A 144,179-nucleotide genomic window follows, 5' to 3' on the forward strand; every position below is an offset into this window, starting at 1 on the left:
TGTCTGAATCCTGGCTTAGGAAGGCCACCAAAAATTCTGAGATTTACATACCCAACTACAACATTTTCCGTCAAGATAGAACTGCCAAAGGGGGAGGAGTTGCAAAGTTCTGTCATACTTTCCAGGTCTATGCCTAAACAGTTCGAGCTTCCAATTTTAAAAATGAATCTCTCCAGAAATAAGTTTCTCACTGTTGCCGCCTGTTATAGACCCCCCTCGGCTCCCAGCTGTAACCTGGACACCATATGTGAATTGATTGCCCCCCATATAACTTCAGAGTTCATTCTGTTAGGTAACCTAAACTGGGATATGCTTAACACCCCAGCAGTCCAACAATCTAAGCTGGATGCCCTCAATCTCACACAAATCATAAAGGAAACCACCAGGTACAACCCTAAATCCGTAAACATGGGCACCCTCATAGATATGATCCTGACCAATTGCTCTCCAAATTCACCTCTACTGTTTTCAATCAGGATCTCAGCAATCACTGCCTCATTGCCTGCATCCGCTATGGGTTCGCGGTCAAATTACCACCCCTCATCACTGTCAAACGCTCCCTAAAACACTTCTGCGAGCAAGCCTTTCTAATCAACCTGGCCCAGGTTTCCTGGAAGGATGTTGACCTCATCAAGTCAGTCGAGGATGCCTGATTGTTCTTTAAAAGTAATTTCCTCACCATCTTAAATAAGCATGCCCCTTTCAAAAAATGTAGAACTAAGAACAGATATAGCCCTTGGTTCACTCCAGACCTGACTGCCCTTGACCAGCAAAAAAACATCAGACGGACTGCAATAGCATTGAATAGTCCCCGCGATATGCAACTGTTCAGGGAAGTCATGAACCAATACACACAGTCAGTCAGGAAAGCAAAGGCTAGCTTTTTCAAACAGAAATTTGCATCCTGTAGCTCTAACTCCAAAACGTTTTAGGACACTGTAAAGTCCATGGAGAACAAGAGCACCTCCTCCCAGCTGCCCACTGCACTGAGGCTAGGCGACACGGTCACCACCGATAAATCCATGATAATCAAACATGTCAATAAGCATTTCTCTACGGCTAGCCATGCTTTCCTCCTGGCTACCCCAACCCCGGCCAACAGCTCCGCACCCCTCGCAGCTACTTGCCCGAGCCTCCCCAGCTTCTCCTTCACCCAAATCCAGATCGCAGATGTTCTGAAAGAGCTGCATAATCTGGACCCATACAAATCAGCTGGGATGGACAATCTGGACCCTCTCTTTCTAAAATGATCCGCCGCCATTGTTGCAACCCCTATTACCAGTCTGTTCAACCTCTTTTTCATTTTGAACGAAATCCCTAAAGATTGGAAAGCTGCCGTGGCCATACCCCTCTTCAAATGGGTGACACTCTAGACCCAAACTGTTACAGACCTAGACCTAATATAGTGTATAAGAGGTCATGCAATAAGTTTTGCAGTGATTAATATGTTGATTAGGTAATGAATATTTGCTGGTAATGAGGAGCAACCAGACGCTGCACTTGACACATTTATGAAATTAATTATTCCAATTACTAATAAGCATGCACCCATTAAGAAAATTACTGTAAAAACTGTTAAATCGCTTTGGATTGATGAGGAATTGAAACAATTTATGGTTGGAAGGGATGAGGCAAAAAGTATGGCAAATAAGTCTAGCAGCCCAACTGATTGGCAATATTACTGCAAATTAAGAAATCATGTGACTAAGCTAAATGCAACTAAAAATAAACTATACTATGAAACAAAGATAAGTGATTTAAAGAATGATATTAAATGCTTTGGAGCACTTTAAATGAAATTTATGGGTAAAAAAGCCAACTCGGCACCATCATTCATTGAATCAGATGGCTCATTTATCACAGAACCCACTGATATTGCCAACTACTTTAAAGTTGTTTTAATTGGCAAGATAAGCAAACTTAGGGGTGACATGCCAGTAACAAACGCTGACACTACACATCCAATTATATCAGACCAAATTATGAAAGATAAGAATTGTACTTTTGAATTCCGTAAAGTCAGTGTGGAAGAGGTGAAAAAATTATTGTTGTCTATCAACAATGGCAGGCTGCCGGGGTCTGAAAATCTGTCGTTCTGACGCTGAACAAGGCAGTTAACTCAATGCTCCTAGGCCGTCGTAAATAAGAATTTGTTCTTAACTGACTTGCCTAGTTAAAAAAAGGTTAAATAAAAAAAGACAAAAGTTATCTGGATGGAAGATTATTGAGGATAATAGCGGATGATATTGCCACTCCTATTTGCCAGATCTTCAATTTATGCCTACGGGAAAGTGTGTGCCCTCAAGCCTGGAGGGAAGCTAAAGTCATTCTGGTACCCAAGAATAGTAAAGTCCCCCTTACTGGCTCAAAAAGCCAACCAATCAGTCTGTTACCAACCCTAAGTAAACTTCTGGAAAAAAATGGTGTTTGACCAGATACAATGCTATTTTACAGCAAACAAATTGACAACAGACTTTCAGACGAGGTTGAAGTTGAGGATGTTCCCCGCTGCTGGAGATCCTGTCACTTCACACCATCAGAGACAGAGTTCATTGACAACCTGTCTGGTATACAAAGCAAGAGGAATTGGTGGAGTGTGGTGCAGCAAACAAACAGCTATGCCCATTTTTATATTACAGAAAAACCCAAGGCTCTCTTCCAATGTATCAAAATTCAGAATGCCTTTAGCCTACTAAATATTCATATTTGTTTGCAGGTATTCTCATGAACTGAAAGAGAAGACTGCCCCTGGCATGAAAGGGAAGCTCTCAAAATGGGTGAACTGCCATCAGTGAAATGTATACCTTCCTCATCACGGGTGCTGCTGACGGGGCTAGTGAAGAAGTGAGGGACTACTGGACCACTGACCCCACGCTGCACACCCCTTTTTCCCGACCCTTTTCTACCAGGACCACCTCTTTGTCTTGCTGAGAGCGCTCCACTTTGTGAACAACGCCGCTGCCAACCTCGCCGTTCCCCTTCACAAAATCAGGAATGTCTTGGGCAGCTTCACCAGGGCAGTTGAAAGAGTTTTTGTTCCTGACAAAAACTTGTGCATTGATAAGGCTCTCATGGCTTGGAAAGGATGGCTTGCATTCCGCCAATACATCCCATCAAAGCGCCACAGATTTGAAGTCAAGTTCTTTGTTTTATGTGACTGTCTGACAGAATATGTACAGGACCTGATCATCTACACCGGCGCCACCACAGATATAAGGCATTTTGAGGGTCTTGGTGATCACCATGCTGCAGCCTTACCTCAGAAAGGGCACAAAATGTATTTGTGGACAACTGGTACAGTAGCCTTACCCTTTTCCAGTACCTTTTGAGGGAGAACACAGGGGCCTGTGGCACAGTGAGATCCAACAGGAAGGGGATGCCAGTATTCAAATAGAAAATGAGTAAGGTGGATGTGGAGTTCCAAACAAAACGGGGAGATAATGGCAGTGAAATGGCACGACAACCACAATGTCCATGTTCTGTCCAATGTGGACACCTACAAAATGTCAGACACAGGAAAACTGGACTATGTCACCGGAGAGAGGAAAATTAAGCCAGACTGTGTCTTGGAGTGCCAGAAGAAGTTGGGAGCAGTTCGACAAAGTGGACATGCAGAACAGTTTTGTTGAGTGTCCCAGAAAGTCCCTTAATAAATGGTAAGAGAAGCTATCTTTCCACTTAATAGATATAGCTCTCCTCAACGGCCACGATGTCCTCCGGCAGGTCACAGGACAGGTGATCTCGTACCAGTAGTACAGGATAAACCTGATGCGGTAGCTTGTTGAGGACCACCACCCTCCTCGTCGTCTGTCTGCTGGGGGCCGGCCTGCCTCTGACAATCCTCTATGCCTCACTGGATGCTACATTCCAAGTGATGTCCCTCAGACCACCCTTCAAGGAAAAAGCACAAGGAGGCATTGCAAGGTCTGTCTACAATCTACCCAACAACAGAAACAAAGGAAGTTGATCAAGTACATGGGTGAGCCATGTGACATTGCCTTTTGTGCAGTTCCTTGCTTTGGTGAGTAGTGAGTACCACACCCTGATGCACTACTAAGTGGAAAGTAGGCTTATAGTGGCTGATACAATTGTTGTTTTATGCTGATATTAAAAAATATATATAATTGTAAAATGTATTGAAATATTTGATGGGGGGATTGTGGAAATGTTCCCCAAAAAATAGATATGTTTGTTAACCTTAAATGAAATACTTTGCGTGACTCCTGGGTTGTATTTCTGAAAAAGAATGTAATCAACTTTTGTTATTCCTTGATTTGCAATGCATTCTCGCAATTATGTTTGGCCAAATGGTTGTTGGCTAGGGAAAATGTGAGCCTAATCTGTAGACTACTTTAAGACTAAAGAGCACGATTTGAGTTGTTATATTACATCGACTTTTCCTAGGAAAACACTATATAGTTAGTAATACTTGGTTGTATTTGAATAAACTTCATGTTTTGTAAGGAGAGCGATAACTGGTCCACCCACGTAACATTCAGCCCGTAGATGTCACCAAAGACCTAGATAACCTAGATAATCATGTCTAGCTCCATAGTTTACGATAACCCATTATATCTACAACCTTGCTTCACTCATGCCACGGTCTCTGCATACAATATAGCTGATTATACGCACGCACCATTCAATCTGATCGCCCGCACAAACTACCTCACTTTGTTGCCTCCATGACTTTGTCCACCACCCTGTTCTCATTATCCTCTGCCTTTACTCAATAAAGAATCAATGACAACACTTGGTATATAAAGCATAAAACAACACATTTTGATTAATAAATTGACCTCCAACATGATTGGAACTACTTTTATTGTTCTCACATTATTTCTGTATTTTCCAGAGGTACGTGTAGCCGGGCTGTCTTTCCTTCAATCAATCAATCAATCAATTTTATTTTATATAGCCCTTCGTACATCAGATAATATCTCGAAGTGCTGTACAGAAACCCAGCCTAAAACCCCAAACAGCTAGAATGCAGGTGTAGAAGCACGGTGGCTAGGAAAAACTCCCTAGAAAGGCCAAAACCTAGGAAGAAACCTAGAGAGGAACCAGGCTATGAGGGGTGGCCAGTCCTCTTCTGGCTGTGCCGGGTGGAGATTATAACAGAACTATGCCAAGATGTTCAAAAATGTTCATAAATGACAAGCATGGTCAAATAATAATCAGGAATAAATCTCAGTTGGCTTTTAAGAGTTGAAAACAGCAGGTCTGGGACAGGTAGGGGTTCCATAACCGCAGGCAGAAGAGTTGAAACTGGAATAGCAGCAAGGCCAGGCGGACTGGGGGCAGCAAGGAGTCACCACGGCCGGTAGTCCCGACGTATGGTCCTAGGGCTCAGGTCCTCCGAGAGAAAGAGAGAAGGAGAAAATTAGAGAGAGCCAAGATTTTCAAAATGTTCATAAATGACAAGCATGGTCAAATAATAATCAGGAATAAATCTCAGTTGGCTTTTCATAGCCGATCATTAAGAGTTGAAAACAGCAGGTCTGGGACAGGTAGGGGTTTCGTAACCACAGGCAGAAACAGTTGAAACTGGAATAGCAGCAAGGCCGGGCGGACTGGGGACAGCAAGGTGTCAGCATGCCCGGTAGTCCTGACGTATGGTCCTAGGGCTCAGGTTCTCAGAGAGAAAGAGAGAACGAGAGAATTAGAGAGAGCATACTTAAATTCACACAGGACACTGGATAAGACAGGAGAAGTACTCCAGGTATAACCAACTGACCCTAGCCCCCCGACACATAAACTACTGCAGCATAAATACTGGAGGCTGAGACAGGAGCGGTCAGGAGACACTGTGGCCCCATCCGAAGAAACCCCCGGACAGGGCCAAACAGGAAGGATATAACCCCACCCACTCTGCCAAAGCACAGCCCCCACACCACTAGAGGGATATCCTCAACCACCAACTTACAATCCTGAGACAAGGCCGAGTATAGCCCACAAAGGTCTCCACCACAGCACAACCAAGGGGGGGCGCCAACCCAGACAGGAAGTTCACGTCAGTAACTCAACCCACTCAAGTGACGCACCCCTCCTAGGGACGGCATGAAAGAGCACCAGCAAGCCAGTGACTCAGCCCCAGTAACAGGGTTAGAGGCAGAGAATCCCAGTGGAGAGAGGGGAACCGGCCCTGGAGAGACAGCAAGGGCGGTTCGTTGCTCCAGAGCCTTTCCGTTCACCTTCACACTCCTGGGCCCGACTACACTCAATCATATGATCTACTGAAGAGATAAGTCTTCAGTAAAGACTTAAAGGTTGAGACCGAGTCTGCGTCTCTCACATGGGTAGGCAGACTGTTCCATAAAAATGGAGATCTATAGGAGAAAGCCCTGCCTCCAGCTGTTTGCTTAGAAATTTTAGGGACAATTAGGAGGCCTGCGTCTTGTGACCGTAGCGTACGTGTAGGTATGTACGGCAGGACCAACTCGGAAAGATAGGTAGGAGCAAGCCCATGTAACGCTTTATAGGTTAACAGTAAAACCTTGAAATCAGCCCTTGCCTTAATAACGGGAAGCCAGTGTAGGGAAGCTAGCACTGGAGTAATATGATCAAATTTCTTGGTTCTAGTCAGGATTCTAGCAGCCGTATTTAACACTTCAGGAATCTTTGGAGAAAATTGCTGCCCCAGATCTCAGGCACTAAACCCAGGACAGACCTGTTGTACGTACTGTATATTATTTTATTTATATTGACACTATCTATTTCTGATATTGCTACTATGCAAGTAACCATTTGAATGTACCGTTTACACCTTCTGTAGAGACCCATCCACTTAGCAAGATGTGGCTGGGGGTTATAGCATTTATTTCACATGACCTATCAATTTAGACAAGTGTGTCTGGCTAAGCGTCATCTAATATTCATAAAATATTTTTATCTGGACACTTTCTGTTTATGGGTGTCAACAAAGGAGACATCTCCAGTTGGTACCAAAACATTCAAAGGCCATTTTCTCTAAAGTGAGTTTACAAGTTATCAACTTTCAAAGCAGAATTACTTTCCCATTGTTCCTCAAATGCAGTGTATGATATACCATTTTGAAGCTCTGAGCCTCTACTTTTATCCAATGTAAAAAAAAACACAATTTCAAATTTTGCTACATAAGACCGATTTGAGCCGGTCTGTCACAAATCACAATTTCACCAGGTCTCAACTCAGCTTGCTGAGATTCATACACACAGACAGTACATTAACAAAAAACATGAAGGGAGCGATGGGAAGCACACTTTGGGTCAAGGGTGGAAGACTCTCTCTCGCGTCAAGGGTGGAAGACTCTGGGACTCTCTCTCGCGTTTTCTCTCTCCCTCTAACTCTCCCTTCTTTCAGTGTCTGGAAGTACCTGTCTCAGATGACTTTGCCCTTGCCTCTGTATCCCAATATTGTCAGCTTTGACAGTTGACCCTGTGGTGTGGCGGTTCTGCACGGCTAGCTGTGGCGCCGCAGATGTGTCCCCTTCTTGTCCTTTTCTGTCCCCCACCTTGTGATGCAACCCCTCTCTGTCTACCTGATGTCTCCCCATGGGGCATCACCACCTCCTTTCTCCTCCTCCTCTGTCCTCTGCTGTCCTCTCCTCCCAAGACATTCTTAGAAAGAAAGTGCTATCTAGAACCTAAAAGGGTTCTTCGGCGATCGCCATAGGAGAGTCCCTTGAAGAACCCTTTTTAGTTCCAGTTAGAACATGTTGGGTTCCGTATAAAACCCTTTCCACAAAAGGTTCTACATGGAACCCAAAACGGTTCTCCTAAGGGGCAGGCAAAGAACCCATGTGGAACCCTTTTTTTCTAAGAATGCATGGTTCGTCTCTCCATTTGCTTCTTTAGCATTTTCTATCCAGCTTCTCCACATTTTTGCTGGGATGTCGTACAGTAGTCTGCTTTCCCCTTCCTTTAATATCGAATCTTTTCATTTTCCTCCCACTCAGTGCTCCCTCCGTCACCCCCCCTCCCTCCTTCTAATCTTTTTTAATCTGTCTTTCTCATTACTGCCTCTTTCCTTCCTTCTGTTCTTTCTTTTTCTTCATAACTTCCTATTTTCTCTAGCATTTCTACACTCTCCTCTTTTCACCCTCATATCCTTCCTCTCATCCTCCTCCCCTGTTCATCTCATCTACAACATCTTCCCTCCTTCCTTTCCACCCCATCTGCTTATCTTGTCTAGCCATTGCCTGAGCCTGAGAAGGATTTGCAGAGGGGAAAACGAAGTGAAAGGGTTCTTGTGAACCTACTTAAGCCATCGCTCTAGAGACACTTGTGCTGTGTGCTCAAAACTTTTCGGAAGATTATTGCAAGGCACCTTTAATTGGAAGGAATAAAAAGTTGAATACGAATGGACCTTGAGGATTTAAGTTGAAGACCCAGGAGGCCAGATGATTTTTAATAACCTGTCAGTCTTACCGGACTCCCTGAAAACCCATGGTTATAATCAGAGGGCTTTGTCCCTGTATCAATGACCTTTGAAGCTAAATAAGCTAAACCACGGTGCATTCTCAGAAGGATGATAATAATAAATGCTGCATCTCACAAAGACATATACTGGTATATGGAGCTATATTTGCAGAAAAGCAGGTACAGTGCTTTCGGAAAGTATTCAGACCACTTAACTTTTTCTACATTTTGTTACATTACAGTCGTATTCTAAAATTGATTAAATAGTTTTTCCCCTCATCAATCTACACACAGTACCCCATAATGACGTGCAACAACTGGATTTTAGACATTTTTGTCATTTATGATACAAAATAAACTGAAATATCACATTTACATAAGATTTCAGACCCTTTACTCAGTACCTAGTTGAAGCACTATACAAGCTTGGCACACCTATTTGGGGAGTTTCTCCCATTCTTCTCTGCAGATCCTCTCAAGCTCTGTCAGGTTGGATGGGGAGCGTCGCTGCACAGCTATTTTCAGGTCTCTCCAGAGATGTTCAATCGTGTTCAAGTCTGGGCTCTGGCTAGGCCACACAAGGACATTCAGAGACTTGTCCAGAAGCCACTCCTGTGTTATCTTTGCTGTGTGCTTAGGGTCATTGTCCTGTTGGAAGGTCTGAGCTCAACATGGTGCCGCCCCAGCCTGTTTACAAGATGGCACCGATAGAGATGGCAGCTTCGCTTCTAGTCCTTAGGAAACTGTGCAGTATTTAGTTTTTTTCTGTATTATTTATTTCATTGTTAGTCCAGAGAACCTTAAAACCTGTTGGGGATGGGGGCGCTGTTTAGACTATTTATGCTAATTTGGGCAATTTTTGAAACGGCTTCCCACAAAATCCTTGATCGTACAATATGCATATTATTATTATTATTGGATAGAAAACAGTCTATAGTTTCTATAGGAGTTGAAATTTTGTCTCTAAGTGGAACAGAGCCCATTCTACAGCAATTTCCCTGACATGGATTCAGATTTCAGAAATGTTGGCCACTGTTCTGAAGTCAGTTAAAACGGCACTGATATTGCTATGACTATACGGACACTTCTTACGTCTTCCCCTGGATGCCTTTACGTGATGACGATTCCAATGGGGTCGATTGCGCGTTCACAGGCACTACAAATGAAAAAACCCTGTAGCTAGCAAGTCTTTTCTTGCTGCGTAACGCGCGTGGAGGACACCGACCCTCTCCTGTTCCAAGCGTTAGTTTAGCCTGTTATATTTCTCCGGTCATCTTTTCACTCGTTATAGGAGTTAAAAACATCATAAGGTAGTTAATTTAAAGCGTTTTATAGCAATTTATATCCGTTTAGTGCGATTTTGGGACATTTATTTTTGCAACGATGTGAATAGTTGGGCACGCTTTTCAGTTCATCCCGAACGCAGTTGGCATTTCCACATGGCAAGAGGACAGCTTTCCACCAAAAGACGATTGCTCTCAAGAAAGGATCCTTTGCCCAAGATACTGATGGAAGAACAGCTCAAGGTAGGACATTTTTATTATGATAAATCGTGTTTCTGTCGAAACATTTTAGTGGCTTAGGACGCCATGTTTTTTGACGTAGCTTCGCTTGGCGCAAACTGCATTGAAAAGTAAGGATAAATTAAAAAATGTAATTCCGCAATTGTATTAAGAATTAAATTGTCTATCAATCCCTGTCCACCCTATATTTTTTAGTCACGTTTATGAGTATTTATGTATAAGAGTAGATCACTGTCTAAGTGGCGCAAGGACATATTCTGACCAGCTGAGTTACATTTCACATTGTCTAACCATGATTTTGGTGGCTAAATATAAACGTTTTCGATCAAACTCTATATGCATTGTGTAATATGATGTTACAGGAGTGTCATCGGAAGAATTCTGAGAAGGTTAGTGAAAAAATTAATATCTTTTGGCGATGTTGACTTTTATCGCTCACTTTGGCTAGAATCAATGCTGGGCTGCTATGTGCTATGTGCTATGCTAATATAACGATTTATTGTGTTTTCGCTGTAAGACACTTAGAAAATCTGAAATATTGTCTGTATTCACAGGATCTGTGTCTTTCGATTTGTGTATGCTGTGTATTTTTACGAAATGTTTGATGATTAGTAAGTAGGTAAACACGTTGCTCTAAGTAGTTTTTCTATTCCATTTGTGACGGTGGGTGCAATTGTAACCTATGCCATCTACCTGAAATATGCACTTTTTTCTAACAAAACCTATCCCATACCATAAATATGTTATCAGACTGTCATCTGATGAGTTTTTTTGTTGGTTAGGGGCTATAAATATCTTAGTTTAGCCGAATTGGTGATGGCTACTGGTGTTGGTGGACAAATAAAAGATGGTGGATTATGCTAATGTGTTTTTAGGTAATAGATGTACATCTTTACATATTGTGTCTTCCCTGTAAAACATTTTAAAAATCGGACATGTTGACTGGATTCACAAGATCTGTGTCTTTCATTAGCTGTATTGGACTTTAATGTGTGAAAGTTAAATATTTAAAAAAAAAAAAAAAAATTGAATTTCGCGGCACTGGTTTTTCAGTGGGGGGGGGGGGGGGTGTGCCGCTAGCGCCACGCTGATCCTAGACAGGTTAAGTGTTATTACATACAACCGGGAAGAACTGTTGGATATCAGAGAGATTTCAACTTACCAGCACAACCAGCACTACGACCAGGAATACGACTCCCAAAGGGGATCCTTTGTCTGCACCTCCCAGGGCATTTGAACTGATTCCAGAGGCCGACCCAAAATAACGCCGCCGGAGGAGAGGGTGTCGGAGCGGAATTCTAGTGAGTCTTCGGAATGCGCTCACACCACCCACCGCTCCCGAGTATATTACTCGCTAATCTCCAGTCCCTAGTTAACAAAGTCAACAAAATAATGTGCAAGAGTTGCTTTCCAAAGAGTTTTCCAGGATTGTAACATACTCTGTTTCACAGAAACTTGGCTTGCTGGGTACATGCTGTTCGAGTCCATACAACCAATGGCATTATCAGTGCATCGCAATAACAAGAATAAACATCTCTCTGGTAAGAAGACGGGTGGGGATGTATGTTTCATGATTAATGACTCAAGTCCTTTTGTTCAACTGACCTAGAATTCCCCACAATCAAATGCCGACCATATTATCTCCCAAGAGAATTCTCCTCGGTTATCGTCACAGCCGTGTATATCCCTCTGCAAGCGGATACCAAGACGAACTTCACTGGACTTTATGCAAACTGGAAACCATATATCCTTAATGCGTTTGAGCCAATCAATTGTGTTGTGACAAGGTAGGGGTGGTATACAGAAGATAGCCCTATTTGGGAGAAGACCAAGTCCATATTATGGCAAGAACAGCTCAAATAAGCAAAGAGAAATGACAGTCCATTACTTTAAGACATGAAGGTCAGTCAATCCAGAGCATTTCAAGAACTTTGAAAGTTTCTTCAAGTGCAGTCGGAAAAACCATCAACTGCTATGATGAAACTGTCTCTCATGAGGACCGCCACATGAGACCGCTGCAGAGGATAAGTTCATTCGAGTTACCAGTCTCAGAAATTTCAGCCCAAATTAAAAGTAACAGACACATCTCAACATCAACTGATCAGAAGTGAATACGTGAATCAGGCCTTCGTAGTCAACTTGCTGCAAAGAAACCACTACTGAAGGACACCAATAAGAAAAAGAGACTTGCTTGGGCCAAGAAACACAAGCAATTTTTTATTTAACCTTTTTTTTTTAACAAGACAAGTCTCGAACATGTGAGCTTTCATGTGCCTTAATATCAAACGTGTATGCCATCTGTAAATACTAATAACATTGTTAAATTACGAGCCGAGCTGGTTTAGCCACAAAAAAAGAGAGCAAACTTCCTGCTAGCCATGATTGGCTGAGATAACGAGTGGGATGGACATGCCGAGAGATGAGTTTGGATTGGTCTACCATATAGCACGCGTCTGTTGGAGCTGGTCAGTATGTCTAGGTAATCGTGTCAAATGGGTTTAAAAATGTTTTATCGTGTAGTAAAACTGCATAAACCTAATGTCAAGTTAACCTGTCTAGGATCAGCGTGGCGCTAGCGGCACACCCCCCCCCCCCCCACTGAAAAACCAGTGCCGCGAAATTCAAAAAAAATATTTTTTTAAAATATTTAACTTTCACACATTAAAGTCCAATACAGCTAATGAAAGACACAGATCTTGTGAATCCAGTCAACATGTCCGATTTTTAAAATGTTTTACAGGGAAGACACAATATGTAAAGATGTACATCTATTACCTAAAAACACATTAGCATAATCCACCATCTTTTATTTGTCCACCAACACCAGTAGCCATCACCAATTCGGCTAAACTAAGATATTTATAGCCCCTAACCAACAAAAAAACTCATTAGATGACAGTCTGATAACATATTTATGGTATGGGATAGGTTTTGTTAGAAAAAAGTGCATATTTCAGGTAGATGGCATAGGTTACAATTGCACCCACCGTCACAAATGGAATAGAAAAACTACTTAGAGCAACGTGTTTACCTACTTACTAATCATCAAACATTTCGTAAAAATACACAGCATACACGAATCGAAAGACACAGATCCTGTGAATACAGACAATATTTCAGATTTTCTAAGTGTCTTACAGCGAAAACACAATAAATCGTTATATTAGCATAGCACATAGCACATAGCAGCCCAGCATTGATTCTAGCCAAAGTGAGCGATAAAAGTCAACATCGCCAAAAGATATTAATTTTTTCACTAACCTTCTCAGAATTCTTCCGATGACACTCCTGTAACATCATATTACACAATACATATAGAGTTTGATCGAAAACGTTTATATTTAGCCACCAAAATCATGGTTAGACAATGTGAAATGTAGACAAGCTGGTCAGAAAATGTCCTTGCGCCACTTAGACAGTGATCTACTCTTATACATAAATACTCATAAACGTGACTAAAAAAATATAGGGTGGACAGGGATTGATAGACAATTTAATTCTTAATACAATTGCGGAATTACATTTTTTAATTTATCCTTACTTTTCAATACAGTTTGCGCCAAGCGAAGCTACGTCAAAAAACATGGCGTCCTAAGCCACTAAAATGTTTCGACAGAAACACGATTTATCATAATAAAAATGTCCTACCTTGAGCTGTTCTTCCATCAGTATCTTGGGCAAAGGATCCTTTCTTGGGAGTAAACGTCTTTTGGTGGAAAGCTGTCCTCTTGCCATGTGGAAATGCCAACTGCGTTCGGGATGAACTGAAAAGCGTGCCCAACTATTCACATCGTTTCAAAAATAAATGTCCCAAAATCGCACTAAACGGATATAAATTGCTATAAAACGCTTTAAATTAACTACCTTATGATGTTTTTAACTCCTATAACGAGTGAAAAGATGACCGGAGAAATATAACAGGCTAAACTAACGCTTGGAACAGGAGAGGGTCGGTGTCCTCCACGCGCGTGACGCACCAAGAAAAGACTTGCTAGCTACAGGGTTTTTTGATTTATAGGGCCTGTGAACGCGCAATCGACCCCATTGGAATCGTCATCACGTAAAGGCATCCAGGGGAAGACGTAAGAAGTGTCCGTATAGTCATAACAATATCAGTGCCCTTTTAACCTGTTAGGGGTGCAGCCCGACACCGGTACACTTATGACAACATCCAGCTCAAAGTGCAGGGCGCGAAATTCAAAAGATATTTTTTTTAAATATTTAACTTTCACACATTTTTATTTATTTTTTTATTTTTTATTTAACCTGTTGAGGATGGGGGCGCTGTTGTGACTATTTATGCTAATCGTGTAATTTTTGAAACGGCTTCCCACAAAATCCTTGATCGTACAATATGCATATTATTATTATTATTGGATATAAAACCGTCTATAGTTTCTATAGGAGTTGAAATGTTGTCTCTAAGTGGAACAGAGCCCATTCTACAGCAATTTCCCAGACATGGAGTCAGATTTCAGAAAGTTTGGCCCCTGATCAGTTAAAAGGGCACTGTTATTGCTGAGTATACGGACACTGCTTACGTCTTCCCCTGGATGCCTTTACGTGATGACGATTTGAATGGGGTCGATTGCGCGTTCACAGGCACTACAAATTAAAAAACCCTGAGGCTAGTCACTCTTTTGGAGCTGCGTCATGCGCCTAGAGGACACCGACCCGCACCTGTTCCAAGCATTAGTGGAGGGAGTAATATTACTCGGGTCATGTTTCTACTCGTTATGGGAGTTAAAAACATCATAAGGTAGTTAATTTAAAGCGTTTTATAGCAATTTATATCCGTTTAGTGCGATTTTGGGACATTTATTTCTGAAACGCTGTGAATTGCTGGGCACGCTTCCAGTTCATCCCGAACGCAGTTGGCATTTCCACATGGCAAGTTGACAGCTTTCCACCAAAAGACGATTGGACCCAAGAAAGGATCCTTTGCCCAAGATACTGATGGAAGAACAGCTCAAAGTAGGAAATTTTTATTATGATAAATCGTGTTTCTGTCGAAAAATGTTAGTGGCTTAGGACGCCATGCTTTTTGACGTAGCTTCGCTTGGCGCAAACTGTATTGAAAAGTAAGGATAATTAAAAAAATGTAATTCCGCGATTGTATTAAGAATTAAATTGTCTATCAATCCCTGTCCACCCTATATTTTTTAGTCACGTTTATGAGTATTTATGTATAAGAGTAGATCACTGTCTAAGTGGCGCACGGACATTTTCTCACCAGCTGGGCTACATTTCACATTGTCTAACCATGATTTTGGTGGCTAAATATAAACATTTTCGATCAAACTCTATATGGATTGTGTAATATGATGTTACAGGAGTGTCATCGGAAGAATTCTGAGAAGGTTAGTGAAAAAATTTATATATTTTAGGGGTTTTTGTCGTTATCGCTCACTTTGGCTAGAATCAATGCTGGGCTGCTATGTGCTATGTGCTATGCTAATATAACAATTTATTGTGTTTTCGCTGTAAGACACTTAGAAAATCTGAAATATTGTCTGTATTCACAGGATCTGTGTCTTTCGATTAGTGTATGCTGTGTATTTTTAAGAAATGTTTGATGATTAGTAAGTAGGTAAACACGTTGCTCAATGTAGTTTTTCTAGTCCATTTGTGACGGTGGGTGCAATTGTAACCTATGCCATCTACCTGAAATATGCACTTTTTTCTAACAAAACCTATCCCATACCATAAATATGTTATCAGACTGTCATCTGATGAGTTTTTTTCTTGGTTAGGGGCTATAAATATCTTAGTTTAGCCGAATTGGTGATAGCTACTGGTGTTGGTGGACAAATAAAAGATGGTGGATTATGCTAATGTGTTTTTAGGTAATAGATGTACATCTTTACATATTGTGTCTTCCCTGTAAAACATTTAAAAAATCGGACATGTTGGCTGGATTCACAAGATCTGTGTCTTTCATTAGCTGTATTGGACTTTAATGTGTGAAAGTTAAATATTTAAAAAAAAAAAATTTTTTGAATTTCGCGGCACTGGTTTTTCAGTGGGGGTGGGGGGGGAGTGCCGCTAGCGGCACCCTCATCCTAGACAGGTTAACCTTTATTTAACCAGGTAGGCAAATTGAGAACACGTTCTCATTTACATTTGCAACCTGGCCAAGATAAAGCAAAGCAGTTCGATACATACAACAACACATAGTTACACATGGAGTAAAAACAAACATATAGTCAATAATACAGTGAAAAAAAAATAAGTCTATATACAATGTGAGCAAGTGAGGTGAGATAAGGGAGGTGAAGGCAAACAGATATATGTATAAATAAATAAAAATATAAAAAGGCCATGGAGGCGAAGTGAGTACAACACAGCAAGTAAAATAAAAACAAAAAAAAACACTGGAATGGTTGGTTTGCATTGGAAGAAAGTGCAAAGTAGAGACAGAAATAATGGGGTGCAAAGGAGCAAAATAAATTAATAAATAAATACAGTAGGTAAAGAGGTAGTTGTTTGGGCTAAATTGTAGATGGGTTATGTACAGGTGCAGTAATCTATGAGCTGCTCTGACAGCTGGTGCTTAAAGCTAGTGAGGGAGATAGGTGTTTCCAGTTTCAGAGATTTTTGTAGTTCGTTCCAGTCATTGGCAGCAGAGAACTGGAAGGAGAGGCGTCCAAAGGAAGAATTGGTTTTGGGGGTGACTAGAGAGATATACCTGCTGGAGCGCGTGCTACAGGTAGGTGCTGCTATGGTGACCAGCGAGCTGAGATAAGGGGGGACTTTACCTAGCAGGGTCTTGTAGATGACCTGGAACCAGTGGGTTTGGCGACGAGTATGAAGCGAGGGCCAGCCAATGAGAGTGTACAGGTCGCAGTGGTGGGTAGTATATGGGGCTTTGGTGACAAAACGGATGGCACTGTGATAGACTGCATCCAATTTATTGAGTAGGGTTTTGGAGGCTATTTTGTAAATGACATCACCGAAGTCGAGGATTGGTAGGATGGTCAGTTTTACAAGGGTATGTTTGGCAGCATGAGTAAAGGATGCTTTGTTGCGGAATAGGAAGCCAATTCTAGATTTGACTTTGGATTGGAGATGTTTGATGTGGGTCTGGAAGGAGAGTTTACAGTCTAACCAGACACCTAGGTATTTGTAGTTGTCCACATATTCTAAGTCAGAGCCGTCCAAAGTAGTGATGTTGGACAGGCGGGCAGGAGCAGGCAGCGATCGGTTGAAGAGCATGCATTTGGTTTTACTTGTATTTAAGAGCAGTTGGAGGCCACGGAAGGAGAGTTGTATGGCATTGAAGCTCGCCTGGAGGGTTGTTAACACAGTGTCAAAAGAAGGGCCAGAAGTATACAGAATAGTGTCGTCTGCGTAGAGGTGGATCAGAGAATCACCAGCAGCAAGAGCGACATCATTGATGTAAACAGAGAAGAGAGTCGGTCCAAGAATTTAACCCTGTGGCACCCCCATAGAGACTGCCAGAGGCCCGGACAACAGACCCTCCGATTTGACACACTGAACTCTATCAGAGAAGTAGTTGGTGAACCAGGCGAGGCAATCATTAGAGAAACCAAGGCTGTCGAGTCTGCCAATGAGGATGTGGTGATTGACAGAGTCAAAAGCCTTGGCCAGGTCAATGAATACGGCTGCACAGTATTGTTTCCTATCGATGGCGGTTACGATATCGTTTATGACCTTGAGCGTGGCTGAGGTGCACCCATGACCAGCTCTGAAACCAGATTGCATAGCGGAGAAGGTGTGGTGTGATTCAAAATGGTCGGTAATCTGTTTGTTGACTTGGCTTTCGAAGACCTTAGAAAGGCAGGGTAGGATAGATATAGGTCTGTAGCAGTTAGGGTCAAGGGTGTCCCCCCCTTTGAAGAGGGGGATAACCGCAGCTGCTTTCCAATCTTTGGGGATCTCAGACGACACGAAAGAGAGGTTGAAGAGGCTAGTAATAGGGGTGGCAACAATTTCAGCAGATAGTTTTAGAAAGAAAGGGTCCAGATTATCTAGCCCGGCTGATTTGTAAGGGTCCAGATTTTGCAGCTCATTAAGAACATCAGCTGACTGTATTTGGGAGAAAGAGAAATGGGGAAGGCTTGGGCGAGTAGCAGAGGGGAGGGCAGTGCTGTTGTCCGGGGTAGGGGTAGCCAGGTGGAAAGCATGGCCAGCCGTAGAAAAATGCTTATTGAAATTCTCAATTATAGTGGATTTGTCGGTGGTGACAGTGTTTCCTATCTTCAGAGCGGTTGGAAGCTGGGAGGAGGTGTTCTTATTCTCCATGGACTTTACGGTGTCCCAGAACTTTTTTGAATTTGTGTTGCAGGAAGCAAATTTCTGCTTGAAAAAGCTAGCCTTGGCTGTTCTACCTGCCTGTGTATATTGGTTTCTGGCTTCCCTGAAAAGTTGCATATCACGGGGGCTGTTCGATGCTAATGCAGAACGCCATAGGATGTTTTTCTGTTGGTTAAGGGCAGTCAGGTCAGGAGAGAACCAAGGGCTATATCTGTTCCTGGTTCTAAATTTCTTGAATGGGGCATGCTTATTCAAAATGGTGAGGAAGGCATTTTTAAAAAATGACCAGGCATCCTCTACTGACGGGATGAGATCAATATCCTTCCAGGATACCCCGGCCAGGTCGATTAGGAAGGCCTGCTCGCTGAAGTGTTTCAGGGAGCGTTTGACAGTGATGAGTGGAGGTCGTTTGACCGCTGACCCATTACGGATGCAGGCAATGAGGCAGTGATCGCTGAGATCTTGGTTGAAAACAGCAGAGGTGTATTTGGAGGGCAAGTTTGTTAGGATGATATCTATGAGGGTACCTGTGTTTACGGAATTGGGGTGGTACCTGGTAGGTTCATTGATAATTTGTGTGAGATTGAGGGCATCAAGCTTAGATTGTAGGGTGGCTGGGGTGTTGAGCATGTTCAAATTTAGGTCGCCTAGCAGCACGAGCTCTGAAGATAGATGGGGGGCAATCAGTTCACATATAGTGTCCAGAGCACAGCTGGGGGCAGAGGGTGGTCTATAGCAGGCGGCAACGGTGAGAGACTTGTTTTTAGAGAGGTGGATTTTTAAAAGTAGAAGTTCAAATTGTTTGGGAACAGACCTGGATAGTATAACAGAACTCTGCAGGCAGTCTTTGCAGTAGATTGCAACACCGCCCCCTTTGGCCGTTCTATCTTGTCTGAAAATATTGTAATTGGGGATAAAAATGTCTGAATTTTTGGTGGTCTTTCTAAGCCAGGATTCAGACACGGCTAAAACATCCGGGTTGGTAGAGTTTGCTAAAGCAGTGAACAAAACAAACTTAGGGAGGAGGCTTCTAATGTTAACATGCATGAAGCCAAGGCTATTACGGTTACAGAAGTCATCAAAAGAGAGCGCCTGGGGAATAGGAGTGGAGCCAGGTACTGCAGGGCCTGGAGTCACCTCTACATCACCAGAGGAACAGAGGAGAAGTAGGAAAAGGGTACGGCTAAAAGCTATGAGAATTGGTCGCCTAGAGCTACTAGAGCAGAGAGTAAAAGGAAGTTTCTGGGGGCGATAAAATAGTTTAAAGGAATAATGTACAGACAAAGGTATGGTAGGATGTGAATACAGTGGAGGTAAACCTAGGTATTGAGTGATGATGAGAGAGATATTGTCTCTAGAAATATCATTGAAACCAGGTGATGTCATCGCATATGTGGGTGGTGGAACTGAGAGGTTGGATATGGTATAGAGAGCAGGGCTAGAATCTCTACAGTGAAATAAGCCAATAAACACTAACCAGAACAGCAATGGACAAGGCATATTTACATTAAGGAGAGGCATGCTTAATCGAGTGATCAATAAGGGTCCAGTGAGTAGAGGTTGGTTGGGGTCGTGGCGATCCAGACAGCTGGCCGGGTATATGGCTATCGGTAGCAGCATAGGATGGAGGTCTGTTTGTAGATACCTCGTGCGTTTCCGTCGGTAGGTTCCGTGTAGTGGGGTTTTGTTCAGATAGCAGCCGATAAGACAGCTAACGATTAGCGGGCCTCAGATGAGCGTTCAGGTAACGTTGGGACGGAGGTGCCGGTTGGATAAATCCCTCGGGCAGATAACGTCGGCAGTCAGTCGTGAAGGCCCGGTGGGGTTCCGTATCTGCAGCAGCAACAAAAGAAACGGGTCCGGATGGTGATGGAACTCCTCAGCTGGCTAGCTCCAGCATGATTTGAGTTTGCTCCGGGGTCGACGTAAGCCAATAGTCACACGGTATGCAGCTAGCTAGCTGCGAAATCAAGGTGCAAGTGTCCAGAGCCTGCGGTTGGAATCCGGGGAAACTGAGAGAAAAAAAAGTCCCGGAATGCTCCGGTCCGAGTCGCGTTGCACAAAAGTGCCGGTAGATTATCGAGCTAAAGGAATAGCTGATGACCGCAAAACGTGGGCAGCTGAAACACCAACGCTAGCCAGCAAACCGGCTAATTTCGGGGCAGCTACAGATTAGCTTCTGGCTAGCTATCGGAGTAGCTTCTGGTTAGCTTTCAGGCTAGCTTCTGAATTAGCCCCTGGCTATCTTCCACGATGGATTTTCAGATTGAGGTAAATAATACTTATTGTAATTGGTGAAGCGGGTTGCAGGAAAGCTTTTGCAGGAAAGCTTTTGTAGTTGAGTTCTTGGATAATAAAATAAATAAAAGATATGTGAAGAAAAGGTGTAAATATATATATATACAGGACACGACACGACAATACGGAAAAAGACGTCTGAACTGCTAAGCCACCTTGGATGATAAGGTACATTAACAAGTCCAAGACACCAGATGAAAGGTGCACATCTTGTGAATCAAGCCAACATGTCCGATTTTTAAAATGTTTTACTGTACTGATGAGGATGCTCCCGGATCAGGGATGGTGATGAAGTAGAGGTTAATAGTAGGATTTATAGCGAAAGCATGCCATGCGATTGTTTGAGGAAGGCGCCCTACATCAAAATATTTTTCCACCGGCACGGGTTTCATAAATTCACAAATAGCAATTAAATATTCACTTAGTTTTTGAAAATATTCCTCTGATTTGTCATCCAAAAAGTCCCAGCTATAACATGTATTGTCGTTTTGTTAATTAAAATGCTTCTTTATATCCCAAAAAGTCTGTTTAGTTGACGCCATCGAGTTGAGTAATCCACTCATTCAACATGCAGAGAAAGGAATCCAAAAAGCTACCGCTAAACTTTGTTAAAACAAGTCAAAGACGTTTATATACAGGCCAGTACATCAGGAGACGTGGAGGAGGCCGTAGGAGGGCAACAACCCAGCAGCAGGACCGCTACCTCAGATACCCTACAATGTAATCAAACTATAATATTTCTTACCGTTAGAAGTTGTACGTGCTTACACGGATTTCAAGTCTGTGTCCCTGTTCTAAAAATCATTATTCTTCCTCGTTTTGGAAGAAACAAGCCTAAAACCTTGAACAAAGACTACTGACACCCAGTGGAAGCCATATGAATTGCATACTGGGAGCAGATAAACATTTTTTCCTGTACGTTCCATTGGAAGAGTATGGACACTCAGAAAAATATATATTCCGGTTGCTTTTTCTTTGGATTTTCTCCTACCATATCTATTGTGTTATAGTCTCCTACATTATTTTAACATTTCTACAAACTACAGAGTGTTTTCTCTCCAATGGTACCAATTATATGCATATCCTGGCTTCAGGTCATGAGCAACAGGAAGTTTACTTTGGGCACATCAGTCAGGCGGAAATTGAGAAAAATTATCCCTAGCCTGAAGAAGTTTTAATATAATAATGACTAGGGGTGTGCCGAGTAGTCGGATAAAACGTGTATCGTAATGGATAATGGCAATTTTCTGGATATGATTATGTTCCGAGTATTTTTTGTAATTATCCATGATCGAAAAAAATGTTATTTTGGGGTGCCAGCAAGAATCTTTCTCATGTCAGTCAGAGTTTGTCTAGAACATACGGTGCTGTCTTTGAGTCAATCAAGTGTGAGATTCTATGTGGTCTAAATAACTCAACTAGATAGTTTGGCTGTCTGTAAAAAGAAGGGCAGGCTGTACATTGATCCTGCTACTCTGACTGGATAGACTGAAGCTGTATTTCTCCATCCTCTCGCTTCATACATTTAACCGATCACTTTTCCTTGCATGTTTTCAGTCCAAACTTTTAGATTGCTGCTGCCTGCTACTATGATTATTCACATGGCAAGGCCCTTTGCTATCAAGCTATCTAATGTGTATAATATCTAACAAGTGGGGGGAAAAAAAGATGATACGCTCATGCATATTCTGACTGAGTGACAGCAAACTTGGCTGCTTGTTGCAAGTAGAGGACAAACACACACACCCCCCCCCCCCTGCCGTTGCTCCAAATCTACAGCATTTTTTGCAGTGAGAACATGCAGGGAGGTATTTTGCCAACATCTATTTAGGTATATTCAAACACTTCTGTTTTTTCTGATCATGAGTATCATCCGATCTGACTGTCAACTGTCAATTTACGGATACGATTACGAATATGGCCATGTCAGCACACCCGTAGTAAGGACTATATACCGTGGCAGAGCCAGGATGAAATTCCCCTTTAAAGTTGCACTATGCAGAAATCACTCCGCCATCTCCTGGTTGCTAAAACTCGAATAGTTTGCATAATTTCAGTTTATGTGACAAAATAAGATGGTAAAATGATTCTCTACTCTATACTATCTAAACCACTGTGAGATATATTTTCCCATAAACAAAAATATTGTAGTTTCATCTGTTTGAAGCTGGTGTACAAAACCGAAAGTAAAAGGTGCAAAAACAAAACTTAAGAACGGGAAGCATAGAAATAGCGCCCATAGAACAGATCTACTGCTTCTTAGACATGCTTTCAAGTAGAATGATAGATCTATATCTCACATTTCACATTTCCAAGACATTGGGCCAGGTGAAACGCTTAAGATCATCGAGAGGAGAGAAACAATTATAATGTGTCAACAGCACAGCATGTAGGCTTTAAACAAAATTAGTGGAAATCTAAAAAGGCAAAACTTACATAGGAGATTGACAGAAATTAATAAATAACTTATTCAAAATCAAACATTTATTCTAAGAGAGAGAGAGAGAGAGAGAAAACAAATGCATTAAACTATGGCTGTATAAGAAATTGACACACCTTGGATGTACAGTATAACTAATTAATACTAATTATTCCTCCTATTGAGAAGCATTTACTGATGCCTTGTAAAAAAAGAGACAAGGATTTCTCCTCTGTCAAGAATCTTAACTGAGATGTGTAAGTCATGGCTACCCAAAATAATGCCATAGACTGCCACAGCATCTGAGAGTGTAAAACAGAGGTTTGTGTCACTTGCATATTTTTGGAGGTTAATTAACTTGTTTGGCGTGCAAGCCCGACGTCGGTACACTTACGACAACAGCCACTTCAAGTGCAGGGTGCGAAATTCAAAAGATATTTTTTTAAATATTTAACTTTCACACATTAACTTGCCACTGGGGGGTGCTATTTCGACATGGCACAATTGTGTACCCAATGTAAACGGCCTCGTACTCAATTCTTGCTCGTACAATATGCATATTATTCTTACTATTGGATAGAAAACACTCTCTAGTTTCTAAAACCGTTGGAATTATGTCTGTGGGTGAACCAGAACTCTTTCTGCAGCGAAATCCATGACAGGAACTGCGAAGGTCTGAAAACGAAGTTCTGCTCTGAGATCAGTTTTAAGCCCTGTATGTATCGTATGGATCGACATGAACTGCACCCGCCTTCCCCTGGATGTCAGTAACCAATGAGAAGTGGAATGGGGTCTCTACGTCATTCTCAGAGTTTATAAATGGCCAAGGAGCGAGAGGACCTCTTTTCGACTTTTGCCTTTACGCAAAGCAGGACCTCAGCATGGCATTTTGGAACGCTCAGTTATTGACCTTAAATATATCCGTCTTTAATTTAATTTGATATAGGTGTTAGAAACATCATAACGAAGTTATTTTAAACCGAGTTATATCATTTTATGCGAGTATATTGCTATTTTCGGAATTTCCTTAGAATTACGGGTATTTGGGTATTATTTATTTTGGGTATTTGGGCATACGTGACCACATAGCTACTGTTAGCGGCTAATTCCGAAGTTGAAGGCCGACGTTTTACAACCAAGCAAGGATTCTTTTGGACAAAGGACCACTTGGCCAAGATTCTGATGGAAGCTCGTCCAAAAGTAGGAGCTATTTATGATGTTATTCCGTATTTATGTGTAAAAATGTAAACGGATTTGACCGCAATTATTTCGGCACTAGTCTGGCTGTAGCGCACACTGTATGTCTTGTAACGTTAATTTTAAAAATCTAACTCAGCGATTGCATTAAGAACTAATTTGTCTTTCAATTGCTGTCCAACCTGTATTTTTTTAGTCAAGTTTATGAATAGCTTTCGATAAGAGTAGGTGCCTTTCCAAGATGGCGCCGGCCAGAATGCATGCCCTGTTGCTACTGATCACATTGTATAACCACGGTGTGTGCTGCTAAATATGCACATTTTCGAACAAAACCTATATGGATTGTGTAATATGATGTTACAGGACTGTCATCTGATGAATTCTGAGAAGGTTAGTGAAAAAATTAATAGCGTTTGGTGGTTTATAACGTTATTGCTATTTTTGCCTTGAATCAATGCTGCCGTGTGACTGACTATTGTACTAAGCTAAGATAACGCTATATTGTGTTTTCGCTATAAAACACTTAGAAAATCTGACATATTGGCTATATTCACATGATCTGTGTCTTTCATCTGCTGTACGCTGTGTATTTTTAAGAAATGTTTTATGATGAGTAATTAGCTAATACACGATGGTCTCTGTAGTTATTCTAGTCATTTTAGTGATAGTTGTGATGGGGGCTGCAATTGTAAACTATGATTTCTACCTGAAATATGCACATTTTTCTAACAAAACCTATGCTATACAATAAATATGTTATCAGACTGTCATCTGATGAGGTTTGTTTCTTGGTTAGTGGCTATTTATATCTTTATTTGGTCAAATTTGTGATAACTACTGATGCAGTAAGAAAATGGTGGAGTAAGAAAATTGTTGTCTTTTGCTAACGTGGTTAGCTAATAGATTTAAATATTGTGTCTTCCCTGTAAAACATTTTAAAAATCAGAGATGATGGCTTGAATCACAAGATCTGTATCTTTCATTTGGTGTCTTGGACTGTGGACTTGGACTGTCTTCTTGACACCCAGAGGAAGGTGTATGACGTGCATGTATACTAATAGCTCTTATAGGCAGGAAGAGGAAGAGAGCATCGATTTCAGACTTTGAACATCCGGGTCAGGAAAAGTGCTGCAGAATGAGTTCTGTTTCACTCAGAGAAATAATTCAAACGGTTTTAGAAACTAGAGAGTGTTTTCTATCCAATAGTAATAATAATATGCATATTGTACGAGCAAGAATTGAGTACGAGGCCGTTTGAAATGGACATATTTTATCAGGCTACTCAATACTGCCCCTTGCAGCCATAAGAAGTTAAGAAAGCCCTAGCAAAGGCTATAAGCATGTCAGGTCATTGGATCCAATTGTTGGATTGTCCAATTGTTGGATTTTTGTTTTGAAAAAATGAAGAGCAAAATACCTGTAAATATCACAAGACCTATTCTTTATGTTCATTACATGCATGCTGCCTATCGGCAGAGAGACATATTTAACGTAGTCCTCATTATATCCTGTTTATATTCCGACAGAAAGGAAGAAGTAAAAAGGAACATGCATTCTAACGGCCGCTAATGACGCCTTAAAAAAAATCCTGCAGAGCCCAAAGGCAGGATTTCTGCAAAGTATTTACGACAGTCATAAAACTGACAGGGTCCATCCCTCTCCCCCTCTGCGGGAGATAGAGGGCGTTCTAGAGCTGACCCACTGTAACCTGCTCATTCGGATTCTCACAGGACAGTCATGACAGGTGCTTCAAAAAAGTACTGAGTAAAAGGTCTGAATAGTTATGTAAATATTATACCAGTTTTTTTATATTTAAATCAGCAAACGTTTCTAAAAATCTTTTTTTGATTTGTTAAAATGGGTTATTGTGTGTAGGGGGAAAACAATTTTAGAAAAAGGCTGTAACATAAGAACATTTGTAAAAAGTCAAGATGTCTGAATATTTTCTGAAGAGAATGTATGTGTCCATTATAATCTATGCAAGAACTGGAATGCATGATCTGTCACCAGTACTTTAAAAAGTATGAAAACAACAGTAAATACATTATACTCCATACATACATACATACGGTATGCTACAGTAGAAACGACAACATGATATACAGAAAGAAGGCACTTACTTTGATAGGAAATCACACATATCCAAAGTTATTATTTGTAAGAAAAACAGCAATGAAGGCAATGCAGGCACTAGCCAGATAATGTGCCAGCGGGAAAAAGTTTGTGCAATTCCTGACTAGAGATGCACAATGTCATCATACATGATCTGTGGAAATACTGGGGAAGTGCTTGGGCTCTCGTTCGGAAAATAATTTGAAATGAACAAGTTGAAACATATGCTATAGATAATTAGCAAGCAGCGTGCCTTGGTTTGAGGGCAGCATGGGTTAACTGTCTTGTTGCATAGCAATCACATTTTGATCACGTATCTTTTCGAGTGGGTGATTGTAGGTTGTAATCTCATTGATCAACGTCTCAACCAAATATTACCCAATTGTCCACGTTGAAATTAAACGGTGTGCCCAGTGGTACAGCACTACCTGTAGGCTTCAACACTCAGGGAGTTTTTATGTTACATAAACTAGTAGTGAGTTCAGTCCGAAACCAGATCCCTTTTTTAGGCGGATAAAAAACAATTGGCGAAAGAACAAGATGGTGGTGGCTGTTGATGGCAGGTGTTCAGTATTAGCGAACACATTCTGACAGCAGTCATAACATAACGCCACCTTGTCATGACTTGTACTGCCCTGTCCATTACAGCTCCAGCTCCACCCTCTACAAAACCAGACTTCACCAGACAGTTCCTCAGCTGTTAACAGCAGCTTGAGAATTATTTTTATGTGCGAGGACAGCAAGGGTTCTATTTATTTTTGGCCCTTTTTTTCTCGAGGTGGCGTTCCTGGTAGATAATGAGAGGCTGGTGCTTATTACCGTTAGTGGCAGATAGCGAGAAGATGAGCCGAGCTGTCACATCGGGGGAGACTAATGTGGAGAGGCACCTCACTGGCACCCAAATGAAAACAATTACACTCCCGTGCCCCCTCACCTTGTTCTCATTACTCAGTGGAGTTGAGCTTCCAGTGAGACACAGAGGTGAAGCACGAGATATGAAATTATCAACAAAAATGTTCCAGGCTGTTTTTCCCCCCCAGCTAAACAGTGACGTGGAAAATACTGTCTTTGTCTGGAGCAGCCATTTTGGTTTTTGTGTGCGTGTGTGTGTGTGTGTGTCTCTCTCTCTGCTGGGAAGGATTATCGAACCAGGTATGAGCAAGACGGAAATATTGGAATAGGGAGAGAGAGAGATTTTCAGAGAGAGCGAAGGGGGAGGGGGAAGGCAGGAGGGGAAGATGGGAAAAGTCAACAAAACAATTTCACTATTATGTGAGCAGGTAGAATAGCTGGGTGTGTCTTGGACGCTACTTGTAATTTCAGACCCCCGGGTGCATCTCACTCTTCCCTAGTGAAGGACAATTGATGTCCTGCTAATAACATAGTGTCTATGCAGATATGACAGTAATGTCTTCGAAGTCATTGACAGTATCCTCTAGTTACGACATGATAAAACATGGAAGTTGGTGGGATTAGGAAATTTGGGTTGTCATTCTGTAATAGATGAGGTCCCTGTCCCGACCTACTCAGTGGCCTTGTGGTTTGAGTGTCCGACTTGAGATTGGACGGTTAGGCGTTTGATACCCAGCCGAGTTATACCAAAGACTGTAAAAATGGGACCCGGTGCGTCTCTGCTTGGCCATCAGCATTAAGGAGATAGATTGGGTGTAAGACCCTGTGATAGACTAGACTTGTATCCTGTCCATGGAGCAGCTTGTTCATCAAGCTGCCTCACACTACAGAAAAGGACATACAGTAGGCTCCTGCTTCTATGAGCCATTCTGGCTCGCACAAGGCAAGGCTACTTACCTGTCCTGACCAGGGCAAGAGCCGCTCCTGTACAACTCCACTTTGTACTCATGCAGCATTCTAAACAATCGCTCAGCTTCAAATCAAATCAAAATGTATTTGTCACATACGCCAAATAGAACAGTTGTAGACCTTACCGTAAAATGCTTACTTACAAGCCATTAACCAACAATGCGGTTAAATTAAGGTAAGAACATAAATAATAAATAAACTTAAGTAAAAAAAATGTAATAAGAAGTAAGACAATAAAATAACAATAACGAGGCCATATACAGAGGGTACCGGTACAATGTGCGGTTGTACACATTAGTCCAGGAGGGGGGGGGTCAATGTAAATACTCTGGGTGGCCATTTGATGAATTGTTCAGCTGTCTTATGGCTTGGGGGTAGAAGCTGTAAAGGAGCCTGTTGGACCGAGACTTGGCGCTCCAGTACCGCTTGCCGTGCGGTAGCAGAGAGAACAGTCACTTGGGTGACTGGAGTCTTTGTCATTTTTTTCAGCCTTCCTCTGACACAACCTAGTATATAGGTCATGGATGGCAGGAAACTTGGCCCCAGTGATGTACTTGGCCTTGGCATTACCATCTGTACCACTTTATGGTCGGATGCCGAGCAGTTGCCATAGCAGGTGGTGATGCAACCGTTAAGGATGCTCTCGGTGATGCAGCTGTAGATCTTTTGAGGATCTGCAGACCCATGCCAAATTATTTTCAGTCTCCTGAGGGGGAAAAGGTGTTGTTGTGCCCTCTCCATGACTGTCTTGGAGTGTTTGGACCATGATAGTTTGTTGGAGATGTATGTGTACACCAGGGAACTTGAAACTCTCGACCCGCTCCACTGCAGCCCTGTCGATGTTAATGGGGGCCTGTTCGGCCCTCCTTTTCTTGGTTAAGCAAGGGTGACACTACTTCAAGTCTCAGGCAGAGGTTCACTGTACAATGCTTATCTATTACAGGAGGACAAACCAAGCCCGGGTATTTTCACACGAACTTCCATGTTTTATCGTGTCATAACAAGAGGACACTGTCAATGACTTCGTAGGCATTAACTGTCATATCTGCATGGCCATAGATACTCTGCCATTGGCAGGACATTAATTGTCCTTCGCTAGGGGTCTGAAATCACAAGTAGCAACTAAGACACCCCCAGCTTTTCTACCCGCTCATGTAAGAGTGAAATCGTTTTGCTGCCTTTTTGCCATCTTCCCCTCCTGTCTTCTCCCTCCCCATGTCGCTCTCGCTCTCAATCTTTCTCTCCCATTCAGTCTTTCCCTCTTGCTCATACCTGGTTCCATAAATCCTTTCCAGCTGACACACACCAACCAAAATGGCTACTCTGCTCGGCTAACTAGCTAGCAATACCACGTATGTTACATTCACCCCTCTTTGACCTCCTTCTCCACAGTAACCCAATCAGTCAGACAGCCCAACTGTGAATGTGAGTCAAGTAGCACACTGTAATAGGGTAGGTACTTACCTGGGTGTGAGCCCGGGACCTTCTGCACAACAACGCTTCACAAATCAGCATTCTAACCAATCACTTCTAAACCATGGTCTTCATTGAGGAAGGCCAACACTACTTCCAATCCCAGGCAGGGATTTGTCATCTTGCAATGTTCACACTGGAGCTTGGAGATACTACATCTTCTACACTTGCACCAACTACACTGTAATTTGTTCTAATTAAATCAAAGCGCTAAGGGTTTCTCAATGACGAATCAGTCAAACTGGGAGATAGTTCATAGCATTACGGTTTCAGATCATGCCCTCTGATTAATAAAGCCCTTTGTGACATCGGCTGATGTTAAAAGTGCTATATAGAAACCCAGCCTAAAATCCCAAATGTAGAAGATGTAGAAGCATATTATTTTGCTCCGGTTGAGATTTGACTCCTGGTGTCATATGAACGCATAAGACATGAGGAATGAGTAAAATTGCAGGAAATTAGCTTTAAAACTGACTTCATGTCAACAAGAAGTGTGTCAACAGTTTGAACAGTTTTGATTCACATGGGTTGTGAGCAACATTCCCTCTGTGCACAGCTCCCCGGGACTGCATCACAGAAGATATTTCAGCCCTCTCAGAGAAGCATGAGATTGACTTCACTCAACTTTTTAGAGTTTTCCCCCTGAGTTAATTACCACTATCAACGTTTCCTTTTACTGTGGATATTGGGATCGAATCAACACAATATTGTCACTTTCAATACAACAAACATCTGAAACAAAACAAACTATGCAAGAGATTTTATTGTAGGCAGAACGTATGGGAGTAGGATTCCATTTCATTGACATGTACCACTCAGCCCGTACTCTACACAGACAGGTGCGCCATAACCAATCAGAGCTGCAGCAGGCCTATATGCAAATTGTATATCATACACTATAGTTGAGGAACAATGGGCAAGTAAATCTACTTTGAAAGTTGATACACTTGCAAACTCACTTTTAAGAAAATGGCCTTTGAATGTTTAGGTACTATAGCTTGAGAGCCCTACATTGTCTACACCCATTCAACATCGTTCACACCCTCTTAAGCTTTAGCCCCACTCATCTTGTTAACCTGTCTAGGATCAGCGTGGCGCTAGCGGCACACCCCCCCCCCCCCCACTGAAAAACCAGTGCCGCGAAATTCAAAAAAAATATTTTTTTAAAATATTTAACTTTCACACATTAAAGTCCAATACAGCTAATGAAAGACACAGATCTTATGAATCCAGTCAACATTTCCGATTTTTAAAATGTTTTACAGGGAAGACACAATATGTAAAGATGTACATCTATTACCTAAAAACACATTAGCATATTCCACCATCTTTTATTTGTCCACCAACACCAGTAGCCATCACCAATTCGGCTAAACTAAGATATTTATAGCCCCTAACCAACAAAAAAACTCATTAGATGACAGTCTGATAACATATTTATGGTATGGGATAGGTTTTGTTAGAAAAAAGTGCATATTTCAGGTATATGGCATAGTTTACAATTGCACCCACCATCACAAATGGACTAGAATAATTACAATGAGCAACGTGTTTACCTAACTACTAATCATCAAACATTTCGTAAAAATACACAGCATACACGAATCGAAAGACACAGATCCTGTGAATACAGACAATATTTCAGATTTTCTAAGTGTCTTACAGCGAAAACACAATAAATCGTTATATTAGCGTAGCACATAGCACATAGCAGCCCAGCATTGATTCTAGCCAAAGTGAGCGATAAAAGTCAACATCGCCAAAAGATATTAATTTTTTCACTAACCTTCTCAGAATTCTTCCGATGACACTCCTGTAACATCACATTACAACATGCATATACAGTTTGATCGAAAATGTTTATATTTAGCCACCAAAATCATGGTTAGACAATGTGAAATGTAGACAAGCTGGTAAAGAAAACGTCCTTGCGCCACTTAGACAGTGATCTACTCTTATACATAAATACTCATAAACGTGACTAAAAAATATAGGGTGGACAGGGATTGATAGACAATTTAATTCTTAATACAATTGCGTTATTACATTTTTTAATTTATCCTTACTTTTCAATACAGTTTGCGCCAAGCGAAGCTACGTCAAAAAACATGGCGTCCTAAGCCACTAAAATGTTTCGACAGAAACACGATTTATCATAATAAAAATGTCCTACCTTGAGCTGTTCTTCCATCAGTATCTTGGGCAAAGGATCCTTTCTTGGGAGAAATCGTCTTTTGGTGGAAAGCTGTCCTCTTGCCATGTGGAAATGTCAACTACGTTCGGGATGAACTGAAAAGCGTTCCCAACTTTTCACATCGTTGCAAAAATAAATGTCCCAAAATCGCACTAAACGGATATAAATTGCTATAAAACGCTTTAAATTAACTACTTTGTGATGTTTGTAACTCCTATAACGAGTGAAAAGATGACCGGAGAAATATAACAGGCTAAACTAATGCTTGGAACAGGAGAGGGTCGGTGTCTTCCACGCGCGTTACGCAGCAAGAAAAGACTTGCTAGCTAAAGGTTTTTTTCATTTGTAGTGCCTGTGAACGAGCAATCGAGCCCGTTGGAATCGTCATCACGTAAAGGCATCCAGGGGAAGACGTAAGAAGTGTCCGTATAGTCATAGCAACGACAGTGCCCGTTTAAATGACTTCAGAAAAGTGGCCAACGTTTCTCAAATCTGACTCCATGTCAGGGAAATTGCTGTAGAATGGGCTCTGTTCCACTTAGAGACAAAATTTCAACTCCTATAGAAACTATAGACTGTTTTCTATCCAATAATAATAATAATATGCATATTGTACGATCAAGGATTTTGTGGGAAGCCGTTTAAAAAATTAGCCACATTAGCATAAATAGTCTAAACAGCGCCCCCATCCCCAACAGGTTAAGGGTTGATTCCAGCATTCTGAACTAACAACAGCAGTCAAGCACCCAAGATAACTTGCTAGCTACTTCCAGACACAATTGAGAGAACACCCCACTTTGACCATTTTACTCGCACAGGCAGAGCTGGTTAGGCTGTTTTCATGTTATCCAGAGTGTTTGTGACTGAAACTGTGTTGCTGACAACAATTTAATTATGTTTTTTTGCCGACGTTTACTGACACCGGCCATATTCAACGGGTGTTGAGCATTCGTAAAGTCATCTGTTGTTCATCATACTCAGACAAGAGTAGATGGCCAGACTAAATTTACGAACAAACCCAAAATGGTTACATGCATAGTGGAGTCTTTTGTTAAAACATGTAGCTAGCTAGTTAGCTAGGTAAAAAATTAAGCATAATCCCAACTCAAGATGTTACTACCCTGCATGAATCTGCAGGTAGCTAACCAACCAGGTTCAATGTTAACTAACTAACTAACATTAGGCTATAACTAGGCAAGCAATTGGCTCTGAGAAATGAATAATAAGATCATACACGTAACGTTAGCTAGCGAGCCAGCCAGCTAACGTTAGCTAGCTAATGGTACACTAACTTGAAGTTAAAATACTTTGTCAAAATTCGAAATGTGTAATATGTGAAAATGTAGCTCGCTAGACTATCTGACCCGTATACATCATCGATGGATGCGTCTCCTGTCACAGATGCCATGGTTGCCCTTAGTTTGAAGATGTAATCCGGAGACAGGTGTTACCTCCATCTCCTTAGCTATCATACTCGAATTCCACTGGTTTCAAAACTCAGTCCTCCAGAAAGTGGAGAGCAACACTTATGCAGTTTTACTATGTGATACATTTTTTAAAAAAAAGCTGCATTAGACAGGATTACGTAAACATACTGACCTGCTCAAATGGATAGAAGTGGGATCTATGGCAGACCACGCCAAACTCATCTCTCAGCATATCCAGCCAACTCATTATCTCAGCCAATCATGGCTATCAGGAAGGTTGCTGACTTTTTCTGTGGCTAAATCAACTAGGCTCGTAATTTAACACATTTATTTGTATTTACAGATGGCATACAACTTTGAATATTAATGCACAATAAATGTCCGAGAAGGTGTTTCTACCAAAAAACACAAAAAAAGGTTTACAGTATGTTCAAACGGCTCTCCTGTAAAGTAGTGACCCGCGACATATGTCTAGTCTCCTGAAACGGGTCACATACAGTGGGGCAAAAAAGTATTTAGCCAGCCACCAGTTGTGCAAGTTCTCCCACTTAAAAAGACAAGAGAGGCCTGTAATTTTCATCATAGGTACACTTCAACTATGACAGACAAAATGAGAAAAAAAAATCTGGAAAATCACATTGTAACTCTTTGGTCTTGGCCATAGTGGAGTTTGGAGTGTGACTGTTTGAGGTTGTGGACCGATGTCTTTTATACTGATAACAAGTTCAAACAGGTGCCATTAATACAGGTAACGAGTGGAGGACAGAGGAGCCTCTTAAAACTTCTTATGGCTGCAAGGCAAAGTGTTGAGTAGCCAGTGAAATCGTGCCCATTTCAAACGGCCTCCTACTCAAATCTTGCTCGTACAATATGAATATTTTTATTCTTTTTGGATAGAAAACACTTTCTAGTTTCTAAAATAGTTGGAATTATTTCTCTGAGTGAAACAGAAGTCCTTCTGCAGCACTTTTCCTGACCAGGAAGTGAAATGTCAGAAATCAATGCTCTTTTCAACTTGATGCCTATACATGGTCTTGATACTTAGGAGTCTGCTGACACTCTATACGCCTTCCTATTGGTGTAAAGAGGATGTCAGAGAAGAAATTTTTGTGCTAAGGTTTTATATGTAAGATGGTTTAAATAAAGACCAAAATGATTGATTATTATTGTTATTATTATTATTATTATTATTATGATTTGTGCCTTGGTCCTACAAGAACTCTTTGTCACTTCCCACGAGCCGGGTTGTGACAAAAACTCACACTCATTGTTATGTTTAATAAATGTATTGTATAGTGTGTGTGTGTGGCAGTCTTACAATGATGGCAAAAAACAAAATTTGAGAGTGCGCTGACCCTGGTGCTAGAGGGGGTACGCAGCTGGAGGTTGAATGTTTAAAGGGGTACGGGACTATAAAAAGTTGGGAACCATTGGCTTAGAGGAATGAGCCTATCCAGAACCGGGGACCGTGTCCGGCTGGGAACGTTATGCCTTGTGAACCAGGCCCTCAATAGTCCAGACTAGTGAAGCTGCTAGCCAGCAGGTAGGGAGGATGGTCAAATTAAATTGTGTAAATAGCAGAGCCCAATGGGCCTGCCTTGAGTTGAGGTGCTTTGCGGAAATATTCTAAGATATATGGTCAGTCCACACCAACAATGGATGTTCCGCCCCTTCAAGCCAGTGCCTCTACTCCTCCATCGCCATCTTAACAGCCAGAAGTTCCCGATTTCCTACGTCATAGATCCTCTCAGCGGGATTGAGATGATGGGATAGGAAGGCACAGGGATGCAGCTTTTGGTCCCGGGCAGACCGCTGGGACAGGACAGCCACCACACCAACGTCAGAAGCGATGACCTCTACCACAAACTGACGAGACGGGTCTGGATGGATGAGGATGGGGCTGTGGTGAACCGATGTTTCAGATCCAAAAACATCCGGTCAGCAGCTGGAGACTTCCGTGAACGGAACCTTGGGAGAGCAGAGGGGTGGGGGGGGCAGGGTGCTGTAGTCCCGAATGAGGTATTTGTAAATCACAGGAAACATTGCAGCTGCACTCTGGATGTAGGTTGAGGCCAATCCACCAAGGTTATCACCTTATCAGGGTCAATCTGAACGTTCCCAGAATCGATGACATATCCCAAAAAGGAGAGAATGGAGTGATGGAATTCACATTTCTACGCTTTAACAAACCGCTGGTTATCCAGGAGGCACTGGAAGAATTGTCGGACATGGAGGATATGCTTTGAGCAGAACGGGAAAAGAAAAGGATGTTGTTGAGGTAGACTTACACAAACTGGTTTAACATGTCACGGAGCACATCGTTGACCAGGGCCTGGAACCATGTGGCAGCATTGGTCAGTTCGAACGGCATGATCAGGTACTCGTAGTGTCTGCTAGCCATGTTGAAGGCTAGGTGGTAGTCGTACAAAGGTCCAACTTCTAAAAGATCGTAGTCCCCTGGAGAGGCTTGATTGCCAAGGAAAGGAGTGGTAGAGGGTTACAATTGGTTTCTGTGACAGACAGGGAATAAAGACGCCCCGAAGTGGAGTGGTGCCTGGGAGGAGATCAATGTCGCAGTCCTAGGGATGATGCGGAGGAAGGGATGTGGCTCGTGCATTGTTGAAAACCTCCTGAAGGTCCTGGTACTCCTTGAGAACGGTGGAGAGATCCGAGACTATCCCCAAACACGCAGGAAGATGTCCCAGGGCAGGCTGCGCTGCCTTAAGGCAATGTGCATTGAAGAACGGAGTCCAACCCAGGATAGAACCAGTAGCCCAGTCGTTAAGGGGGTTGTGCTTCTGGAACCATGAAAATCACAAAACCACAGGAACATGAGATTCAATTAGTAGAAACTATATGGATTCACTGTGATCGCCCGACACTCGCAGGCCAATGGGAACCGTACTGTGAGTGACCCTGCCAAGGGAGCATACTTCCAATGCACTGGCGTCCATGGGAATGGAGAGGAGTTTTGTGGAGATACCCAGCTCATGAAGCTCTCATCAGACCCAGAGTCAATGAGCACCTGGAGAGATTTAGACTGGTCACCCCACAGCAGGATAGCATGGAGAGGGGTATGAGTAATGGGAGTTTGGAGACCCCCAGTATGGCCCACCAGCGTACTCGTACCTACTGATGAGCCTGGTCTTTTACTGGACAGGTGCATACAGTGGGGAGAACAAGTATTTGATACACTGCCGATTTTGCAGTTTTTCCTACTTACAAAGCATGTAGAGGTCTGTAATTTTTTATCATAGGTACACCTCAACTGTGAGAGACGGAATCTAAAACAAAAATCAAGAAAATCACATTGTATGATTTTTAAGTAATTCATTTGCATTTTATTGCATGACATAAGTATTTGAACACCTACCAACCAGTAAGAATTCCAGCTCTCACAGACCTGTTAGTTTTTCTTTAAGAAGCCCTCCTGTTCTCCACTCATTACCTGTATTAGCTGCACCTGTTTGAACTCGTTACCTGTATAAAAGACACCTGTCCACACACTCAATCAAACAGACTCCAACCTTTCCACAATGGCCAAGACCAGAGAGCTATGTAAAGACATCAGGGATAAAATTGTAGACCTGCACAAGGCTGGGATGGGCTACAGGACAATAGGCAAGCAGCTTGGTGAGAAGGCAACAACTGTTGGCGCAATTATTAGAAAATGGTAGAAGTTCAAGATGACGGTCAATCGCCCTCGGTCTGGGGCTCCATGCAAGATCTCACCTTGTGGGGCATCAATTATCATGAGGAAGGTGAGGGATCAGCCCAGAACTACACGGCAGGACGTGGTCAATGACATGAAGAGAGCTGGGACCACAGTCTCAAAGAAAACCATTAGTAACACACTACGCCGTCATGGATTAAAATCCTGCAGCGCACGCAAGGTCCCCCTGCTCAAGCCAGCGCATGTCCAGGCCCGTCTGAAGTTTGCCAATGACCATCTTGAGGATCCAGAGGAGGAATGGGAGAAGGTCATGTGGTCTGATGAGACAAAAATAGAGCTTTTTGGTCTAAACTCCACTCGCCGTGTTTGGAGGAAGAAGAAGGATGAGTACAACCCCAAGAACACCATCCCAACCGTGAAGCATGGATCATGGATTTCTCGATCAGTACCGACCATCAGTATGCCTAATAACCACAGATATTCAACTGCCAATTAACTGTTAGTTCCTTTCAGTTGGTATAGCATACATCATCATTCCATTTAATTGCATGTTGTTACATGTTACATGTAATTACACAGACCTCTACATGCTTTGTAAGTAGGAAAACCTGCAAAATCGTCAGTGTATCAAATACTTGTTCTCCCCACTGTAAGTCTCTCTGGTAAGAACACCTTTTTATTTACTGCCACTGTAAGTCTCTCTGGTAAGAACACCTTTTTATTTACTGCCACTGTTGAGTGGAATAAACTACCACACAACTCAAAGACATACCGACCATAAGCTCTTTTAAAAATAATGTCAAAAATATAACAATTTTAATGTCTGCTTATCATTAATGTGTCTATGTAATTGCATATTTATCTATGTAAAAAATAGGGACCACAATGGAAATAAGTCCCAGAATGTATTGTGCAATCCCAGTCAAGTAAAAAAAAAAGTTAAGTAATGTAATCAAGCAATCAACCCCTCCTTGTGTTACAATACTGCAGTCTCCATGTCCCTCAGGGGAAGGTTTAAATGGCTTTCAAGACAAAAATCAGGTAGAGAGGTTTGGGAATTGATGATGACAAAGTGACAAGCCTCCCACTAAAGTTGATATAAGATTTGCACATAAAAGTGCTCCTTCAAAATGAACAGAAGTGCTCACTTTAAGCTCCTAAAAATGAAGAGTGTTTGTTTGTTTTCTAAGTGGGTATATTAAACAGAGCCACAGCAGGTGTCTATTAGACAGCAAACTGAATGACAGGTTAAAAAGGATCTGCAAATAATCCTTGAACGGTTTCCATCATTGGGTAGAGTCTCTCCAAAATAGTTAATTTATGCAATGTTTTGTAAATTGTTGCTGTCAAGAGAGGATTAAAAGGTTTCTTTGGACGAAAAACAAAGTTCATGTCAAGGTAGGATGCCTGTATGAACCTCTCTAGGGTATGTGGGACGGTAGCATCTCACCTCGTCAAAAGTCAGTGAAACTGCAGGGCGCCAAATTCAAATCAACAGAAATCCCATCATTAAAATTCTTCCAACATACATATATTTTTCACCATTTTAAAGATACACTTGTTGTAAATCCAGTCACAGTGTCCGATTTCAAAAAGGCTTTAAGACGAAAGCAAACCAAACGATTATGTTAGCTAAGTCACAGAAAAACAGCCAATTTTCCAGCCAAAGAGAGGAGTCACAAAAAGCAGAAATATAGATCAAATGAATCACTAACCTTTGATGATCTTCATCAGGTGACACTCATAAGACTTCATATTACACAAGACACGTATGTTTTGTTCGGTAAAGTTCATATTTATATCCAAAAATCTGAGTTTACATTGGCGCGTTATGTTCAGTAGTTCCAAAACATCCGGGGATTTTCCAGAGAGCCACATCAATTTACAGAAATAGTTATTCTAAATGTTGATGAAAATACAAGTGTTTTACATGGAATTTTCGATCCACTTCTCCTTAATTCATATGGCTGCAATCCCGGTAACGGGATCGATATGACAACAGCCAGTGAAAGTGCAGGGCGCCAAATTCAAACAACAGAAATCTCATAATTAAAATTCCTCAAACATACATGTGTTTTATACCATTTGAAAGGTAATCTTGTTGTTAATCCCACCAAAGTGTCCCATTTTCAAATAGGCTTTTCAGCAACAGCATCACAAACGATTATATTATGTCACCACCAACTCAATGAAAAATTCAGCCATTTTTCCAGTCAAAGAGAGGAGCCACAAATAGCACAAATAGAGATAAAATGAATCACTAACCTTTGATGTCATCTTCATCAGATGACACTCATAGGACTTCATATTACACAATACATATATGTCTTCCTCGATTAAGTTAATATTTATATCCAAAAACCTCCGTTTACATTGGTGCCATGTTCAGAAATGCCTCCAAAATATCCGGAGAAATTACAGAGAGCCACGTAAAATAACAGAAATACTCATCATAAACTTTGATGAAAGATACATGTTTTACATAGAATTAAAGATACACTTGTTCTTAATGCAACCGCTGTGTCAGATTTCAAAAAGCTTTACGGCAAAACACAATATTCAATAATCTGAAAACAGCGTTCAGCCACAAAAGCAAGCCATACAGTTACCCGCCCAAATTGTGCAGTCAACAAAATTCCTAAAAAGCATTATAAATCTTCATTTACCTTTGCTGATCTTAGTCGGAATGCACTCCCAGAACTCCCAGGTTTTTTCAGTAATGTCCGTCATCTATGTCCATAATAGCTATTTTTGTTGCGTTTGGTATAAAAATCCAACGTCAGGAAAGCGCGTTCACTAAAACTTGACGAAATGTCCAAAAGTTCTGTAACAGTCCGTAGCAACATGTCAAACGATGTATTGAATCAATCTTCAGAATGTTGTTAACATACATCTTGAATAACGTTCCAACCAGATAATTACATTGACTTCAGCTGAGCAATGGAACGGAGCTGTCTCTCACGTGAACGCGCGTGGTCAAAGCGTGGTCACCTCATGGCAGTGCTTACTCATTCCTGACTCCTTCGGCCCCCCTTCACATTAGAGTCATCAGACAAAGTTCTATTGACTGTTGATATCTAGTGGAAACCATAGGAAGTGAAAACTCATGCATATCTCGCTGTAATTTCAATGGGAGCTTGGTTGAAAATCTACCAGCCTGAGAAAAAATCCAAACAGGAAGTGGAACTTCTCAGGTTTTAGCCTGCCATATGAGTTCTGTTATACTCACAGACATAATTCAAACAGTTTTAGAAACTTCAGAGTGTTTTCTATCCAATACTAATAATGATATGCATATATTAGCAGCTATGACTGAGGAGCAGGCCGTTTACTTTGGGCACCTCTGTGCACCTTTCATCCAAGCTACTCAATACTGCCCCTGCAGCCATAAGAAGTTAATGCAACCGCTGTGTCAGATTTCAAAAAAACTTTACGGAAAAAGCAAACCATGCAATAATCTGAGTACGGCGCTCAGACGACAAAACAACGCAAAGAGATATCCGCTATGTTGGAGTCAACAGAAGTCAGAAATAGCATTATAAATATTAACTTACCTTTGATGATATTCATCAGAATGCACTCCCAGGAATCCCAGTTCCACAATAAATGTTTGTTTTGTTCGATAATGTCCATCATTTATGTCCAAATTCCTCCTTGTTGTTCGCGCGTTCAGTACTCAATCTAAACTAACGACGCGTGTGCAAGTCCAGCGGAAAGTACAGACGAAAAGTCCAAAAAGTTATATTACAGTCCGTAGAAACATGTCAAACGGAGTATAGAATCAATCTTTAGGATGTTTTTAACATAAATCAGCAATAATATTCCAACCGGAGAATTCCTTTGTCTTCAGAAATGCAATGGAACTCAAGCTAACTCTCACATGACCGCGCATGGTTAGCTCATGGCAGACCTTACTCAATCGCCTCTCATTCACCCCCACTTCACAGAAGAAGCATCAAACAAGGTTCTAAAGACTGTTGACATCTCGTGGAAGCCTTAGGAAGTGCAACATGACCCCATTTCCACTGTATCTTGGATAAGCAAAGAGTTGAAAAACTACAAACCTCAGGTTTCCCACTTCCTGGTTGGATTTTTTCTCAGGTTTTTCCCTGCCATTTGAGTTATGTTGTACTCACAGACATCATTCAAACAGTTCTACAAACTTCAGAGTGGTTTCTATCCAAATATACTAATAATATGCATATCCTAGCATCTGGGCCTGAGTAGCAGGCAGTTTACTCTGGGCACGCTTTTCATCCGGACGTGAAAATACTGCCCCCCCCTTCCCATACTGCCATATGGGAAGCATTGTTAGGGAAACTTTGAAAAATGCAGCACCAGTTTATAGCAAAAACAATACCTCTTTCTCCTCCCCCCTGTGGATGCTTCACACTGGGATTTCGCTGATGGCAACCAGCTCACACTCTCTCGTTCATTGTCATGATTATTTATTAGATTCCAACTGTCAAAATCTCGTTTTTGAAAAGGGTAATAACACTTGCATTACAGCTTGACCTAACTGACAGTATGCTCCAATATGTATTTATGGTGTCACCTTTTAACATATATGAATGTACTGTCCTTGGCTGTGAGCTGTGAGCAAACCTACAGTAGTACATTCAATGCTTCCATATACCAATATTGTAAAGAAATGAATAACAAGCAATTATTGCGTGATTAACAGACATGGACATTGTTCTAAATTCAACTGTTGTAAGATTTTAGCAATGCGCAGTGCTAAGAAAGCTAATTTTAGAACATTTGACCATTGCCCATGGGGCTTATCTTTGAAAGGGGCATGTGAATGACACTGCAGTAAGAAGAAAAAAAATCAGTAGGCATATACTCAAACCATATCTCAGGTCAATGTTCCCTTATCTTGTTCCTTACTCAAACGATCAATAAGCCAATATCCACTCTCTACTATCATTTCAGTGACAGGTTTCCAGACTTAGCAGCTAGTTCCTTACCACGTTTGAATGTGAAAATGGGACTTAATCAGCGCTAACCAGTTTTCTTGCAACTGTCACACTAGGCTTTCCCCTCTAATGGTTTCTTTACAGAGATTTTGACTGAAAAATAAAAATATCAAAATGATCATCATCTCTGCAGATCTTGTATCAGATAGAATGGCATCGTTTTGTAGCATGTAGCTGGGGTCTGTGGAATCGTTCTCAACTCAACATGGGTATAGATATGAAATCGATGCAAAAGCTGATCTCAATGCAAAACTCAATTAATTGGATGTGATCCAATCAGTAAGGTTAGTCTGGTATATCACATAGACTGAGTATATCCTAATAATGAGTTGCACCCCCCCGCCTTTTATCCTGGCAGCTACTACCATACCCAGTTCAAAGGCACTTAAATGTTTTGTCTTTCCCATTCACCCTCTGAATGGCACACATACGTATTCCATGTCTCAATTGGCTCAAGGCTTTAAAAATCCTTCTTTAACCAGTCTTCATTCAAGTGACATCAAAAAGGGATCATAGCTTTCACCTGGATTCACCTGGTCAGTGTAAGTCATGGAAAGATAGGTGTTTTAATGTTTTGCATACTTAGTGTAGGTAATTATAATCCAAAACTTAATGGAACAATGCAGTGATCCAGTTAGCAAAGGGTTGATCTGAAACTGGTTGAATAGACTCGAGCCATACTACGGTGTAGAGGGTGTCATACACAGTACTATGTGCGTACCTAAAATTAAGACTTACAGATGCTGTATCTTAGTTTCACCATGTTAATAATTCCATAGCAACAGGACATGTGAATTATTACGTAGATTGTAATTAATGGACTTTTTTTTGTAGGAGGCTGACATTTAAAACTTTAAAAGCCTTTTTAAACCTTTGAAAATTCCTGTAACAGGATGATCAAATTAAGATATGCTATCTGTAGTTAGTGATCATTACATACAGATACAGTAACCAAAGAAGGAAAAGGAAGACACGGTACACATCCATCTAGTGCAAGAAATACATTTGCAACACACACACAGTAAAATTCTGTTCCCAATGTGGTGTGTGGACCAGCCTTAAATTGTGTTCAATGGGGCTCATTTGTCATTTCCTTAAAATACTGTCTGTAAAATGTGTCCTTCTAATTTGTTAATTTCAAAGCAATAAACATCACTAGTGATGAAAACTTTGTTTCATTTATATGTCCAAGATGGATTCCACCCATGTCTTGATTTTAATTGATTTGTTTCAAAAATCACATGTAAAAAAAAAAAAGATTGCACTTTTATTGATAAATGTGATCTAGCAGAGGTAAATGGCAAATATTAACCATGTGTCCTGTCTATATTGCTTGTAATTGAAATAAGTCAACATCTAATTATTAAGTATTTTTACGTACATTTTTATAGCTGTATTGTTTTAATGACCCCAAAAATGTTATGGGTCAATCAGACCCGCAAACATTGGGTGAACAACAAAAACATGAACACCACACAAAGATTAAAGTAATGATGGACTGTCGTTTCTCTTTGCTTATTTGAGCTGTTCTTGCCATATTGTGGACTTGGTCTTTTACCAAATAAGGCTGTCTTCTGTATAACACCCCTACCTTGTCACACAACTGATTGGCTCCAAAGAAAAAGAAATTCCGCAAAGTAACTTTTAAAAAGGCACTCCTGTTAATTGAAATGCATTCCATCTCATGAAGCAAAAAGGGGTAAGGGTTACATTCTCTCAACCATCTCATGAAGCTTTTTGAGAGGATGCCAAGAGTGTGCAAAGCTGTCATGAAGGCAAAGGGTGGCTACTTTGAAGAATCTGAAATCTATTTAACACTTTTTTGGTTACCACATGATTCCATATGTGTTGTTTCATAGTTTTGATGTCTTCACTATTATTCTACAATGTAAATAATAAAAAATAAAAATAAAAAATAAAAAACATGTAATGAGTAAGTGAGTCCCAAATTTTGACTGGTACTGTACATTAAGAATCACATCATCGTAAACGTGTAAATCCAAACTGAATCATGCTTTGATTTCAGTGTGTATTTTGAGACTGTCATTGTACATCACCCCGTAGAATATAAACACCGTAAGGAGCAGGGATTATATTGCGCTAAACCTTGTGTCAGTGGGTCAATACCAGGCAATCATCCACATACCAATGGTTCAGCCCAAGATTAACCCTAGCTTATCCTGGAGCTCTTTTGGTAAATGTCAACCCTGTCTAGATACAGCTGCGAGATAAAGGGGCAGGGGAAGAGAATTGATTTTCATCGAATGTCTTGTCTGACCTTCCTCCCTATCACATGTCTGAAAAATATTCCTTATTGATTGACACACTCTCTTCCAGCTCTCAGTGACAAAGGGCTAAATCAAATCAAATATTTATATAGCCCTTCGTACATCAGCTGAAATCTCAAAGTGCTGTACTGAACTGTCTGGATGGAATTTTGACGCTGACACATTAACAGACACATCTGCTCCTGCTACGCCCCCTGGTGTTCATCCGGTGTCTTCTTGACCTGCAGTTACTCCCCCTGTACACTCTCTGTCTCTCCCTCTCTGTGTGATTGTGTAGTTGGAGACAGGTGTGCTGGAGTCAGAGCAGATCCCTACGAGCTGCAACTCGTTCCATAATCAAGACCTTTACGAATACTCAGTTCTGCCACTTCCACTCTGCCAGATTGTAATCTCTGCTCAGTCAGTTCATGATTCTAGCCATTTATGATTATTCAATATCCTGTTACTCTGCTGTGCCTGTTTCCCTGCCTGACACCATTTATCCTCTCATTGCAGTTACCGCTCTGTCTCTGTCTCCTGTTCCACATCTCACCACCCAACTATCTTGCTCTGGATTTTACTCACCACGAATACCTTGGATTCCCCTCAGGACCCGTTTACCTTGTTCTACTCAGCTAACTCCAACCTCAGTCTCCACATCTGTTTTTTCTGCAACTCATCTGAGCTTCCCCGGATCTGCACTCCATATCTCTCTGTTTAACAATACATATTTTTGTTAATTCATCCCTGTTTCCTCATCTGAGTCTGCCTTTGGGTTCCCCTGTGTCGCTACGCTTAACACATCCACAACTTCTATGGATTAAACACAGTCACATTTGCATGTACACACACACGCAAGATTAAAGTAATTATGCATCAGACCTGAGATAACAGTTTTAACTATTTTCGTGGCGTGACTATCATTGATGTGATGACTTCTATTCATCGAATAACTGCCTCCTATGTTTGTTACTCAAATTAGTCATGTAACAATTTATTTATTAGTAATTTGGGGCACCACTGGAAAAGTTTAATGAGTTACCGATTCCAAAATTAACTCAAGAATATATCTATCATACCAGTCATCAATCAATAATTTCCTCCTATCAGTCTCATTCTGAACATCGCAATATTCTTGATATCTGTATGAACCTTAGCCTAAGTGATGAATCAGTGATAAATGGGCTTATTTACTAATTTACTAAATAATCACACAGAATTACAAACATGATATTGATTGCTAACATAATGCTATGAAAAGTCCCTAGTGGACTAACCCGATATGACGGCTTGTTACACAATGGAACGGGTGTGGGGAAAGAAAGAGTGGGAGAGACAAAGAGAGTGGGCTTATCGTACATGTGAAATTTATGCTCATGGGAATATGAATACTTTTCACATGAACGACCACTCATTTGAAAATAATTGCAATGTATATATTTACACGTGGATGTCTTTGTCGTCTCTCTGTTGAACTCGATCCGTATATGGGAAGTGGTTCGATGTAAATGTTCAATGTAAATCTGATATGTACATTTTGAAAGATCTTAACCTGTCTAGGATGAGGGTGCCGCTAGCGGCACTCCCCCCCCACCCCCACTGAAAAGGCAGAGCCGCGAAATTCAAAAAAAATATTTTTTTTAAATATTTAACTTTCACACATTAAAGTCCAATACAGCTAATGAAAGACACAGATCTTGTGAATCCAGCCAACATGTCCGATTTTTAAAATGTTTTACAGGGAAGACACAATATGTAAAGATGTAAATCTATTAGCTAAAAACACATTAGCATAATCCACCATCTTTTATTTGTCCACCAACAACAGTAGCTATCACTAATTCGGCTAAACTAAGATATTTATAGCCCCTAACCAAGAAAAAAACTCATCAGATGACAGTCTGATAACATATTTATGGTATGGGATAGGTTTTGTTAGAAAAATGTGCATATTTCAGGTAGATGGCATAGGTTACAATTGCACCCACCGTCACAAATGGACTAGAATAACTACATAGAGCAACGTGTTTACCTACTTACTAATCATCAAACATTTCGTAAAAATACACAGCATACACGAATCGAAAGAGACAGATCCTGTGAATACAGACAATATTTCAGATTTTCTAAGTGTCTTACAGCGAAAACACAATAAATCGTTATATTAGCATAGCACATGTGCAAACATTACCCCAGCATTGATTCTAGCCAAAGAGAGCGATAACGTAAACATCGCCAAAATATATTAATTTTTTCACTAACCTTCTCAGAATTCTTCAGATGACACCCCTGTAACATCACATTACAACATGCATATACAGTTTGTTCGAAAATGTGCATATTTAGCCACCAAAATCATGGTTAGACAATGGGGAAAGTAGCCCAGCTGGTGAGAAAATGTCCGTGCGCCATATTAGACAGTGATCTACTCGTATACATAAATACTCATAAACGTGACTAAAAAATATAGGGTGGAAAGCGATTGATAGACAATTTAATTCTTAATACAATTGCGGAATTACATTTTTTAAATTATCCTTACTTTTCAATACAGTTTGCGCCAAGCGAAGCTACGTCAAAAAACATGGCGTCCTAAGCCACTAACATTTTTCGACAGAAACACGATTTATCATAATAAAAATGTCCTACTTTGAGCTGTTCTTCCATCAGTATCTTGGGCAAAGGATCCTTTCTTGGGTCTAATCGTCTTTTGGTGGAAAGCTGTCCTCTTGCCATGTGGAAATGCCAACTGCGTTCAGCATGAACTGGAAGCGTGCCCAGTGATTCACAGCGTTTCAGAAATAAATGTCCCAAAATCGCACTAAACGGATATAAATTGCTATAAAACGCTTTAAATGAACTACCTTATGATGTTTTTAACTCCTATAACGAGTCTTAACATGACCGGAGAAAGATTACTCCCAACACTAATGCTTGGAACAGGTGCGGGTCGGTGTCCTCCAGGCGCATGACGCAGCTGCAAAAGACTTACTAGCTACAGGGTTTTTTAATTTATAGTGCCTGTGAACGCGCAATCGACCCCATTCAAATCGTCATCACGTAAAGGCATCCAGGGGAAGACGTAAGCAGTGTCCGTATACTCATAGGAATAACATTGGCTTTAAAACTGACTCCAGAACAGTGGCCAAAATTTCTGAAATCTGACTCCATGTCAGGGAAATTGCTGTAGAATGGGTTCTGTTCCACTTAGAGACAAAATTTCAACTCCTATAGAAACTATAGACTGTTTTCTATCCAATAATAATAATAATATGCATATTGTACGATCAAGAATTTTGTAGGAAGCCGTTTCAAAAATTACACGATTAGCATAAATAGTGACAACAGCGCCCCCATCCTCAACAGGTTAAGAAATGTTTTATGATTAGTAATTAGGTAATACACGTTGCTCTCTGTATTTATTCTAGTCGAGTTGTGATGGTGGGTGCAATTGTAAACTATGATTTCTACCTGAAATATGCAAATTTTTCTAACAAAACCTATGCTATACAATAAATATGTTATCAGAGTGGCATCTGATGAGGTTTTTTCTTGGTTAGTGGCTATCAATATCTTTATTTGGTCGAATTGGTGATAGCTACTGGTGGGGGGGAAAAAAAATGGTGGACAAAGAAAAATGGTGTCTTTTGCTAACGTGGTTAGCTAATAGATTTACATATTGTGTCTTCCCTGTAAAACATTTTAAAAATCAGAAATGATTGCTGGATTCACAAGAAGTGTATCTTTCATCTGGTGTCTTGGACTTGTGATTGAATGATATTTAGATGCTAGTATTTACTTGTGACGCTATGCTAACTATGCTAGTCAGCTTTTTTACTGGTGGGGGTGGTGGGGGGTGCTCCCGGATCCGGGTTTCTGAGGCGGTAGAAGAAAAAAACTACTTTTGAAAAATATTTGAATACAGATCTCAGAAAGTGATTACTTTTCCAAACTATTTTAATACAGATCAGAGAAAGCAACTACTGTACTTAAAATAACAATTTCAATACAGATCTCAGGAATTTACTACTTTTCAGAAGCTATTGGATTGGCTGCCTTCAACTAATAGCAGGGATGTATTTGGAAGTGCATGTTGAAGACTGAAATATATTGAATAGAACACAATCTCCTATACCATTCATACAAACTTGATATGCTGAATTCTTGACGCACAATCGAGTGTAAAATGGTATCACCACAACCACAAGCAGTACCAGAGCATCTGTAAGAGGTCTAAACAGTTGGTGGTTACTACTTCCGGCAGAGTCTTATCCAGCTGGCCGTACAGCGCAGACAGGAAGAGACCATTCGCCAGAAGCACAAAGAGTCTCAGCTTCCACAGCCCATCATGCCAAACATCATTGCCAGTGTACCGAAGCCAGATAAAGGACAGTGTCTCAGCCATGTAGAACCCCCATAAAATAATGGATTTCTTCTGTCAATCTTCAAAATGTGTCGGCCTTTATGGATTCACAGAATACACTTATACCAGCTGTACAGGGCTCTGTAGCATTAAATAGATGTTAGACATTCAGATATATCCAAATGTTTATTTGTCAAAATCTAAAATACAGGGGGAGTGTACAATATTTAATGGTGACTCATAAAGAGAACTGGGAATTCAACAAGAATGCTATATGGTAAAAGTAACATACAAAAAATACAGTATGATCGGTGTAGTACAGCTCAGCTTGTCTGAGTGTGTCTCAGGTGTAGTATAGTGCAGAGATCTGTAGCTACAGATTTATACACCAGATAATGTGATTTAACCAAAGATTTGGGGTATCCATCACCGGGAGTTACAGGATAGGTACTGTGACTTATGACATGATGATAGACACCCATCTCGATCAACAAGATAACAGAGCATTTTCTAAGTTCAAACTTACCCCCTGCAACTGGACACTGACATTTTATGAGGCTCCTGTTTCCACTAATCGAGGACGAAGACAGTATCACCAAGCTAAGTTTGGTCGTAACTCCCAGTAATGGACACCAACAATCTTTGGTTAAATCACAATATCTTGGTGTAACAATCTGTAGCTAAGAGAACTGGTGATCAGAAGATGATGGGAGAGGTGGTCATAGGGCTGTGGCCGTCATGAAATTTTAACAGCCGTTGACTGCCGGTCTCACGGTAATTGACTGTTAATTAACATACAAATTTAGCCCCTCCTGGCTTCCACGCTTAGCCTACAAGCCATTGATGCAGACCGTTGGAACATCTATATTTTGAAAAGTATTAATAAATCCATTTAATATAGCCTACACCATCACGACAAATCCATTATTTATTTTAGAAATGTCTAAAGAAACATTATATGAAGAAAATGTTTCAGAAGAACACAATAACATATTCTGAGTTGTTATTATGTTAGGCCCGGATCTGGATATGTTATACGGCTGTGGGCTACACTAGTTCATTTAGCATTCAAGATTTGCTTCAAATTCTGTGGCATTCTTATTTTTTTGTCCAAACGATTTACGAGGGAGTGTGCACAAGTGGTTATTTTGTGTTGAACAGTTAACAAAGAAACAGGTTCTCCTATATGCAACTTTAGTTGTGATACAAATGTTAGGCTATATGTTTTGTTTTTAATACATCCTAAGAATGCATGATACGATTCTAATGATTATTTGAAAAAAGTCGCATGAAAGGCTTGTGCTCTGCTGTTTCTTGCACAGGCTGCACACTATTCATCAGTCTCTCATTCACAATTTGACATGCATTTGATAATATTCCCATGCATCAGCCTATTCTCAACTTAATCTGGTCTTTACATATAGCCTATGTTTGGAGTTAGTTTTGATTTAGAATGGCCCACCCCAAAAAATGTAATTTGTAGTCTGCACTCGAATAACAAATGGATGTTATGTGCAGTTCCGTTTTGAATATGCAAGCATAGGCAGCTTGTCCATAAGGCTAGGGAAAGCTTTCCTAAAGTAAGTAGATTTAAATTGCCAAAATGATATAGCCTAATTAGCCTACTCCTGTCTATACAGAAATAAATAAAATAATTCAAAATAGTCTAAAAAAACATGATTTGGCCAAAGAGGATCATTAGCTTCTTTATAAAAAATAAGTTATGGATTGTTTTAAATCATATTGCCTCCAGTCAGAAGGAAAGGCAGCATGCGCAATTTGGGCAGATTATTGTTGAGTTGCGACTGTCTGTGAAAAGTAGAGGCCAAGCGAGGCATATCGTTATATTTCAAAATACAATTACACAGTGCGCATATTCACTACTTATTATTGTTGGGTCAGTGCTATTTAAAAGTGTGTTTTTTGCAAATAATTTCCTACCCCAGTTTAGATGGACGTCATATTCTACACTGAACAAATATATAAATTCAACACGCGTCAATTTCAAAGATGTTACTGACTTACAGTTCATATAAGAAAATTAGTTAATTGAAAAAAACAAATTAGGCCCTGATACATGGATTTCAAATGACTGGGCAGGGACGCGGCCATGGATGTGCTTGGGACGACATAAGCTCACCCACTGGGGAGCCAGGCCCAGCCAATCAGAATTAGTTTTTCCTGACAAAAGGGCTTTATTACAGACAGAAATACTTGTGGTCTATGCTTGTGAGGCCGGTCAGATGTACTGCCAAATTCTTTAAAACATTGCTGGAGGTGGCTTATGGTAGAGAAATTAACATAACATTATCTGGCAACATATCTGTTGGACATTTCTGCAGTCAGTATGCCAACTGCATGCTCCCTCAAAATTTGAGAAATCAGTGGCATTGTGTTGTGACAAAACTGTACATTTAAAAAGTGGCCTTTTATTGCTCACAGCACCAGGTGCACCTGTGTAATGATCATGCTGTGTAATCATCTTCTTGATATGCCACACCTGTCAGGTGGATGGATTAGCTTGACAAAGGAAAAAATATCACTAACAGGGATGTTAACAAATTAGTGCATCAAATTGGAGAGAAATAATATTTTTGAACACTTTCAAGGATACAGAAATATGCAAATGCAATGATGCATGGAATGCTTTATTTTAAAAGTCAACTTTTATGGTGAAACTCATGTGCTGCCTATATTTGCCAGGTTGTAAAGCGGATTAATGTGCTTAATTTAAAGAATTGAGCAGCACGAGAAAGCTACTTTCAATTGCGATTGTGCAAGGACAGGGTTTAAAAGAACACGTTTCACTAAGCTCTGTGCTCTCTGTGCTTTCTAACCATGTTCCAGGGGTCCTAGGCCTATAAGCTACGTTTGGAGTTACTTGGCCACTTTAGTTACAAACCTTGTCAATACATATAGGCCTATGGGCTAGGCTACATGCTGAAAAAGTCACAAAAAAGGCATGTGCTGTTTCTTGCCTTATTGGACATGCTGGACATCAAGTGATAATACATCCTTCACACGTGATAATATTGTCACCCATCAGACTATTCTTCATTTAATCTTGTCTTTACATGTACTAAATAATATACAGTGCCTTTGGAAATTATTCAGACCCCTTGACTTTTTCCACATTTTGTTAGCTTACAGCCTTATTCTGAAATAATGGTTTTCCCTCAACAATCTACACACTATACATCCTAATGACAAAGAAAAAACAGTGTGTTTGACATTTTTGCTAATTTATTAAGAATAAAAAGCTGAAATATCACATTTACATAAGTATTCAGACCCTTTACTTGTTGAAGCACCTTAGGCAGAGATTACAGCCTCGAGTCAACAATGTCTCAAAACCTGTTTTGGTTTTATCATTAAGGATTACTGTGTGTAGATTGATGAGGGGAAAATAACTATATCATTTATGTTAGAATACGGCTGTAATGTAAAAAAATAGATAGATCCCCGAGACAGGATTGTGTCGAAGCACAGATCTGGGAAAGGATACCAACACATATTTGCAGTTTTGAAGGTCCAAGAACACAGTGGCCTCCATCATTCTTAAATGGAAGAATTTTGGAACCTCCAAGACTCTTCCTAGAGCCGGCCGCCCTGCCAAACTGAGCAATCGGGGGAGAAGGGCCTTGGTCAGGGAAGTGACCAAGATCCCGATGGTTATTCTTACAGAGCTCCAGAGTTCCTCTGTGGAGATGGGAGAATCTTCCAGTAAGACAACCATCTCTGCAGCACTCCACCAATCAGGCAATTAGGGCAGAGTGGCCAGACGGAAGCCACTCCTCAGTAAAAGGCACATGACAGCCCGCTTGGAGTTTGCCAAAAGGCACCTAAAGGACTCTCAGACCATGAGAAACAATATTCTCTGGTCTGATGAAACTAAGATTGAACTCTTTGGCCTGAATGCCAAACATCACATCTGGAGGAAACCTGGCACCGTCCCTACTGTGAAGCATGGTGGTGGCAGAATCATGTTGTGGTGACGTTTTTCAGCGGAAGGGACTGGTAGACTATTCAGGATCGAGGGGAAAGATGAACTGAGCAAAGTACAGAGAGATCTTTGATGATAACCTGCTCCAGGGAGCTCAGGACCTGGGGCGAATGTTCACCTTCCAACAGGATAACGACCCTAAGCAGTCACCCAAGACAGTGAAGGATCGACTTCGGGACAAGTCTCTGAATGTCCTTGAGTGGCCCCACCCACCCAGAGACCGAACCCATCTCGAACATCTCTGGAGAGACCTGAAAATATCTGTGTAGTGACATTCCCCATCCAACCTGACAGAGCTTGAAAGGATCTGCAGAGAAGAATTGGAGAAACTCCCCAAATAAAGGTGTGCCAAGCTTGTAGCATCATACCCAAGAGACTCAAAGCTGGAATCACTGCCAAATGTGTTCAAAACAAAATACTCAGTAAAGGGTCTGAATACTTACGTAAATGTAATATTTCCTTTTTTAAATTTATGCTAAATTGGTATACTTTTTTTTAATGTGGTTTGTCGTTAAGGATTGTTGTGTGTAGATTGATGAGCGAAAAACAAAACTATTTAATAAATTATAGTATAAGGCTGTAACGTAACAAAACGTGGAAAACTTTCCGAATGCACTGTATGTTGTCATTTCATGGGTCTCTAAATAATGTTGCTGGCATTCCGAATGCACTGTTTGTTGTCATTTCATGGTTCTCTGAATAATGTTTCTGGCATTCCGAATGTACTGTATGTTGTCATTTTATGGTTCTCTGAATAATGTTGCTGGCATTCTACTCCACACCATTCCATTGGCGGCCAAATCACATCACATGTGTGCTTACAGTACTACAGAAAACCTGCTAACCAAACAACAGTACAGGGCATGAAAGGGCAACTACACTCAAAAATCTAAGTTTCTTCGATTTTTCTCTGACCTCAAAAGGCATCCCCTGATGTGGGTTAAGAATTGTTGTCACCACAGAAAATCAAATTTTGTTGTTTTTCTATTAAAACTGTGAAATACTGGGGTAAACTAGAAATATATTGAAGAAATCCGAAACCTGGAAAATCAAAACCAAGAAAACAGAATTTGGGAAGAAAACAGAAGTAGGCAAAAAATATGAAAGTGGGAAGAAGTTGGGCCATCCTCAAATTTAGCAGACACTTTTATCCAAAGCAACTTGCAGTCATGTGTGAATACATTCTTACGTATGGATGGTCCCTGGAATCGAACCCAATATCCTTGGGTTGCAATGCTCTACAGATCCATAGCAGGGTTGAAAATGCTTTGTGAAGCCTCAATTTAATATGCATAAGGCCTTTATTAAGTGGTTCTTATGCCAACCTTTATAAAGCAGAGGTTTATGTCATATTTGACATTGGTGATTATGTCACACAGTTAGGTCACATTTATGAACTCTTTATACAGCATGACATACTGTTATAGATGATTTGTAACACATGTATGTAGTGTTTATGAAGGCTTTATAAGCTGCACATCATTTCAAGCGGGACCCCATTTTCAATTCCAGCTTAGAGTATCCCTTTTACTCAGTAAAAGAGTAAGCTGTTTGAGCTGCATATCTCATGTCTTCACTGTTCTTTCATGCGCAATGATGCACCTGGAACATTCCACTATTCCTATTTGTTGTTGTGGATTCATGTTGAAAATTGGTGCAGCTTTGAATGCTTTTATGTGTGATATGATTGCTAGTTAGCCTATTGCAGATCTGGACAAACGATCCACCTTCCACTGTTGTCACAAAAAATGGTGGACAGAGGGCAAGATAGACAGTTAGACTGGTAGACTATATTGACCTGTGGTATAGTAAAAGTTAGCTGAAAAGCATAGTGCATAAGGGAAGTACCAAAACACCATGATATAGGGGAGGTACATGCAAGCAGATAAGAACATTTGACTAGGATGAAAAAAATTATAGAGTAAAACCTGCAAGAGTGAATGTAAACCAGGGGAAAAAATGAGCTATCCTCCTCTGTGCCCATTAAAATGACCACCCCATCCCCAGTAAAATGTCCCTTAAAACCTCTTTAACCTTTCAAGGACACACGTTCCACTAGCGGCACACCCCCCCCCCCACCCCCACTGAAAAGGCAGAGCCGCGAAATTAAAAAAAAATATATTTTTTAAATATTTAACTTTCACACATTCAAGTCCAATACAGCTAATGAAAGACACAGATCTTGTGAATCCAGCCAACATGTCCGATTTTTAAATTGTTTTACAGGGAAGACACAATATGTAAAGATGTAAATCTATTAGCTAAAAACACATTAGCATAATCCACCATCTTTACTTTGTCCACCAACAACAGTAGCTATCACCAATTCGGCTAAACTAAGATATTGATAGCCCCTAACCAAGAAAAAAACTCATCAGATGACAGTCTGATAACATATTTATGGTATAGGATAGGTTTTGTTAGAAAAATGTGCATATTTCAGGTAGATGGCATAGTTTACAATTGCACCCACCGTCACAAATGGACTAGAATAATTACAATGAGCAACGTGTTTACCTAACTACTAATCATCAAACATTTCGTAAAAATACACAGCATACACTAATCGAAAGACACAGATCCTGTGAATACAGACAATATTTCAGATTTTCTAAGTGTCTTACAGCGAAAACACAATAAATCGTTATATTAGCATAGCACATGTGCAAACATTACCCCAGCATTGATTCTAGCCAAAGAGAGCGATAACGTAAACATCGCCAAAATATATTAATTTTTTCACTAACCTTCTCAGAATTCTTCAGATGACACTCCTGTAACATCACATTACAACATACATATACAGTTTGTTCGAAAATGTGCATATTTAGCCACCAAAATCATGGTTAGACAATGAGAAAAGTAGCCCAGCTGGTAAGAAAATGTTCGTGCGCCATATTAGACAGTGATCTAGTCGTATACATAAATACTCATAAACGTGACTAAAAAAATATAGGGTGGACAGCGATTGATAGACAATTTAATTCTTAATACAATCGCGGAATTACATTTTTAAAATTATCCTTACTTTTCAATACAATTTGCGCCAAGCGAAGCTAAGTAAAAAAAATGGCGTCCTAAGCCACTAACATTTTTCGACAGAAACACGATTTATCATAATAAATTGTTCCTACTTTGAGCTGTTCTTCCATCAGAATCTTGGGCAAAGCATCCTTTCTTGGGTCTAATTGTCTTTTGGTGGAAAGCTGTCCTCTTGCCATGTGGAAATGCCAACTGCGTTCGGCATGAATTGGAAGCGTGCCCAGAGATTCACAGTGTCTCAGAAATAAATGTCCCAAAATCGCACTAAACGGATATAAATTGCTATAAAACGCTTTAAACTAACTACCTTATGATGTTTTTAACTCCTATAACGAGTAGAAACATGACCGGAGAAATATTACTCCCTACACTAATGCTTGGAACAAGTGCGGGTCGGTGGCTACCGCGCGCATGACGCACCAAGAAAAGAGTTCCTACCTACAGGGTTTTTGCATTTATAGTGCCTGTGATTGCGCAATCGACACCATTCAAATCGTCATCACGTAAAGGCATCCAGGGGAAGACGTAAGCAGTGTCCGTATACTCATAGGAATAACAGTGGCCTTAAAACTGACTCCAGAACAGGGGACAAAATTTCTGAAATCTGACTCCATGTCAGGGAAATTGCTGTAGAATGAGTTCTGTTCCACTTAGAGACAAAATTTCAACGCCTATAGAAACTATAGACTGTTTTCTATCCAATAATAATAATAATATGCATATTGTACGATCAAGAATTTTGTAGGAAGCCGTTTCAAAAATTACACGATTACCATGAATAGTGACAACAGTACCCCCTAGCCTTAACAGGCTAGAGTACGTGAGACGGTAGCGTCCCACCTCTTCAACAGCCAGTGAAACTGCAAGGCGCCAAATTCAAAACAACAGAAATCCCAGAATTACAATTCCTCAAACGTACATGTATTTTACACCATTTAAAAGATACACTTGTTGCAAATCCAACCACAGTGTCTGATTTCAAAAAGGCTTTACGACGAAAGCAAACCAAACGATTACGTTAGGTGACTGCCTATTCACAGAATAACACAGCCATTTTTCCAGCCAAAGAGAGGATTCACAAAAAGCAGAAATATAGATAAAATGAATCACTAACCTTTGATGATGTTCATCAGATGACACTCATAGGACTTCATGTTACACAATACATGTATGGTTTGTTCGGTAAAGTTCATATTTAAATCCAAAAATTTGAGTTTACATTGGCACGTTACGTTCAGAAGTTCCAAAAAATCCTGTGATTTTGCAGAGAGCCACATCAATTTACAGAAATACTCATTATAAATGTTGATGAAAATACAAGTGTTATGCATGGAAGTTTAGATGCACTTCTCCTTAATGCAACCGCTGTGTCAGATTTCAAAAAAGCTTTACGGAAAAAGCAAACCATGCAATAATCTGAGGTCGGCGCTCAGAGCCCAATCAAGACACAAATATATCCGCCATATTGTGCAGTCAACCAAAGTCAGAAATAACATTATAAACATTCACTTACCTTTGATGATCTTCATCAGAATGCACTCCCAGGAATCCCAGTTCCACAATAAATGTTTGTTTTGTTCGATAATGTCCATCATTTATGTCCAAATTCCTCCTTGTTGTTCTAGCGTTCAGTACACTTTCCAAACTCACGACGCGCGGGCAAGTCCAGTGGAAAGTACGGACGAAAAGTTTAAAAAAGTTATAGTACAGTGTAACGGTTTCTCTCCTCCTCTTCGTCTGAAGGAGTAGGGAGTAGGGCTCAGACCAAAATGCAGCGGGTTTTGAAAACATAATGATTTATTAAACAACGAAGACGAACACGAAAAAACACTTGGAATGATTACAAAATAACAAAACGAACGTAGACAGACCTGAACTAGAGAACTACATATAACACAAAGAACGCACACACAGGTACAGACTACAAACAAAACGCTACAGTCCCGTGTGGTATGAACATACATACAGACACGGAAGACAACCACCCACAAACAAACAGTGAAACCAGCCTACCTTAATATGGTTCTCAATCAGAGGAAACGTCAAACACCTGCCTCTAATTGAGAACCATATCAGGCAACACATTAAACCCAACATAGAAACACAACACATAGAAAGCCCACCCCAACTCACGCCCTGACCATCTAAACACATACAAAACAACAGAAAACAGGTCAGGAACGTGACATACAGTGCGTAAAAACATGACAAACAAGGTATTGAATCAATCGTTAGGATGTTTTTCACATAATTCTTCAATAATGTTCCAACCGGATAATTCCTTTGTCTTCAGAAGTGCGATGGAGCTCACTCTCACAGTGTGAGGTAGTGTGCATGGTCAGCGCATGTTCAGGTCATGGTAGACCTTACTCAATCCCCTCTCATTCGGCCCCACTTCACAGTAGAAGCATCAGACAAGGTTCTAAAGACTGTTGACTTCTAGTGGAAGCCGTAGGAAGTGCAACACTACCAATATCCAAATGTATCTTCAATAGAAGCTGAGTTGAAAATCGACAAACCTCAGATTTCCCACTTCCTGGTTTGATTTCTCAGGTTTTTGCCTGCCCTATGAGTTCTGTTATACTCACAGACATCATTCAACCAGTTTTAGAAACATCAGAGTGTTTTCGATCCAAATATACTAATACTATGCATATGCCCCGTTTACTCTGGGCATGCTTTTCATCCGTACGTGCAAATACTGCCCCCTACCCCAAAGAAGTTAACGATACAACCATGAACCATCACTAGTTTTAGTACGATGACAAGGTTCGTTGATGGAGAGTCATTCATTAGTTGCATTAAAAAGATGACTATGACTTGAGTCACTCAATAAGAAATTCTTCATAGGAATCTCAAAATCTATTTCATGAGTGGGGAGTAGCTGTCTGTGTGTGTGTGTGTGTGTGTGTAGGTAGACTGTGTTTCCCTTCTGGAGGTGCCAATTAGTTTTCGGAGATGACAAGACGAGCACGACTCGGGCATCAGCACAGCGGTAACGAGCTGGTGTGGCAGCACCCTCTCTCTCTCCCCCGTCTCTCTTTCTCACTCTTTCGTTCTCTCATTGTGTGTGGGCAGTCAGTCGTCTCATTACAGCACTCAGACTAAGCTTCTAACAAACTTTCCTCCTCTTCCTCCTTACTTTGTCCTCTTCGTCTCTCTCCCTCTCCACTCTCACTCCCTTCTTCTCTTTCACCCACTTTCCTTTCATGTCTCTTCCCTCACCATCTCCCTTCCTCCTTATTTCTTTCTCACAGCACATGCAATCCTCCTACACATTGTTTTTATGATAAACGATTGTACTTTGAGTGTGCTCCAGGTTCTTCATTTTCTCTGTGTGGCTATTGTCTCAAATGCTCTTATTTTATCATAAAATGACACAGTCTTGAAAGTCATGCAAGAAATTTGACCTTGAATGATGACTGATATTTTCTTTAAGGGTGGATGCTGACATAATCTTCACGGCTCACTGAACGACCTGCTGAGATTTCTGCCTGGATGGCAGTCTACCAAATCAATCAGGACTCCGCACAATCTGACATATTGATTCTCTTGGGAGTGGTCCCAGGAAATTGATGTCCTTGGAAATCACTTTCCCGACAACCAAAACATCATCACCACTACCAGCTACAGATCAAACCAGCATGTTACGTGAATTCCACAATTTAGGACAAACTGATCTTATAAGAGACCTCAGAAGTAATTTAACTATAGTTTATCTACAAGAAGCTGGGCAAATTAAAACAGGACCTAATGAGGAATAATAAAAACAAGTTGACTTATTTCACTCTAAAGGGCTTTCCCTTTCTATCCTTGTAAGTAGTAGAGCATACACATCAATGTTAAATCTCCTTTATGGCAACTTTGCAGAGCTCCCTAGTTAAGTTTAAGTTTGAGGAAAATCCTTCTCATATCTTCCAATGGGTATGGTTACATTTACAGCCCCCATGAGAAAACACACAGCACACAGACGACAATTAACCTCTGCCTTGAAACAATACAAGTCCCCTACGTCTCTGTTTCGAGTGTAGCGGGGCTTTCATTCCCAATATGCAGCGATATTACAGGATGTGTGATCTCAGTTTCCAAACAGGCTAACGTCAGATGCTTCACAGTCTAATCTTCTAAACAGGCATCTGGAGAGGTCATCTCTGCCTTTTGATGCCCACTTTCTACAGAGTTTCTTCAAATGGCAAAAGGAAGAACCAAAAAGCAAGTGTTTACTGTGCATCCTGTGAATTCACCCCTGTGAATTAAATCACCGAAAGAAAAAATGCTGATCCCCACACAAGCTACAAGCAAAGCATTGCAGCGATTGATTGGCGTCCCTGTTTCACAATGCGTCTCTGCCAACAGTGGTTTGCTTTGTTGATTTTGCAAGGTAAAATGTGTTATATTGAAGATGTAAAGATAGAACCTCAGGGTTGAGTCCCAAATGGCACCCTATTACCTATTGGCTCTGGTCAAAAGTAGTGTACTATTATAGAGAATAGGGTGCCATTTTGGACTGAGACAGACTGAGTCTCTAGTCTCATTATTCAACAGCAGCAAAGATAGGAATTTCACAGCAGCAACAAATCCAGTTTAACCATGCATGAACCCAAACATGTTTATGTTGTAGATATGCACCGGTCTGTGTTCTGTGTTTTATTATTTATTTGAACTATTTTCACCAAGAAAAGTACGTTTGTGCCAGTAGTCTAAGCAGCTCATAGATCTCACTCTGTACCACTTGAATTAGTTTGACACAGGTTATGTTTTAATTTTCACATTGTAGTCATTTAGAGGACGCTATTATCCAGAGCGACTTACAGCTAGTGCATTCATCTTAAACGGATACTTCGGGATTTTGGCAATGAGGCCCTGTTGACAAGTTCCTGGATTAGGACCTGTGCCATTCCCTGTGTGAGGTAGGATCGTACACTACGGATGTTGTAGAGAATGAACCTGCAGGAGAAAGTTACTGCTTTGATGTTTCTATAGAATGACAGGGTGTTGTCCAGGATTCAGAGTGTTGAAGAGGATAGCGACTTTAGCCATTTTGGGGGACGAGTTGATGAGGGAAGTGAGGAATGGGAGACGGTCTCCAGAGATGGTCTGGAGAGAGGAGGAGGGGATGGGTAGGTTGTCCTCACCAGTCGCAGGATTTCATCTGGAGAGAAAGAGGTCAAGGCATGTGGTAGTTCTGTGAAAGTGGGACCAGTAGACTCAATAGGCAGAGTGAATGAGGAGCAGATGTCGTCAACCTTCTTTTCAAAGTGGCTGACAAAGTCATCCGCAGAGAGGGAGGAGGGAGGGAGGAAAGGGAACAGTGCAGAAAGGGAGGAGAGCAGGGTCGAATAGGCAAAATCAGTAGATAGGAGGGAAAAGGATTTAGCAGAAGAGAAAGATGATAGGATAGGAGAGAGTAGTGTGAGAGACTGCAAATATTGTGACTGTGTAGGACCATCTGGGTAGAGGCTGAGTGACTAGGATTGAGGGAGAGGGAGACAGAAAAGGAAACAAAGTAGTGATCAGAGGCCTGGGGAGGTTGCAGTGAGATTGGTAAGCTAACAGCCTCTAATAAAGCCTTGTGAGTGGGATGGGACTGGGAAAGGCCTAAAGAGGAAGGGAAAGAGAGTCTCAGATTTATTGTGTTTTATCCTCAATGATTTTACTCATGTGCATGTATGGCTTTTTCATGTTTTATCTGTGCTTGATTTTATGCTACCATTTCTGTCAAGCTGTCTATGCAGACGTTCGATAAATCCACACAGAATGCATTGCAATTGCCTCTGCAACGCAATGCTGCCAGACAAACGCACTATTCTATTGAAATGAATGTACTTCTGGTGTACCAAAGTGCAATGACGTGTGATCAAGGCGTAAATATGCTGCACTGCCAGAGAAATCTGAAACATTGTCTAAAATGAAAACTACAGTATGCCTACTCGCAGTGGTATTGGATGCAACTGTTGGATGCAACTTTTAATTATACTAGGCCCAATTAAATGACCGATGCAGATGGTAATTTGTTGTGTTGCTACTTCGGGAATATGAACTCATCATGGACAGAAAAGGTGCAATGGTTATTATTATATATGTGTTATGTTTAAGAATGAAATATTGTCTAGGCTACTTGAGAAATTGTACATTACAGTATTCAGACGTAACCTACAAACGTCAATGGAAAAGGTGAACCATCTATTCTACCGTTAAACTATGCTTCGCATAGAGCAACATACTTTAAATACTGGTAGATGATCTATTTACTACTGTGAAGTGGGTCCAATTAAATAAGAGATGGGATGAATGGTAGCCTATCCAGCACAAAGCTACTAGACTATTTTTGCCTTCTTGGAATGCAATACTTCAACCACTAGAAATTGTGCGTACACGTAGACTTAAGTTTGCAGGAGGATAAGAACATTCTCATGTCAAGTTCAGTTTTATAAATGCCAATTGTCGTGTGAAAATTGGCGCATGCATGTTTTGGGGCATATTTTCTGAATACTCAATGTTTTTAAATTAGACCGTTGATAGATGACAACAATGTTAAGGTTGAGCAGACAAGTGACAGTGACAGCATGGAAATCAATTGAGGAGATTATAACTTCTGCTTCCAACTCACACTCTCAAACACATAGATCCCCTGAACGCAGCTCACTCTCCAGATCCCAATCACCTGAAATCTGATCACACACCTGTATATCGTTTTCACACTCTATTTGGTTCAGTTCTTTGCACCCCATCATTGTGAGGTATTGTTTGTTTTGTGACACGTCTATTCATAGCTCTGTTTTTCCCGTAATTTAATCCTCCCACGTATGGTAGTTTTTGCCTGCCTCACTAACGACACCTTTTGCCTATTCCCTGTTATTAACCTATTGCCTGATCTTCCAGATGGCGTTACTAGCCATTTCCCTGCCTGTACTGTTGCCTTTTTGGACCCCCTGTGTTTGACCTTCTGCCTGCCCCTGGACCCAGCTACCTGCCTCCTACTGTGGTCCTTTACAAAGAAACACCTGCTGCGCCCTGCGCTTGAAACCAGCTCTGTCTCCCATCGTGTTCATTACAGAGATGGACAGGTGAGAGAAGGAGAAAAAATAAAATCTCCACTTAGGAGAAATGAGTATCCCTGTGCCACCACATGCTACCGGACTTTGAGCAAAAACATAGTCCGATGAAGAGAGAGCAGCTGGAGTAGCAGTGATCTCTTGGGTGATCCATGTCTCCGTCAGGGCCAGAAAGTCAAGGTTCTAGACCGCAAATCGGCAGTTCCAAACACTGCCAGAGACCAGGAATTCCACATGAATTGTGTGCCGCAGAGTGCACTAAATTAGAATGGTGGCAGCCAAGGGGTGAGGAGCATCTGTAACGCCTACAGGGAGGAGTGAGCAGGTATAAAAAAATGCTATGTTTTGTTCGAAAAATTTGCATATTTGAGGTATAAATCAGTTTTACATTGCAGCTACCATCACAGCTACCGTCAAAAATAGCACCGAAGCAGCCAGAGTAATTATGAAGACCAACGTGGAATACCTAAATACTCATCATAAAACATTTCTGAAAAATGCATCGTGTACAGCAAATGAAAGACAAGCATCTTGTGAATCCAGCCAATATTTCAGATTTTTTAAGTGTTTTACAGCGAAAACACAATATAGCATTATATTAGCTTACTACAATAGCCTACCACACAACCGCATGCATTCATCAAGGCACGTTAGCGATAGCAATAGGCACGTTAGCGTTAGCGAATAAACCAGCAAAAGATATGAATTTTCACTAACCTTCATAAACCTTCCTCAGATGAGTCCTATAACATCAGGTTATACATACACTTATGTTTTGTTCGAAAATGTGCATATTTAGAGCTGAAATCAGTGGTTATCCATTATGCTAACGTAGCTTCTTTTTCCCAGAATGTGCGGATATTTCTATTAGACTCTCACCTATTCTGACCAAATAGCTATTCATAAACATTACAAAAAAATACATGTTGTATAGGAAATGATAGATACACTAGTTTTTAATGCAATCGCAGTGTTAGAATTCTAAAAATATCTTCATTACGACATAAGGCTTATGTTGTAGCGAGAGAGTGGCCAAAACCTGGGCGCAAAACTACTAGTACACAGTTCGACAGATATATGAAATAGCATCATAAAATGGGTCCTACTTTTGCTGATCTTCCATCAGAATGTTGTACAAGGTGTCCTTTGTCAAGAACAATCGTTGTTTGGATTTAGAACGTCCATTTTCCCTCTTGAATTAGCAAGCGCACTAGCCAAGTGGCGCGAAGCTCTCCTTTCTGAACAAAGGCACACAACGCAACACACCTAACGTCCCGAATAAATTTAAAAAATCTAATAAAACTATATTGAAAAAACATACTTTACGATGATATTGTCACATGTATCAAAAAAAATCAAAGCCGGAGATAGTAGTCGCCTATAACGACAGCTATTCAGAAGGCAAATCCAGGACCAACTTCGCGCCTCCCTGAAAACAAAAAATGGGTGACACGTCATTCCAAGAGGACGTATTCCATCTCAGACCAAGATAAACACTCCATTTCTTCTCTCACTGCATCTTGACATCCAGGGGAAGGTGTATGACGTGCATGTATACTCATACGTATCATGCCCATTTATAGGCAGGACCCAGAAGAGAGCATCGATTTCAGATTTTCCACTTCCTGGTCAGGAAGTTTGTGACAAATGAGTTCTGTTTTACTTACAGATATAATTCAAACGGTTTAAGAAACTAGAGTGTTTTCTATCCAATAGCAATAATAATATGCATATTGTACGAGCAAGAATTGAGCACGAGGCCGTTTAAATTGGGCACGTTTTTCCCCCAGTGACAACAGCGCCCTCTGTCCTCATCAGGTTAAAAGACTTAACAAAATCATTTTGACAAAGTATTTTAATCTCAAGTTGGTTTACTATTAGCTAGCTAGCTAACGTTAGCAGGCTGGCTTGCTAATTAACATTACGTCATGCGTTGAGATTCATTGTTTACCTAGCTAGCTATCTAGATACATTTAGTATGCCAGAGCGCAGAATAACTGAAACACTTTTGAACGCTCAACACCCGTTGAATACGTTCGGTGTCAGTAAATGTTGGCAACAAAGCGTAATTCAATTGTTGCCAGCAGCACTGTTACAGTCACCAACGCTCTGGATAACAAACTTCCTAACCAGCTCTGCTAGGGGGAGTAAAATGGTCAGAGTGGGGTGTTCTCTCATTATGTCTGGAAGTAGCTAACAAATGTTAGCCAGTTAGCTTGGGTGCATGACTGTCGTTGTGAGGTCAGAGCTTTAGGAACAACCCTACTTATTGGCCACAGCGTCCAGTGTGCGCTCTGAACGCCAAACGCTCTGAATTTATGAATGGACATTCTGACAGCACAGTTGCAGTCACCAACGCTCTGGATAACATAACAGCCTAACCAGCTCTGCTAGGGCGAGTAATGTTCAGTGAGCTGTTCTCTCTCTCTTCGATGTCTGGAAGTAGCTGGCAAGTTACTTTTAAGGGATCAACCCTTAAAACTTCTTATGGCTGCAGCCCGACGCCGGTACACTTATGACAACAGCCAGCTCAAGTGGAGGGCGCGAAATTCAAAAGATATATATATTTTTTTATATTTAACTTTCACACATTAACAAGTCCAATACAGCATATGAAAGGTACACATCTCGTGAATCCATCCAACATGTCCGATTTTTAAAATGTTTTACAGGGAAGACACAATATGCAAATCTATTAGCTAACCACTTTAGCAAAAGACACCACTTTTTTTACTCCAACAGTTTTTTACTCCATCAGTAGCTATCACAAATTCGACCAAATAAAGATATAAATAGCCACTAACCAAGAAACAACTTCATCAGATGACAGTCTGATAACATATTTATTGTATAGCATATGTTTTGTTCGAAAAATGTGCATATTTCAGGAATAAATCATAGTTTACATTGCAGCTACAGTCAGAAATTGCACCGAAAGCAGCCATAAAACTTAGATACCAACGTCAAATAGCTAATTACTCATCATAAAACATTTCTGAAAAATACATAGTGTACAGCAAATGAAAGACAGGCATCTTGTGATTCCAGACAATATTTCCGATTTATTAAGTGTTTTACAGCGGAAAAAAAATGTAGCGTTATATTAGCTTAGCACAATAGCCAGAAACACTTGGGCGCCGGCAACTACGACAGATATATGAAATAGCATCATAAAATGTTTCTTACTTTTGCTGATCTTTCATCAGAATGTTGGACAAGGTGTCCTTTGTCCAGAACATTCATTGTTTGGATTTAGAACGGACACTTTCCCTCTTCATTTAGCAAGCGCGCCAGCCGGGTGGCACGACACTCTCCAAGTCAACAAACGGAAGAGAACGGAACACGGCAAAACTCCAGAAAAATGTTCAATAATCTGATGAAACCATATTGAAAAAACATACTTTACGATGATATGGTGACATGTATCAAATAAAATCAAAGCCGGAGATTGGCAGCTAAACAAAAGGCAATTCCACTGTCCACCTCATGCTCTTCAGAGTACCGAAAATGGTGGACACGTCATTCCAAGATGATGTGTTCCATCTCAGACCAAGATAATCAACTCATTTCTTCTCTCACAGCCTCTTGACACCCAGAGGAAGGTGTATGACGTGCATGTATACTAATAAGTCTTGTGCCCATTTATAGGCAGGAAGAAGAACAGAGCATCGATTTCAGACTTTCCACTTCCTTGTCAGGAAATGTGCTGCAGAATGAGTTCTGTTTCACTCAGAGAAATAATTCAAACGGTTTTAGAAATTAGAGAGTGTTTTCTATCCAATAGTAATAATAATATGCATATTGTACGAGCAAGAATTGAGTACGAGGCCGTTTGAAATGGGCACCTTTTATCTGGCTAGTCAATACTGCCCCTTGCAGCCCAAACAGGTTAAAGAGATGGGTGTGAACAATGCTGAATGGGTGTAGACAAAGGAGGGCTCTCCAAATGTTGTACCAAAACTTTCAAAGAGTAATTACTTTCCCATTGTTTCCTTAGATGCAGTGTATGATATGCAATTTTATAGCTCTGAGTCTCTACTTTTATCCAAGGTAAAACACAGAAATTACAATGTTGCTACATAAGACCGAATCCAGGTGGTGAGTCACATTTGTCAGACTACCCATGAGATGTGTCATCATGGTTACGTCATGGCCACTGGCCGATTGTACTGTAAATGATACATCTCACACTCTCCCAGGTGGAACAGGTGGGTGAAACTTTGTGAAACGGTAATATAAATTGAAACCGGATACAGCTTTAAAAAAATAGTGTCGCTGACTCCCAAGTTTAAAGTTAGCTCTCAAACAAAGTTTGAAAGAGAAGTGAAAGCCCAACGCAGTCATGAGACAAGTTGCAAGCCATTTTGTAGCTGCATTGATGCAATTGCATCTACCTCTCAGAAAAAGCTTTGAAATCTGGATTTAGCAAAGACACCAACTGTTACTTAGCAACCAGTGAACATATCGATCTCTATTTTAATGCTAATAGCCCACTTATTCCAAAATTAGACACTAAATCACAAGAGTCAGGAGAAGTGTATCACAGAGTTAAGGCCTTTGAACATAGCCGCTTCATTAAATTGAATTCCATCATTCAGGTGTACACAGTGCTGTGCCAGACAGAGATATTGGCCGCGTCCCTTACACCGAGATCCATGTATTATGGCTTCACTACAAGCCTATGGGAGATACGCCAATATAATTGGAGCAACTAACTTTGTAGAAGGACATTGAGTGTATGATTATAAGCTTACTCTCAAGCACACCCACACATTTAAATTAAGCCTATATCCAGTGCCTTTGAATGCCTCTTTGTTAAGTTACCATGACAATTGATTAATTTTATATTATTTATTCCCTAGTAGAAATACATCTATTGCATGTTCTATCCTGCATTTCTATTTGATATTATGACACCTTGTGGCCCTTTGGGTACTTTAGATCACCACAGGTGTCTAAAATTATCTCTGGCTCGCTGTGTGGCCTTACCTGTCCCACTACTGTTTACGGAGATGTGATCTGATGAAGGTCGACTGAACGAAAACTCAGATTTAATTCAAATACATTTGCATCGGACTGGAAGTGTGCGGAGGCTTTTTGCCAGCAGCACCTTCTTAAATCAGCTTTGGGTGTGTGGTAGATGCTGCCTATTATCTACCATAACTATAATTGAAAGATCATGGTTAAAACACATTTATTTCCCCTCTGGTCTGCATTCATTCCAATGTGTTAAAATTAATGAGGAATTCCAACTAAATGATCATAGTATTTTCTTGCTGTTAGGCACCAGGCAGTGGCAGACACTGAGCAGCCTATGCTTCAGTGTCGATTCCCATAGGGCTCAGTTATTGCATAATGAACCTGGATAGAGAGAAATCGCAGATGTTATTTTGAGTCAGAGTGCCAGTGACTGGCAGGGACCTGGCGTTTCAATGTGTGTGTGTGAAAGTGTTCATGTTTGAGTGTACATGTGTGTATTTATATTTATGTGTTGAGCATGTTTGTGGAAGGCAGATGGACTAACTGGAATATTCCCACAGACACAATAGAACATTTGGCAGTGTCATGAACAGGCCACAACCACCCATTTGTGCAGTTACTACTCACACCAAATGCTGTCGAGCCATCATTCCACCATTAACCCATAATCTGTCTGAGACAGTCGTGACAGTTTATTATCCATCCAATTCCCAGCCTGTCTCACAGCTCACCTCACTGTACCTTATCGTTATACCTAGTATCTTGTGACACACACCACTATTCTACCATTGCCGTATGTAGCCATTTGTAATAGAATATACTGTATGTTCAACTCCACCTGCACCTCTACTGAGCTGAACCTTACAGACTTTAGATCCTTGTCAGTGTCCAACTGCATCCCATTAAAGAGAAAAGTATACTGTCACTACTGGATGTTCAGTCACTCCACTGAGAATCTATCTTCTACATCTTACAACATATTGGTTACCATGTTGTGGGAAAATTATTTTTTTAAATCCAAAGAAGAACATCTAGGGAAAGTTCTGTGCTAACTGGGTAACTTTTCTATGTAGCCAGTAATACTATTTCAAAAGGCACCATCTGGGATATTTTACTGTTATTCCAATTTTTTTGATATACCCATTGATTCAGGGAGAAAATGACTTTCAATGCTTCATGACTTACCCTATTATAACAAAAATGGTGGTCAGATGACACGGATGCTATGCTACGGGACTGTTTTGCTAGCACAGACTGGAATATGTTCAGAGATTTATTCAATAACTGCATCAACGGCGTCATCCCTACAGTGACCGTACATACATATCCCAACCAGAAGCCATGGATTACAGACAACATCCGCATCAGGCTAGAGCTGCCACTTTCAAGGAGTGGGACGCTAATACGGACGCTTATAATAAATCCTGCTATGCCCTCAGACAAACCAAACAAGCAAAGCATCAATAAAGGATTATGATTGAATCCTACTACAACGGCTCTGGCGCTCGTCGGATGTTGCAGGGCTTGAAACCAATTACAGACGACAAAGGGAAACCCAGACGTGAGCTGCCCAGTGACGCGAGCCTACCAGACAAGCTAAATGCCTTTTATGCTTGCGGCAAGCAACACTGAAGCATGCACGAGAGCACCCGCTGTTCTGGACAACTGTGTGATAATGCTCTCTGCAGCCGATGTGAGCAAGACCTTTAAACAGGTCGACATTCACATAGCCGCAGGGCCAGACGCATTACCAAGACGTGTACTCAAAGAATGCACGGACCAACTGGCAAGTGTCTTTACTGACATTTTCAACCTTCCTTGACCGAGTCTGTAATACCTACATATTTCAAGCAGACCACCATAGTCCCTGTGCCCAAGGAACTGAAGGTAACCTGCCTAAATAATTACCGCCCCGTAGCACTCATGCCGGTAGCCATGAAGTGCTTTGAAATTCTAGTCATGGCTTACATCAATGGATACTCTAGACTGACTCCAAATCACATACCGCCCCAACAGATCCACAGATGACGCAATCTCAGTCGCTCTCCACACTGCCCTTTCCCACCAGAACAAAAGGAACACCTATGTGAGAATGCTGTTCATTGACTACAGTTCAGCATTCAACACCATAGTGCCCACGAAGCTCATCACTAAGCTAAGGACACTGGGACGAAATACCTCCCTCTGCAACTGGATCCTGGTCTTCCTGATGGGCCACCTCCAGGTGGTAAGGGTAGGCAGCAACACTGGGGCCCCTCAGGGGTGTGTACTTAGTCCCCTCCTGTACTCCCTGCTCCCCCACGATTGTGTGGGCAAACACAAATCCTACACCATATTTAAGTTTGCTAACGACACAACAGTGGTAGGCCTGAGCACCAACAACAATGAGACAGCCTGTAGGGAGGAGGTCAGAGACCTGGCAGTGTGGTGCCAGGACAACAACCTCTCCCTTAATGTGAACAAGACAAAGGAGATGATCGTGGACTACAGGAAAATGTGTTGACTAGGCCCTCATCAACATCGACATGGCTGTAGTGGAGCGGGTCGAGAGTTTCAAATTCCTTGGTGTCCATATCACCAATGAACTCTCATGGTCCAAACACACCAAGACAGCCGTGAAGAGGGCCCGACAACACTTTTTCCACCTCAGGAGACTGAAAAGATTTGGAATGGGTCCCCAGATCCTCAAAGTTCTACAGTTGCACCATCGAGAGCATCCTGACTGGTTGCGTCACCGCCTGGTATGGCACCTGCTCGCCATCTGACAAGATGGCGCTACAGAGGGTAGTGCGTATGGCCCAGTACATCACTGGGGCCAAGCTTTCTGCCATCCAGGACACATATAATAGTCGGTGTCAGAGGAAAGCCAAAATAAATTGTCAGAGACTCCAATCACCCATGTCTTAGCCTGTTTTCTCTGCTACAGCAAGGCAAGCGGTACCGGAGCCCCAAGTCTAGGACCAAAAGTCTCCTTAAGATTCAACCACCAAGACTTAAGATTGCTGAACAATTAATCAAATGGCCATTGGACTATTTACATTGACACCTGTCATGACATGGCCCTCTTTGGGTATAGCGTGCCTTCCCCCTCTCTCTCTCGCCTACACCCAGGCTGCTGTTATCTCAGGTAGTAAAATCCTGGAGGAGACTCTCTTCCTCATGGCCAGACAGTGTAGAGAGAGAGAGAAGGTTTCACAGGAGAACAAAGGAACCTTTTCTTCAGCATAGAACTTGAACTGAACAATGTACATATTTTGGAGTAGGTGTACACGTTCAGGGAAGAATCCAGCTACGACCGGTCCATTTCGTTTAATGTTTGTGACACTCATGAGACAATACAGCCACATTACCATAACTCTGTTTATACAAGAGTCTCTCAGTTATTAGCTTGATCTAATTGTTGTATAAAATGAATGAATAAAGATGAAACTATGTGAAATTATGAAATGTGATTTTAATTTCTTTCAGCTAGGGGGCAGAATTTTTATGTTTGGAAAAATAACGTTCCCACGGTAAACGAACTATTGCTCAGGTCCAGATGCTAGAATATGCATATTATTGACAGATTATGATAGAAAACACTCTAAAGTTTCCAAAACTGTCAAAATATTGTCTGTGAGTATAACAGAACTGATTTTGCAGGCGAAAACCTGAGGAAATACAACCCGGAAGTGCCTTTTATTTGGAAAAATCCCTGTTCCGTTGCCTTCCCCTCCATTTAAAGGGGTATCAACCAGATTCCTTTTCCAATGGCTTCGTCAGGCTCTGACCAGGCTTTAGACATAGTTTCAAGCTTTTATTTTGAAAAATTAGTGAGATTTATCAAAACGCGTCATGTGGCCTTTGATTAGTTCCTGCGCTCGAGAGCTGTAGCTCAACATTTTCTTTCTCTGTAGTATTGAATAGGTTATCCGTCCGGTTGAAATATTATTGATTATGTATGTTAAAAACAACCTGGGGATTGATTATAAAAAAACAATTGACATGTTTCTACGAACATTACGGATACTTTTTTAAATTTCGTCTGCCTTTCAGGACCGGAACGAGCCTGTGGTTTTCTGAACATAACGCGCAAACCAAATGGTGGTTTTTGGTTATAAAACTAATCTGTATCGAACAAAAATAACATTTATTGTGTAACTGGGAGTCTCGTGAGTGCAAACATCCAAAGATTATCAAAGGTAAGCGATTTATTTTTAGTGTTTTTCTGACTTTTGTGACCAAGCTAATTTGAGGCTCGCTGTTCTTACTGTTTTGTCTAGTGATTGATAATCTCACAAACGCTTGGATTGCTTTCGCTGTAAAGCATATTTTCTAAATCTGACACGATAGGTGGATTAACAAGAAGCTAAGCTGTGTTTTGGTATATTTCACTTGTGATTTCATGATTATAAATATTTGTAGTATTTTTATTTTATTTGGCGCTCTGCAATTCAGCGGTTGTTTACGAAAATGATCCCGCTAAAGGGATCCGTGCGGCAAGAAGTTAAACTGTTTAAGACATAAAAAAACTCTTTATCTGACTCGCTTCTGAAATATGGCTACAAATGCAGACATTTTATGCTCTTGTAGGAAGATACGACTCCCCAATTGTTGACTAGAAATTAGCAAGAACTAGGCTAATATCTTTTTACTAGCAAAGAATAGGAACAAATATGCACAGGTGGCTACATGCAGCTTTCACTTTCATCTCAAAACAAGTGCATGACTCGTGACCGCTCATGCTGTAAACACAGTCCAGTTGAAATTGAATGGCACAGATCAATTTACAGTGTATTCGGAAAGTATTCAGACCCCTTTACTTTGTCCACATGTGTGACCGACCGGCTCGATCTTATGTAGCAAAATTTGAAAAGTAGAGACTCAGAGCTAGAAAATTGTATATAATACACTACAGTTGAGGATCAATGGGAAAGTAATTCTGCTTTGAAAGTTGATAAACTTGTAACCTAACTTAAAACTTCTTGGGGATAGGGGGCAGAGTTTTCGCATATGGAAAAATAGCGTGCACAATTTCAACTTCGTTCTACTCATCCCCAGAATATAAGATATGCATATCATTAGTATATTTGGATAGAAAACACTCTGAAGTTTCTAAAAGTGTTGGAATCATATCTGTAAGTATAACAGAACTTATATAGCAGTCAAAACCCTGAGGACCAACCTTTTTTTAAGTCATTGTGTGTTCAATGGGTTCTCATGGGCAAATCAGAATTCTAATCACTATCCACGCAGTTTCTACTGCTTCCACTGGATGTGGCCATTGTATGGAAAAAGGTTAAGGTTTTTCATTAGAGAACTGAGATAGATATTGACCCGGAAGTGGAGTGACGTCTTGTATTTATGTTTGAGAGTTGAGCAAGACTTGAAAAGTACCGTGAGTTTGTTGATATCCTGTATTGAAAACAGATTGACCGTCTTCAATTTGATCGATTATTAACGTTTACAAATACCTACAGTTGTATTACAAAAGTACTTTGAAATGTTTTGGCAAAGTTGAGGTAATTTTTTTAGATATTTTGTCGTGACTTTGTGCAAATTGGACGATGCTTTTTCTGGTACAACAGCGCCAAATAAATGGACAATTTGGATATATGTGGACGGAATTAATCGAACAAAAGGACCATTTGTGTTGCTTATGGGTCATATTGGAGTGCCAACAAAAGAATCTCGTCAAAGGTAATGCATGTTTTATATTTTATTTCTGCGTTTTGAGTAGCTCCAGCATGGTTGAAATAGGCTACACTCTCTTGTTTACATTGGGCTATCATCAGATAATAGCATCTTGTGCTTTCGCCGAAAAGCCTTTTTGAAATATGACATGTTGGCTGGATTCACAACGAGTGTAGCTTTAATTTGGTATCTTATATGTGTAATTTAGTCAAGTTTATTTTTATATAATTTTTTTGAATCTGGCGCTCTAGATTTTAACAGGCTGCTGGGACGCAATCCCAGAGAGGTTAAGAAAATGGCCCTTGAATATTTTTGGTACCTACTATAGAGATCTTCTCTGTCTACACCCATTTAGCATCGTTCACACCCTTTTAAGATTTAGCCCCACCCATCTTTTTAAGGATTCACATGAGAGGCTATGTACTAAACAACCAAAGCTTTGAAGACTGGTTTATACTACGGGTGAGTTTGTACATTTAATCTGTAGTGCCAGAGTGTACTATGGGCGTTCGTAAATTTTCATATTGGCCGTTCTTAAATTCAGAGCATTTCGCTCTGTGCACACACTGGATGCTCTGGCTGAAAAGTAGGGTTGATCTGAGTGTTCTGACGTTGGCCAGCTTGCTAGCTACTTCCAGACACAATTGAGAGAACAGCTCACACTGACCATTTTACTCACACTAGCAGAGCTGGTTAGGGTGTTTTTATATTATCCAGAGCATTGGTGACTGCAACTGTGCTGCGGGCAACAATGTAATTAGGCTTTTTTTGCCAACGTTTACTGACACTGGCCATATTCAACGGGTGTTGAGCGTTCATAAATTATTTATTTATATTTATTTAAGTTATTCTGCGCTCTGGCACACTCAGACGAGAGTGCTCTGAAATAGCCAGCCAGCTAATGTTACTCGTACGCGTTAACTTGAAATGAAAATGACTTTGACTGAATTAGAAATGTGTAATATCTGAAAATGTAGCTAGCTAGACTCTCTTACCCATATACATAGATGGACACTTGTCCCTTTCTGTCACGGATGCCATGGCTGCCCTTAGTTTGAAGATGTAATCCAGAGCCTTCTATGTTCTCTATTCGACGCTGTCAGCATATTTGCAATCTAACGCCAGAAGTTTCTCCATCTCTTTAGCTATCATACTCGAATTCCACTGATTTCAAAACTCGGTCCTCCAGAAAGTGGAGAGCAACACTTATGTAGTTCTACTACGTGATATCTTTCAAAAAAAGCTGCGTTAGAAAGGATTACCTACACCTACTGACCGGCTCATATTAAAAACAAAAGCGGTCTACATGGCAGACCAATCCGAACTCATCTCTTGTCTTCTCTCCAGCCAATCCTTATCTCAGCCAATGAAGATAAGGATTGGCGTGAAGGTTACTGTTGGCGTGAAGGTTACTGTCTTTTTTCCATGGCTATGTAAGCACATGAAAGTTCACGTTCATGAAGGCATTTCTGCCCAAAAATTGCATTTTAATAAAATAGAACGTTTGTTAAAATGGCAGTCCTGTGAAGTAGTGACGTGCGACATACACCTACTATCCTGAAACAAGTCATTTATTTACATTACAGCCTATTCTGAAACAGATTTTTATTCCCCCTCAATCTACACACAATACCTCATAATGACAAAGGAAAACAGGTTTTTAGGAATGTTGGCAAATGTATTAAAAAAAAATACCATTTACATAAGTATTCAGACCTTTTAGTCAGTACTTTGTTGAAGCACCTTTTGCAGTGATTACAGCCTAGACTCTCCTTGGGTATGACGCAACAAGCTTGGCACACTTGTATTTGGGGAGTTTGTCTCATTCTTCTCTGCAGATCCTCTCAAGCTCTGTCAGGTTGGATGGGGAGTGTCGCTGCACAGCTATTATCAGGTCTCCCAAGAGATTGGGTTCAAGTCCGGGCTCTACCTGGGCCACTCAAGGACATTCAGAGACTTGTCCAAAAGCCACCCCTGCCTTGTCTTGGCTGTGTGCTTGGCATCGTTGTTATGTTGGAAGGTCCTGAGGACTATGGAGCAGATTTTCTTCAAGGTTCTCTCTGTACTTTGCTCCTTTCATCTTTCCCTCGATCCTGACTAGTCTCCCAGTCACTACTGCTGAAAAAGATCCCCACAACATGATGCTGCCACCACCATGCTTCACCGTAGGGATGGTGCCAGGTTTCCTCCAGATATAATGCTTAGCATTCAGGCCAAAGAGTTCAATCTTGGTTTCATCAGACCAGAGAATTTGTTTCTCATGGTCAGAGACCTTTAGGTGCCTCTTGGCAAACTCCAAGTGGGCGGTCCTGTGCCTTTTACTGAGGAGTGGCTTCCGTCTGGCTACTTTACCATAAAGTTGTCCTTCTGGAAGGTTCTCTGGAGCTTTGTCAGAGTGATTAAGGCCCCTCTCTCTAGAATGGGCTGCCAGGTCTAGGAAGTGTCTTGGTGGTTCCAAATGTCTTCCATTTAAGAAGTTTGGAACCATTCTTCCACAAACCGAATACAACAAGTGTAGATCTTACTGTGAAATGCTTAATTGCAAGCCCTTAAACAGTGCAGTTCAAGAAGTGTTCAAAATATATTTACCAAATAAACTAAAGTAAAAAGTAACAATAACGAGGTTACAGTTGAAGTCGGAAGTGTACATACACTTAGGTTGGAGCCATTAAAACTAGTTTTTCAACCACTCCACAAATTTCTTGTCAAGAAACTATCGTTTTGGCAAGTCGGTTAGGACATCTACTTCGTGCATGACATAATAATTTTTCCAACAATTGTTTACAGACAGATCATTTCACTGTATCACAATTCCAGTGGGTCAGAAGTTTACATACTCTAAGTTGACTGTGCCGTTAAACAGCTTGGACTATTCCAGAAAATGATATCATGGCTTTAGAGGCTTCTGATTATCTAAGTGACATAATTTGTGTACCTGTGGATGTATTTCAAGGCCTACCTGCAAATTCAGTGCCTCTTTGCTTTGGAAAATCAAAAGAAATCAGCCAAGACCTCAGAAAAATAATTGTAGACCTCCACGAGTCTGGTTCATCCTTGGGAGTAATTTCCAAACGCCTGAAGGTACCACGTTCATCTGTAAAATAATGGAATGCAAGATTAAACACCATGGGACCACGCAGCCGTCATACCTGCAAGTAGCCTAGTGGGGCGGCAGGTAGCCTAGAGGTTAAAACTTTGGAATAGTAACTGAAAGGTTGCAAGATCATATCCCCGAGCTGACAAGGTAAAAATATATCGTTCTGCCACTGAACAAGAAGTTAACCCACTGTTCCTATGCCGACATTTAAAATAAGAATGTGTCCTTAATTAACTTACTTGCCTAATTAAATAAAGGTACATTTAAAAAAATACTGCTCAGGAAGGAGACGCTTTCTGTCTCCTAGAGATGAACACAATTTGGTGTGAAAAGTGCAAATTAATCCCAGAACAACAGCAAAAGACCTTGTGAAGATGCTGGAGGAAACAGGTACAAAAGTATCTACAGTATATCACAAACGTGAGTACACCACTCACATTTTTGTAAATATTTGAGTATATCTTTTCATGTGACAACACTGAAGAAATGACACTTTGCTACAATGTAAAGTAGTGAGTGTACAGCTTGTATAACAGTGTAAATTTGCTGTCCCCTCAAAATAACTCAACACACAGCCATTAATGTCTAAACCGCTGGCAACAAAAGTGAGTACATCCTAAGTGAAAATGTCCAAATTGGGCCATAAGTGTCAATATTTTGTGTGGCCACCATCATTTTCCAGCACTGCCTTAACCCTCTTGGGGATGGAGCTCACCAGAGCTTCACAGGTTGCCACTGGAGTCCTCTTCCACTCCTCCATGACGACATCACGGAGCTGGTGGATGTTAGAGACCTTGCACTCCTCCACCTTCCATTTGAAGATGCCCCACAGATGCTCAATAGGGTTTAGGTCTGGAGACATGCTTGGCCAGTCCATAACCTTTACCCTCAGCTTCTTTAACAAGGCAGTGGTCGTCTTGGAGGTGTGTTTGGGGTCGTTATCATGTTGGAGTACTGCCCTGCGGCCCAGTCTCCGAACGGAGGGGATCATGCTCTGCTTCAGTATGTCACAGTACATGTTGGCATTCATGGTTCCCTCAATGAACTGTAGCTCCCCAGTGCCGGCAGCACTCATTGAGCCCCAGACCATGACACTCCCACCACCATGCTTGACTGTAGGCAAGACACACTTGTCTTTGTACTCCTCACCTGGTTGCCGCCAAATCAAATCAAGTTTATATAGCCCTTCGTACATCAGCTAATATCTCGAAGTGCTGTACAGAAACCCAGCCTAAAACCCCAAACAGCAAGCAATGCAGGTGTAGAAGCACGCCACACACGCTTGACACAATCTGAACCAAATAAGTTTATCTTGGTCTCATCAGACCACAGGACATGGTTCCAGTAATCCATGTCCTTAGTCTGCTTGTCTTCAGCAAACTGTTTGCGGACTTTCTTGTGCATCATCTTTAGAAGAGGCTTCCTTCTGGGACGACAGCCATGCAGACCAATTTGATGCCGTGTACGGCGAATGGTCTGAGCACTGACAGGCTGTCCCCCCACCCCTTCAACCTCTGCAGCAATGCTGGCAGCAATCATACGTCTATTTCCCAAAGACAACCTCTGGATATGACGCTGAGCACGTGCACTCAACTTCTTTGGTCGACCATGGTGAGGCCTGATCTGAGTGGAACCTGTCCAGTTAAACCGCTGTATGGTCTTGGCCACCGTGCTGCAGCTCAGTTTCAGGGTCTTGGCAATCTTCTTATAATAATTTTTGTTCAGATCCTCAGAGTTCTTTGCCATGAGGTGCCATGTTGAACTTCCAGTGACCAGTCAGTATGAGGGAGTGTGAGAGCGATGACACCAGATTTAACACACCTGCTCAACACTTTTTCAGTCATCACCTTGTCTGAAGGGCAAGTGGATAAACAGGTTAACTTGTCAAGCCTTGCATGTTTTTCTCATGGAATGTAGATTTACATTGAACACCACAAATTTGCTGCTACTGTAGGCTGAATAATAGAATAGTTATTTCCATGTTAAAATGTTATGGGATGTATTTTTCTCCATTGTTTTTGATGGTAGGCCTACATTATGATGAAATAGCAACATTAGCCTACTTGGCCGCCACTGTTAACTGTAACTTTCTCACAATGTGTGTATTTGATTTTTTCAAGTTGGACACCTTTTTAAATCAGGTGAATATCCTCTTTGTAATTATGTAAGTCTGGACAGTGAGCTTGGCTGTCATGGATCACTGGAGCAGAAATAGTCAAGAGTTTATTTTTTCCCTGCCTCCTCATTACGCAGACGCACCACAAGTTTTTTTTTCAGGTTTCATCCTAAGAACAGATAGTGGTAGTGGTAAAATACATTTCTAAGCATTACTCTAATTTTATAAGCCTTGTGCTAGTATTCCAGCTCAGCCAACGTGCTTTGGATATTTTCCAGCCTCGGGTGAATTGACTCGTTCTATTGTCCAGCCTAATGTTGTCAACAATTATTGCAGTGACATTCTATTGAAATGGATACTTGCATAGTGGAGTATTTTGTTAATACATGAAATACAGTAGCTAGCTAAACAATGAACCATAATCCCAACTCATGATGTTACTACACTGCATGAATCTGCAGGTAGCTAACAAACCAGGTTCAATGTTAGTTGGCTAGTTATAGCCTAATGTTAGCTAAGCAAATGGCTCTGAGACACAGATAATAAGATCATACATGTAACGTTTGCTAGCGAGCCAGCCAGCCAACGTTAGCTAGCTAACTAACATTACACTTTAACTTGAAATGAAAACAAATTTGTCAAATTAGAAACAAGTAATATCTGAAAATGTAGCTAGCTAGACTATCTTACCCGTGGTTACCCGTGGTTAGCCGTGGTTAGCTAGCTAGACTATCTTACCCGTGGTCATGGTTGGACGCTTCTCCCTGTCACAGATGTCATGGTTGAAGATGTAATCCAGAGACAGGTGTTTTCTCCATCTCCTTAGCTATCATACTCTAATTCCACTGATTTCAAAACTCGGTCCTCCAGAAAATGGAGAGCAACACTTATGCAGTTCTACTAAGCAATTTATATATATAAAAAAAGATGCAATAAGTGTGTAGAGTCACAAGCTTGATGTAGTCATTGCATGCTAGGAATTAGGGACCAAATACTAAACTTTTGACTACTTTATTTACAAGAACCTTTACGATAAAAAAATATTTGTTAAACAAAATCTATTATGCAATTCAATTTTTTTGGGGAGCATACAATATAGCTCAGTATTTGAATTATTTATTTTATACAGTCATTATTGCTCATCTTTACCAAGGGTGTGAATAATTTGACACCACTGTATATGTCACTCCTTGTTTGTGTTTATTGTCATATGAGTGTTCGTTAACCTCTTAGTCAGTACCGTCGTGGTAAAAAGTTTTGAGAATGACACAAATATTATTTTCCAAAAAGTTTGCTACTTCAGTGTCTAGATATTTTTGTCAGATGTTACAAATGAATACTGAAGTATAATTATAAGCATTTCATAAGTGTCAAAGGCTTTTATTGACAATTACATGAAGTTGATGCAGAGTCAATATTTGCAGTGTTGACCCTTCTTTTCAAGACCTCTGCAATCTGCCCTGGCATGCTGTCAATTAACTTCTGGGCAACATCCTGACTGATGGCAGCCCATTCTTGCATAATCAATGCTTGGAGTTTGTCAGAATTTTGGGTGTTTTGTTTGTCCACCCACCTCTTGAGGATTGACAACAAGTTCTCAATTGGATTAAGGTCGGGGGAGTTTCCTGGCCATGGAACCAAAATATTGATGTTTTGTTCCCCGAGCCACTTAGTAATCACTTTTGCCTTATGGTAAGGTGCTCCATCGTGTTGGAAAAGGATTTGTTCATCACCAAACTGTTCCTGGTTGGTTGGGAGAATTTGCTCTCTGAGGATGTTTTGGTACCATTCTTTATTCATGGCTGTGTTCTTAGGCAAAACTGTGAGTGAGCCCACTCCCTTGGCTGAGAAGCAACCCCACACATGAATGGTCTCAGGATGCTTTACTGTTGTCATGACACAGGACTGATGGTAGCGCTCACTTTGTCTTCTCCGGACAAGCTTTTTTCCGGATGCCCCAAACAATCGGAAAGGGGATTCATCAGAGAAAATTACTTTACCCCAGTCCTCAGCAGTCCAATCCCTGTACCTTTTGCAGAATATTAGTGTGTACCTGATGTTTTTCCTGGAGAGAGCTGGCTTCTTTACTGCCCTTCTTGACACCAGGTCATCCTCCAAAAGTCTTCGACTCACTGTGTGTGTAGATGCACTCACACCTGCCTGCTGCTATTCCTGAGCAAGGTCTGTACTGATGGTGCCCCAATCCCGCAGCTGAATCAACTTCAGGAGACGGTCCTTGCTGGACTTTCTTGGGCGCCCTGAAGCCTTCTTCACAATAATTGAACCGCTCTCCTTGAAGTTCTTGATGATCAAAATAAATGGTTGATTTAGGTGAAATCTTACTGGCAGCAATAGCCTTGCCTGTGAAGCCCTTTTTGTGAAAAGCAATGATGACGGCACATGTTTCTTTGCAGGTAACCATGGTTGACAGAGGAAGGACAATGATTCCAAGCACCACCCTCCTTTTGAAGATTCCAGTCTGTTATTCGAACTCAATCAGCATGCCAGAGTGATCTCCAGCCTTGTTCTTGTCAACCCTCATACCTGTGTTAATGAGAGAATCACTGACATGATGTCAGCCTGTCCTTTTGTGGCAGGCCTGAAATGCAGTGGATTTTTTTTTTTTTTTGATTCAGTTCATTTGCATGGCAAAGAGCGACTTTGCAGTTAATTGCAATTCATCTGATCACTCTTCATAATTCAAACTGCCATCATACAAACTGAGGCAGCAGGCACCCAGACCCCTGCCATCTTATCTTTGTGTGTGGTTATTTGAGTTATAAAAAATTGATGTGGGATGTTATTACAGATGTGGGCATGATATCAAGGAAGGTATCTAACATTAAAAAGTAGGCAAACAAACTCTGAAGCTCAAATTCAAATCAAAATTTATTCGTCACATGCTTCATAAAAAACCGGTGTAGACTAACAGTGAAATTCTCACTTACAGGCCCTTCCCAACAATGCAGAGAGAAAAAAAATAGAGAATTTATAAAAAAGTTGGAACATTCGATAACATAACGATAACTTTGCTAAATACAAAGGGTACCAATACTGAGTTGATGTGGAGGGGTATGTGTAAGGGCTGTCGCTCTCCTCATCCTCGGACGAGGAGAGGAGAGAACGATCATCAGACCAAAATGCAGCATCTTTTATTTAACACGACGATGGCAACACGAAAAAACAAAACACTTTCAAAAATACAAAACAAGAAAACGACGTAGACGAAACCTGAACATAAACTTACATAACTAAACGTAACACTTACGGACAGGAAACAGACTACATCGAAACGAAACGAACAACCGAACAGTCCCGTATGGTGCAAGACATAACACAGATACGGAAGACAATCACCCACAAACAAACAGTGAGAACACCCTACCTAAATATGACTCTTAATTAGAGGAGAACGCAAAACACCTGCCTCTAATTAAGAGCCATACCAGGCAACCAAAACCAACATAGACTGCCCACCCAAAACACATGCCCTGACCTAAACACATACAAAAACAACATAAAACAGGTCAGGACCGTTACAGTATGAGGTAATTTAGGTAGATATGTACTGTGCATTAGGTTTTGAGCCAGGAATGCATGCTAAATTGAGTTTTTCCCCGTAGTCATTTCTCAGTCAATGATCCATATTACGGAACGAAAATTGGCACACAAGGTTGATAACTGAATTCCCTAAGTGGTCCGCAGATGGTGCCGTGATCCACTCACTAGTTGTCTTGTTGGAAGGATGTATGGAAATGTAGCATTCTAGAAAACCTAGAAAAAACTACCTCAGATGACAGTCCTATAACATGTTACACAATAAATCTATGTTTTGTTCACTAAATGTGCATATTTTAGCTATAAATCAGTTTTACATTACTGCTCCCATCATTGCTACAGCATAGCTACAGTCTGAAATCAGACGGGAGTAGCCAGAGAAAATACAGACACCAACGTCAACTACTAATTACACCTCATAAAACATTTCAGAAAAACATATGGTGGATAGCTAATGAAAGACAAATATCGTGTGAATAGAGCCAATATTTCAGATTTTTGAAGTGTTTTACAGCGAAAACACAATATAATGTTATATTAGCTTACAACATTAGCTAGCATACGGCAGCATTGATTCTAGTCAAGCGCTAGCATAGCACAGTTCGACAGATATATGAAAAAGCATCCCAAATTGGGTCCTTATCTTTGTTGATCTTCCATCAGAATGTTGTAACGGGGTCCATTGTCCAGTAAAGTCTTTAGTTGGGTTCCAGAACGAAATATTTCCCTCTTTGGTTAGCAAGCACAACGGCCGTGCGGCGCTAATCTGTCTTTCTTCAAAAAATTCTTCCGTCGCATGACATCTAAAGTCCAGAATAAATTGCAATAATATAATTAAAGTATATTGAAAAAACATACTTTAGGATGATTTTGTGACATGTATCAAATAATATCGTAGGCAGAGGTCATATTCACCTTTAACGAGCGGATTCCAGGAGCCGAGTCCAGATTCTGCCTCGCGCCCGGAAAAAAAATTAAACTGCGCAGGTCTCACAAGAAGATGTGGTATTCAGTCCATGGAAGAGATATTCGACTCCTTTCAACTCTCACTTCCGCATTACACCCAGATGAAGGCGTATGACGTGTTTCTACGGTCCTAAGTGTCATGACCTTGTATAGACAAGGTCTTAAAGAGACACATCGCATTTTGGAAATCTCAATTCGGCTGGGAAAATGGCTGTAAAAATAGTTCTGTTCCACTTAGAGAAATAATTCAAACGTTTTTAGAAACTATAGACTGTTATCTATCCAATAGTAGTAAATATAGGCATATTGTAAAATCCAAAATTTCTTAAGAGGCCGTTTGAAAATGTGCACATATTTTCCAGCTTTTTCAATATTCACCCTGCAGCCTGAAGAAGTTTTAATTAAGAAGACATTTAAGAAAATCCACAAAATTGTCAGTGACACTCAAATGACCAAGAAAAATGACGTGTCAGAAGTGTCTTCCGTTTTAATATCTGAGAAAGGTGTTGATGTAATTCAAAAACATATTTTCTCTGCTATCAACAAAGAATCAATGTTAGCTAATTTAACACATTTTTGTTGAAGGAGAGACCGAATTAGGATTACAGATAATACAGTCTTATTCAAAGTGAGAAAAGCAGCACGCCTTCATTAGAAATTGTCACATTCCTGACCTGTTTTCTCTTGTTTTGTATTTATTTAGTATGGTCAGGGCGTGAGTTGGGTGGGTTGTCTGTGTTGTTTTCTGTGTTGGGGTTTTGTGCGTTCGGCCTGGTATGATTCTCAATCAGAGGCAGCTGTCAATCGTTGTCCCTGATTGAGAATCATATTGAGACGAAGAGGAGGAAACCTGCCGTTACAGAAACACCCACCACCAAAGGACCAAGCAGAGTGGAAAAGGGCAGCAACAGCAGCAGCAGCAGCGGCCAAAAACCCAGGACACCTGGACTTGGGAAGAGATCCTGGACGGCAAAGGACCCTGGGCACAGGGGAATATCGCCGTCCCAAGGCGGAGTTGGAGGCAGCGAAGGCAGAGAGGCGCTGGTATGAGGAGGCAGCGCGGTGACGCGGTTGGGAGCCCGAGAGTCAGACCCAAAAATTTCTTGGGGGGGGGGAGTGTGGCAAAGCCAGGTAGGAGACCTGAGCCAACTCCCCGTGCTTACCGTGGAGTGAGAGGGCATCGTACTGGTCAGACACTGTGTCATGCGGTGGAGCGCACGGTGTCCCCAGTACGCGTGCTTAGCCCAGTGCGGGCTATTCCACCTCGCCGCACTTGTAGGGCTAGGTTGGGCATCGAGCCGGGTGTCATGAAGCCGGCCCAACGCATCTGGCCTCCAGTGCATCTCTTCGGGCCGGCGTACATGGCACCAGCCTTACAAATGGTGTCCCCGGTTCGCCAGCATAGCCCAGTGCGGGCTATTCCACCTCGCCGCACTGGCAGGGCTACGGGGACCATTCAACCTGGTAAGGTTAGGCGGGCTCGGTGATCAAGAGCGCGTGTCCTCCTTCACGGTCCGGTATATCCGGTGCCACCTCCACGTACCCGTCCTCCGGTGGCAGCCCCCCGCACCAGGCTGTCTCTCCGTTTTCTGTCCGTCTGTCCCGAGCCGTCAGAGCCGCCCGTCTGTCCCGAGCCGTCAGAGCCGCCCGTCTGTCCCGAGCCGCCAGAGCCGCCCGCCAGACAGGAGCCGCCAGAGCCGTCCGCCAGACAGGAGCCGCCAGAGCCGTCCGCCAGACAGGAGCAGCCAGTGCCGCCCGCCAGACAGGAGCAGCCAGTGCCGCCCGCCAGACAGGAGCAGCCAGTGCCGCCCGCCAGACAGGAGCAGCCAGTGCCGCCCGCCAGACAGGAGCAGCCAGTGCCGCCCGCCAGACAGGAGCAGCCAGTGCCGCCCGCCAGACAGGAGCAGCCAGTGCCGCCCGCCAGACAGGAGCAGCCAGTGCCGCCCGCCAGACAGGAGCAGCCAGTGCCGCCCGCCAGACAGGAGCAGCCAGTGCCGCCCGCCAGACAGGAGCAGCCAGTGCCGCCCGCCAGACAGGAGCAGCCAGTGCCGTCCGCCAGACAGGAGCAGCCAGTGCCGTCCGCCAGACAGGAGCAGCCAGTGCCGTCCGCCAGACAGGATCCGCCAGTGCCGTCCGCCAGACAGGATCCGCCAGTGCCGTCCGCCAGCCAGGATCCGCCAGTGCCGTCCGCCAGCCAGGATCCGCCAGTGCCGTCCGCCAGCCAGGATCCGCCATTGCCGTCCGCCAGCCAGGATCCGCCAGTGCCGTCCGCCAGCCAGGGTCCGCCAGTGCCGTCCGCCAGCCAGGGTCCGCCAGTGCCGTCCGCCAGCCAGGGTCCGCCAGTGCCGTCCGCCAGCCAGGGTCCGCCAGTGCCGTCCGCCAGCCAGGATCCAGCAGAGCCGCCCGCCAGCCAGGATCTGCCCCTCAGTCCGGTGCTGCCCCTCAGTCCGGTGCTGCCCTTTGGTATAGTGGGATTGACATGGAGGGTGGTTGTTAGGAGGAGGCCACGGGGGCGAGTAAGGAGGCGGACAAAGACATTGTTAATGTGGGTTCCACGTCCCGCGCCAGAGCCGCCACCGCGGACAGACGCCCACCCAGACCCTCCCCTAGAGTTTTAGGGGGTGCGCCCGGAGTTCGCACCTTGAGGGGGGGGTTATGTCACGTTCCTGACCTGTTTTCTCTTGTTTTGTATTTATTTAGTATGGTCAGGGCGTGAGTTGGGTGGGTTGTCTATGTGTTATTTTCTATGTTGGGGTTTTGTGCGTTCGGCCTGGTATGATTCTCAATCAGAGGCAGCTGTCAATCGTTGTCCCTGATTGAGAATCATACTTAGGCAGCCGGGGTTCACGTGTGTGTTTGTGGGTGTTTGTCTTTCGTGTTAGTATTCGTGCCACATGGGACTGTTTTCGGTTGGATTCAATTTGTTAATTTGTTTCATTGTAGTGTTCAGTTTGTTTTATAATAAAATATGGACACTTTCCACTCTGCGTCTTGGTCCGATCCCTACACCTCCTCTTCAGACGAAGAGGAGGAAACCTGCCGTTACAGAAATCTGTATGTTCTATGTACCTAGCTGTGACGGAAAACTAAAAACTAGCCACTCTCCTCTCCTAGAAACAGTACCTACAGTTTTATCCTGACAGGATTGACACTCAATATATTTTTGTTCTCAGCCACACTCAAAAATGGATTCAAGCCAGATAGCCTACATTATTGAATTTTTTTTTTTTTAACATTGGAAGCCAGATATCTTGCTAGCTCCTAGGTTTACGTGCCGTCCGAGCAGCCCACTTACGTCACAAGTACACTACCGTTCAAAAGTTTAGGGTCAATTAGAAATGTCCCTGTTTTTGAAAGAAAATCATATTTTTGGTCCATTAAAATAACATCAAATTGATCAGAAACAGTGTAGACATTGTCAATGTTGTAATTTACTTTTGTTGCTGGAAACGGAAGATTTTTTATGGAATATCTACATAGGTGTACAGAGGCCCATTATCAGCAACCATCACTCCTGCGTTCCAATGGCACGTTGTGTTAGCTAATCCAAGTTTATCATCTTAAAAGGCTAATTGATCATTAGAAAACACTTTTACAATTATGTTAGCACAGCTGAAAACTGTTGTCCTGATTAAAGAAGCAATAAATCTGGCCTTCTTTAGACTAGTTGAGTATCTGGAGCATCAGCATTTGGAGGTTCGATTACAGGCTCAAATGGCCAGAAACAAAGAACTTTATTCTGAAACTCCTCAGTCTATTCTTGTTCTGAGAAATTAAGGCTATTCCATGCGTGAAATTGCCAAGAAACTGAAGATCTGGTACAACGCTGTGTACTACTCCCTTCACAGAACAGTGCAAACTGGCGGTAACCAGAATAGAAAGAGGAGTGGGAGGCCCCGGTGCACAACTGAGCAAGAGGACAAGTACATTTGAGTGTCTAGTTTGAGAAACAGACGCCTCACAAGTCCTCAAATGGCAGCTTCATTAATTAGTACCCGCAAAATACCAGTCTCAACGTCAACAGTAAAGAGGCGACTCCGGGATGCTGGCCTTCCAGGCAGAATTGCAAAGATAAAGCTATATCTCAGACTGGACAATAAAAATAAAATATTAAGATGGGCAAAAGAACACAGACACTGGACAGAGATATGCCTTTTTCTTTGCAACTCTGCCTAGAAAGCTAGCATCTTGGAGTCACCTCTTCACTGTTGAGTTTGAGACTGGTGTTTTGTGGGTACTATTCAATGAAGCTGCCAGTTGAGTGACCCCAAACCTTTGAACGGTAGTGTATGTTATGGTTCACTCTTAGTTTTCCTTATCTCCACTGTGGAATGTTCATGTTGATCCTCTTGATCCATCCACCTGTCTTCTTTGTTCGCCAGGCGTGACCCCTTCATCCCATAGTTTTTTCCTGTAATCTAATTTAATATGACTGAAGATGCAGAATGTTATGCCAGGCACCTTCTAATAGTGTATAACAGACTCGTTAGAACTTTGAGCACACGCCCTCTAGACAGACTATATGCCCTCTATCAAATCAAAACTGTAATTTTTAATTAAACAAAAGTTGTACAAGTATACTAGACATTTATAGAATAAATTATATTTAGTGTAATGTTTCTATGACTAACAGTGAATTTGTTTTTGATTTATACAGTTTCAAAATGCATTTGATAGATGTTAGTGTATTTCTATCAAATCAAAACTGGAATGTTTACTCAAAACAAATGTTGTCAAAGTATGCTAGACATTTATAGAGTAAATCATACCTAATTTGATGTTTCTGTGACAAACGGTGACTTAGTTGTCACGATCGTCTATGGGTGAGAGAGAGGACCAAGGCGCAGCGTGTGAGAAAGACATCTTCTTTTATTTAGAAGAGGGAAAAAACACGAAACGAACACTATACACAAACTAACAAAATAACAAACGACTGTGAAGCTACAAACGTAAGTGCAAACAAGCTACAAACGTTCAACATAGACAATTACCCACAAACACCTAAAGCCTATGGCTGCCTTAAATATGGCTCCCAATCAGAGACAACAATAAACAGCTGTCTCTGATTGAGAACCAAATCAGGCAACCATAGACTTTCCTAAACACCTACACTGAACACTACCCCATACATACTACAAAACCCCCTAAACTATACACACACCCTAAACTAGACAAAACCCACAAACATTCCCCATGTCACACCCTGACCTAACTAAAATAATAAAGAAAACAAAGAATACTAAGGACAGGGCGTGACATTAGTAATTGTTGTATACAGCTTTAAATTGCATTTCATAGATTTTATGCATTTCTATAAAATCATAACTGGGATTTGTATCCAAAACAAAGGATGTAAATGTATGCTAGACATTACTAGAATACATTCTATCTAGTTTGATGATTCTTTGACAAATGGTGAATTAGTTATTGATTTTTAAATTTGTGAATGGCTTTTGGCGAATGTCTGTTGAATGTCCGAATGTGTGAATATAAAACCACCTTTACCTCAGTTTAAATTAATTATTCTTAATTGTATGGTTTGACCATAGTGGTTGTGTGACATGTGTGACAAGAGTGTTTGGACCTTCCATTCAATTTTGAAATGAGGTGTCACGTCCTGACCTTAGTTGCTTTTTTATGTCTCTATTTTGCTTTGGTCAGAGCGTGAGTTGGGGTGGGCATTCTATGTTTTTTCTATGTTCATTCTATGTGTTTGGCCTGGTATGGTTCCCAATCAGAGGCAGCTGTCTATCGTTGTCTCTGATTGAGAACCATACTTAGGTAGCCTGTTCCCACCTGTGTGTGTGGGTTCTTGTGTTGTGTGTTTTCACCATACAGAACTGTTTCGTTCGTTCGTGCTCTTTGTTATTTTGTTCAGTTGATTTATTAAAATGCATATTATGGACATTTACCACGCTGCACTTTCCAAGGACGAGAATCGTTACATGGGGGCTGTACTAAGTGATGAGAACATGACCTGTTGTTGGATTTGATTTACTCACGCACCCACCCACTCATGACACTACAACCAGATGACAGATGCTATGTTGCGTCTTTCTTCAGGCTGCAGGGTCACAACATATTTTCCGTTCAGAGGCTGGCAATGAACAGCAAGCAGTACGGTTCGGCTGCTACTACAAATATCCTGCTGTTCAAACGCCTTTCTCCCTCACTGATTGTTGCAATAATCCGAGATTGGGGGCATTTCCCCCTTTCAGGTGGCTGATGAAGGCTTTACTGGTGCCATGTTTTACTGGATTTATGGCCTGCCTTTCAGCATGATTGACTGATGGTCGCGGGAAAAAAAGGCACTCAAAATCTCTCAAATTATCATGTCTCTGAATTTGCATGATTGCATCATGGACATGCAGGTCTTACTCAATTATGACAGATTGTTAGGCTCATTAATAGTTATAGAACCTATTGTCATTGTGCTTTTACTGCCAGTGGATTTATAACCTTACCTGCTAACCAGAGGTTTTTCTTATTTCCCCACAACATGATGTTGCCACCACCATGCTTCACCGTAGGGATGGTGCCAGGTTATTTATTTTCCCCGGGAGGGTAATTTCCAATTTTGCAGAACCGGTGGCTCTTCTCTGCACTCGTTCTCCCAGTTGATTACAGTTGCTATATTGAGATCTATTCCATGTACCTGAACATCCCTAAGAACGTAAATTATGTTTTTGTTTATGCCCTGAATGCTACCGTAATCCGCCATAAACTGATAAGGCCTAATGGCCTGGAGGCTTCACTTGGATGAGATAAACCTTGTTCATCAGTCAGATTGTCCAATCAATAGCATTGAAAAGCTAGGCTGTAGCCTAGTGTTCTTTATTGTAATCATGTAATAATGATATTTGTGTTGTAATAACGAAATAATGGATTATTTCTTTGTAACAATCGTATAGACTCTCTGAGGTCATTAAAGATCCCATGGCACTTATCGTAAGAGTAAGGGTGTTAACCCCAGTGTCCTGGCTAAATCCCCAATCTGGCCCTCAAACCATCATGGTCACCTAATAATCCCCAGTTTACAATTGGCTCATTCATCCCCCTCCTCTCCCCTGTAACTATTCCCCAGGTCGTTGCTGCAAATGAGAAAATGTTCTCAGTCAACTTACCTGGTAAAATAACGGTAAAATAAAAAATTTAAAAATTAAAAATTAAAATTATCAGAGTGGGGCAGCAATAAACCACTTTTGGCAATCATTTCTGATGAAAAAGTACAAATGAGAAATTTGTGAATATAGCGTTTTGGAAATAATCGCTTCAATATAACATAAGTAACAGACAAAACTTAATCACATTTATTTATAAAGCCCTTCTTACATCAGCTGATGTCACAAAGTTCTGAAGAGAAACCCAGCCTAAAACCCCAAACAGCAAGCAATGCAGGTGTAGAAGCACGGTGGCTAGGAAAAACTCCCTAGAAAGGCCGGAACCTAGGAAGAAACTTATAGAGGAGCCAGGCTATGGGGGGTGGCCAGTCCTCTTCTGGCTGTGCCAGGTGGAGATTATAACAGAACATGGCCAAGATGTTCAAATGTTCATAGATGACCAGCAGGGTCAGATAATAATAATCACTGTGGTTGTAGAGGGTGCAACAGGTCAGCACCTCAGGAGTAAATGTCAGTTGGCTTTTCATAGCTGATCATTCAGAGTATCTCTACCGCTCCTGCTGTCTCTAGAGAGTTGAAAACAGCAGGACTGGGACAAGGTAGCATGTCTGGTGAACAGGTCAGGGTTCCATAGCCGCAGGCAGAACAGTTGAAACAGGACCAGCAGCACGTCCAGGTGGTCTGTGGACAGCAATGAGTCATCAGGCCAGTTAGTCCTGAAGCATGGTTCTAGGGCTCAGGTTCCCCGCGAGAGAGAAAGAAAGACAATTAGAGAGAGCATACTTAAATTCACACAGGACAATGGATAAGACAGGAGAAATACTCTAGATATAACAGACTGACCCTAGCCCCCCGACACAAACTATTGCAGCTTAAATACCGGAGGCTGAGACAGGAGGGGTCGGGAGACATTGTGGCCCGGTCCGACGATACCCCCGACAGGGCCAAACATGCAGGATATAACCCCACCCACTTTGCCAAAGCACAGCCCCCACACCACTAGTGGGATACCTTCAACCACCAACCTACTATCCTGAGACAAGGCCGACTAAAGCCCACGAAGATCTCCCCCATGTCACGAACCCGAGGGGGACGTAAACACAGACACGAAGAGCACGACTCAACCCACACAAGAAACGCACCACTCCTAGGAACAGCATGGAAGACCACCAGTACTTTGTATAAAGATAAGCATTATATTGCTAGATTATAACTCTGGAAGGCCTGAACAGTCCCCCTCACTTCAGTCAGTTAGAGCGCCGGTGCACACTGGCTTCATATCATATGCTTGCAGTAGCTAAAGCTTAATAATAACAACACCAAACCTTCACTAAAGTTTCTAAACTTTAATAGGGTAATATCAAAAGTAAGTCAAGCTACTGTTAATAGGGAAAATAGGAGATGGCCTTTTGCGGCAAACACAGCATTATAGTTGGAACAAAATTTGGACAAAGAAAATGGCTCAACAGAATGAAACAAAACACTTCTAAACTGGTTTAAGCCTTTAGAAAAGTTGTAAACAAGCTATATCGCAGCAATAAGCAACAAATGGTAGTTATTACCATACCCAACTAATGACAGAAACAAGCTAACGTTATTTATTTTACAACAGATCTACGTATAACTTATCTTAAACTAAATACGGAGCCAAGGTTCCTCTGTTGCTCTCTCTCTCTCTCTCTCCAGCAGCAGGAGCACATGAGTGCAAGGTGTGAGAGATTGGTGCTAAAGCGCAAATTCGGCATGTAGGCTATGACAGACAGACTCTCCTGGACAATTTGGCATGCAACAATTTAGTTATCATTTTTTGATTTTTTTATCGGCCAAATGCCTGCAATTTCAAGCTAAGGAAAACCATGGAGCATTTTCCCATCGGAGTTCAAATCAAATCAAAGTTTATTTTTCACGTGCGCCGAATACAACTGTGAAATGCTTACTTACAGGAAAGAAAGAAAAAATAAAAGTTATTGGGTGACCAATAGGTAAGTAATGAAATAAAAACAACAGTAAAAAGACAGTAGCGAGGCTAAATACAGTAGCGAGGCTATATACAGGCACCGGTTAGTCGGGCTGATTGAGGTATTATGTACTTGTAGATATGGTTAAAGTGACTATGTATATATGATAAACAGAGAGTAGCAGTAGCGTAAAAGACGGGTCGGTGGGTGGTGGGTGGTGGGTGGCGGGACACAATGCAGATACCCTGGTTAGCCAATGTGCGGGGGTACTGGTTGGTCGGGCTAATTGAGGTAGTATGTTTACATGAGTGTATAGTTAACGTGACTACTCATGTATGATAAACAGAGAGTAGCAGCAGCGTAAAAGAGGGGTTGGGGGGACAGAAAATGCAAATGGTCCGGGTAGCCATTTGATTACATGTTCATTAGTCTTACGGCTTCGGGGTAAAAACTGTTGAGAAGCTTTTTCGTCCTAGACTTGGCACTCCAGTAGCGCTTGCCATGCGGTGGTAGAGAGAACTGGGGTGGCTGGGATATTTGACATTTTTTAGGGCCTTCCTCTGACACTGCCTGGTGTAGAGATCCTGGTTGGCAGGCAGCTTAGCCCCAGTGATGTACTGGGCCATACGCACTACCCTCTGTAGTGCCTTGCGGTCAGAGGCCGAGCAGTTGCCTTACCAGGCAGTGATGCAACCAGCCAGGATGCTCTCGATGTTGCAGCTGTAGAACCTTTTGAGGATTTGTGGACCCATGCCAAATATTTTTAGCTTCCTGAGGGGTAATAGGCTTTGTCGTGCCCTCTTCACCACTGTGTTGGTGTGTTTGGACCATTCTAGTTTGTTGTTGATGTGGACACCGAGGAACTCCAAGGAAGCTCTCAAACTGCTCCACTACAGCCCCGTCGATGAGAATGGGGGCGTGCTCGGTCTTCCTTTTCCTGTTGTCCACAATCATCTCCTTAGTCTTGGTTACGATGAGGGATAGGTTGTTATTCTGGCACCACCCGGCCAGGTCTCTGACCTCCTCCCTATTGTCAGCCTACAGGGAGGATTTCAGACAATAGGGAGGAGTTCAGTCTCCCTATAGTTGGGTTTCCATCAAATCCATCACATTGTTGCAGATAAAACTCTGTGCGTAAATACAGTATATAGTGCACATCAAAATACATTGAGGTTAAATTCCCATGTACCGAATGAAACAGTTAAATGGGTTTCCATCGCATTTTCATCGTACTTATGGTTTTGTCACAAAAAAATGTTGCGTAGGTATAGCAAATGTGCCCACTCTGGTATTGGAACATGCACTCTAGCCAACAGCCTGCAGATGCAGTGCAGGTATAGCCTACTGCAATGAGATTATTATGGACAAAAGTGCTAGACTCTTTATATTTGTCAATTAGCAGCCATGCATCGATCATCATGTCACCAGAATAAGGCCCTCGATATTTACTGAAAGGAGTATCAAACTCAACACTGTATACTTTCACCACCCTGTGAAGTTCATCATCATTTATTTAAAATCGGTAGACTAACAAACTGCATGCTTTCCGATGCATGCTTTCCGATGATGTGACATTTTTTCATCAGACATGTAAGCTACTTTACTCGCATAAAATGGTTAGATGGCAACCTGGTTAATGTCAAGCCATGTTAAAGCTGCTAGAATTATATGTTGGAAGAACATGTGCATGCCTACAGGATACTTTTAAAGTAGCCTAATCAGAAAAGAAATTGTGACTGGTTGTGTTTATGCCACATACAGTGCATTCGGAAAGTATTCAGACCCTTTAACTTTATCCACATTTTGTTACATTACAGCCTTATACTAACATTGATTACATTCATTTTTTCCCTCATCAATCTACACACAATACCCCATAATGACAACGCTAAAACAGGTTTTTAGAATGTTGGAAAATTATTTACGTAAGTATTCAGACCATTTGCTATGAGACTCAAAATTGAGCATAGGTGCATCATGTTTCTACAACTTGATTGGAGTCCACCTGTGGTAAATTCAATTGATTTGACATGATTTGGAAAATCACACACCTGTCTATATAAGGTCCCACAGTTGACAGTGCATGTCAGAGCAAAAACCAGGCCATGAGGTCAAAGGAATTGTTTCGTAGAGCTCCGAGACAGGATTGTGTCGAGGCACAGATCTGCGGAAGGGTACCAAAACATTTCTGCAGCATTGAACGTCCCCAAGAACACATTGGCCCTCATTCTTAAATGGAAGAAGTTTGGAACCACCAAGACTCTCTTCCTAGAGCTGCCCGTTCCACTGTGGAGATAGGAGAACCATGCTGTGGGGATGTTTTTCAGTGGCAGGGAGTGGGAGACTAGTCAGGATTGAGGGAAAGATGAACGGATCGCTCACGACCTCAGACTATGGCAAAGGTTTTCCTTCCAACAGGACAACGACTCTAAAGCACACAGCCTAGACAATGCAGGTGTGGCTTCTGAATGTCCTTGAGTGGCCCAACCAGAGCCCAGACTTGAACCCGATCGAACATCTCTGGAGAGACCTGAAAATAGCTGTGCAACTACGCTCCCATCCACCAACTTGGCATTTACATGGTCATTATGGGTTATTATGTGTAGATGTATGAGGGGAAAACATGTTTGAATCCATTTTAGAATAAGGCTGTAACATAACGAAATGTGGAAAAAGTCAAGGGGTCTGAATACTTTCTGAATTAACTGTAAAAAAGGAAACACATTTAAAAAGTTAAATAAATATTTAGGCTATAGTGATGCATTATTCAAATGACATTTTCCCTGCAGCCTAGAGTAGACTAGAATGTTATACTCTCTTGAAAACAATAATGCAATTACTCATTGTATTGTGGAGTTGTGAACTAGTCTAGGTAAACAAGATCTATAGGGGAGACTTTTTTTGAGGTGTCTGTCTCTTGTCTTCACTGTTCATTCATGCGCAATGATGCACCTGGCCTCTCATCTGCCTATCAGCTATTCCTATTTGTTCTTGTCGATTCATTTGATGCAGTTTATTGTTTTTATGTGTGGTATGATTGCTAGTTAGCCTATTGCAGATCTGGACAAACAACCCACCTGCCACTATTGTCACTATTATTGGTGGATAGAGGCAGGATAGACCGTTAGACTGGTTGATTGTACTGACCTGTGGTATAGTAAAAGTTAGTATATGGAAAAGCGTAGTACATAAGGGGAGTACCTACACTGCTTGATATAGGGGAGGTGTATGGAGACATTTGTCTAGGATGTAAGAAATAATATAGTTAAACCTGCAAAAGAGCAAATGTAAATCATCTGGGATATTGCTGTGTGTAAATTGTTAATCTGTGTTAGACTGAATTACCGGCCTAAATCTTCTCAGAACTATTTTGTACAAAAACAGCACAGGAATATGCCAATGTAACATATGTTTGAAATGATGTGTAATGGTATGCCAAGTCATTGATGTATTATTGGCATATGCTTTGCATTGATTTTGTCATGCCCTGACCATAGTTTGCTTTGTATGTTTCTAAGTTTTGTTTGGTCAGGGTGTGATCTGAGTGGGCATTCTATGTTGTATGTCTAGTTTGTCTATTTCTATGTGTTTGGCCTGATATGGTTCTCAATCAGAGGCAGGTCAGTTGTTGTCTCTGATTGGGAGCCATATTTAGGTAGCCTGTTTTGTATTATGGATGATTGTTCCTGTGTTTAGTGTTGACTGTTGTATCTTCGTTTATTTTGTCATTTTATTGTTTTTGTTCTTTATTGAAAGTATTCTAATAAATATGAATACTCACCACGCTGCGTATTGGTCCGATATCTCCTACTCCTCCTCGGACGAGGAGGACGTGACAGATTTTCTCAAATAATTAAAGTGTACAGGTTTATTGAGCACGACAATAGGGCATTCACACATCTTGTTACAATTTTTACCCAATTAATCAATGTGCTTTACTGTACAGTTGAAAGGGGATCTACATGTTTTTCCCGCACCATATAAACTTTCCTCAATAAAAGCAAATAAAGTATTCAACTAAGGCCCTACTGTTTACAAGCCTGCCTGGGTCAAGCTCTGTTTTCCTGGCTAAATGTAGTCAATCAATCAACAATACAAAAAAACATTTCAGGATTGTAGGAGTTGAGAGCCTATTACTGGATACTGTTTGGACGTGACTATAATATGACTGTAGAAATGGAACACACCACAATTCCACTATCTATCACATCATTATTTTTAAATGCAGGAAATGGGAAAGGTAAGTGCAAAAAAGACATGGGAAAGGGAGTGGAAAAAGGCATGCCTTGTGTAAAAGCTTTCAATGCCATACCAGTTTGTTATTCTTGCAGAAGAAAATGTACAGTCATTCTGAGGACACGGAATGGGGTTTTTGACAACCTCTGGAACACTTCTGAAGGAGAGTCTCATGGAGCATGGCCGTGTTTGAGAGCCACTAATTTTCCATTCAATGCATGTGCCAAGGTCGGCCAGCCTGAGTAATGAGGTTTTCGCATCAAGCGACTCTCCCACCCTGCTCTGTTGGGTATGTAAAGCCAGTCTGAGATTATTGACTCAGTGGAAGGCCCGGTGTTAGCTTTTGGAAATTGAATTTATACTTGCACACTCCCATGGCTTGATCTCCTTGCATAAACCCCCACCATGCCACTTCACAAGGCCAAGATACAATCTGTCTCACTGCAACTTCACTTAAAGCACAGCATGAGCGTTCACCTGGAAAATAAAGAACACTATCCTGCCTTGAGTGTATATTTGTACGTGTGTATTTTTTTATATTTGTATTTATTATGGATCCACATTAGCTGCTGCCAAAGCAGCAGCTACTCTTCCTGGGGTCCAGCAAAATTAAGGCAGTTCTTACAATTTTAAAAACATTACAATACATTCACAGATTTCACAACACACTGTGTGCCCTCAGGCCCATGCTTCCCCCCTACCACATATCTACAGTACTAAATCCATGTGTATGTATGTATAGTGGGTATGTTATCATGTGTGTGTGTGTGTATGTCTGTGCCAATGTTTGTGTTGCTTCAGAGTCCCCGCTGTTCCATAAGGTGTTTTTTTAATCTGTTTTTTTTAAATCCAATTTTACTGCTGGCATGAGTTACTTAATGTGGAATTGAGTTCCATGTAGTCATGGCTCTATGTAGTACTGTGTGCCTCCCATAGTCTGTTCTGGACTTGGGGACTGTGAAGAGACCGCTTGTGGCTTGTGGCATGACTTGTGGGGTATGCATGGGTGTCCGAGCTGTGTGCCAGTAGTTTAGACAGATAGCTCGGTGCATTCAACATGTCAATACCTCTCATAAATAAAAGTAGCGATGAAGTCAATCTCTCCTCCACTTTCAGCCAGGAGAGATCGACATGCATATTCTTAAAATTAGCTCTCTGAGTACATTCAAGGGCCAGTCATGCTGCCCTGTTCTGAGCTAATTGCATTTTTCCTAAGTCCTTTTTTGTGGTACCTGACCACACAACTGAACAGTAGTCAAGGTGCGACAACTAGGGCCTGTAGGACCTGCCTTGTTGATAGTGTTGTTGGGATAAACGTTCTACTAGCGGGACAACTTCCGGTGAAACTGGAGGGCGAGCAATTCAAATAAATAATCATAAAAATTATGGATATTAAACATTTAGGTACATACCAGTGTCTTATATCGGTTGAAATCTTCATTCTTGTTAATCGAACTGCACTGTCCGATTTACAATAGCTATTACAGCGAAAGCATGCCATGCGATTGTTTGAGGACGGCGCCCCACATTAAAATATTTGTCCACCGGCACAGGTTTTATAAATTCACAAATAGCGATTAAATATATACTTACTTTTTGAAAATATTCCTCTGATTTGTCATCCAAAGGGTCACAGCTTTAACATGTAGTGTTGTTGTGTTAGATAAAATCCTTCTTTATATCCCAAAAAGTCTGTTTAGTTGGCGCCACCGATTTGAGTAATCCATTCGTTCAACATGCATGTAATCAAGCTATAATATTTCTTACGGAAAGAAGTATGTTCAATAGGAAACTGATTTTAGCAGGTGTGACTTGTCTTCATGGCTCGCGAAAACATACATTTCCAAGACTGTGTCCTTCCACTAAAACTGTTATTTCTTATTAGTTTTGGAAGTTACAAGCCTGAAACCTTGAACATAGACTGCTGACCCCCAGTGGAAGCCATAGGAAGAGCATGGTCTCTCAAAAAATAATGCTGGTTGGTTTTTCTTTGGATTTTCTCCTACCATATCTATTGTGTTATACTCTCCTACATTATTTTAACATTTCTACAAACTTCAAAGTATTTTCTTTCCAATGGTACCAATTAAATGCATATCCTGGCTTCAGGTTCTGAGTAACAGGCAGTTTACTTTGGGCATGTCATTCAGGCAGAAACTGAGAAAAAAGGGGCCTAGCTCTAAGTTAAGAAGGCAGAGCATCGCTTTATTATAGACCGACTTCTCCTCATCTTAGCTACTACTGCATAAATATGTTTTGACCATGACAGTTTACAATCTAGGGTTACTCCAAGCAGATTGGTCATCTCAATTTGCTCAATTTCCACATTATTTATTACACAATTTAGTTGCGGTTAAGAGTTTAGTGAGTGTTTCTTTCCAAATACAATTCTTTAAGTTTTAGAAATATTTAGGGCTAACTTATTCCTTGCCACCCACTCTGAAACTAACTGCAGCTCTTTGTTGAGTGTTGCAGTCATTCCAGTTGCTGTAGTAGCAATGGCCATCTGTCAGCATAGATGGTGTACTGAATACCAATGATGGGGTAGGCCATTCAGTATAATCCTACAAAAGGATTTTAGGCTGTATGCAAAGCCACTCTTATTCTTAAAATCGTTTCTACTTCCATAGCCAAACACTTGAAGAACACTTCAGCCCGAGAGACCATTCATTCTGACAGTCCAATGGTGAGTCGCATTCTTTCTCAGGTTATCAAACACCGGAGTGTTGATATGAAATGGGCTATCTTTGTGCCGAGCAGGCTTCTCGTTTGAGAGGATCTGCAGAGAATAATGTGAGAAACTCCCCAAATACTGGCGTGGTAAGCTTGTAGGGCCATACCCAAGAATATTCGAGGCTGTAATCTCTGCCAAAGGTGCATCAACAAAGTACTGAGTAAAGGGTCGGAATGCTTATCTAAATGTGATATTCATTTATATATTTTTTTTATAAATGTGCAAATTTTATAAAAAACAATTTTTGCTTTGTCAATATGGGGTAATGTGTATAGATTGATGAGGGGGAAAAAACAATTTATAGACATTTTAGAATAAGGCTGTAACAGAACTAAATGTGGAAAAAGTCATGGGGTCTGAATATTTTCCGAATGCATAAGTAAATGCATAAATGTATAAGTGTCCTAGCAGTAGTGACCAACGTGTTATGGGATAGATGGAATGATCTATCGGCCTATATCGAATCTTCCATTCCTCTCAGAATTTTTAGAAAACTCACTGCCTTCCTGAAGACAAACAATGTATATGAAATGCTTCAGTCTGGTTTAGACCCCATCATAGCACTGAGACTGCACTTGTGAAGGTGGTAAATTACCTTTTAATGGCGTCAGACCGAGGCACTGCATCTGTCCTCGTGCTCCTAGACCCTAGTGCCTTTGATACCATCGATCACCACATTCTTTTGGAGAGATTGGAAACCCAAATTGGTCTACACGGACAAGTTCTGGCCTGGTTTAGATCTTATCTGTCGGAAAGATATCGGTTTGTCCTCTGACAAATCAACTGTACATTTCGGTGTTCCTCATGGTTCCGTTTTAGGACCACTATTGTTTTCACTATATATTTTACCTCTTGGGGATGTCATTCGAAAACATAATGTTAACTTTCACTGCTCTGCGGATGACACACAGCTGTACATTTCAATGAAACATGGTGAAGCCCCAAAATTGCCCTCGCTAGAAGCCTGTGTTTCAGACATAAGGAAGGGGATGGCTGAAAACGTTCTACTTTTAAACTCGGACAAAACAGAGATGCTTGTTCTAGGTCTCAAGAAACAAACAGATCTTCTGTTGAATCTGACAATTAATCTTTAAAGTCGTCTCAAATAAAACTGTGAAGGACCTCGGCGTTACTCTTGATCCTGATCTCTCTTTTGACGAACATATCAAGACTGTTTCAAGGACAGCTTTTTTCCATCTACGTAACATTGCAAAAATCAGAAACTTTCTGTCCAAAAATTATGCAGAAAAGTTAATCCATGCTTTTGTCACTTCTAGGTTGGACTACTGCAATGCTCTACTTTCCGGCTACCCGGATAAAGCACAAAATAAACTTCAGTTAGTGCTAAATACGGCTGCAAGAATCCTGACTAGAACCAAAAAATGTAATCATATTACTCCACTGCTAGCCTCCCTACACTGGCTTCCTGTTAAGGCAAGGGCTGATTTCAAGGTTTTACTGCTAACCTACAAAGCATTACATGGGCTTTCTCCTACCTATCTTTCCGATTTTGTCCTACCATACATACCTACACGTACGCTACGGTCACAAGACGCAGGCCTCCTAATTGTCCCTAGAATTTCTAAGCAACCAGCTGGTGGCAGGGCTTTGTCCTATAGATCTCTATTTTTATGGAATGGTCTGCCTACCCATGTGAGAGACGCAGACTCGGTCTCAACTTTTAAGTCTTTACTGAAGACTCATCTCTTCAGTGGGTAATATGATTGAGTGTAGTCTGGCCCAGGAGTGTGAAGGTGAACGCAAAGGCTCTGGAGCAACGAACCGCACTTGCTGTCTCTGCCTGGCCGGTTCCCCTCTCTCCACTGGGATTCTCTGCCTCTAACCCTATTACAGGGGCTGAGTCACTGGCTTACTGGTGCTCTTTCATGCCGTCCCTAGGAGGGGTGCGTCACTGACGTGATCTTCCTGTCTGGGTTGGCGCCCCCCCTTGGGTTGTGCCGTGGCGGAGATCTTTGTGGGCTATACTCGGCCTTGTCTCAGGATGGTAAGTTGGTGGTTGAAGATATCCCTCTAGTGGTGTGGGGGCTGTGCTTTGGCAAAGTGGGTGGGGTTATATCCTTCCTGTTTGGCCCTGTCCGGGGGTATCATCAGATGGGGCCACAGTGTCTCCTGACCCCTCCTGTCTCAGCCTCCCGTATTTATGCTGCAGTACTTTATGTGTTGGTGGGCTAGGGTCAGTTTGATATATCTGGAGTCCTTCTCCTGTCTTATCCGGTGTCCTGTGTGAATTGAAGTATGCTTTGTCTAATTATATCTTTCTCTCTTTCTTTCTCTCTCTCGGAGGACTTGAGCCCTAGGGCCATGCCTCAGGACTACCTGACATGATGACTCCTTGCTGTCCCCAGTCCACCTGGCCGTGCTGCTGCTCCAGTTTCAACTGTTCTGCCTGCGGCTATGGAACCCTGACCTGTTCACCGGACGTGTTACCTGTCCCAGACCTGCTGTTTTCAACTCTCTAGAGACCGCAGGAGCGGTAGAGATATTCTTAATGATCGGCTATGAAAAGCCAACTGACATTTACTCCTGAGGTGCTGACTTGCTGCACCCTCGACAACTACTGTGATTATTATTATTTGACCATGCTGGTCATTTATGAACATTTGAACATTTGATCTTGGCCATGTTCTGTTATAATCTCCACCCGGCACAGCCAGAAGAGGACTGGCCACCTCTATAGGTTTCTTCCTAGGTTTTGGCCTTTCTAGGGAGTTTTTCCTAGCCACCGTGCTTCTACACCTGCATTGCTTGCTGTTTGGGATTTTAGGCTGGTTTTCTGTACAGCACTTTGAGATATAAGCTGATGTAAGAAGGGCTATATAAATGAATTTGATTTGATTTGATCTACGTGCAATTGCACTTGGACAGTGGTAAAGTAACAGAGGGCCTGTCCATATGGGTTGGATAGGAGCCATGTCAGAGTTGTTAGATCATAAATTACTGTCCTATAGCTGTCTTATATCTTAATGTTATATATCAGTATATTATGTTAGTAACAATAAATTGCTAATTACTTAGAATAGAAAGAAGTGTATTCTCGGTGTATGAGAAAAGCAATTATGTAGTGGACTGACTCCCTAACCTCAATGCCTCTCCTGACTGATAAGAAGACCGGTGAGATGCGTGGAGAAGTACCACGGTTCTGGACTCAAGCGGGAACTATAACACCCTCTGCCCGGCAACAGAGATGAATTGTTCATCCTAGACACAGAAGGGGGGTCTGTTTGGCAATGGGTCGGAGGACACAAAATATGTGCTTGTGACTTAATCTCTTGTCTTGAACACCCAGTGTGGTGAATTTATCTAGCCTGAAATTGTTTTGGGTATCCGTCTGGATTATTGAACCCGAATTTGGAACCTAAAAAAAACAATTGCCGTTGTTGGCAGGATTCACCCTGGTTTGCAGTCGAACAGTCGGACTAAAGAATACGAATCAGTGGCAAAGGATCCAGCACACAGAACAAGGTAGCAAATGTTCTTATGCCTGTATTCACTCTTTCTGACATCTTGGGGAGATGAGGTTCGTAAGGTGAATGCAATTATGGGAAATGGACCTAAAAAGCATGGATTAAATCATTAGGCCTAATGTATATACAACCGGTCATTGACTTAGGGGTTTGAGCCCCTAGGGGTGTTTAGCCACCAGATAGCCGCACATTGCCTAGTATAACCTAAGACGCCCATAAGCCTCACACGACTTGTCTGAATGTCCCACTGTACCAGTTAAAAAATTGATAGAAGTACCCTACTAGTCTAAAGATTGGACACACCTACTCATTCAAGGCTTTTTCTTATTTGTAAAATGTTTTACCTTGTAGAATCATGGTGAACACATCAAAACTATGGACTAACACATATTGTCACATCCTGATCTTTTTTGCTTGTCTCCACCCCCCTCCAGGTGTCGCCCATTATCCCCTGTGTATTTATACATGTGTTCTCTGTTTGTCTGTTGCCAGTTTGTTTTGTTTCGTAAAACCTACCTTCGTTTGTTTCCTTGCTCCTGCCTATTTCTTGCTCCTGTTTTATAGTCCTTTCTTGCTCCTGGTTTTGACTGTTGTGCCTGCCCTGACCCTGAGACTGCCTGCTGTTTTGTACCTTACCCACCGTACTGGATTATTGACCCCTGCATGCCCTGACCCTGAGACTGCCTGACGTTTTGTACCTTACCCCAATGTACTGGATTATTGCCACCTGCCTGCCTTGACCTGTCATTTGCCTGCCCCTGTTTTGGAATTCAACTTTGTATCCTCAACACTGTCTGCATCTGAGTCTTACCTTAAACGCGATACATATGGAATCATGTAGTAACCAAAAAAGGATTAACTTCTTATGACTGCAAGGCAAAGTGTTGAGTAGCCAGTGAAATCGTGCCCATTTCAAACGGCCTCCTACTCAAATCTTGCTCGTACAATATGAATATTATTATTCTTTTTGGATAGAAAACACTTTCTAGTTTCTAAAACAGTTGGAATAATTTCTCTGAGTGAAACAGAAGTCCTTCTGCAGCACTTTTCCTGACCAGGAAGTGAAATGTCAGAAATCGATGCTCTTTTCAACTTGCCTATACATGGTCTTGACACTTATGAGTCTGCTGACACTCTATACGCCTTCCTATTGGTGTAAAGAGGATGTCAGAGAAGAATTTTTTGTGCTCATCTTGTTCTGTGGTGGAAAAAAAAACTATTTCTTTGACGTGACCGTCCACTTCCGGTACTCTGAAGGAAGTGGGATTGACTTCTGTTTTGCCTTCGTAACGAACGGCTAACATCTCCGGCTCAATTTTTTTTTGATACATGTGACCATATCATCGTAATGTATGTTTTTTCAATATAGTTTAATCAGATTATTGAAACTTTATTCGGGAGTTTTGCCGTGTTCCGTCCTCTGACTGTGTTTACGTTGGAGAAATTTATGCCACTCGGCTAGTGCCAATGCTAATTGAAGAGGGAAATTTGCCATTCTGAATCGAAACAACGACTCATCTGGACAGAGGACACCTTCTTCAACATTCTGATGAAAGATCAGCAAAAGTAAGACCCATTTTATGATGTTATTTCATATATCTGTCGTGCATGTGAACTGGCCGTGGGCGCCCAATTGTGTCTGTCTATTGTAGCTACGCTAATATAGCGATACATTTTGTTTGCGCTGTAAAACATTTAATAAATCGGAAATATTGTTTGGAATCACAAGATGCCTGTCTTTCAATTGCTGCAGACTATGTATTTTTCAGAAATGTTTTATGATGAGTAATTAGCTATTTGACGTTGGTGTCTGTAAATATTATTATATGGCTGCTTTCGGAGCAATTTCGGATTGTAGCTGAAATGTAAACTATGGTTTATACATGAAATATGCAAATTTTTCGAACAAAACATATGCTATACAATAAATATGTTATCAGACTGTCATCTGATGAATTTGTTTCTTGGTTAGTGGCTATTTATATCTTTATTTGGTCGAATTTGTGATAGCACCTGATGGAGTAAGAAACTGATGGAGTTAGAAAAAGTTGTGTCTTTTGCTAACGTGGTTAGCTAATAGATTTACATATTTTGTCTTCCCTGTAAAACATTTTAAAAATCGGACATGTTGGCTTGATTCACAAGATGTGCACCTTTCATCTGGTGTCTTGGACTTGTTAATGTGTGAAAGTTAAATATTTAAAAAAAATTGATTTTGAATTTCGCGCCCTGCACTTTGAGCTGGATGTTGTCATAAGTGTACCGGTGTCGGACTGCCCCCGTAAAAGGTTAAACAAATCAAAATATATTTTAGATTTTAGATTCTTCAAAGTAGCTATCCTTTGCCTTGATGCCAGCTTTGCAGACTCTTGGCATTCTCTCAACCAGCTGCATGAGGTAATCACCTGTAATGAATTTCTTTCCTTAATGTATTTGAGCCAATCAGTTGTGTTGTGACAAGGTAGGGTTGGTATAACGAAGATAGCCCCCGCCCACGGGACAGATGAGCTAATGTGCGCCAATGCGATTAGCATAACGTTGTAAGTAACAAGAACAAGACACGACTGTAGTACACTATAGACTTTACTGTAGTATTCACTATAGTGTTTTGCAGATATGACCGTAGTATACTGCGTTGATCTTCGATTTGGGTATGTCATTTTAGGCAAATATTTTAAAAAGGGTGCGATCCTCCATTGGTAGGATAATCTTGATCGTAGATCATACATTTTTATTTCCAGTGATTGCATGTTGGCCAATAGAATGGATGGCCAAAATCCAGAAAAATGTAGCGCGCCAAATTCAAAAGTATTACTATAAAAATCAAACGTTCAATGAATCACACATGTAAGATACCAAATTAAAGCTACATTCGTTGTGAATCCAGCCAACATGTCAGATTCCAAAAAGGCTTTTCGGCGAAACCATACGATGTTATTACCTGATGATAGCACAACAGTAAACAAAGAGAGTGTAGCATATTTCAACCCTGTAGGCACAACACAAAACGCAGAAATAAAATATAAATCATGCCTTACCTTTGACGAGCTTTTTTTGTTGGCACTCCAATATGTCCCATAAACATCACAAATGGTCCTTTTGTTCAATTAATTCCATCCATAAATATACAAAATGTCCATTTATTTGGTGAGTTTGATCCAGAAAAAAACAGCTTCCAATTTGCGCAACGTCACTACAAAATATCTCAATAGTTACATGTAAACTTTGCCAAAACATTTCAAACTACTTTTGTAATACAACTGTAGGTATTTTTAAACGTTAAACTCAGTTTTTCACAATTCCTGACATTTAATCCTAGTACAAATTCCCTTTCTTAGGTCAGCTAGGGTCACCACTTTATTTTAAGAATGAGAAATGTCAGAATAATAGTAGAGAGAATGATTTATTTCAGCTTTTATTTCTTTCATCACATTCCCAGTGGGTCAGAAGTTTACATACACTAAATTAGTATTTGGTATCATTGCCTTTAAATTGTTTAACTTGGGTCAAATGTTTTGGGTAGCTTTCCACAAGCTGGAGTAACTGGGTCAGGTTTGTAGGCCTCCCTGCTCGCACACGCTTTTTTTCAGTTCTGCCCACAAATTTATTGGATTGAGGTCAGGGCTTTGTGATGGCCACTCCAAAACCTTGACTCGGTTGTCCTTAACCAAGGGCTAAAGAAGACAAAATAAAAAAGGAAGGAAAGCAAAGGGATATTGAAATAGTAGGCGGGCACACCATTTGGGCTGAACGTGCAATGGAAACATTTGCAACAACAAATTCATTTTTATGAGGGCAAATTACATGGCTAGGTTTCGACCTGGGTTTTAAGAGGACAAAATAAGGTTCTTGTTTTGGTGTAAATGGGGCTATACATTATCACATAAGTACTTAAAAGAACACTGAGGGGGCTCCGTTGGCCTCTGTGACATTTGAGGGGGCTCTGTGCCTTTTGAAATAACTTTATTAGTCCTCTACCGCACATCATTGCCCTCAGGCAACAGAAAACAGAAATTGACACATCATACCAACTAGGGCAGGGGCCTTCTTCCAGGAAGCAGAGTGGTGTGAGTGCATAATGTGAGAAAGGGAAGGTGGCAGCCAGCGAATTATGTCTGCTCTTTCACTGTCCCTCAGGTATTACTGAATGTGATATAGTAGAATACTGATCCTTCCACCTAAATAACAAATCTGACAGTGGATGTCAAAGATCAACTGAGCATTTGTTCATTTGACAATTAGTATAGAATAAACAGGTAATTTGTAATTCCTTACGAAGTTGGCTCAGGTCAGTATTTTCATGTTTTGACATTTATTCAATGATTCCTACAATAACCAGCTAAAAAGAGGCAACAGAATACAGGAAGAAATGACATCAAGATAATACAAAAGTGATGAAGACCAAAAAACTATTGGCTCCAGTTCGGGAATATTAAAACCACAAAAGTGTCTTCAACTGAAAGGAAATTTCAATAACATTGGTGGTGTGTTGACAGTATTTTAGATTCCTCCTTTGGACCTAACAGATTTCTACATTTCTAAAAAACGTAAAAAGTCTGAAGGCAGCTCATATCTGAGCCACATCGCACATCTATATTTAATTTAACCGATCTATATCATGTTACCCTAAAATGAAAAAAGAACCATACAACTTGCCCATCATTCTGAACTCTCATTAAGTGCGGAGTCTTCTTCTCCAAGAGGCATAACCCTTTCCTGTTATCTTTCGCTTTAATTTTCTCCTTTTGGTCGTTGGGGATGTTTGACACCTCATCCCAGAGCAGTTATGAATGCATCAATGGCTTCCTGAGATGAAAGAACATGCAGAGGATCCCTCTCAAGAACTGTTCAAGTAGGTATTTGAGTAAAGCTCTGTTATTGCGAAATAGCGTGATTCTGTTCGTGTTGAGGCGACGCAAAATGACAACAAACATGAACCTGATTAATCATGCTGATAATTAAAACCGTTCTATTCAATCACTTCTTTTCAAGTGTCTTTTATACGATACACATATTACGCTACACACATATTACGCTACAGATATATATATATATATATATATATATATACACACACACATATATTGGGGGGGACGAACTCAATTATACTTTAAAATGATTTAAACCAAATTGAAACTGTGCAGAAATGGTAATGGACCTACATTCATACAATGTATTGATTTTCTTTCTCATCCAACTGGCTAATAATCACTGAAATGAAAGCCAGACAATCAGGGAGGATTGAAAAAGGTTCACATTTGGATGGCAAGGAAATGTAATAACTTTTAGTGCGTCTCTCCTGACCTCGTTGAAGACAGAATGCGACACCAAGGGTTAAAAGAGTGACACCCCTGCTTCCCTGCGCCAACAATTTTTTTAGGGTACATTATTATTCAAGTGTTAGTCTCTTTCAACAAGTTTCAGGCCAAGGATGTTATCTCGATAAAATTGTAAATAAATAATATACAGTACACTACTTGGAAGATTTCTGAACAACCCATAGTTGAGTGGTGTCTGTGCCAATACTCTAACATTTGTACATTGGGAATTAGCTCGAGCTGACTATCAGTCTAATCCCGGCTTGCGATAGAGATAGAGATAGAGATTCTGAGATAGGACAATCTATCACAATTAGGTAGCCAGCTAATGTTATCTTGAGCATTGACTAATGACCGTTAGCTAGCTAACCATTTTCTGTGCTAATACGTGACCCGATTCAGGAAACTAGGCATATGTATCAAAATGCGTTTTTTGCAGAAATGCCTTTTACATGTGAACTTTCATGTGCCGTAATAACAAACTTGTATGCCATTTGTAAATACGAGTACAATTGTTAAATTACGACTGTTGTTGGTTAACCTGTCTAGGATGAGGGTGTCGCTAGCGGCACTCCCCCCCCACCCCCACTGAAAAACCAGTGCCGCGAAATTCCCCCCAAATTTTTTTTTTAAATATTTAACTTTCACGCATTAAAGTCCAATACAGCTAATGAAAGACACAGATCTTGTGAATCCAGCCAACATGTCCGATTTTTAAAATGTTTTACAGGGAAGACACAATATGTAAAGATGTACATCTATTACCTAAAAACACATTAGCATAATCCACCATCTTTTATTTGTCCACCAACACCAGTAGCTATCACCAATTCGGCTAAACTAAGATATTTATAGCCCCTAACCAAGAAAACAACTCATCAGATGACAGTCTGATAACATATTTATGGTATGGGATAGGTTTTGTTAGAAAAAAGTGCATATTTCAGGTAGATGGCATAGGTTACAATTGCACCCACCGTCACAAATGGACTAGAAAAACTACATAGAGCAACGTGTTTACCTACTTACTAATCATCAAACATTTCGTAAAAATACACAGCATACACTAATCGAAAGAGACAGATCCTGTGAATACAGACAATATTTCAGATTTTCTAAGTGTCTTACGGCGAAAACACAATAAATCGTTATATTAGCATAGCACATAGCACATAGCAGCCCAGCATTGATTCTAGCCAAAGTGAGCGATAACGTTTGGCGATATCGCCAAAAAATATTAATTTTTTCACTAACCTTCTCAGAATTCTTCAGATGACACTCCTGTAACATCATATTACACAATCCATATAGAGTTTGATCGAAAATGTTTATATTTAGCCACCAAAATCATGGTTAGACAATGTGAAATGTAGCCCAGCTGGTGAGAAAATGTCCGTGCGCCATATTAGACAGTGATCTACTCTTATACATAAATACTCATAAACGTGACTAAAAAATATAGGGTGGACAGGGATTGATAGACAATTTAATTCTTAATACAATCGCGGAATTACATTTTTTAAATTATCCTTATTTTTCAATACAGTTTGCGCCAAGCGAAGCTACGTCAAAAAACATGGCGTCCTAAGCCACTAACATTTTTCGACAGAAACACGATTTATCATAATAAAAATGTCCTACTTTGAGCTGTTCTTCCATCAGTATCTTGGGCAAAGGATCCTTTCTTGGGTCTAATCGTCTTTTGGTGGAAAGCTGTCCTCTTGCCATGTGGAAATGCCAACTGCGTTCGTGATGAACTGGAAGCGTGCCCAGCAATTCACAGCGTTTCAGAAATAAATGTCCCAAAATCGCACTAAACGGATATAAATTGCTATAAAACGCTTTAAATTAACTACCTTATGATGTTTTTAACTCCCATAACGAGTAGAAACATGACCAGAGTAATATTACTCCCTCCACTAATGCTTGGAACAAGTGCGGGTCGATGTCCTCCAGGCGCATTACGCAGCAAGAAAAGAGTTCCTAGCTACAGGGTTTTTTAATTTGTAGTGCCTGTGAACGCGCAATCGACCCCATTCAAATCGTCATCACGTAAAGGCATCCAGGGGAAGACGTAAGCAGTGTCCGTATACTCATAGCAATAACTGCGGCCTTTTAACTGACTCCAGATCAGGGGCCAAAATTTCTGAAATCTGACTCCATGTCAGGGAAATTGCTGTAGAATGACTTCTGTTCCACTTAGAGACAAAATTTCAACTCCTATAGAAACTATAGACTGTTTTCTATCCAATAATAATATTAATATGCATATTGTATGATCAAGAATTTTGTGGGAAGCCGTTTCAAAAATGACACGATTAGCATAAATAGTGACAACAGCGCCCCCATCCTCAACAGGTTAAACTGATACAGTACTGCTGAAGTAGGCTAGTTGGCAGTGGCTGCGTTGTTGACACTACACTAATCAAGTCGTTCCGTTGAGTGTAATAGTTTCTACAGTGCTGCTACAGTGCTGCTATTCGGTGGCTAGCTGGCTAGCTAGCAGTGTTGGTTACGTTGCGTTAAAAGAACGACAATAGCTGGCTAGCTAACCTAGAAAATCGCTCTAGACTACACAATTATCTTTGATACAAAGACGGCTATGTAGCTAGCTACGATCAAACAAATCAAACCGTTGTACTGTAATGAAATGAAAATGTGATACTACCTGTGGAGCAAGCGGAATGCGACCGGGTTGTTGAGTGCGAAAGTTCTATTCGGTAGACGTTGGCTAGCTGTTGGCTAGCTAGCAGTGTTTCCTACGTTAAGGACGACAAATAGCTGGCTAGCTAACCTCGGTAAATTAAGATAATCACTCTAAAACTACCCACTCTGAACTACCCAATTATCTTGGATGCGAAGACAGCAAAGACAACTATGTAGCTTGCTAACACTACACTAATCAAGTCGTTCCGTTGAGTGTAATAGTTTCTACAGTGCTGCTATTCGGTAGACGGTGGACGTTTGCTAGCTTGCTAGCTGGCTAGCTGGCTAGCTGCTGGGCAGTTAGCAGTGTAGACTGCGTTAGGACGACGAAATACGATAATTACGCAATTATCTTTGATACAAAGACAGCTATGTAGCTAGCTAAGAAGAAGTTGCTAAGATTAGACAAATCAAACCGTTGAAATATAATGAAATGTAATGAAAAGTTATACTACTATTCGGTAGACGGTGGACGTTTGCTAGCTGGCTAGCTGGCTAGCTGCTGGGCAGATAGCAGTGTGGGCTACGATAGGACGACGAAATACGATAATTACGCAATTATCTTTGATACAAAGACGGCTATGTAGCTAGCTAAGAAGAAATTGCTAAGGTTAGACAAATCAAACCGTTGTACTATAATGAAATGTAATGAAATGTAATGAGAAGTTATACTAGCTGCGGAGCGAATGCGAATGCTTTGTAAAGAACTGCACTCCGTGAAATGATTCCACCGCCGTAGCGATGAGAGGTAGTGGGTAACTAAACCCCACTGTGATGGCATTTAAACCTCTATAATCAATACACGGACGCAGACCTCCCTCATTTTTCTTCACAAAAAAGAAGCTCGAGGAGATGGGTGATCTGGAGGACCGAATGTACCCCTGTCCCAGAGACTCCGTGACATATGTCTCCATAGCCAACGTCTCCTCCTGGGACAATGGGTACACGTGACTCTTGGGAAGCGCAGCGTTTACCTGGAGATCTATCGCACAATCCCCTCCCGGTCGAAGAGGTGGTAATTTAGTCGCTTTCTTTTTATTGAAAGCGATTGCCAAATATTCGGGGGGGGGGTGAGCACCGTGGAACCCTGGTCTGGACTCTCCACCGACGCGGCACCGATGGAAACTCCCAGACACCTTCCAGAACACTCCTCTGACCACCCCTGGAGAACCCCCTGTTTCCACGAAATCGTAGGATTGTGACTAGCCAGCCAGGGAATCCCCAGCACCACTGGAAACGCAGGCGAATTGATAATGTAAAGACTTATACGCTCCCTATGATTCCCCTGCGTCACCATGTCCAGTGGAACCGTGGCCTCCCTGACGAACCCTGACCCTAATGGCGGGATATCTAGGGAGTGCACGGGAAAGGTAGAATCTATCGTCACAAGCGGAACACCTAGCTTGATGGCGAGTCCGCGATCCATAAAGTTCCCAGCTGCACCTGAATCGACTAGTGCCTTATGCTGGGAAGAGGGAAAAAACTCAAGGGAAAAAATCAAGACAAACATGTGACCAACAGGGGGTTCTGAGTGAGTCTGGTGCTTACTCACCTGCGGTGACCGAGAAATGTTCCGCCTGCAATCTCGACTTCCATACGGACCCCCCCAGCACCGATCGGCCGTGTGTCCTCTCCGACCACAGCTGGTGCAGGGGGAGCCTCCTCCTCCGGTACCCCTCGGCACGGCCCCTCCCAACTCCATCGGAATGGGAGCGGGGGTGCTGGGTGCTGGAAAGCACAGGACCCTCTCCGAATGGCCGCGGGAAGCCAGCAGATTGTCCAGCCGGATGGACATATCAATAAGTTCATCTAGGGAGAGAGCGTCGTCCCGGCACGCTAACTCCCTGCGGACATCCTCCCGGAGACTACATCGGTAGTGGTCTATAAGGGCCCTGTCGTTCCACCCAGACCCCACGGCCAAGGTCCGAAACTCCAATGCGTAGTCCTGGGCGCTCCTCTTCTCCTGCCTAAGATGAAACAGTCACTCTCCCGCCGCTCGGCCCTCAGGAGGATGGTCGAACACGGCACGAAAGTGGCAGGGAAATTCGGGGTAGTGCTCCTTCGCTGAGTCTGGGCCATTCCAGACAGCGTTTGCCCACTCCAGAGCACGACCCGTTAGGCAGGAGACAAGGACACTCACCCTCTCCGCTCCCGAGGGAGTGGGTCTCATGGTCGCCAGGTACAGTTCTAGTTGTAGTAAGAGACCCTTACATCCCGCTGCCGCTCCATCATAATCCCTCAGGAGCGTAAGACGGAGAGCGCTGGAGCCGGAGGATGGGGAGAGAGGAGAGGAGGAACTCTGAGCTGGAGAAAGTGAAGGTGGAGAGAGGAGACCACTCCTCTCCCATCGGTCCATTCTCTCCATCATCTGGTCCATGGCGGAACCGATGCGATGGAGGACGGTAGTGTGGTGGAGAACACGTTCCTCCATAGATGGGAGGGAGTTGGCAGCTGCTCCTGCTGACTCCATTCTTGCCGAGGTGCCGGATTCTGTAATGCCCGGTGACGACGACCGCCGAGCGCCACCCGAACAGGAAGGGGAGCCACCTTCGGTAGGAGTCGTGACAATGGTCTTCAACCGATTGTTTGCCGCACCCACCCGCCCGACTAGCATCACTGCTCTGGACGGTTCTGACTTAGAAAATGTAGACAACTATAAATACCTAGGTGTCTGGTTAGATTGTAAACACATTAAGCATCTTCAATCCAAAATGAAATCTAGAATCGGCTTCCTATTCCGCAACAAAGCTTCACTCATGCTGCCAAACATACGCTTGTAAAACTGACTATCCTACCGATCCTTGACTTCAACGATGTCATTTACAAAATAGCCTCCAACACTCTACTCAGCAAACTGAATGTAGTCTATCATGTTGTCATCCTTTTTTTCACCAAAGCCCCATATACTACCCATCACTGCGACCTGTATGCTCTCGTTGGCTGGCCCTTACTACATATCCGTAGCCAAAGCCACTGGCTTCAGGTCATCTATAAGTCTTTGCTAGGTAAAGCCCCGCCTTATCTCAGCTCACTGGTCACCATAGCAACACCCACGTAGCACGCGCTCCAGCAGGTATATTTCACTGGTCATCCCCAAGGCCAACAGTTCCTTCATGTCTTAACCCTCCTGTTATGTTGCGGATCAATTTGACCCGTTTCCACATTTGAGTTGTCTAATATACTAAATACCTCATTTTCTCCATGAAAATAAGTATATACTGCTTAAAAAAACACACGTTACATTTGCATGATTTACATGACTAACTATTCATAATTCATGTTTGGTTCATGCACGTGACTGACCAATATCTTACGAGGCTTCTTCTCTCCAAGATGAGACCTTGAAACTGAGATATCCCTTTCCATTCTCAAAAGAAGGTTCTGGGCATACTGCCAAATTGCTTATACTGATAGTGAGAATTCCCCCCAGGCACAATCAATCCGTCACTTGCATGAACCCAGTCAAATTGGTTATGAGAAAAGCACAAACATAACATTTTCCCTTCACAAGAACATGCATCGAGAAACCAATATTGGGCAAGCACAGTGTTGTGTTATTTCAACCCAGCAGATTTGGGTTGTGCTTCTAATGTCAGAGAATTGTCCAAAATGTACAAGAATATATACCTTTTCTTAGATAGCACATTGAAATAAAGCCCGATTTGTCTAAGTATGTGTTATTTCACAAGATAAGATTTCCTAAAATAGGATTGCTAATGTTATTTCATGAACTAAACATCAGACTGAAGCCTCTGCTGAACTTGCAATCTGAGGAAAACAAAGACTGCATGCGTGTGGGACACTGTCTGTCTTAAGTGGTATTAACACAGCTCATACAGTGCCAGAGCTAATCAATAGATTTTCACATTCACTGACAACCTTCAAGTATCTTAGGTGACAGCACACACATGACATCTTTCTGTTTGTCATACAATAATGGTCTACATTTGGGTGTTTTTTTTTTAACATTAATAACATTCCACCCATTGGACAACTAGGACAGTTGATTGCAGGAAAGGGCTACGAGTATAGTGACATTGGAATGAGACACTCATAGCTCATCGATCCAGGGCTGTGATTCCCCTTGTCTCTTCTCACGCTACATACAGGAGCAGATACTTATCCACTATTGTTCAGTGGAAAAAGACATGCTTGCAACAGTCTTACTACTGGGTAGTCTCTACCCCCTCCAGGTGTCACCCATCTTCCTCATTATCCCCAATGTATTTATACCTCTGATTGTCTGTTGCCAGTTCATCTTGTCTTGCCAGCTTGTTTTCCCGTCTCCCTGCTTGCTCAAGTTCTGTTTACCCGGGTTCTGACCATCCTGCCTGCCCTGACCCGAGCCTGCCTGCCGTTTCTGTACCTGCCTGACTCTGACCCAATTTTGAACCTCTGTCTGTCCTGACCCCGAGCCTGCCTGCTGTTCTGTACCTTATGGACTCTGCCCTGGATTACGGACCTCTGCCTGCCTTTGACCTGTCTTTTGCCTGCTCCCTGTTTGGGTCAATATATATGTAACCCTAGCTGTCTGTATCTGGGTCTTGTTCTGATAGATGGGTTGATAAGCCAGGTCAAATGGTAAACAAAGGCAAGGGAGTGAGGAAAGAGCAAAATAAATAGTGGTGGCGGATGCAACGTTAGAAAGCCAGGCCGATATTCGAACTCCTGAGCAGCCTGCAGGGAAATATCCAGGGAGTGATGCGTCAGCCAGAGGGTTACCAGTTACAATATCTCTGTGCTCATGAGCTGCTCCCAGCCTGTGATGTGTGTGTTGTGTTTCAGAATATCTGTGCAAATGACCAATAAAGCAAGTATGGTTAAATGAAGGCCAGACTATCTAAGATAGCTTTACATGTAATGTATCTGGTCCCAAAGTGGCTTCATGGTTCTAAGAGACTGTGATGAAGTTAAGTCTCAAGTTTCCATTAAGGTTGTACTATTGGTTGTCAATGGCAATGTGTAAGACATAGATGCTGTTTAATACAGGGTAGCTAGCTACCTAGCTATCTATACTATCTTGGCAACATCAAATTATGGTAAACTAACATTAGCTAGCTAACAGAATTTATATCCAATTCCTTTTTGAGATAGAATAACAACCTGTCCCTCAACGTAACCAAGACTAAGGAGATGATTGTGGAATACAGGAAAAGGAGGACCGAGCACGCCCCCATTCTCATCGACGGGGCTGTAGTGGAGCAGGTTGAGAGGTTCCTTGGTGTCCACATCAACAACAAACTAGAATTGTCCAAACACATCAAGACAGTCGTGAAGAGGGCACAACAAAGCCTATTCCCCCTCAGGAAACTAAAAAGATTTGGCAATGGTCGTGAGATCCTCAAAAGGTTCTACAGCTGCAACATTGAGAGCATCCTGACTGGTTGCATCACTGCCTGGTATGGCAATTGCTCGGTCTCTGACGGCAAGGCACTACAGAGCTTAGTGCATACGGCCCAGTACATCACTGGGGCTAAGCTGCCTGCCACCCAGGACCTCTGCACCAGGCGGTGTCAGAGGAAGGCCCTAAAAATTGTCAAAGACCCCAGCCACCCAAGTCAAATACTGCTCTCTCTGTTACCGCATGGCAAGCGGTACCGGAGTTCCAAGTCTAGGATTAAAAGGCTTCTCAACAGGTTTTACCCCCAAGCCATAAGACTTCTGAACAGGTAATCAAATGGCTCCCCGGACAATTTGCATTGTGTGCCCCCCAACCCCTCTTTTTACGCTACTGCTACTCTGTTTATCATATATGCATAGTCACTTTACCTATACATTCATATACAAACTACCTCAATTGGGCCGACCATCCAGCGCTCCCGCACATTGGCTAACTGGGATATCTGCATTGTGTCCCGCCACTCACCACCCGCCAACCCCGCTTTTACGCTACTGCTACTCTCTGTTCATCATATATGCATAGTCACTTTAACCATATCTACATGTACATACTACCTCAATCAGCCTGACTAACCAGTGTCTGTATGTAGCCCTGCTACTTTTATAGCCTCGCTACTGTATTTAGCCTGTCTTTTTACTGTTGTTTTATTTCTTTACTTACCTATTGTTCACCTAACACCTTTTTTGCGCTATTGGTTAGAGCCTGTAAGTAAGCATTTCACTGTCGTATTCGGCGCACGTGACAAATACACTTTGATTTGAAGTCTGACGAAAGCTGCCACTGTCAGAAACAATTGAAAACCAGTATAGTAATGCAAGCATGAGATAAGCCTGCCAAATAGCTTGGTTAAATTAACCCAGATGGAGAATAAGTCAAATCTAACTAAAGTTTGCTAACGAGTAAAACCACTTCCGAGACAGTCCAGAAGAAGTGTCAGTCTTAGCTAGCTAGTTAAATTTTGCTAGCTACTGTTACAGACAATGACATAGTTAGCTAGCTAGCCAAACTTTGACAAAAACCTTATATTTAGTAATATTCAGCTAGAACACTTCAGGAAGCTAGCGTCGCGAGCAAGGTTGCAAGGCTAACGTTATCTAGCTAGCTGACGTTACCCTTAGTCAGATATATGTGACTGACCACCTGGATTCGGTCTTATGTAGCAACATTTGAAATTGTGTTTTTTACATTGAATACAAGTAGAGACTCAGAGCTACACAATGGTATATCATACTGCATTGTTGAGGAGCAGTGGAAAAGTAATTCTGCTTTGAAAGTTGATCAACATGTAAACTCACTTTTGAGAAAATTAACTTTGAATATTTTGGTATCTAGTGAAGAGCTCTTCTTTGTCTACACCCATTCAGCATTGTTCACACCTTCTTAAGCTTTGGCCCCACCCATCTTGTTTCGCCCTCAGAGCATTCACTTGACGCTCTGGTGATTTGTTTCCCTCTGGATAACATGAAAACAGCCTAACCAGCTCTGCTGGCAACAATTTCATTACACTTCTTTGCAGACGATTACTGACACCTGCCATATTCAACGTGTGATGTACACTTTAGGTTAACCTTTCACGAGTATCTACCCCGGGTCCGGGAGCACCCCCCACCCCCCCCCCACACTGAGAAGCATCGCTAGCATAGCGTCACAATTAAATAGTAGCATCTAAATATCATTAAATCACAAGTCCAAGACACCTAATGAAAGATACAGATCCTGTGAATAAAGCCACCATTTCAGATTTTTTAAATGTTTTACAGGGAAGACAAAATATGTAAATCTATTAGCTAACCACGTTAGCAAAAGACACCATTTTCTTTGTCGACCATTTTCTCTCTCCACCAGTAGCTATCACCAATTCGGCCAAATAAAGATATTGATAGCCACTAACCAAGAAAAAGCCACATCAGATGACAGTCTGATAACATATTTATGGTATAGCATAGGTTTTGTTAGAAAAATGTGCATATTTCAGGTATAAATCATAGTTTACAATTGCACCCACCATCACAACTCGACTAGAATAAATACACAGAGCAAAGTGTATTACCTAATTACTAATCATAAAACATTTCGTAAAAATACACAGCATACACTAATTGAAAGACACAGATCCTTTGAATACAGACAATATTTCAGATTTTCTAAGTGTCTTACAGCGAAAACACAATAAATCGTTATATTAGCATACCACATGTGCAAACATTACCAGAGCATTGATTCTAGCCAAAGAGAGCGATAACGTAAATATCGCCAAAATATATTAATTCTTTCACTAACCTTCTCAGAATTCTTCAGATGACACTTCTGTAACATCATAGTACAACATACATATAGAGTTTGTTCGAAAATGTGCATATTTAGCCACCAAAATCATGGTTAGACAATGACAAAAGTAGCCCAGCTGGTCAGAAAATGTCGTGCACCATATTAGACAGTGATCTAGTCTTATACATAAATACTCATAAACTTGACAAAAAAATATAGGGTGGACAGCGATTGATAGAAAATTTAATTCTTAATACAATCGCGGAATTACATTTTTTTAATTATCCTTACTTTTCAATACAGGTTGCGCCAAGCAAAGCTACACCTAACAAAATGGCGGAACGTGCGTTTAACATTTTTCTACAGAACAACGATTTATCATCTTAAATATTTCTTACTATGAGGTGATCTTCCATCAGAATCTTGGGCAATGTATCCTTTCTTGGGTCTAATCTTCTTTTGGTCGAAAGATGTCCTCTTGTCTGTCGAAATGCCCACTAACGTTCGACCGGGACCCCAAAACGTGCCCGGCGCTTCAAAGTGCACAACAAAGCAATGCCTCAAAATCGCACTAAACGGATATAAATTGCTATAAAACGGTTCAAATTAACTACCTTATGATGCTGTTAATTAACACCTATAACGAGTAAAAATATGACCGGAGAAATATTACTGGCTAAACTAAAGCTTGGAAGGAGGCGAGTCCCATGTCCTTCGCGCGCCAGGCGCAGGCAGCCAAAGGAAGTTACTTCTGGTATTTGGTGATTTATAGAGGCACTGATTGCGCAATCGACTCCATTCAAAGCGTCATCACGTACTGACACCCAGGGGAAGACGTAAGCAGTGTCTGTTTCTCCATAGCATTTACAGTGACCTTTAAACTGACTCCAGATCAGTGGCCAAGATGTCTGAAATCTGACTCCATATCAGGAAAAGTGCTGTAGAATGAGTTCTGTTCCACTCAGAGACAAAATTCCAACGGCTATAGAAACTAGAGAGTGTTTTCTATCCAATAATAATATTAATATGCATATTATACGAGCAAGAATTGAGTACTAGGCAGTTTAATCTGTAGAGCAAATTATGCTAATGCGAAACAGCACCCCCTATAGTTGCAAGAAGTTAAGACATGAAGCTAGCTAGGTAAACCACTTGTAAAATCACACACATCACGTAATGTTAGCTAACTAGCCAGCCAGCTAATGTTAGCTAGTTAGACAACAATGAACATAGCGCCTAATCATTTCATTACAACACTGCATGAATATGCTGGGAGCTAACCATCCAGGTTCAATGTTAGCTAGGTAACATAAGGCTCTAACTAGCGAAGCAAACCGTTTTGGGATATGAATAACAACATCAGCTAGGGAGCCAGCCAGCCAGCTAACGTTAGCTAGCGAGCTAACAGTACACTTTAGCTTTAGACATGTAACTAGCTAGCTAGGTAAACAATAAAACTAGCTAGGTAAACAAATTGCAAAATCACACACGTCACGTAATGTTAGCTTTTTTCTATTGTGTCGAATTGCTATGCTTTATCTTGGCCAGGTTGCAGTTGCAAATGAGAACTTGTTCTCAACTAGCCTACCTGGTTAACTTCTTGCAACTATAGGGGGTGCTGTTTCGCATTAGCATAATTTTCTCTACAGATTAAACTGCCTAGTACTCAATTCTTGCTCGTACAATATGCATATTATTGTTATTATTGGATAGAAAACACTCTCTAGTTTCTATAGCCGTTTGAATTATGTCTCTGAGTGGAACAGAACTCATTCTACAGCACTTTTCCTCCCAGTGAGTGAGTTTTCAGAACTCTTGGCCTCTGGTTCCAGATCAGTTTTAAAGCCACTGATCCTATGAGGATACAAACACTGCCCACGCCTTCCTCTAGATGTCAGTAAGTGGTGACAATTTGAATGGAGTCGATTGCGCAATCATGGGCTCTATAAATGACCAAATACCGGAAGTAGCGTTCCTTTGGACTCTGCTCTCAACGCAAGAAGGATATCTGACTGGCCTTTTTCCAAGCCTTGGTTTAGCCAGTAATATAGCGTCGGTCATCTTTTTACTCGTTATAGGTGTTAGAAACATCATAAGGTAGTTAATTTAAACCGTTTTATAGCAATTTATATCCGTTTAGTGCGATTTTGAGGCATTGCTTTGTAATACAATTTGAAGCTCCGGGTACGTTTCGGGGTCCCGGTCGTACGTTAGTGGGCATTTCGACGGACAAGTGGACATCTTTCGACCAAAAGAAGATTAGACCCAAGAAAGGATTCATTGCCCAAGATTCTGATGGGAGAACAGCTCATAGTAAGAACAATTTATGATGATAAATCGTGTTTCTGTCGAAAAATGTTAAACGCTTATGCCGCCATTTTGTTTGCTATAGCTTCTCTTGGCGCAACCTGTATTGAAAAGTAAGGATAGAGGGGGTAGAGGCTCGTGAAAGGTTAAATAAAGGTTAGATAAATAAATAAAATAATTATAAAAAAGCAAACGAGCCAGCCAGCTAACATTAGCTAGTTTAACAACAATGAACATATTGCCAAATCATGTTGTTACTAAACTGCATGAATATGCTGGGAGCTAACCAACCAGTGGCAATGTTACCTAGTTAACATTAGGCTCTAACCAGCAAAGCAAACAGCTCTGGGATACAAATAATAACGTTAGCTAGCTAACAGTACACTTTAGCTTGAAATGAAACCACTTTCTGTCAAAATTAGAAACATGTAATATCTGAAAATGAAGCTAGGTAACGCTAGACTATCTTACCTGAATACATCATCATGCATGATGGACACATCTCCCTGTCATGAATGCCATGCCACATTTGCCCTTGGTTTTAAGATGTAATCCGAGAACGGTGTTTTCTCCATAGCTATCATACTCTAATTCCACTGATTTCAAAGCTTGATCCTCCAGGAGAGTGGAGAGCAACCCTTAACTATGCAGCTCCATTACATTATACATTTGTTTTAAAAGCCAAGATCGACAGGATTACCAACACAGACTGACCAGCTCAAATAGACAGAAGCCCTCCATATGGCAGACCAATCCAAATTCCTCTATCGGCATGTCCATCCCACTCATTATCTCAGCCAATCATGGCTATTGGGAAGGTTGCTGGCTTTTTCTGTGGCTTAAGGAAGTAATTTTGCGATTCCATATCGTAGATTTTTGCTGAAATGACGCCACTGGCTGTACCACCAAGAACGTAATAAAAACCAAACAGCTAGATTGTTTCTCACCTTTTCAGAAGAGTTGCAGCCTCCCCGATGCTCTGTGGAACTTCCTGTAATCTATCATTCCATTCTCCCCGAAATCTTCTTGCAAGATCCTTCTCAAATGCCTGTTGAATTAGTTGAGCTTTCCTGAGGTTTAGCATGTTTTTTTCTGTGCTGACTGAGCACGTTTGTAAAAGTAGAAAATTAGTTCTCACATGTTGCTTTGGACGCTTCGTGATTGTACCCTGATGAAGACAGCTTGCCTGTTGAAACGTTGGTAAATTAAATATTTTTGCATCTGAGCTCCTAGAGTGTGCGGCTCTCCTTTATTTTTAAGTTTTCTACTCCGCTAGCCAGCACCTCGCCTAAATAGGTGTGCGTTTCTTTTTCTTCTAGATTGCTTTGGACGCTCTACTCATGAGCCCTATGACTTGATTTGGAATATAATGTGACGTGTTTGTGGCATTGTGGGGTACGGTAAAAAACCTTGGCAAGTCTCTTGTCTTTTTTGGGGAGTATATTCTATTATAAACAGAAAAATTCCAGGGCCCCCCTCCCCTCTTGACTCTATCACATCCAATGCCCCCCTCTATGGTTACTGGTTTGAAACAAGGAACTCAATGGTGTCTACAATCGCCGACAAATAGATGCGATTTCTTGACAGCTGCCCATCATTAACAAGTGTTGACATCCATGTTCCCATAACACTTAAAAACGTGTTTTTCTGTCCACAGTGCAGTGCACTTGAAATGCTCTTTACTTGATGCGTGCCTCGCAAGTTCTTTGATACTATTGTTAGCATGCTTCCAGTTAGAAGGCCTTGTCTGCGTTAGCATTGGACCCAACACAGAACTTTTGCCGCATCCCATCATATGAACCAGTTGCTGATAAATTCATGTTTTTGGACAGAAAATCTGCGGCTAGGTTAGGATTCTAGGCTTACCTGGGCTGGCTCTTCTGTTCCAAGATCGTTAGGATGAGCCAGGGGGGGGGGGGGGGTTGAGGAGCCATTATTGTGGCGGCGCTTGTTGAAGGCTGGGGAGGCTCTGCACGCGGAGCTAGCTGGAGCTCAGCAGTGTCATCGCTGCTGGGCTTGGCAGTGACCTTGTTGGTTTGATGCTGCTCATCACTTTTCTTCTCGTCTTGGCTTTGTCTGTGTACTTTGGCGAAGCCAATGTCTGATATCCGTCGTTGCAGTGGTAGATTAGCTGGCTCGAGCTAGCTAAATATGATAAGGCTAATAACACAAACACTTTTAAAAGCTAGCTAAGAAGCTAACAAAATCTGTAGTGTTGGGGCGTGAGGCAGAGTTGAGTAAACCAACTTCAACGGTAAACTTGACCCAAGCCTTATGAATCAAAATATTACAGTCGGAGGCGTATCACATTATTCACTTAACCTACCATAGTTGAGAAGAATTTTTCCCGCTTTTATGGAAACCCAACCCAGCTAGCAATGAGGAATCGGCCCAGAAGCCGGGGGGCTGGAACTGATTGAAATGGTAAGAGATGCGTGACTGGCTGCAGGGAAGTGAGGCGCAGGAGAGCAGAACTTGGTAATAACCGGAGCTGTTTATTATGCAAAATCAACGGCACCCATAACAACAAAAAATGGGTACAAAATAACCCGTCGCAAACCAGTCAGAGTGCACTAACACTTTACAACAAACAATTTCACACACAGACATGGGGGGAACAGAGGGTTAAATACACAACAAGTAATGAGGGAATGAAAACCAGGTGTGTGGGAAAACAAGACAAAACAAATGGAAAATGAAAGGTGGATCGGCGATGGCTAGAAGACTGGTGACGTTGACCGCCGAACGTCGCCCGAAAAAGGAGAGGAACCGACTTCAGCGGAAGTCGTGACAGAAATTGGCCCGGAATCGGGTGTCGGACTTGGCCCGGAATCAAAATGAATGACTGCCCAGAATCAGCCCAAGTACATCGGGCCGTTTCCGTCAACCGGAATTCAGTAGACTTTGCCGGCATTTTACCAGAATCCCCCCAGAAGGGGCCTGATGCAAATTTTAATAAATGTATACAAAATTACCCGATTTAGCCATTTTAAATATTACTATTACACATTTTATACAGACAAATTACACCCATCCACAAAAAAACACCATACAGCTGGTGACCTTGTCAGCATGCATGCCCTGGCCCACAACAGGAGTCGCTACAGCGCAATGGGACAAGGACGTCAAGGCCGGCCAAAACCTCCCCTAACTCGGACGATGCTGGGCCAATGGGTCTCCTGGTCGCAGCCGCCATGGGCAGCATCTGTAGCAACGCAGTCTGCACTGCGATGACGTGTCTTAGACCGCTGCTCCACTCTCGAGGTTCCATCCACAAAGTTTTTAATGCTTATCAATTGCCTTGTACAAAGTATAAAAATACTACACAGGACTCTTAAAGAATTTCATTTAATTGTTAATTGCATTATTTGATCACAGGAATAATGAGAAAATATGGAAAAATAAATCATGAAATGTTAATTACAGTTGAAGTCGGAAGTCTACATACACCTTAGGCAACTACAATTAAACTCAGTTTTTCACAATTCCTGACATTTAATCCTAGTAAAAATGCCTTGTCTTTGGTCAGTTAGGATCCCCGCTTTAATTTAAGAATGTGGATTGTCAGAATAATAGTAGAGAGTGATTTATTTCAACCTTTATTTATTTAATCACAAGTTTACATAAACTCAATTAGTATTTGGTAGCAACAATCTACGGTCCGGTTCCTCCGGTGACGATCCACGGTCCGGTTCCTCCGGCGACGACCCACGGTCCGGAGCCCCGGCGACGATCCACAGTCCGGTTCCTATGGCGACAACCCTCCGGCAACGATCCCCACACCAGAGCCGCCATGGAAGATGACGTATTTGCGAGCGGAGTGGGTACTTCGCCCCGCACCAGAGCCGCCCCCGACGGTAGATGCCCACCCGGACCCTCCCCTATTGAGTCAGGTTTTGCGGTCAGAGTCCGCACCTTTGGGGGTTACTGTCAGACCCTGACCATAGAGAGCTGTTTATTTTCTGAGTTGGTCGGGGCGTGACAGTGACTAGGGTGGGTTATCTAGTTGATTAATTATCTATGTTGGCCTGATATGGTTTCCAATCAGAGGCAGCTGTTTATTGTTGTCTCTGGTTGGGGATCATATTTAGGCAGCCATTTCCCCCATTGTGCTTTGTGGGATCTTGTCTAGGTATAGTTGCCTGCGAGCACTACTTTGAGCTTCACGTTTAGTTTTTTCGCTTTATTGTTTTTTCCTTGAGTTTCTCTTCATATATAAAAGGATACCACGCTGCATCTTGGTCCACTCCTTATAACGATCATGACAGAAATAACACATATGGAATAATGTAGTAACCAAAAAAGTGTTAAACAAATCAAAATATATTTTATATTTGAGATTCTTCAAATAGCCACCCTTGGCCTTGATGACAGCTTTGCACACTCTTGACATTCTCTCAACCAGCTTTATGAGGTAGTCAACTGGAATGTATTATTATTGTGTATAAAAAGGCAAGCGTCATAGAAACTGCATAATATTCTCTTTCATATACTCTGATAGAGGATTTGATGAAGTAATTATCCGTTCCTTGCATTTACATTTACATTTAAGTCATTTAGCAGACGCTCTCGCCCTTGCATCTGTCAATTACAAGATCTTTTCATGTACAATTTGACAACTGATAGGCCTAATATTGTCACCCATCAGATTATTGTAAATGTAATCTTGTCTATTGGCTAACTGTTATAATGTGTGAACTTAGTTTTGGTTGAGTTTAGATGGGCCGGCAGTGCAGGCTAACTGGATTGGTTTGTTTCCCCACTCAACAACTTGGATAGAGTCAAGGATATGTTTTGCATTATTGTAAAGGCCTACTGCAACACATTGCATGTTTTCGTTTGATTAGTAATAGAGTTACAGTAAATAAAACAGTCCTGTAACGGCTTCTTTTTTTCCAAAGTAAAACGTAAAAGAGAATGCTATAAACCTGCAACTTGCAAGGGCCATGGTCAAATTATTAACATGAGTGCCAACGTTGATAAATATGCATAACACAAACTCATTATTACACTATTGTTCTTAAATTTAATCTAGCTCTTCACCCTCATCATTCAGTTAGGCCTAATTTAAGTTAGATTGTGAAGTAACTTGCACAATTATTGTCCATTCCACCCATTTGTTATTCATTCAGTGGGCTGACATTGTTGGCTTCGCTGGATAGGGTCAAGAATATGTTTTGCATTATTCTAAAGGCCTACTGCAACATGCAGCGTGATTACGTTTCCCTTTAAAAAAAAGTGAATAGTAATAGAGTTATAGTAAATTAAATAGTTCCATGACAGCTTCTTTTGACAAAGTGAAACTGAAAAGAGATTGGTGTGAAATGATTTGCTGCTGATGAATAGGCAAAATGCAACTTTATCATGACACTGTTATCTTTAAATTAAATCAACCTCTTCACCCTCCTTATCATTCAGTTAGGCCTAATTGAAATTAAATTGTGAAGCACAATTATCGCCCATTCATCTATTAACGCATGCATTAGCTCCTGGCTGGGTACCAACGTCCTACAGCACATTGCCTTAGCAGATTAAGTTAGAAATAGGTGTGAAAAAAATGGGTATGGCTCTAAATACTTTTCTGTTTGTAATTTCAAAATTCTGACAAATGAGCAGTGTAAAATACAAACATTTAGGAAAAGTCAGGTAAAGAGCAGGACATAGCTTATTTTTTGGCAGATTGTTTTACTTTCAAAATCAAACGTCAGTGGCGGTTGGCCTATGGTGTTTCTAGTGTTAAAGCTTACTGTTAGCTAGCTAGCTGGCTTGCTAGCTAGCAATATGTGTATGATCTGTATAGTAATACTATTCATATCTCAGAAATCCATTTGCATTGCTAGTTATAGCCTAATGTTCGCTAGCTAGCTAACACTGAACCTAGTTGGTTAGCTTTAATTACCTGCAGATTCATCCATGGTAGTAATGTTAGGAGTTGGGATTATGGTTAATTGTGTAGCTAGCTAGATGTCTAAACAAGGCTCTGTCACAAGATGGATTGGTGGATAAGTGGGTAGTGGGGCTGGTGTGAACAGCAAGTTAGCTAATTAGACAGATAAGAGGAGACTTGCTGTAATTTTCTTTAAAAATGCCTGTGTTTTGTAGTGTTCGGGCTGGGAGTTGAGTGTAGAATGTCTCTCCGTGGGGGTCGGCTCTCTATGCAAGATTCCATACGTTGTCTGTTTGGGTGTTTGCTGGGATCGCACTAGACCAGTGTCTGCTGGGACAACGAACTGGGGTTAGGGAGCTGAATGGTGATCTGAGAGCAGAGGACCAAGAGAGGCATTGGTACAACACATATTTAGGAGCTTTAGCTCCACCAGGTAAGGGATGTGATTCTTCCTGTGCTCCCCTTACACTACTCTTTCTCTCTCTGGACGATTTGGCCACGCCACTGAAAGCCACAATTGTCGGCAGGTTTCCCTGCTGTCTGTCTTCCTCTCGCTCTCGTTTAGCACCAGAGGCAGGGCGATTGGTGACGTGGCCAAGCAGTCTCAGACCGTTTATTATGGTTTCCGTCGGGCCCTAGAAATCGAGAACATATCCCCACCCTTTCTATGTGTTGTCTTTTCTGTCTTTCCCCCTTCCTATTTTGGCCCATAGCAGTAGAGAGTCCATTCGATGGGTTGGCAGAGTAGTGCAGGGTCAAGGGTGGGTCCCATATTGTGTGCGCCACCAGAGCGAGATCGTAGTGCCTTTCACCATATTATTTGCAGTGCCTTTCCGTAGAATAACTATTTTGTTGCAGTGCCCAATATGAATAATTCACAATGTGCAATCGAGTGAGATTTGTAGTGCTTTTTACCATATTGTTGCAGTGCCGTATCGGAGTAATTCAATGTGCAGCGTGTCACGTCTGTATGGCCAATATTTACCTGAAGGAGTCAGGGGAGGGTAACTTACGTGAGGGGAGGCTCTATTGTGTCGACGCAGTCTGCTGTGGGAGGTGGGGAAAGAGGGTCCGATCCATGTTAACCCACGAATTTAAAATAAAACTTACCTTGAGTATACTTACCTTTCCTGGTCTTCTGTGTTTGGGTTGGGTGCAGTAAAAAGGGGTTCAAACTAAACTGTGACAACTCCACTAGGCAAGTAACCATTTCACTGTGCCGTTTACTCCTGTATCTTGTGTACGTGACAAATAAACGTTCATTTTATTTGATATAGTGAGTGTTTACCAGAGACGGTAATGTGAATAACAACATGACCTGCACCAAAGTCAGATAAGGATGTAGGCCAAAATTCTCCGGTAGAATGCCCTGCTTTTATTTCGACACACTCACAACCATAAGCTATTTTCTGTAATTAGCTCACAATTAACTTAATAACTTAATAATTGTAATTTATGATCTTGATGTTAGTATATTTTCCTGTAATAATGAATAAAAATTAGCTCAAGTTAAGACGCTGTCAGCTATGACATGGTCATTATTTGAACTGGCTAGCCAGCTAACTTAACGTTAGATAACTAAAGAACTAGAATCTAACCAAAACATTGTTTAGAAAGTAGAGTCCTTAAAGAGATGGGTGGGGCTAAGTCTTAAACCTTCTGCGGGATGCAATCCTGTTAACGGGATCGATATGATAACAGCCAGTGAAAGTGCAGGGCGCCAAATTCAAACAACAGAAAACTCATAATTAAAATTCCTCAAGCATACAAGTATTATTTCACACCATTTTTAAGATACAATTCTTGTTAATCCCACCACAGTGTCCGATTTCAAAAAGGCTTTACAGCGAAAGCACCACAAACGATTATGTTAGGTCACCGCCAAATCACAGAAAAACACAGCCATTTTTCCAGCCAAAGACAGGAGTCACAAAAAGCAGAAATAGAGAGAAAATTAATTACTAACCTTTGATGATCTTCATCAGATGACACTCATAGGACTTAATGTTCGATAAAGTTCATATTTATATCCAAAAACCTTAGTTTACATAGGTGCCATGTTCAAAAATGCCTCCAAAATATCCGGAGAAATTACAGAGAGCCACATCAAATAACAGAAATACTCATCATACACTTTGATGAAAGATACATGTTTTACATAGAATTAAAGACAAACTTGTTCTTAATGCAACCGCAGTGTCAGATTTCAAAAAAGCTTTACGGAAAAAGCAAAAACCATGCAATAATCTGAGGTCGGCGCTCAGAGCCTAATCAAGCCATACAGGTACCCACCATATTGTGCAGTTAACAGAAGTCAGAAATAACATTATAAATATTCACTTACCTTTGATGATCTTCATCAGAATGCACTCCCAGGAATCCCAGTTCCACAATAAATGTTTGATTTGTTTTGTAATGTTCATAGTTTATGTCCAAATAGCTACTTTTGTTAGCGTGTTTGGTAAACAAATCCAAAGTCACGAAGCGCGTTCACTAAAAGCAGACGACATGTCAAAAAGTTCCATACCAGTCAGTAGAAACATGTCAAATGATGTTTTGAATCAATCTTTAAGATGTTTTTAACATAAATCTTCAATAATGTTCCAACCGGAGAATTCCTTTGTCTTCAGAAGTGCGATGGAACAGAGCTCGCTCTCACATGAACGCGCATGGTCAGCGCATGTTCAGGTCATGGTAGACCTTACTCAATCCCCTCTCATTCGGCCCCCCTTCACAGTAGAAGCATCAGACAAGGTTCTAAAGACTGTTGACATCTAGTGGAAACCTACAAACCTCAGATCTCTCACTTCCTGGTTTGATTTTTTCTCAGGTTTTTGCCTACCATATGAGTTCTGTTATACTCACAGACATCATTCAAACAGTTTTAGAAACTTCAAAGTGTTTTCCATCCAATGCCAATAATACTATGCATATATTAACAACTGGGACTGAGGAGCAGGTAGTTTACTTTGGGCACCTCTGGGCATCTTTTCATCCAAGCTACTCAATACTGCCCCTGCAGTTTTAAGAGGGTGTGAACGATGCTGAATGGGTTTCAAGGGCAATTTTCTCAAAAGTGGGGTTACAAGTTTATCAACTTTCAAAGCAGAATTACTTTCCCATTGTTCCTCAACTGTAGTGTATGATATACTATGTTTAACTTTTATCCAATGTAAAAAAAACATTTCACATTTTGCTACATAAGACCAAATCGAGCCGGTCAGTTACATATCATAAGATACTTTGAGTAACTTTGGTTGAGGTCATGTTATGATTTGAACAAAGGAATCTAGCCTGAGAGCATTTTTCTGTCTTGCCCTTTGGGGCAGGACATGTAATGTCCATGGCCTTTTCATTGCATAAGTCCTGATCTTCTCAAAAATATGTTTGCCGGGTTGTGACCAGTCCGGGGGATACTTTCACACAGCTGAAACCTGGTTCCATCTGACTGAAAGCTCCTTGGCCACAACCACACCAGGCTCCAGCAATTAAACGGTAAAGGAGGAAAGCAGACAAAAATAGACAAGACATTAAAGCCTTGCATACCAGCGATAACATTAATTGACCCCCAAGTAAAAGCAATAAACTCAAAGTACAAAGACAAAATACCTGATTGTACTGGTGGCGGAAAGCATCTTTATGCTGAAAGAACAATTCCATAAAATTAAGTCAAAACATGAATTAATTAATGTCCTAGAACTTATTGCCTGCTACAGCTGTACGTCAAATGCCCTGTACACACTTAATCTGCTTCCAGCACAACACATTGTGCCCCGCCCCATGAGTCTCCCGATCTCGACTGGCTGCGACAGAGTCTGGACTCGAACCCAGAATCTCTAGTGGCACAGCTAGCACTGCGATGCTAGGCCCCAATAGCTATTTAGCTAGCATTTCATCGTGGCTGGCTAGCCAACCAACTTACCATTTGTTCCTATAACGTAATTGATTAGCAATCGCACCTTAGCGGCTATTTTCAGTAGCTAGTTAGTTAAACATGAAACATATTATCATCATGTGTTGCATGCCTTAGCACCACATCAGCAGAATGCAACTGGCCAGCTCAGTCAGATGGCTTAGCGTTGGTTCGTTCCCCAACGAGCCATCAGTAAACAATGACTCTTTACAGGGCGAAGCAAGCTATCACGGTACCTGTCTGCAACTGTCTAGCTAGCTAGCTATACAGCTAACAATAGCTAGCAACGAAAACAACTTTATGATACAGTTGAGACAATAATATATGTACATATCTTGGCATTTTAACTGCAGACTCTTACAGGTGTATGAATTATGACGATTTACGGCAGACTGAAACACTTTCAAAATAATCCTTCCCACTCTGCTTCAACTAGTCCAGACTACTTTAGCCACTGAAGACAGAGCTGTCGATACCAGCAGCTGTATTCATGACATCACTGGTATTGAAAGCTGTAGCTACACTTTGCATGTAGTCCATGACGAAAATAATAGTAAATCCAATGGATCTTTCAAATATCCGCAGTAGCAGAGAGCAGGATGTGCCATTTGACAGAGAAGCCTTGAGTGACAGAATGGATTCTCTTTGTCGTGAATGTCCCAGCCCCTCATTATCTCAACCAATCATGGCTAGGCAAGATTCTATATTTTCTCTGTGTCCAAACATCGTCGTGATTTCACATTTATATTTACAGACTGCATTCGAATTTGTTATTAAGGCACATGCGTGTTCACATGCATTTCTGCAAAAACAGTTGTTTTATGCTCAAATGCCTCTCCTGTGAAGTTGTGATGTACATCATATACCCCTGCTTTCTGTTAAGAGTCACATATCTTCAAAATAATACTGTAATTTCTTTTGTGGAGAATTTAAAAAAGGGGGTTCTCACTGTCTGGGGCTTTATCAGGGCTTGGGGTTTATCAGTGGAAGTATTCAGATGCAATTCTCAAGTGGCCGCAGTGTCTGCTGGTTTGCATGCATATAAGTGTCTAGACAGATTGATAGTCCTCAATGGTCTTGCAGACATGAGACATTTGTTATTATTCTTTATTCTCGATGTTGACTTGTTTCATTTGGTTTTTCTGCAAGGGACCTATTAGTTCTGGCTTTGCCAGATGAACTAGACATAGAAATGAAACATCAATCCATGAAATGAGAATCTCCTTCTTAGCTAAACATAAAAGTAGCCCCCTTACAGACATTTTCCAAAGCACGCATATTACTGCATTCAATATTTATTCAGTTTCTCCAACATTTTGGAGACAACTCAATTTTGTCTGTAATTAAATTATTGCAATAATATAATGAAATGAGTCACTTTTAACAACTATAACATGTTTCTGTTTAAGTTATTCATGAATGTTAATAATTAATCAATGGTAATGTGAATGGTTGATACATTATCTATGACAAATGTATTATTATTGTAATATTAGATCTTACAAGTAGAAAGGACTTGTATGAACCGAAGAAGATCCTATTATAAATGCAACAAAAGTTATGTAGCACGGTGACATAAATAACAAGTATACCAAACATTGATAGAATAAGTTAAGTTCTCTCGCTCTAATGAGCTATATTCATTTGTCTATCACAGTTAGAGATTATACAATTTTCTGTGACTGCTAATCAGATACAGTATAACTAAATCATAAGTCAATGTTTTATATATTCTCTGCAAACTAATATTATATATTTTTTAAGTTTGCCCCCCTAATTTGCATACTATTTATTAGCTGCAGTGTTATTCTCCATTTTGGTTAGGTCGGGATGTGACTAGGGGGGGGTGTTCCTATCTAGGTTTATTATTTCTATGTTGGCCTGGTATGGTTCCCAATCAGAGGCAGCTGTTTATCATTGTCTCTGATTGGGGATCATATTTAGGCAGCCATTTCCCCACTGGTTTTTGTGGGATCTTGTTTGTGTGTAGTTACCTGTGAGCACCCCATGACGGTTGCTGTTTCGCATGACGGTTGCTGTTTCGGTTGCTGTTTTTGTGAGTTTCCTTTATTAAACATGTGGAACCCAAATCACGCTGCACGTTGGTCTGAGTATATTTCCAGTTTGTACGACGATCGTGACAGATTCGGTCAATAAGGATTCACCCCCCAATTAGTGTCGCCAAAGGAATACTAAAAAAGGAGCAAGTCACATGTTTGTCTAGTCATCTATACTCCATCATGGCCAATAAGTGACCGGCTGTCAAAGGCACCCTATGAAAAAAGATTGCAGTCAGGGTGCAGTGGAAACTGCAGCACAGTGCAGTATAACTGCAGCACAGTGCAGTATAACTGCAGCACAGTGCAGTATAACTGCAGCACTGCGTCCAAAATACCACAGTCGACTGCAGGTACTTCACTTTTACTGCAATTTCAAAACTGAAATCTTTTTTTGTAAGGGAAGATTCATGACCTTCAAACATCAAAATGTTACTATATCAGTACGTTTTTCATATTTTCTTGAATTTTAACAAACTACCACCTTATTAAAAAAAAAAGACACATACTGAAAGAAACACAAAAGACTGAAAAAGGAAGAATGAGTGCAAGACATGCACAGGAATTATGCAGCCGTTGTCAGACAATGATTCGTTTCGGATGCAAGACACCTCCATTTGTAAAGACGACTCCATTTCGCCTCTACCGGAAATAAACTCTTACCCAGCGGTGACTAATTTGTCACCACTGACAGGCAAAGGCCAACAGGTAGACAGACATAATCGGAATCGAGTCTTAAGTTGACACAACTTCATTATTACAATGCAATCACTCACCCGGTTGCAAAATAATATCCTCTTGTCTATCTAATCCCTGGCCCTCGAAAAAACAGAGTACCATTAGAGAGTTTCCTCCAAACTGTGAAAGAACATTCTTCCTCCTCCTCATGAAGACTCCCCTTGCCCTTAGAAACATAGCTTTTAATGGGTTATTGATTAAATATGAATTGAGAGTACCCTCGGAAGCCAAGCAAATCACAAATATTACAAAATACCTCAGCCTTGCTAAATGAACGTTTGATCGATATGGGATTAATTGCCTTCCCCGGAGCAACGCGGCATGAAACCTTTGGATGTTGGCCTGGCTCTTAGAAAGCGAAAAACTAAAGGAAACACGCCGTGGCCAATCTTGTTTTAATAAAACATATAGACCCATGCAGGACCAGTCCAAACTTTGGACACACCTACTCATTCAAGGGGTTTTCTTTATTTTTACTATTTTCTACACTGTAGAATAATAGCGAAGACATCAAAACTATAAAATAACACATATGGAATCATGTAGTCATGGCCAAAAGTTTTGAGAATGACACAAATATACATTTTCAGTCTGCTGCCTCAGTTTGTATGATGGCAATTTGCATATACTCCAGAATGTTATGAAGAGTGACCAGATGAATTGCAAATAATTGCAAAGTCCCTCTGCCATGCAAATGAACTGAATACCCCCAAAACATTTCCACTGTATTTCAGCCCTGCCATAAAAGGCCCTGCCAAACATCGACTCATCTGGACAAAGGACACCTTGTTCAACATTCTGATGAAAGATCAGCAAAAGTAAGAACCAATTTATGATGTTATTTCATATATCTGTCGTAGTCGCCGGCGCCCAAGTGTTTCTATTGTGCTAAGCTAAGCTAATATAACGCAACATTTTGTTTTCGCTGTAAAACACTTAATAAATCGGAAATATTGTCTGGCATCACAAGATGCCTGTCTTTCATTTGCTGTACACTATGTATTTTTCAGAAATGTTTTATGATGAGTAATTGGGTATTTGACGTTGGTGTCTGTAAATATTATGGCTGCTTTCGGTGCAATTTCTGATTGTAGCTGAAATGTAAACTATGATTTATACCTGAAATATGCAAATTTAAAAAAAAAAAACATATGCTATACAATAAATATGTTATCAGACTGTCATCTGATGAGGTTGTTTCTTGGTTAGTGGCTATTTTTATCTTTATTTGGCCGATTTTGGGATAGCTACTGATGGAGTCAAAAACTGATGGAGTAAGAATATTGGTGTCTTTTGCTAACGTGGTTAGCTAATAGATTTACATATTGTGTCTTCCCTGTAAAACATTTTAAAAATCGGACATGTTGGCTTGATTCACAAGATGTGCACCTTTCATCTGGTGTCTTGGACTTGTTAATGTGTGAAAGTTAAATATTTAAAAAAAATATCTTTTGAATTTCGCGCCCTGCACTTGAAGTGGCTGTTGTCATAAGTGTACTGACGTCGGGATGCAGCCATAAGAAGTTAACTTCTTGTCAATACGGGGGCGCTGTTTTCACTTTGGAAAAAATCGTGCCCAAATGAAACGGCCTCGTACTCTGTTCTAGGTCATACAATATGCATATTATTATTATTACTATTGGATAGAAAACACTCAAGTTTCTAAAACTGTTTGAATTATATCTGTGAGTAAAACAGAACTCATTTGGCAGCAAACTTCCATAAAGGAAGTGAAAAATCTGAAAACGAGGCTCTGTTTCATGGCCTGCCTATTCAACTGGCTTTCATTTATCGATATGGATACACTTCGTACGCCTTCCACTAGATGTCAACAGGCAGTGGAAGGTGGAATGGGGTGTCTAGCTTGATCTGAGGCCGAACAAGAGCTTTTGAAGTGACAGGTCCGGTATTTTCTTTGCCTTCGACGGCGCGCGAGGGACCTCGACATTGTCTTCTGAAAAGCGTTCGGTATACACGGCGAATATCTCCGGCTCTGATTTTATTTAACCTGTTGAGGATGGGGGCGCTGTTGAGACTATTTATGCCAATTGGGTAATTTTTGAAACGGCTTCCCACAAAATCCTTGATCGTACAATATGCATATTATTATTATTATTGGATAGAAAACAGTCTATAGTTTCTATAGGAGTTGAAATTTTGTCTCTAAGTGGAACAGAGCCCATTCTACAGCAATTTCCCTGACATGGAGTCAGATTTCAGAAATGTTGGCCACTGTTCTGAAGTCAGTTAAAAGGGCACTGTTATTGCTATGACTATACGGACACTTCTTACGTCTTCCCCTGGATGCCTTTACGTGATGACGATTCCAATGGGGTCGATTGCGCGTTCACAGGCCCTATAAATTAAAAAACCCTGTAGCTAGCAAGTCTTTTCTTGGTGCGTAACGCGCGTGGAGGACACCGACCCGCCCCTGTTCCAAGCGTTAGTTTAGCCTGTTATATTTCTCCGGTCATCTTTTCACTCGTTATAGGAGTTAAAAACATCATAAGGTAGTTAATTTAAAGCGTTTTATAGCAATTTATATCCGTTTAGTGCGATTTTGGGACATTTATTTTTGAAACGATGTGAATAGCTGGGCACGCTTTTCAGTTCATCCCGAACGCAGTTGGCATTTCCACATGGCAAGAGGACAGCTTTCCACCAAAAGACGATTACTCCCAAGAAAGGATCCTTTGCCCAAGATACTGATGGAAGAACAGCTCAAAGTAGGACATTTTTATTATGATAAATCGTGTTTCTGTCGAAACATTTTAGTGGCTTAGGACGCCATGTTTTTTGACGTAGCTTCGCTTGGCGCAAACTGTATTGAAAAGTAAGGATAAATTAAAAAATGTAATTCCGCAATTGTATTAAGAATTAAATTGTCTATCAATCCCTGTCCACCCTATATTTTTTAGTCACGTTTATGAGTATTTATGTATAAGAGTAGATCACTGTCTAAGTGGCGCAAGGACATTTTCTGACCAGCTGAGCTACATTTCACATTGTCTAACCATGATTTTGGTGGCTAAATATAAACATTTTCGATCAAACTCTATATGGATTGTGTAATATGATGTTACAGGAGTGTCATCTGAAGAATTCTGAGAAGGTTAGTGAAAAAATTAATATATTTTTGGCGATGTTGACGTTATCGCCCACTTTGGCTAGAATCAATGCTGGGCTGCTATGTGCTATGTGCTATGCTAATATAACGATTTATTGTGTTTTCGATGTAAGACACTTAGAAAATCTGAAATATTGTCTGTATTCACAGGATCTGTGTCTTTCGATTCGTGTATGCTGTGTATTTTTACGAAATGTTTGATGATTAGTAAGTAGGTAAACACGTTGCTCAATGTAGTTTTTCTATTCCATTTGTGACGGTGGGTGCAATTGTAACCTATGCCATCTACCTGAAATATGCACTTTTTTCTAACAAAACCTATCCCATACCATAAATATGTTATCAGACTGTCATCTGATGAGTTTTTTTGTTGGTTAGGGGCTATAAATATCTTAGTTTAGCCGAATTGGTGATGGCTACTGGTGTTGGTGGACAAATAAAAGATGGTGGATTATGCTAATGTGTTTTTAGGTAATAGATGTACATCTTTACATATTGTGTCTTCCCTGTAAAACATTTTAAAAATCGGACATGTTGACTGGATTCACAAGATCTGTGTCTTTCATTAGCTGTATTGGACTTTAATGTGTGAAAGTTAAATATTTTAAAAAATATATTTTTTTTGAATTTCGCGGCACTGGTTTTTCAGTGGGGGGGGGGGGGTGTGCCGCTAGCGGCACGCTGATCCTAGACAGGTTAATACATATGATAATAACATCATAAAGTAGTTTTTTTTCAACCGAGTTTTATCAGTTTATTCAATGTTTATTGGGACTTTTGGAGTTTTCCGTTCTTTGCGCCAAGAGAGGATGGGAATGTTAGCAACCTTGGCTAGCATTGCGGCGCGAATTCGACAGAAGAAATGGACATTCTAAAACCAAACAACGATTTATTCTGGAAATAGGACTTCTTGTATAACATTCTGATGGAAGCTCAGCAAAAGTAAGACAACATTTATGACGTTATTTCGTATTTCTGTGAAATATGTTGATGTCTATTCTCCGCCGTGTTGGTGAGCACTATCTCACAATAACCCAAGCTGTATGTTGTGGTAAAGTTATTTTTACAAATCTAACACAGCGCTCGCATTAAGAACCAGTGTATCTTTCATTTGCCATACAACAAGTATTTTTATGTTAAGTTTATAATGAGTTCTTTGGTCAGATTAGGTGAGTGTCCAAAATATCTCCGGAGATTCTGGTGAATCGTTGCTACGTATTCACAATGTATAACCAGAATTTGAAGCTATAAATATGAACATTTTCGAACAAAACATAAATGTATTGTATCACATGATGTTATAAAACTGTCATCTGATGAAGTTGTCCAAAGGTTAGTGATTCATTTTATATCTTTTGCTGGTTTTTGCGAAAGCTACCTTTGCGGTGAATAAATGCGTTTGTGTGTTTGGCTATTGTGGTAAGCTAATATAATTCTATATTGTTTTCTCGCTGTAAAACACTTAAAAAATCGGAAATATTGGCTGGATTCACAAGATGTTTATCTTTCATTTGCTGTACACCATATATTTTTCATAAATGTTTTATGATGAGTATTTATGTATTTCACGTTACTCTGTAATTATTCTGGCTGCTTTGGTGCTATTTTTGATGGTGGCTGCAATGTAAAACTATGATTTATACCTCAAATATGCTCATTTTCGAACAAAACATATTTATTGTATAGCATATGTTATCAGACTGTCATCTGATGAAAGTGTTTCTTGGTTAGTGGCTATTTATATCTTTATTTGGTCGAATTTGTGATAGCTACTGATGCAGTAAGAAAATGGTGGAGTAAAAAAAGTGGTGTCTTTTGCTAACGTGGTTAGCTAATAGATTTACATATTGTGTCTTCCCTGTAAAACATTTTAAAAATCAGAAATGATGGCTGGATTCACAAGATGTGTATCTTTCATCTGGTGTCTTGGACTTGTGATTTAATGATATTTAGATGCTACTATTTACTTGTGACGCTATGCTAGGCTATGCTAGTCAGCATTTTTTACTGATGGGGGTGCTCCCGGACCCGGGTTTGTGAGGAAGTAGAGGTTAAGGTCGGGTGATTGTGGAGGCCAGGTCATCTGATGCAGCTCTCCATCACTCTCCTTCTTTGTCAAATAACCCTTACAGAGCCTAGAGATGTGTAGGATCATTGTCCTGTTGAAAAACAAATGATAGTCCCACTAAGCGCAAACCAGATGGGATGGCGTATCAATGCAGAATGCTGTGGGAGCCATACTGGTAAAGTCTGCCTTGAATTTTAAATAAATCCCTGACAGTGTCACCAGCAAATCACCACCACACCATCACACTTCCTCCTCCATGCTTTACGGTGGGAACTACACATGCAGAGATCATGCGTTCACCTACTCTGCGTCTCACAAAGACACGGAGGTTGTAACCAAAAATCTCAAATTTGAACAAAGGATATATTTCCACCGGTTTAAACTTCTTGCGAATATAGGGGGTGCTGTTTCGACTTAGCATAAATCGGTCTCCAGATGAAACGGCTTCCTACTCAATTCTTGCTCATACAATATGCATATTATTATTATTATTGGATAGAAAACACTCTAGTTTCTATAGCCGTTGGAATTATGTCTCTGAGTGAAACAGAACTCCTTCTACAGCACTTTTCATGACAGGGAGTGAGATTTCAGAAATCTTGGCCCCTGTTCCCAGGTCAGTTGTAAGGTCCCTGTAAATGCTATGGAGAAACAAACACTGCCTACGTCTTCCTCTGGATGTCAGTACGTGGTGACGCTTTGAATGGAGTCGATTGCGCAATCAGGGCCTGTATAAAACACCAAAGACCGGAAGTACATTTCTTTTCGTCTCTGCGCCTGACGCACGATGGACATCGGACTTGCCTCCTTCCAAGCTGTTGTTTAGCCAGTAATATTTCTCCGGTCATGTTTTTACTCGTTATAGGTGTTAAAAACATCATAAGGTAGTTAATTTGAACCGTTTTATAGCAATTTATATCCGTTTAGGGCGATTTTATGGCATTTCTGTGTGACGCACTTCGAGGAGCTGGGCACTTTGAGTGCATGGTGAACGTTAGTGGCCATTTCGACGGGACAAGAGGACATCTTTTGACCAAAAGACGATTAGACCGGAGAAAGGGTTCATTGCCCAAGATTCTGATGGAAGAACAGCTCATAGTATGAACTATTTATGATGATAAATCGTGTTTCTGTCAAATTTTTAAACGTTTATGCCGCCATTTTGTTTGGGTGTAGCTTCGCTTTTGGCGCAACCTGTATTGAAAAGTAAGGAGAATTAAATTGTCTATCAATCGCTATCCACCCTGTATTTTTTAGTCAAGTTTATGAGTATTTATGTACAAGACTAAGATCACTGTCTAATATGGCGCCCGACATTTTCTGACCAGCTTGGCTACTTTTCTCATTGTCTAACCACGATTTTGGTGGCTAAATATGCACATTTTCGAACAAACTCTATATGTATGTTGTAATATGATGTTACAGGAGTGTCATCTGAAGAATTCTGAGAAGGTTAGTGAAAAAATTAATACATTTGGTGGTGATAATGCTATCGCTCTTTTTGCCGTGAATCAATGCTGGGGTAATGTTTGCACATGTGCGTTGCTAATATAACGATTTATTGTGTTTTCGCTGTAAGACACTTAGAAAATCTGAAATATTGTCTGGATTCACAGGATCTGTGTCTTTCAATTAGTGTACGCTGTGTATTTTTAAGAAATGTTTTATGATTAGTAATTAGGTAATACACGTTGCTCTCTGTATTTTTTCTAGTCGAGTTGTGATGGTGGGTGCAATTGTAAACTATGATTTATACCTGAAATATGCACATTTTTCTAACAAAACCTATCCTATACCATAAATATGTTATCAGACTGTCATCTGATGAGTTTTTTTCTTGGTTAGTGGCTATCAATATCTTTATTTTGCCGAATTGGTGATAGCTACTGGTGTTGAGAAAAATTGGTGGACAAAGAAAAATGGTGATTTTTGCTAACGTGGTTAGCTAATAGATTTACATATTGTGTCTTCCCTGTAAAATATTTTACAAATCAGAGATGATGGCTTGAATCACAAGATCTGTATCTTTCATTTGGTGTCTTGGACTTGTGATTGAATGATATTTAGATGCTACTATTTAATTGTGACGCTATGCGAGCTATGCTATTCAGCTTTTTTACTGGTGGGGGAGGTGGGGGTGCTCCCGGATCCGGGTTTCTGAGTCGGCAGAAGTTAATGTCCATTGCTCGTGTTTCTTGGCCAAAACATGTCTCTTCTTCTTTTTGGTGTGCTTTAGTAGTGGTTTCTTTGCAGCAATTTGACCATAAAGGCCTGATTCACGCTGTCTCCTCTGAACAGTTGATGTTGAGATATGTTCGTTACTTGAACTCTGTGAAGCATTTATTTGGGCTGCAATTTCTGAGGCTGGTAACTCTCTAATGAACTTATCCTCTGCAGCGGAGGTAATTCAGGGTATTCTTTTCCTGTGGCGGTCCTCATGAGAGCCGTGAGTGCAGTCCAAGATGGTGTAGCAGTCGGACGTGTGTTTTTGCCTTGTCCCGTGTATATATATTTTTCTTCGTATATATTTTGATCTCAATTTCCATCTACGGACTTAATATACTCTCCTGCAACCCCCCTCACCCAATGTGGTATGGTTCTGTTATTTTTATACTTTAGAACCTGAACCCGATCAGAGGCTAGCCAGCTAACTAGATACTAGTCAGTTAGCCACTGCTAGCGGTCCTCACCGTTAGCCCGGACATCAGCCAGCCTCAGCCCGGTCAACTCTTGCCAGTCTGCACAGCGTGATATAAACCCAGAGCATATCGGACTGCTTTTTCTCTACCACATCTCCGGATTCCTACCGCAAGCTCTGAACCTTTACACCGGATAATCGCAGCTAGCTAGCTGCTATCCGAGTGGCTACTACTGGCTAACGTCTCTGCTGCCCCGGCCCGCTAGCTGTCTGAATCGTGTCTCCAGCTCGCCTAGTGGAGTAGCGACTACTGCATTGTCTCTCTGCTTATCTAGTGCTCCTCATTGGACCCTATGACCACTCGGCTACACATGCCTCTCCCTAATGTCAATAGGCCTTGTCTATTGCTGTTTTGGTTAGTTATTATTGTCTTATTTCACTGTAGAGCCCCCAGCCCTGCCCAATATGCCTCAGCTAACCCTTTTGTTCCACCCCCCACACATGCGGTGACCTCACCTGGCTTAACTGGTGCCTATAGAGACAAAACTTCCCTCATCGTCACTCCATGCCTTGGTTTACCTCCACTGTATTCACATCCTACCATACCCTTGTCTGTACATTATGAATCTATTCTACCATGCCCAGAAACCTGCTCCTTTTACACTCTGTTCCGAACGCACTAGACGACCAGTTATTATAGCCCTTAGCCGTACCCTTATCCAACTCCTCCTCTGTTCCTCTTGTGATGTAGAGGTTAACCCAGGCCCTGCAGCCCCCAGCACCACTCCCATTCCCCAGGCGCTCTCATTTGTTGACTTCTGTAACTGTAAAAGCCGTGGTTTCATGCATGTTAACATTAGAAGCATCCTGCCTAAGTTTGTTTTATTCACTGCTTTAGCACACTCAGCCAACACTGATGTCCTAGCAGTGTCTGAATCATGGATTAGGAAGGCCACCAAAAATTGTGACATTTCCATCCCAAACAATAACATCTTCCGACAAGATAGAACTGCCAAAAGGGATGGGGTTGCAATGTATTGCAAAGATAGCCTGTGGAGTTCTGTCATACTATCCAGGTCTGTGCCCAAACAATTTGAGCTTGTACTTTTAAAAATCCACTTTTCCAGAAACAAGTCTCTCACAGTTTCCATATCTTATAGTTGCTGTGTAATAAAGCCCCACTAATCACCCTAACCACAAACAGGTGTAACCAATAAACAAATAAGGAGGGGGAGGAAAAAGTCAGCAGCAGCTAGTAGGCCGGTGACGACGACCACCGAGCGCCACCCGAACAGGAAGGGGAGCCACCTTCGGTAGGAGTCGTGACACTCAACATTGATGGATCCAAAATGTCCCACACCGGTACCCAGGACCTCTCCTCCGGACCGTACCCCTCCCAGTCCACGAGAAACTGCAGGCCCCTCACCCGGCGTCTCGAGTCCAGAATGGCCCGTATCGTATACGTCGGGGACCCCCCGATGTCCAGAGGGGGAGGAGGGACCTCTGGCACCTCACCGTCTTGCAGGGGACCAGCTACCACCGGCCTGAGGAGAGACACATGAAATGAGGGGTTAATACGATAATAGGAAGGGAGTTGTAATCGATAACACACCTCGTTTATTCTCCTCAGGACTTTTAAGGGCCCTACACACTGCGGACCCAGCTTCCGGCAGGGCAAGCGGAGGGGTAGGTTTCGGGTCGAGAGCCAGACCCTGTCCCCTGGTACAAACACGGGGGCCTCACTGCGGTGGCGGTCAGCGCTCCTCTTCTGCCATCCACTGGCTTGTTTTAGGGATTCCTGGATGGCCCTCCAGGTGTCCTTGGAGCGCTGCACCAACTCCTCCACCGCAGGAGCCTCGGTCTGACTCGAATGCCACAGTGCCAGGACCGGCTGGTAGCCCAACACACACTGTTATGGAGATAGGTTAGTCGAGGAATGACGAAGTGAACTTTGGGCCAACTCCGCCCATGGGACGTACCTAGCCCACTCGCTGGGCCGGTCCTGGCAATACGACCGCAGAAACCTACCCACGACCTGGTTCACTCTCTCCACCTGCCCGTTACTCTCGGGGTGATAACCGGACGTCAAGCTGACCGACACCCCCAGACGCTCCATGAACGCCTTCCAGACCCGGGACGTGAACTGGGGACCCCGATCAGAGACGATGTCCTCCGGTACCCGGTAGTGCCGAAAGACGTGGGTAAATAACGCCACCGCAGTCTGTAGGGCTGTAGGGAGACCGGGCAACGGGAGGAGACGGCAGGACTTCGAGAACCGATCCACAATCACCAAAACCGTAGTTCTCCCCTGATACGGGGGAAGATCGGTCAGAAAATCTACGGATAGGTGAGACCATGGCCGTTGTGGAACGGGGGGGGGGTTGTAACTTCCCTCTAGGAAGGTGCCTAGGAGCCTTACTCTGGGCGCACACCGAACAGGAAGAGACTGACATCCTTAGCCAAGGTGGACCACCAATACTTCTCCCGGAGGCCCCGCACTGTCCTCGCCACCCCAGGGTGACCCGAGGAGGGTATGGCGTGAGACCACCGAATCAGTTGGTCCCGAACACCAAGCGGCACGTACTTCCGTCCTGCCGGACACTGAGGAAGTGCAGGCTCCGCCCGTAACGCCCGCTCGATGTCCAAGTCCACCTCCCATACCACTGGTGCCATCAGCCTCGAAGCGGGAAGGATGGGAGTAGGCTCGGTGGCTCTATCCGTTGTGTCATAAAGGCGGGACAGTGCGTCAGCCTTTACATTCTGAGAGCCCGGTCTATATGACAAAGTCAACCGGAATCGGGTGAAGAACATGGCTCACCTTGCCTGACGTGGATTCAGTCTCCTAGCTGCCCGAATATACCACAGATTCTGGTGGTCGGTCCAGATGAGAAAAGGGTGCTTAGCCCCCTCAAGCCAGTGTCTCCACACCTTCAGAGCACTGACCACAGCTAACAACTCCCTGTCCCCCACATCATAGTTACGCTCCGCTGGACTGAGCTTCCTCGAAAAGAAAGCGCAGGGGCGGAGTTTTGGTGGCGTGCCCGAGCGCTGTGATAGCATGGCACCCACCCCAGCCTCGGACACGTCCACCTCCACTATGAATGCTAGAGAGGGGTCCGGGTGCGCCAACACCGGTGCATCCGTGAACAGCGCCTTCAACGTTTTGAAAGCTCTGTCCGCCCCTGCCGACCACCGCAAACACACCGGGCCCAGCAGTGAGGTAATGGGAGCCGCTACCTGGCCAAAACCCCGGATAAACCTCCGGTTTTAATTGGCAAATCCCAAAAACCGCTGCACGCTGCACT

The sequence above is a fragment of the Salvelinus fontinalis genome, chromosome 23, assembly GCF_029448725.1.
Source record: "Salvelinus fontinalis isolate EN_2023a chromosome 23, ASM2944872v1, whole genome shotgun sequence".
In the NCBI taxonomy this organism is placed as follows: domain Eukaryota; kingdom Metazoa; phylum Chordata; class Actinopteri; order Salmoniformes; family Salmonidae; genus Salvelinus; species Salvelinus fontinalis.